A 121,896-nucleotide genomic window follows, 5' to 3' on the forward strand; every position below is an offset into this window, starting at 1 on the left:
TTTTTACAGTGGACACAAGGGACTGCAGATGCTGGTTTACAAATAAATGGGCACAAAATGCTAGAATAACTCAGCGGATCAGGCAACATCTCTGGAAGACATGAATAGACCATGTTTCGGATCCTTTAGATTTTTCTGGTTTAGTTTCGAGATACAGCTTGGAAACAGGCCCTTCGGCCCTCCGAGTCTACACCAACCAGCGATCCCAGCACCATCCTACACACACTGGGAACAATTTACAATTGATCACTCATATACCTACACAACCAGGGAGAATTTACAATTTTACCAAAACCAATTAGCCTACAAGCCTGTACGTCTTTGGAGTGTGGAAGGAAACCGGAGGACCCCAAGAAAACTCGCGCAGGTCACACGGGGATCGTACAAACTCCGCACAGACAGCACCCGTAGTCAGGATCGAACCCGGGTTTCTACTGCTGCGCCACTGTGTCACCACCCATCCTGACCCAAAACATTGCCTATTCATGTATTCCAAAGTTTAATCCTGATGGGCCCTGACTGTGTAACAAGAGGAACAGACCAATCATTGTTTACCATCGCACCAGGACCAGCGGCAGAACTGGAGGTGGTGTTACCATTCAGAAAATTAGTTGAGTTTAGTTTATGAGTTTAGTTTATTGTCGCGTGTACAGATACATGATGAAGGGAATAACATGAATAACATTGAGTGCAAGATAAAGTTCAGTAAAGTCCGATCAAAGATAGTCCGAGGGACTCGAACAAAGTAGATAGTAGTTCTCTATTATTGGTAGGATGGTTCAGTTGCCTCATAACAGCTGGGAAGAAACTGTCACTGAATCTGGAGGTGTGCGTTTTCACATGTCCTTGCCTTTTGCCTGATGGGAGAGCGGAGAAGAGGGAGTGATCGGGGTGTGACTCAGCGTGAGGTGAAAATTGAATTAATGGAAGGGAGGTTGGTTTGCGTGATGGCCTGGGCTACGTATACAATTCTCCGCAGTTTCTTGCGGGCTTGAATGGAGATGTGTCAAAGAGACAGCTGGTTGGCAAGTGGTGCTATGAAGATTTCCATAACTTATATAGTTTATTTGCTAAGCTAAGATAAAGGCAGGCTGATTAGAAGTGGGATTAGCAGTCTTTAATTAAGAGCTAATTCACAAATGAAATTCTTTGTAGTTGGATCGCTTTGTACTGTGTGTAAAATGTTTTTTGTTTAAACATCTATATAACTAAAAGTCTCATCTTGACCACTTCCTGTCTGCGCTGTATATTGGTATTAGAAAAAACGCTGCTCTATATCACTGTGATTTTTGGCCACAGTCCTCCTCTGCTGAGGTAGCCCCGAGGAATTTTTCGATCGATGAAAAATAAAAAAGTTCTGAGTGTTTAAAGAATCTTGAGATAAGCTGATTGGAACTTTTGCCTGTCAATCACCATGATGAAGGTAACGCCCCTTCCAGGGGGGACTATAAAACCCTGGATGCCTGGACGTGAGTCAGTCTTACTGAAAGATTGCGAGGGAGAGGCCACAACTCTGAGTCTGCTGTGAGTCAACTGAACTGTGATTCCACTGAACTGTGAGTCTGCAATGTACTTGCAATAAATGATTTGTTAATGAAAATTAAATGAGTTGTTTGGCCTGCCCTGTGCTTGAAACTGCAATGGAAATGGAAATGAAATGAAAATGCAATGAGCTGTTTGGCCTGCCCTGTGCATGAAACGAAACGAGTCAGGCAGTGTCTCTGGAGAAAGTGGATAGGTGACGTTTTGGGTTGGGATCCTTCTTCAGTCTGAAGTCAATCCATTTTCCCCCGAGATGCTGCCTGACAAGCTAGGTGTGTGTGTGTGTGTGTGTGTGTGTGTGTGTGTGTGTGTGTGTGTGTGTGTGTGTGTGTGTGTGTGTGTGTGTGTGTGTGTGTGTGTGTGTGTGTGTGTGTGTGTGTGTGTGTGTGTGTGTGTGTGTGGTGTGTGTGTGTGTGTGTGTGAAAAAAGTGACGTGTTATTCTTTGGGAAGTCCAATGTGGCCAACATGTGCACAATATATGGTAGGACTGTAAGATTCAATGAGGAAGGTCAATGAGTGGGTCACTGCACTGAGCTCTGGAGAACATGGATAGGCGACATATCGGGTTGAGACCCTTCTTCAGACGAGCATTATGTTGTTCACAGACACAGGCTATGTCCCTGTGCTTGCACTCTGTTCAATGATTAATGTATGCTTTTTCAGTCAGCACAAACATGACGGACTGAATGGCCTCCTTCAGTGTTGTATATTTTCTATGATCCCCTGGAATGCAGCCGAGAGCAGGACCATGTCACTGGGCCTTGTGTACTGTGCACAGCTGTAAAAACACTACAATCTCCAATTTAAAAAAACACCACAATCTTCTTTAAATGCTAAAAAAATGTAACAAAGTCAATGTTCACTGATGTATCTTTCAGTTGGGAGATGGTTGAAATCTTAGTCCTGTTCAATGACCTTCACATGAGAATCCTCTTCAGCGTTTACCTCTGGCCAGAATATACATGTGTTTTAGCAACTTGTAAGAAACCAGACCAATCCATTTACCAACCACATTCACACATTCAGAAAAAGGTGATCCACATTGAGCACCTATAGACTTTTTAATTTAATTTATTTATTAGAATTAAGTACAATGCATTGGTACACAAATTACGTTAACATATTACATTCTCTGTACAACTTCCTTTTTTTTTTAAAGAGAGAAGTAAGAAAAGAGAGAGGAAGAAGAGGTTGTGAAAAGTGAACGATAGACTAGTGAACGTGAGTGAAAAACTGATAAAGAAAAAGTGAATAAAAGGAATAAGTGAAGAAGGAAAGCAGGAGGGAGATTGTCCAGTCGTCACAAGGAGATAGATAGATAGATAGATAGATAGATAGATAGATAGATAGATAGATAGATAGATAGATAGATAGATAGCCTTTATTGTCATTCAGACCGAAGTCTGAACGAAATTGCAGCAGTCATACATATAATACAATAAAAACAACAATAAACACATATTAACAGATGATTAGCACCTATAGACTTTAGTGATACAACGTGGAAACAGGCCCTTTGGCACGCCATGCCCGCGCCGACGAATGATCACCCTGTACGTTAACACTAACCTAAGCACACGGGTGTCAATTTACAATTTTACCAAAGCCAATTAAAATACAAACCTGTACGCCTTTGGAGTGTGGGAAGAAACCGGAGCACCCGGAGAAAACCGGTAGAACGTACGCAGTCTGTACTGACAGCACCCGTAGTCAGGATCGGACCCGGGTCTCTGGCGTTGTAAGGCAGCAACTCTACCGCTGTGCCACTGTGCCTCCCCAAACCCTTTAATATTACTTTCCATGATACCAGTCCAAGATGCCCTCCACCCATTACACTGTTCTACCAATTGTACCTGTGTTTGGCTATATTGTTTTTATGTAATGCATGCAAACCCGATAAGCATTTCACTGTACCTCAGTACACATGTCAATAATAATCCCAAACCCAAACGTTCGGTAGAAAATTGGGAAATCACGAACTCCCAAGACATTGCACTGGTTATGAGATGAAATTCTGTTACACAGTCAAACCTTCACATGAGCAAATGCAACTCCTGCATTTTTGCAGGTCTTTCAAAGTTTTATTTTTGGAAGAAGAAACAAACCATTTGCTTTGTTAGATAAGAACAAAATTGTTTGAATGTAGATTTAAAAAAAAAAGGAAATGCAAACGTTGGTTTGCAAATAAAATGATAGAATGTTTAAGAAGGAACTGCAGATGCTGGAAAATTCAAGGTAGACAAAAGCGCTGGAGAAGCTCAGCGGGTGCAGCAACATCTATGGAGCGAAGGAAATAGGCAGCGTTTAGGGCCAAAACCCTTCTTCAGACTGAGTGTTGGAGTAACTTGAAGATAGACACAAGGAACTGTCAGCATGACTCAGTGATAACATGGCCCAGTGAGTTGCTCCAGCCTTAATTTGCTGGAATAACCTTGATTGGATTTATGTACAGTATTAGTTGAGGACCTCTCTGAATGTTTTGCAGCAATGGTGGTGGAGGTGGAGATTGTGCTGGGGATTGTGCACTCCAAGCTGACTTGTCACATAAAGCTGTGGTGGATTCACTATTGACTTCAGATGACGCAGGGAAAGCTTACCACCTGTGTGATTATTTAAGTGTCGAACACCCTGCTCTGGTTAAAACTTCACCATGTACTCTCATGAGAGCATGTGAACTTTCCAGGAAATTGTTTTTTTAAGTTTCAGAGATACAGCGCGGAAACAGACCGCACATTAACCCTATCCCACACACACACACACACACTGGGGACAATTTACAATTTTACCAAGCCGATTAGCCTGGAAACCGGTATGTGTTTGGAGTGTGGGAGGGAACCAGCGCACCCGGGGGGAAACCCACGCAGGTCATGGGGAGAACGCACATGTTCTGTACAGACAGCACCCGTAGTTCATGAGGTCAGTTCATTGGCTATATTTAAGAGGGAGTTAGATGTGTCCCTTGTGGCTAAAGGGATCAGGGGGTATGGAGAGAAGGTAGGTACGGGATACTGAGTTGGATGATCAGCCATGATCATATTGAATGGCGGTGCAGGCTCGAAGGGCCGAATGGCCTACTCCTGCACCTATTTTCTATGTATCTATGTATCTATGTAGTCAGGTTCAAACCCGGGTCACTGGCGCTGCAAGGCTCGCAATTCTACCGCTGCGCCACCGTGTCACCCAAATTGTCGCGGTTGTTTGGTAGGCGCCAATGAATTATCAGAGATCCTGACGAGACCAACTAGAGTTTGGTGAAAGAAAACGTGTTTATATATCAAGCGAGTCCTCTCTCTGCAAGTGATATTGTAAACTTAGAGCCATGGAATCGCACAGCACGGAAACAGGCCCTTCAGCCCAACTTGATCATGCCGACCAATATGCCCCCATCTAAGCTGGTCCCATTTGTCCATGTTTGGCCCATGTCCCTCAAAGCCTTTCCTATCCATGTTACTGTCTAAATGTCTTCTCAACGCTGCTATAGTGCCTGCCTCAACTGGCAGCTGGTTCCATAGCCCACCTGATCTGAGGTGTATCTCAGATATACCCACCCATCTGAGTTTCCCCCTCTCACCTTAAACCTATGTTCTCTGGTTCTCGATTCCCCAACTCTGGGTAAAAGACTCTGTGCCTCCACCCTATCTATTCCCCTAATGATTTTATACACTTCTTTAAGATCAACCCTCATCCTCCTGCGCTCCAAGGAATAAAGTCCTAACCTGCCCAACCTCTCCCTGTAGTTCAAGCCCTCAAGTCCTGGCAACATCCTTTAACTGGTGGTGAATCTGTGGAACTCATTGCCACAAAAGGCTGTGGAGGCCAAGTCATTTGATATTTTTAAGGCAGAAACATAGAAAATAGGTGCAGGAGTAGGCCATTCGGCCCTTCTAGCCTGCACCGCCATTCAATATGATCATGGCTGATCATCCAACTCAGTATCCTGTTCATGCCTTTTCTCCATACCCCCAGATCATTTTAGCCACGAGGGCCACATCTAACGCCCTCTTAAATATAGCCAATGAACTGGCCTCAACTACCTTCTGTGGCAGAGTTCCAGAGATTCACCACTCTCTGTGTGAAAAATGTTTTTCTCATCTCGGTCCTAAAAGATTCCCCCCCTTATCCTTAAACTGTGACCCCTTGTTCTGGAGTTAGATTCTTGATACGGGTGTCAGGGGTTATGGGGAGAAGACAGGAGAATGGGGTTGAGAGGGAAAGATAGATCAGCCACGATTGACAGAACGACGGGGCAGACGTGATGGGGCCGAATGGCCTAATTCTGCTCCTATCACTTCTGAAGTTATGAACTTAAAACGAGCTAAATGCATTTAGAAAAAAAACGAAAGAAGGTCGTTCTGGATGGATATTAAATGGGGAATCCTGTTTTGCAGGCGGTGAAGTGGGGGTTAAGATTGCTGTTTAAGTGGAGTTGTTCTCCGTCCACTACACGACCTGCCGGGGGGTGGGTGGAAGGGAGCGCACGCCTTGAATGTTGTGATCCGCGGACGCATCTCCCTCGAAGGAGTCAAGCGGTGGCACTGTTTGGCAAAGCACTGACTCCACACACACCACGTGAAGCGAATGGGGGCCCGCTTTAAAACCTGACATTTAACACTGCTCACTGCTCATTGCCGCTTAAACTTCCAGCGGGAGCCAAAGTCTTCTTGCAAGACTCTGTAGAACAGACAGCGGGGCAGCTTCTTTATTGCTCCCTACCCCTCGCGGTTGAAGTACTGTACAATATTTCACACTCTACCAACCCAATACCTGTATCATTTCTTCCCCCTTGTGTTGTATTTGTAATTTAAGTGATAAAGCAACTGTTTTCATTCTGTTTTTTTTTGTCTTCGCAGCTGGCGGCCGCTAAGGAAATCCACTCCAGGAGTGCCACATCGCTGTGACTTTTGATTTTTCCACCCACCCTTGCTACTGACCGCTCTGTCACTTGGACTGTGTGTGTGTGTGTGTGTCTGACTGTATGCGCGTAGCACCGCCGTTTTTGCCACCCCTTTTGCAGATAGATACGGGGCAGGGATGATGAGCAAGCAAGTGGTCCCCGACCACAAGCTGGCATCGGTCGCTCCAATGATAAACTGCAACGACGTGGAGAGGAAGGACGTGGAGCTGGTGCTGGTGAAGAAACGCAACGGGCTCCAGTGTGCGAACAGCACTATCGTTAACAGCCCGGCCGGCGGCGAGCCGGAGCGCAGGGAGACGTGGGGGAAGAAAGTCGACTTCTTGCTGTCTGTGGTCGGATTTGCAGTGGACTTGGCCAATGTGTGGAGATTCCCTTTTCTCTGCTACAAGAACGGGGGCGGTAAGTGAAACTTTCTCTTCATCTCCCCCCCTCCTCCCACCCACCCACCTTAAATCGGTTCAAGCGAAAGATTGATACAGAGAGCGGCGGGCGGGCGGGCGACCTGTTCAGTAGTGTATACGGCCAAAGATAGATGCAAAAAGCTGTAGTAACGAAACTGAGCGGGACGGGCAGCAGCAGCATCTCTGGGGATAAGATTGGGTGACGTTTCGGGTCGAGACCCTTCTCAATTCGGATTCTCCTGACTCTGAAGAAGGGTCTCGACCCCAAAACGTCGCCCAGTCAGCCCTTCTATCCAGAGATGCTGCCTGTCTGCCGGCGCTGAGTTCTTTACTGCAGCGTTTGTGTGTTTCTCATCAGTGATATTCTTTTCCTGACACACAGTCAGTGGGTTTCTCACCAGAGCTGAGATGGATTGGGGTTCGTCCTGGTGTAAATTATCCCTCTCCTCTACAAGGTACAAACCCCAACCTGGGTTCGATCCGAAATCCAACCCTCGGACCTGTCACGTTTTGAAGCGCGGAGCTTCGAGAGCTTCGCGTTTAGCGGGACATCATCGTTCGAGGATTAGCCTTTTTAGGAGCGTGGTTTGGTTCTCTTCACCAGAATGGTGTTGGAACATTTCCCTCTGACAACGGGGACGGATAGAATTGAGGAGGTGTAAGAAAAGATTACACGTAAAGTTTCTGTGTGGGAAGGAACTGCAGGTGCTGGTTTACACCGAAGCTAGACACAAAATGCTGGAGTAACTCGCCGGCCAGGCTCTTTCACAGCGAGTCCCGCTGAGTTACTCCAGCATTTCGTGTCTCTCTCTTACACATAAAGTTCCGATTGTTTCTCCAAAAACACCGCTTCGCCCAGTTTTAAACGCTTTTTTCCCGGGGCGAGCGGAGAATGGGAACATAACCCTCGACGTTTTAATGATGAGATGCTTCTAAACTTTTCACTGGTGAAATCCTACACCTCGTCTAACCGCGGTCAGAGCTGGACGGTGGTGGCTGGAAGCTGAAACACGGAACCAATCCTGTGGTTCTCTGGTCTCCAAGAGTGAAGATGGTTTTATTGTCACATGTCCCGAAACGGAACCGTGAAATTCTTACTTACAGTTGCACAACATAGATGTAAACATTGCACCCTGTAAATGGCATTGTAACCAACAAAAAAATCTCAGTCTATACAGTATAAACAGACACGAATAGTGCAAAGACTTAAAACAACGCCCCTCCCAAGTCTATGCGGTTCGGAGGAAATGTGTAGGAAGGAACTGCAGATGCTGATAAACCGAAGATAAACACAAAAATACTGGAGTAACTCAGCGGGACGGGCAGCATCTCTGGGGAGAAGGAATGGGTGACATTTGAGGTGGAGACCCTTCTTCAGTCTGTGAGTCAGGGGAGAGGGAAATTAGAGGTTGGTTACAAAGAGAATACGAGGTTGGAAAAGGACAGTTCAAATCAGACGACGATCAAAGAAATGCAGTTAGACACAAAAATGCTGGAGTAACTCAGCGGGTCAGGCAGCATCTCTGGAGAGAAGGAATAGGTGACGTTTTGTGGCGGGACCCAAATATAGAATGGGGTAACGTTGAAGAAGGGTCTCGTGGGCTGATGTCTGTAGGGAAGAAGCTGCTCCTGCACATGGAGTTTTCAGGCTGATGTCTATAAATCACGTCCCCCCTTTGACTGCGTGGGTTTCCCCCGGGTGCACCGGTTTCCTCCCACATCCCAAAGACGTGTGTGTGTGTGGGGGTGGGGGTTGTGGGTTAATTTGCCTTCTGTAAATCGCTTGCTACTGTATATGGGAGTGGATGAGAAAGTGGGATAACAGAGACCTGCTATGTGCTCGGTGGGCCGAAGGGCCAGCGTGGGTTTTCTCCGGGTGCTCCGGTTTCCCACCAAAGACGTGCGGGTTGGTGGGTTAATTGGCCCTTGTGGTGTAGAGAGTGGCTGTGAAAGTGGGACAGCGTAGTTTACCATTCAGGTAGACCCGTGCTCTGTAGACCTTAGATAGACACAAAACGCTGGAGTAACTCAGCGGGCCAGGTAGCATCTCTGGAGGGAAGGAATGGGTGACGTTTCGGGTCGAGACACTTCTTCTCTTAAAAAAACCTTCTTCCCGACAGCAGGGCATTCTCATCCCCCGCAATAAACACTCAGTGTCCTCCCCTTCTCTCTCCCCAGGTGCATTCCTCATCCCATACCTGCTGTTTCTACTGATCGCCGGGATGCCCCTGTTTTACATGGAGCTGGCTTTGGGACAGTTTAACCGCGAAGGAGCAGCCACCGTCTGGAAAATCTGCCCTATATTCAAAGGTGATTTCTCTTTGTGTATTTCGCCAGCGACCGAGTATTAATTCGCATGTATTGTGTGGATTTTCAACACGACCCCCAAACACACGGAACTCCGTAACCACACGTCGCTCCGTTGATATTTACAAGGTGTGAATAACATTCGCTAGTAAAATACCCGTGAAATTCAATGCAGGAAGTTTGATAGTGTCTGTTTAAGTCAGTAAATCCAAGCACTTCACAGCCCAAGTGCTGCTGGAGTTTAGAAGGATGAGAGGGCATCTCATTGAAACATATAAGATTGTTAAGGGTTTGGACACGCTTGAGGCAGGAAACATGTTCCCGATGTTGGGGGTGTCCAGAACCAGGGGCCACTGTTTAAGACTAAGCGGTAAGCCATTTAGAACAGAGACGAGGAAACACCTTTTCTCATAGAGAGTGGTATGTCTGTGGAATTCTCTGCCTCAGAGGGCGATGGAGGCGGGTTCTCTGGGTGCTTTCAAGAGAGAGCTAGATAGGGCTCTTAAAAATACCGGAGTCAGGGGATATGGGGAGATGACAGGAACGGGATACTGATTGGGGATGATCAGCCATGATCACATTGAATGGCGGTGCTGGCTCGAAGGGCCGAATGGCCTACTCCTGCACCTATTGTCTATTGCTTTCGAAATTCCACACACATATATTGAGGACTGGTATAGAGTTGAATCTAGACACTAAAAGCTGGGGTAACTCAGCGGGACAGGCAGCATCTCTGGAGAGAAGGGATGGGTGACGTTTCGAGTCCAGACCCTTCTTCAGACTGAAAGTCACGGGAAAGGGAAACGAGAGATTTAGGCGATGATGTGGAGAGATAAAGAACAATGCATGAAAGATATGCGAAAAGTTAAGGGCATGCCCCACTTTCATGACCTAATTCACGACCTCTGCCGAGTTTGCCCTTGACATACTCGCAGCATGGTCGGCACGAGGTCGTAGGAGGTCGTAGGTAGGTCGTAGCAGGCCGTGATGCTAGTCGTAGGTACTCGGGCATCTAGTAGGTCGGCGCATTTTTCTAGCATGATGAAAAATGTCCACGAGTAGAAAAAGGCCGTGAATTAGGTTGTGAAAGTGGGACAGCCCCTTTAGATGTTGAAGTTTGGGAAGGTAATGGAATCCCATCCACACTCCAATTGTCCCATTCCAGAATTCTTCCCAGTCTCCCACTGGTTCTGCTGTCTGGAACAGCCCCCAATACTAAGTAGAAACAAGGAATTGCAGATGTTCGTTTACCAAGGAAATACACAAGATGCTGGAGTAAAGGGCCTGTCCCACTATACGAGTTTAACCAAGAGCTCTCCCGAGTTTAAAAAAAAAGTGTGATAAGTATGTAGAATGTACGGAGCGATTACGTCGGAGCTTGGAACGTCCCTTAGCAGCTTGTAACACTAACGGCAGGTACTTGGGAAATGTGGCAAGCTTGTGAATTTTTTTCAACATGTTCAAAAATGTCCACGAGAGCCCCGGTACCTACAAGCGGCTATTACCATAATTCTCCGAGTTCGAATCAGGGGAAATTCGGGAGAATTCTTGAATTAGCTTGTATAGTGGGACTGGCCCTTAACTCAGCGGGTCAGATTGATGCTAGGTGCCTTGTGATTTAGCAATGAGTGCGGCATGGCGGCACAGTTGGTAGAGCTGCCGCCTCACAGTGCCATCAACCCTGGGTTCGATCCTGACCTCAGGTGCTGTCTGTTTGGAGTTTGCATGTTCTCCCTGTGGCAGTGGTGGTTTTCTCCAGGTGCTCCTATTTCCTCCCACATCCCAAAGACAAAGCAGACGACGACCACGGAAATGTAGATAGACACATAAAGCTGGAGTATCTCTGGAGAAAAGGAATAGATGACGTTTCGGGTTGGGACCCAAATGTAGAATGGGGTAGCTTTATTGTGTTTCATGCGCTAATTTCTGTAGGGAAGAAGCTGCTCCTGAACCTGGACGTTAGAGCTTTCAGTCTGATATCTGTGAAGTCTATTTTCGTCTGCGTGGGTTTCCTCTGGGTGCTCCAGTTTCCTCCCACATCCTAAAGACATGGGGGTTTGTGGGTTAATTACCCCTCTGTAAATTGCCTGCCACAGTTTGAACGGGCGATGGTCGACATAGACCTGGTGGCCTGTGGGGCATGTGGCAGAGTGGGTTTCCTCCGGGCGCTCCGGTTTCTTCCCAGTCGTGCGTGTTTGTGGGTTCATTGGCCTCTGTAAACTGCTCCTATTGTGTCGGGAGTGGGTGTGAGTAGGAGAATGTAGAATTAGTTTACCATTCAGGCAAACATCCTGCTCTATAAACCTTGACATCATATTTCAGATTTTTTTAAATCTGTGTAAATAGTACATTCTTACGTATTAGATTGTGTGCAAATCAGGCAATAATAATGAAGAGACATTGCATTAGTTAATATTAGTTTATTCATTAAAAGTCACAAATTTGTAATTACCGTGCATCCCTGATAGAGATGCGAATCCACAGACATGTTTTCAAGAATTAGGTGCATCCATTGAATAATTTTGAGGATGAAAGTTATGTAGTAAATCACATATTTACTCCATAACCTCCACCCTCAAAACTATTCAATGGATGTACCTGGTCCTTGAAAACATGCCTCACTGGATTCATGTGTAGGAAGGAACTGCAGATGCTGGTTTAAACTGAAGATAGACACAAAAAGCTAGAGTAAAAGCCCCTGTCCCACAGTACGAGTTCATTCCAGGAGCTCTCCCGAGTTTAAAAAAAATCAAACTCGTGGTAAGCATGGAGAATGAACGTAGCGGGTACGTCGGTGCTCGGCGGCGTCTCTTAGCGGCTCGTAACGATAACAGCAGGTACTCGGGAAGACTCGCTAACGGCAGGTAAGCACGGGAAGACTCGTGAAGATTTTTCAACATGTTGAAAAATGTCCATGAGAGCCCCGAGTACCAACGAGTGGCCATTACCATAAATCTCCGAGTTCGAATCAGGGCAAACTCGGGAGAACTCTTTAAATGAACTCGTACCGTGGGGCAGGGCTTTAACTCAGTGAGTCAGACAGCATCTCTGGAGAAAAGGAATAGGTGATGTTTTGGGTCGAGATCCTTCTTCAGACTGAGAGTCAGTGGAAAGTCCATATCCTCACTTGATTCACATCCCTATTGGGGATGTGCACTAATTAAAAATTGTTAACTTAAAAAAAACAAGTTTATTAAATATTGCAACACCGCTTCGGACTAAATGTGAAGTGTGTGATGTACGAATATTTTGTTTTAGAATAATGTTCTTAATTTGTCACCTGTATTTTTCAAGCCGACATATCCAAGGATTGAACATATTTTGGAAATGCAGGTAGGGATAAAATGACAACTTCCACGGCTTTAGGGAGAACTAGCATTAGTTGTCACTCAATCAAATCTCCTCATGATTCGGTGGGTAAATAGACTGCATAGTGCGGCACTGATCCACAGACTCTGATCTGCCAAGAACTCTGTCTCAGTGTTTGTGGGTTAATTGTGGGCAGTATGTGCTTTGGCCCGCTGGGTGTTTGACTTGGGCTCATTTGGAGGCCTGTTGATAAACCCACCCCATCTCTCCATCAGCGGGTAATAGCTACGGTATGAAAGATATGTGGACTTTGGCAAAGTCAGCTCATTCCGCCCCTTGAGAATGTAGAAACAAAGAACTGCAGATGCCGATTAATACACAAAGTGCTGGAGTAACTCAAGAGATCAGGCAGCATCTCCGAAGATCATCTTCAAGAGGATGTTTCGTGTCGAGACCCCCCCTGAGAATATCCTAATGTGGAGTTTAGGGATTAGTGATATAGTGCGGAAACAGACCCTTCTGCCCACCGAGTCCATGCTGATCAACGATCACCTCTGAATCTACACACTAGGGACAATTTACAATTTTACCGAAGCCTATTAACCTACAAACCTGTATGTCTTTGGAATGTGGGAGGAAACCGGAGTACCCAGAGAAAACCCACGCAGTCACAGGGAGAATTTATAAACTCTAGTAAGGCAGCAACTTTACAGCTGTGCCACTGTTCAACAAAATCTAAATTCTAACCCATTTTGAATTTGGAGCAAAACTCAACAGGTTAGACAGTTCGTCCAGCTCTTTGTGTTTTCCTCCCACCACACATGCTGCCTGACCCACTGAGTTCCTCCATCACTTTGTGTTTTGCTCAAGATTCCAGCATCTGCAGTTTCCTGTGTCTTGGGTGTAGAACATCCATTGCTAGTAAAATATTTAGCAATCACATGCAAAATAGAACTTGAAGCCCCTTGAACTCTGTCATTCAATAAGACCATAGTCAACCTCAGTTTACTTTCTCCCTCAATCCCTATATCCCTTGATTGCTTTTGTAATGAAATATATGCCAGTCTCGATCTTGAGTCTATACACACAATGGCTGAGCATTGTCATAGAGTCATACAGCATTGAAATAGGCCCTTCGGCCCAACTTGCCCATGCGGACCAACATGTCTCATGTTGTCCCATCTATACTCGTCCCACCTGCCCACGTTTGGCCCATATCCCTTTAAAGCTTTCCTACCCATGTATACGTCCATGTGTCTGTCAAAGATTTCCAACCAAATGTCCACAAATGTCACATCTACTCTGTCCCAAAATGTTGCCCCCATCATCTCAGAGCAGAATAGCGCAGGAATAAGCCCTATGTCAATGCCGAACATGATACTAACCAAGTTAAACTAATCTTCTCTGTGGAATCAATATGAAAAAAAACTACCTTGTAACCAATACAATGCATACAAGCCTTATATCTCTTCCAAATTGACTCCTTGAAATGCCAGACCTGCAAAAACACTGTGTCCAGTGTCTCTAACATCCTAAAGGTGATGTGGTGTCTAGAACAGTCCCATGATGATGATGTCTCTCTCTGTACTACAACACTCCCCAGGCCCCATTTATTTGGTAAGTCCTGCTCTGGTTTGCCAAAGAAAATGCAACACCTCTTATTTATCTGAATTAATCTCCGTCCGCCACACCTCCGCCCTTGGTCAATGATCAATATCCCAAAGTAGTCATAGTCCTCCCACATTTTAAAGACGTGTGGGTTTGTAGAGGGTATTGGCCTCTGTAAAATTGCCCCGGGTGTGCTGGGAGTGGAGACAAAAGTGGGATATCACATAACTAGTCTACGTGGATGATCGATGGTCGCCGTGGACTTGATGGGCCGAAGGACCTGTTTCCATGTTATATGTTTAAACTAAAAAAAATGGCAGAGTAGACTTGATGGGCCGAATGGTCTAATTCTGCTCCTAGAATTTATGAACTGTAACTTATGAAATCGTCCTATGTTGCTCTGTCCTTCCTGAAATATGGTCACTGGAGCTGTACGCAGTGCTCAGTTATTGCATCTGAATAGATGCCTCTTGTGTTGAGGAACTATTGCAATTCAGGATGTCCCAGCTCGTAAGTAGTTGATTAGTTTAGTTTAGTTTAGTTTAGTTTAGAGATACGGATCGGAAACAGGCCCTTCGGCCCACTGAGTCCGCATCGACCAGGGAGGAAAAGAAAGATCTCAGCGAAAACCCACGTGGTCACAGGGAGAACGTATAAACTCTGTACAGACAGCACCCGTGGTCAGGATCGAACCCGGATCTCTGCGCTGTAGTACAGTAGCTCTAGTGGTGTGCCGCCCATTAGTTAGGCAGTTATTAGATTCTATTAAGCACCATAAAATTATCATCAGCTTTGTCATTTTAAAGAAGGATAGTGGGATAACATGTAACAAGTTTGAACGGGTGAGTAATGGTCAGCATGGACTCAGTGGGCCAAAGGGCCTGTTTCCATGCTGTATGTCCAAACTAAACTAAAATATAGAACAAAAAGATATTGAATATTTGATGAAGCTCAATACAGATCTGTTCATTTAACGATCTTGCCATGAAAAATATTAGCATGATATCGAAATCCCATTAGACTCCAATTCTGGTGGCTTAACTAAAGATTCTGGCAATGCTCATCTTCTTGACTTATTTGGACTTTAAGGCTGTAAATCATAGTAACAGATCAAGTCTGCTTTCTTCTAAATAAACTTTGACATTTTGCTCAACCATGTAATTGCTTATGGATTAAATTCAGTACCTTGTTATGTATGATAAGAGTCTTATATGAGAAATATTGTTTGACAAATTTATTCCAGATGGGCTTCTGAGCATTTGTTTTAGTTGCAGCCAAAGGTAACAATGTAAAATAATTTTAATAAATGATTTGGTCAGCCCATAACTATCTGAGCGGCATCTCGAAAACTAGGCTTGATAATTACTGAAGACATTTCTGATTCGGTTAAAGAAATTTGAGGAAGAAATTGAATGATTGAATCCTTGAAAGATACAGAATGGAAACAGGACCTTCGGCCCACCGAGTCCATTCAACCATTAATCGCCCGTTCACACAAATTATACATAATCCACACATCCACACCTTACACCCCTAGAGACAATTTGCAGAGGCTGATTAATCTGCAAAACCGCATGTCTTTGGGATGTGGGAGGAAACCGGAGCACCCGGAGGAAACCCACCGGGGGAGCGTGCAAACTCCACACAGACAGCACCCGAGGTCAGGATCGCACCCGAGGTCAGGATCAAACCCGGGCCTCTGACACTGTGAGGCAGCAGCTCTATTCGCTGCACCACTGTGCTGTCACACATTATGGCAGCTAAACTCATGTGATGTAGAAATGTCCGCGCAGTCAGGAACAGCATTCCTCAGGGTTGTTTAGTGGTGCCTTGAGTGTGGTACTGGGGTGTTCAATGGTACTTTTTTGTCACACGTGCGAAGTGCAAATGCACAATGAAATAATTTCCTTACCAGCAGTCCAGTAGAGTATTACCAGACTGAAGCGCATTCCCAATTAGCAGATTGTACAAAATAAGTCTACCGATCACACATGCAAGAGGTGCCATGTTTTGGTGCCAATTTTCAGAGTCCAGTTCGTGCTGTAGATATAATGAGGGGTGCCCATTCCATGCAAGCCCCAGGTTACTGCTGGTATCCATCCCATCCACCTTTGTTCCCTGGGAGAGTCCCCCGCGGCTGACCTCCAGTGCAAGGTAGGACCGACCCCGGTTCCCTCCCCTCTCCTACCGAACTCGCTCCTCGCCCGGTGTGAGTTCATCGTATTCGCCGCCTCTATCCTCCCAGTCCATGGGGGGGAACGGGGGGGGGGGGGGGGGGGTGGTTAGCTCGGCGGGCTCCCTCTTGTTTAAACAAGTGTGACCATGGACCATCTGACCTATCGTCATTAGAAGGACGACAAAGCAAACAGAGATAAAATGTAGTCGGAGACATTTAGAGTGGTCAGAGAACTGGGAAGGAGAGGGAGAAATGAGAGAGATGGAGGGAGATGGAGAGAGAGGGAAAGTAACGGTTACTAGCAGTCAGATAAGTCAATGTTTAATGTTTAATGTTTTATGCGTCATTCCTAATTGTCACTGTATGTGATGTTGTCACTTGCGGGCGGAGCGCCAAGTCAAATTCCTTGTATGTGAATACTTGGCCAATAAACATATTCATTCATTCATACCGCTGGGGTGTAAGCTACTCAAACAAAATATAAGGTGCTGTTCCTCCCACACAATGGAGGAGGCCCAGGACAGAAAGGTCAGTGTGGGTATGGGAGGGGCAGTTAAAGTGTTTAGCAACCGGGAGATCACCTTAGATTCAATCCTACTGTGCGTTATGTAAGATGGTGTTGGTTGGTGCGGGATAAGAGGGGAAGAAAATGGTTGAGATTTGAAATGATAGGAGATATTAAAAGCAGAGTGGAGATTAACTGTAGCACTTGCAGCTTGTGTTTATAATTTGGAAGGTTGAGGAAGGGTGCCAAAGGAACGCTTGCTTTATTCGTGGTATTTATATTTCAACACTATAAAGAGAACTATGACAGTGCCCTGTTTTTCAACATCTGCAAAACAGTTCTTTGGCACAAAAGGTTTGATGCGTGGACGTTGATGTTATTGTGGATGTTGACATTTTGGCACTATTTACAAAGTCAATACAGTTCAAAATGGAATTTTGGTGCAGTGCCCTCTGTAATATTACATTGGGTCACAAAGTTAAACTTGTCATTTTGCTCATTTATAGATTAATGACATTAGTCATTAATAAACAAATTACATGTAGAATGGGTCATTGCAAACCATTTTCACTGCTGAGACGAGGATTCAATTGGGTTTAGTTTAGTTTATTGTCACGTGGACGGAGGTACGGTAAAATATTTTTGGTTTAGTTTGGAGATACAGAGCAGAAACAGGGCCTTTGGCCCAACATGTCTGCTCCGACCAGCGATCCATGTACACTAATACACCATCTGACACACAAGGGACAATTTACAGATAGCAATTAACCTACCAACCTGCACATCTTTTAAATGTGGGAGGAAGCCGGAACTCCTGGAGAAAACCCACACAGTCCCAGGAAGAATGTCCGAACGTACAAGGAAACTATGCACCCATAGTCAGGATCAAACCCGGGTCTCTGACTCTGTAAGGCAGCAATTCTACTGCTGCACCACTGTGCCACCCCAGTTTTTGTTGCATGCTAACGAGTCAGCGGAAAGACTGTACATGATTACAATCGAGCCATCCACAGTGTGCAGATACAAAATAAAGGGAATCGCGTTTAATGCAAGATAAAGCCCAGTAGCGTCCAATTAAAGATAGTCCAAGGGTCTCCTGTGAGGTAGATAGTCGCTCAGGACCGCTTTCTTGTTGTTGGTAGGATGATTCAGTTGCCTGGTAACAGCTGGGAAGAAACTGTCTCTGAATCTGAAACTGTGCATTTTCACACTTCTGTACCTCAGACAAGAGGGGCGATGATGGGAGAGGGGAGATGAGGGAGTAGCCAGGGTGCGACTCATCCTTGATTATGCTGCTGGCCTTGCCTAGGCAGCGTGAGGTATAAATGGAGTCAATGGAAGGGAAGTTGGTTTGTGTGATTGTTGGGGTGAGACCATTGTTGATTCAATAAGTACATGTAAGGTTAGTTTCATGGTTTGGTTAAATATTTCTTTGCTAAATCACACGACGTAATCAATCAATATATTCTTATCAGAGAGACTAAAACATAGTCAATATGTTCTGAACATAAAATATTAGAAGTGCATAAGTATTGTTTAGGAACAAACAAGATATTATTTTTTTAAATGGCACAAAGTGCTGGAGTAACTCAGCGGGTCAGGCAGCATCTCTGGAGAACATGGATTGGTGACGTTTCGGGTCAGGACCCTTCTTCAGACTGTCATCTATCCACAATGTAGAAACAAGGACTGCAGATGCTGGTTTATACCAAAGATAGACACAAAGTGCTGGAGAATCTCTGGAGAAAAAGGACAGTTGACGTTTCAGGCCGGGACCTTTCTTCAGACTGAAGAAACGTCACCTATCCTTTTTCTAAAGAGTTGCTGCCTGATCCGCTGAGTTACTTTGAGTCTATCTTTTATCTAGGTTCTCCCGAGTTGCTGCCTGACAAGCTGTGATACTCCAGCACTTTGTATATATTTTTTTATGAACCAGCATCTGCAGTTCCTTCTTTCTACAAGATATTCTCCAATACAGAGTCCAGGACAGGTGGACAATCAACATCTTTCTTTTACATGGGGAAAAAATTGCGATATTATAATTGAAATGATACTCAAGGTGGAAGTATTAATGACATGTTTAAAATAGTGTACGGGGCTCAAGCATTACAATATCTAATGGATGAAAACAAGATTTACTACACCTTGATAGACACAAGAAGCTGGAGTAACTCAGCGGGACAGACAGCATCTCTGGAGAGAAGGAATGGGTGATGCTTTGGGTTGAGACCTTTCTTCATTCCTTCTTTCCAGAGATGTTACCTGTCCCGCTGAGTTACTCCAGTATTTTGTGTCTAACTTCGGTTTAAACCAGCACCTGTGGTTCCTTCCTACGCATTTCATCTTTTATTACTCCTTACACTTGCTTGGAAAATATTTCTTGGAGATGTTGGCATTCTCCGAGCATCAGCTGCCAAGATCTAAACTCATTGCTCTATGTGGTTGATCTTCCAACTGAGCTTTGTGGTTACGTTTCTCATGGAGCGCAGCGGCAGAGATTACATTTCTCCATTCCTCCCTCACTTTTAGTTTAGTTTAGTTTAGAGATACAGCGTGGAAACAGGCCCTTCGTCCCTCTGAGTCCGCTCCGACCAATAATCACCCGAGTACTAGTTCATGAGTGATAGGAGCAGAATTAGGCCATTCGGCCCATCAAACCTACTCTGCCATTTAATCATGGCTGTTCTATATTTCCCTCTCAACCTCATCCTGCCATCTCCCCATATCCCCCGATTCCCTTACTAATCAAGAATCTATCTATCTCGGCCTTTAAAATATCCATTGATTTGACCTCCACAGCCTTCTGTGGCAAATGATTCCACAGTCCTATCCTACAAACTAAGGACAATTTAAGATGCTATCTTACATTAGACTTGAGAGATCCAGAGAATAAACAGGCCCTTCGGTCCACTGAGTCCCTGCTGACCAGTGATCACCCCGTACACTAACACTAGCCTACAGACTAAGAACAGTTTTTTACAACTTACCAAAGCTCCGCACAGCACTCGAGGGCAAGACTTTGGCCCTGTGAGGCAGTGACTCTACAATCTCTGTCACTGCTCTACTTGCCCCTTAGTTACTACCATCATAAGTTTAAACTATTAAGATAAATTTCCTTAGATAAATTGAATTAATTCTTGAAGACCCTAACATAGCCCTGGAACATTTTAGTTTAGTTTAGTTTAGTTTAGAGATACAGCGTGGAAACAGGCCCTTCAGCCCACCGGGTCCGTGCCGACCCGCACATTAACATTATCCTACACACACTAGGGGATAAATTTACATTTACCAAGCCAATTAACCTACAAACCTGTACATCTTTGGAGTTTGGGAGGAAACCGGAGATCTCGGAGAAAACCCACGCAGGTCATGGGGACTCCGCACAGACAGCACCCGTAGTCGAGATCGAACTCGGATCTCCAGCGCTGCAAATGCTGTAAGGCAGCAACTCAACCGCTGTGCCACCATGCTATCCTACATTTAACATTGCATTTTATGGGTCAAGAGAGACAGAAAGCTTTGTCCATTTTGATAGACACAATATTCTGGAGTATCTCAGCTGGACAGTCAGCATCTCTGCAGAGAAGGAGTGGGTGACGTTTCAGGTCAAGACCCTTCTTCAGACTGCGATTCAGGAGAGAGGGAAACTGGAGATATGGAAGGGTAAGGTGTGAAAAGGTTTAGGAATAAGGGGTAAGCCATTTAGAGCAGAGATGAGGAAACACTTTTTTTCACAGAGAGTTGTGAGTCTGTGGAATTCTCCGGTTGTGGAGGCAGGTTCTCTGGATACTTTCAAGAGAGAGCTAGATGGGGCTCTTGAAGATAGTGGAGTCAGGGGATATGTGGAGAAGGCAGGAACAGGGTACTGATTGTCAATGATCAGCCATGATCACATTGAATGGCGGTGCTGGCTTGAAGGGCCTTATGGCCTACTCCTGCACCTATTGTCTATTGCCTGTTGTCTGATGACTATTGAAATTGACAGATCAAAGACAATGCTCAGGGAAACGTATAACTGTACCTTGTGAGCTGAGGGGAAGGTGACAACGAGACATACAATCAATAAAATTAACAGGACAGTGAAACTAGGCAGGGAACTAGGGATGGAGTGAGGGATGGAGCGAGAGGGAAAGCAGAGGTTATGAAGTTAGAGAAATCCTTATTTAATCGCTGGGTTGCAAGCTGCCCAAGTGAAATATGAAAGACACAAAATGCTGGAGTAACTCAGCGGGACAGGCAGCATCTCTGGAGAAAAGGAATGGGTGACGTTTCGGGTCGAGACCCTTGATATGTTTACATATTCTATTGTGCTGCAGCAAGCAAGAATTTCATTGTCCTATCTGGGACACAAGACAACAAAACTCACTTGACTCTTGACTCTTCATACACAAGCAACATATGAGGTGCTGTTCCTCCAATTTTTTTATGAGTAGATAGATAGATAGATAGATAGATAGATAGATAGATAGATAGATAGATAGATAGATAGATAGATAGATAGATAGATAGATAGACATTTTTAAATTTCGTTGTACATGGCTCATGTTACAATGACAATAAAGAAACTATTCTACTAGATAGATAGATAGATAGATAGATAGATAGATAGATAGATAGATAGATAGATAGATAGATAGATAGCCTTTATTATCATTCAGACCGAAGTCTGAACGAAATTGCAGCAGTCATACATATAATACAATAAAAACTTATGATTATGAACTAGATTATGAACTAGATTATGAACTATAGTATTGTTAACTAAAATTAAATGATTTTTTTTGTTTGTTTCAGGTGTGGGCTATGCCGTGATACTGATAGCCCTTTACGTCGGCTTTTACTATAACGTCATCATAGCTTGGTCTCTGTTCTATCTCTTCTCATCGTTTACCTCTGATCTACCATGGGCACACTGCAATAACTATTGGAATAGTAAGAACTGCACGGACCCGAAGCTATTTAACACCTCCTTGCTGGGAAACGGAACCAAATATTCCAAGTATAAAATCACGCCAGCGGCAGAGTATTACGAGTAAGTCAAAACCTTTTCCTTCATTTTCTGTGGAACACTCTGATATTACAGTCACTGTTTACTTTATTGTCACGTGTACCGAGATACAGTGAATCTGATGATGAGCTTTTGACAACACTGGGCCTCTACTCGATGGAGTTTGAGGGGGGGACCTCATTGAAACTTACAGAATAATGAAAGGCATAGATAGGGAGTGGATGTGAAAATGGTGTTTCCACTGGTGGGAGAGTCTTGGACCAGAGGTCGGAGCCTTAGGATTAAAGGGCACTCTCTTGGAAAGGAGGTGAGGAGGAACTTCTTTAGTCAGAGGGTAGTTAATCTGTGGAACTCATTGCCACAGAGGACTGTGGAGGCCAAGTCGGTGGATATTTTTAAGGCAGAGATAGACAAATGCTTGATTAGAACAGGTGTCAATGATTATGGGGAGAAGGCAGGAACATGGGATTAGGAGGCAGAGGTCAGCCATGATTGAATGGTGGAGTGGACTCGATGGGCCGAATGGCCTAATTCTACTCCTAACGTGAACTTGTGAAAAGCCTTTGTTGTGTGCCATCCAGTCAGTGGAAAGACAATACATGACTACATTCGAGCCATTCACATTGCATAGGTACATGATTAGTGAATAAAGCCAGCAATGTCAGATCAAGGATAGTCCAAGGGTCACCAATGAGGTAGATAGTAGTTCAGGACTGTTCTCTGGTTGTGGTCTATAAATCAGTCTGTTGAATAATATGAACATGGTGATTTTTAGCCACTGATACACCACATTTGAACTTCATTAACCCTAAGGGGAAGTCTGGTTAAACTTCCGGGGCTATGGAATGGAGAAAGCTCATGGATTCTGTTGCTGGGAAACAATGAATCATGTTAGCAAATGGTCTTTCTGGCTGTTTAAAAGAACTGTCAAACATTAGGTCCATTAGTTTACCCTAATGAAGTAGTATATAATCTGTGTTTATTTTAAAACGGCTAAAAAGTAGAGTAAAATTGAGACAGCTTTTATCGTAAAAATTAATGATCTTCCTACATTGTATGAGATCATATTGACTGGAACAAGCTAATTAGTTGAAATACAATCTCTAATGCTTTATATTTTAAGTTTTTAATAACTTTTATCCAGTTGGTCATTATTGTGTAAAAGTCAAGCTTGCATGAAGACTCTAAAGTTTATAATATTGTGAACCAATGTTACAGTGAATGTAATGGAAATTGTACCTTTAGAACAGAGATGAGGAGGAATTTCTTCTTTGTAAACCACAGCTGTGAACCCCATTCTAAATGCAAGATAAATGCAACCAGCTCAATTCTAAAGGGTACACAATTTTAATTTCTGCCAAGCACACTTTCTCTCAGAATGAAAGAATGCACCTTCAGGAAGGAGATGAGGATGAATTTCTTTAGTCAGAGGGTGGTGAATCTGTGGAATTCGTGCAGAAGGCCAAGTCAATTGATATTTTTAAGACAGAGATTGACAGATTCTTGATGACTGAGGTTCTCAGGGGTAATGGGGAGAAGGCAGGAGAGTAGCGTTGAGAGGGAAAGATAAATCAGCCATGATTAAATGGGCCGAATGGCCTAATTCTGCTCCTTGAACATGAATAAGCCATATGTTGCTATGATCTGTGCTAGCCTTCGTTAGTTTTATACTTGCCCATATATTTTCTCTGTGAATTTATTTGACAAGTTACTGTCAGCAAGGTGTCCAGCATTTGTGTGAATGGACCATGTCATTGTTCATGGCTGTAGCTAGGTAGGAAAAAATACAGTGCAAATGAAAGTAATCCAGTCAAAGTCAAATTGAGGTGTGGAAAGTAAAATGGGATTTTTTTGTTGAGTTTGTTATTGTCACGTGTACCGAGGTGCAGTGAAAAGCTTTTGTTTGTGTGCTATCCAGTAAAGACAAGGCTATGCATGAATACAATTGAAAAGAATGATCGGAGAATTTCAATTGAATTTCAAATGTTCGGAGAATCAAAAAGTAAAAGTGGAATATTATACGTTGTTGTCAAGTTTAATTAACAAAAAAAATTCTTCAACAATAATTAAAAGTGAAAAGACTGATAATCAACATTTGTGATAGTTAAAATTCAGCAACAAACAAGTTGATTGGTTGTTATTCAGATTTGGCATGCCGGTTAAAGTATTCTTGGATTACAAAGTATAAGCAATGACATTCTACGATGAGTTTAACCTGTGCCTGCGATAACTGTCTCAAACCTCAGTACATTTCAATTGAGAGGATTGTTGGACTTTGGACAGGAATTATGTATTTTGCACTGGAAATTGATTCGTTTAGTTTAGAGATACGGCGTGAAAACAGGCCCTTCGGCCCACCGAGTCCGCACCGATCAGCGATCCCCTGCACACTGACACTATCCTGCACACTAGGGACAATTTACAATTCTTACTGTGGCCAATTAACCTACAAACCGGTACATCTTTGGATTGTGGGAAGAAACCAGAACACCCGGAGAAAACCCACGTGGTCACGTGGAGAACATACAAACTCCGTACAGGCAGCAGCTGTGGTCAGGATCAAACCCGGGTGTCTGGTGCTGTAAGGCAGCAACTCTACCACTGCACCACCGTGCCACCCAAGTGTATAAATTGATACGTATAAGGATCCTAAAACGTGTATAAAGGTCCCAAAACATATGTGCCTGCGGTAATGCCAGAAAAAAATGCCACGATTGAATTTAGAAACAAAAACATAGAATGTAGTCCATGAAGCAGTATTGCACATGTACAGGCCCCTCAGCTCACAATGTCTGCACTGAACATGTTGCATAGCTAAACTAATTTCTTTGTGCATGTGATCTGCATATCCAAGTACCTACCTATCTAAAGCACCTTAAACACCACCATCATATCCACACATTCCAGGCACCCACCTCTCTCTATGTAAAAAAAACTTGCCCCACACATATATTTTAAACTTTCCCACTGACCTTAAAAATACACACTCCAGTCTTTGACATTTCTCGTCTGGGATAAAGGTTCTGACTGTTGACCCTATCTATCTATACCTCTCATAAATTGATAGACCTGACAATTCAATTCTCCCCTCAACCTCTGACATCCTGAAGAATACAACCCAAGTTTGTTCAACTTCGATTAGTGCAGTGTTAGTGTGCATGGAAGGTTGATTCTCAGTGTGGACTTAGTGGGGCCCCGTATCTGTGCTGTATCCTTTCAGTATATATATATATATATATATATATATCCATATATGCATATGGATGTCATAATCACACGCATACTTACTTTATTAGCCAAGTATGTTTTGCAACATACAAGGAATAAAGATATTATGCATCTTTTGCATAATATTAAAAGCAATGTGCTTAAAATGACAATACAAAAATAGACCTCAGGTCTATGTCTGATAATCTATATGGAAAAAATGCACATCATATTTAGCACACTGAACCCGGTGTATCTAGGTCATGGGACACCGAAACAACCATGTTAAATTGTTTTCAGTCCTGCGATTTTATTTAATGCCTTCCTTATTTGGTTTAGTTTAGTTTAGTTTAGTTTAGTTTAGTTTAGTTTAGTTTACTTTAGAGATACAGTAGGGAAGCAGGCACTTCGGCCCACCGGCTCTGCGTCGACCAGCGATCCCTGCACATTACCACTATCCAACACCACTGGGCACAATTTACAATGTTTACCAAGCCAATTAACCTACAAACCTGCAAATCTTTGGAGTGTGGAAGGAAATCAAAGATCTCAGAGAAAACCCACGCAGGTCATAGGGAGGATGTACAAATGCCGTACAGACCAGCACCGCTAGTCAGGATCGAGCCCGGGTCTCTGGCGCGGTAAGACAGCAACTCTACCGCTGCGCTACCATGCTGCCATTTTTTCCTGTTCTATTTGTTTGAGAACCGATTACTTCTGGTTGCAAGCTAGCCAGAAGTAAAACAAATCTGAGACTACAATTGTATCCGCTCCTCTCCATCTGTTAGTCTGCATCAATTAGTTCTGCTTTTTTGTTGTTGTTGTTGTCGTCAATTGACAAAATGTGGGTTGCAGCTCAGTTTCCACTTCATGGGGGATTTCTTTCGGTCCAGATTGACCATACATAGTCATCCCAACAAATTGACGTTGTTCATACCTGAAGTATATCATCATCCATCGCATTCTCTTGCATACCAGTCACCACAAGCAACAATTGCGAATATCCTCTTCTATAATTGGCTAAGTGTGCGCGGGTAGGGGAGACGGGCAAGGAATTCCTATCATTAAAACCCCTCTGGTCAGAGAGCTCACTAGGGACTTGCATGCTACATCATCCAGTATTGTAAACATCATACTACTATCTGCCTGTTGCTTCATCCAAAGTGATTTATTTCTAGTACTAAAACATCTTTCCATAAAAAGCCATCTGGAGAATGAGAGAGCACTGACCCGCATATTTCAGCTGCAGTTTTTATATAGGAGAAAACGTAATATTGGATTGTTTCAATGCTAACTTAATCTAAGCACTTAAACAGTGAAGGCACATTTAGCCGAGTTGCATATGTTTTTTCAGCTACGGCTGTAAAGACTCAATCAATGGTCTGAAAATCATTTTAAAATCCGAAGTTCGAAAGTCGGCCTGGTATTTATCCCTCATTTAGTTAACGTTCAATTAAAAGTAATGTCAAATAATCGGTTCTCAAACAAATAGAACAGGGAAAACAATATGGAATGCCACCAATAAGAATATAACTGATTTACCACAGTCTGACCATGATTCCAAACTCTAAAGGTTGCAGTATTCATTATAAAAGAAGCAGACAAAATGTGTCGGAAGGAACTGCAGATGTTGGTTTACACTGAAGATAGACACAAATTGCTAGAGTAATTCGGCTGGGTCAGGCAGCATCTCTGGAGAAAAGAAAAAGGTGACGTTTCGGGTCGAGACCCTTCTTCAGACAATAAATCAGGTCAACAATCGGTTTGGTTTAGTTTAGTTTAGTTGAGAGATACAGCGCAGAATCAGGCCCTTTGGCCCACCGAGTCCGCGCTGACCAGCGATTCCCGCACATTAACGCTATCCTACACACACCAAGTAACTCAGCGGGACAGGTAGCATCTCTGGAGAGAAGGAATGGGTGAGTGAAGAAGGGTCTCGACCTGAAACGTCACCTATTCCTTCTCTCCAGAGATGCTGCCTGCCCTGCCGAGTTACTCCAGCATTTTGTGTTTATAAAAGAAGCAGACTTCTGTTTCCATCCAGTTAAGTCAGAGTTTTATAACAGTATTACATGCACAGCTGTAATGTCCTCTTATCAGACGATTATTGAAGAGGATTCCATTTCTCTTTTACCTTCAATTAAAATGACTGTACTGGTAGTGAAGAACATTATTACCTTCATTAACTCACTAAAGTATTTGAATTAAGGCAAAATCTTCTGCCTCAATTCTCAGTTCATCTTTATTTTTTTAAATAATATTAAAAAGTAGCAGTTCATTTAAAATTCTTTCACACCCATAGTGATAAAATCATACAGGATTGGCCCTTCGGCCCAACTTGCCCACACCGACCAACGTCCCATCAATACTGGTCCCACTTGCCTGCATTTAACCCATATCCCTCTAAACCTGTCCGATCCTCGTACCTGTCAAAATGTTTCTTAAATGTTGCGATACTACCTGCCTTAACCACCTCCTGCGGCAGCTTGTTCCATACTCCCACCACCCTCTGTGCGGAAAAGTTACCCCTCGGTTTCTTATTAAATGTTTTTGCCCCCTCACCTTAAACCTGCGCTCTCTGGGCTTTCAGAAATTGTTTTATCCGGTTGAAACGGTTATAAAATAGTGAACCAGGGGTCACAGTTTAAGAATAAGGGGTAGGCCATTTTGGACTGAGATGAGGAAAAAGAGAGTTTTTCAGCCAGAGAGTTGTGAATCGGTGGAATTCTCTGCCACAGAAGGCAGTGGAGACCAATTCACTGGATGTTTTCAAGAGAGAGTTGGATATAGCTCTTAGGGCTAATGGAATCAAGGGATATGGGGGAGAAAGCAGGAACGGGGAACTGATTTTGGATGATCTGCCATGATCATATTGAATGGCGGTGCTGGCTCGAAGGGCCGAATGGCCTACTCCTGCACATATTTTCTATGTTTCTATGTTTCTACTGGTTGTATCCTACACACTAGGTACAATTTACAGAAGCCAATTAACATACAAACCTGAGATAATGCAGATGCTTCGTGGCCTGCTGAGTTACTCCAGCACTTTGTGTCCATCTTTGGTATAAACTGGCATCTGCAGTTCTTTGGTTCTAACATACAAACCTGCATGTCTTTGAGATATGGGTGGAAACCAGAGCACCTAGAGAAAACCCACGAGGTCACAGGGACATGGTACTAACTCATTACAGACAGCACCTGCAGTCATTTCAAACCTGGGTCTCTGGCACTGAAAGGCAGCAACTCTATCGGTATAAACCAGCACCTGCAATTCATTTTTAATACATTAACTTAAGTCATTAACAGTGGCAAAGAGATTTGAGCCATGTATTTTTCTTAAACTTTTCTTTTACCAGGGTAGAAAACGTTTAAATAATTCGTAAAGCCACGAAGCATTTTAATTTGTTAATAATGCATCCAGATTGCAAATGTGGAGTATAAGATTCAAAGCTTCATGCCCCAATGGAAGCAGACTTTGTAAAATACAATGTGAAAGTTTCCCTTCCCAGGACCAATAGCTTAAGTCAACTCCTCCAGGATATTGGATCGTGACCCGGCAGCAGGATCATTGTTCATCTGGAAGAACTGCAGGTTTAAGTTCTCCTTGGGTAATTTGTATATGAACCAAAACAGCAGTCACGTCATAAATTACCTCAAATATGATTTTGAACGTCATCGTAGCGGCAGGGAGGGGAAAAGTAATTGAGGCCAAGAAACAAGAGATTTTTTGTCCAAAATATAAACAATAATAACTCATGGAAAATGGATTTCCTTCAGCGATAATCTTTAACTCTTGATTCTCAAGGCTTGGGAATGGCACAGTTTGCTTGGTGTCCCTCATTAAATCAATTATGTGGTCGGCTTCTGACTGTACACAATTCTATTGTGTTTTGCTTCATTTAAGTATTTGGTTTAATTTTATTGTCAAAGAATGCAGGACCCAGCTCCCTTGCCTCCCCTGCATTAAGCGTGTACTCTGTTACAATTGGGAAGACATCATTTGTACCTACCTAGAGATACAGCATGGAAGCAAGCTCTTTGGCCCACCGAAACCGTGCCGACTATCGATCCCCCGTTCGCACGAGTTTTCTGTTCGAGAAGATGTCGGAGCGAGGGCCTCTTCATGCCGGCACAGGGTGGTCCGCGTGGGATGCAGAGTTCAGGGGAAGAAGGGTCTCCACCTGAAACATCACCTATCCATGTTCTTCAGGGATGCCGCCTGTCCTGCTGAGTAACTCCAGCACTTTGTGTTCTAGTTCTACTGCATGTTATCCCACTTTCACTTCCACTTACTACATACTGGGGGCGATATACAGAGTCCAAATAACCTTCAAAGGGTCTGAAGAAGGGTCTTGACCCAAAACGTCACCTACTCCTTTTCTCCAGAGAATCTGCCAGACCCCCCCCTGAGTTACTCCTCATTTTGTGTCTATCGTTGGTGTAAACCAGCATGTGCAGTTCCTTCTCACACAACCCCCAAACCTGCATGACTTTGGGAGGTGGGAGGGAAGCGGAGGGAAACCCACACGGTCACAGGGAGAATGTGCAAACTCCACACAGTCAGCACCCGAGGTCAGGATCGAACCCGGGTCTCCAGCGTTGTGAGACAGCAGCTCTACCAGCCGTGCCACTGTGCCGCTCGGTTACAAATCCCACCAAATGGGGCAGATATCTACGAAACAGAACCCAGATACAAGAAGAATGATGAATGTAAGAGACACATATGTCACCGTAATATTTAACATCACGGAAACCCTTAAAGAAATAATCACCAAGACTGTTTAAAATGCTTGTCAGAGGTGCCTTTTGCTGATCTTAATCTGACGGTTTTAATATATAAATTCAACCAATTTAAATAAAACTCAAGTGTTAGTGTATACAGCAGGCGTGGTGGGGGGGGGGGAGCGATACATTAAGATCTTGATTGTCGAGATACAGCACAGAAACTAGGCCCTTCGGCCCACCGAGTCCGTGCCGACCACCGATCACCCCGTACATTTGCATTGTTCTACACAACAGGGACAATTTACAACTTTACTGAAACATAGAAACATAGAAAATAGGTGCAAGAGTAGGCCATTCGGCCCTTCGAGCCTGCACCGTCATTCAATATGATCATGGCTGATCATCCAACTCGGTATCCTGTACCTGCCTTCTCTCCATACCCCCGATCCCTTTAGCCACAAGGGCCACATCTAACTCCCTCTTAAATATAGCCAATGAACTGGCCTCAACTACCCTCTGTGGCAGAGAGTTCCAGAGATTCACCGCTCTCTGTGTGAAAAAAGTTTTTCTCATCTCTGTCCTAAAAGATTTCCCCCTTATCCTTAAACTTCCCCAACATCGGGAACAATCTTCCTGCATCTAGCCTGTCCACCCCCTTAAGAATTTTGTACGTTTCTATAAGATCCCCCCCCCTTCAATCTTCTAAATCCAATTAAAGTACAAACCTGTACGTCTTTAGAGTGTGGGAGGAAACCGGAGCACCCGGAGTAAACCCACGCGGTCACTGGGAGAACGTACAAACTCCGTACAGACAGCACCCGTAGTCGGGATCTCTGGCGCTGTGAGGCAACAGTTCCACATTAATGTCCATCACGTCATCTTGCGTCCTGCTCACAGTTGCACTTTGGGGTCAAGGAAAGAGCGTTCTCGTCGCGGCCCTAGAAGCACAAGGAGCAACAAACCAGACACCATTGCATGTAGATGCCGAGAAGTGTGTTCAGCTCTGGCTGGACAACTTCTAACCGTGTGTGTGTGGGTGTGGGTGTGCGCAGAGTCGACAAGAAGAAGAAGAGGTTTCCGCTTCTTCTCTGTGTCGAGTTCAAAATATTTTTACAAAATCTATTTTATGTGAGAAAGTAATTTAAAAACGACAGCTCGAGGGGAAGAGGAAGATAAACTACAGCAAAGATAAACTGCACCAGAGGTTTCACATCTAAATTTATTTTTAGTACTTTTCCTGTGGCTGCGAACATCCTTTCTTTCTCTGCCACCATGCCATGTGCTCATATTTGGCCAGGACTGAAGAGAACTATAAATTGTGGTTGTTTAGCAGAGTTCTCATGCATACCATCCTGTCAATTCATAAACCAGCATTCCATCTACACAGATGGCATTTAAAACCCTTTCATAGTATTGTTCCGAACGTATTCCCAAGAAACGTTACAATTGTTATGCGAGTAATTAGTTTAGTTTAGTTTAGTTTAGAGATACAGCGCAGAAACAGGCCCTTCTTCTCCCTGCTCCTGCCCAGCAGAAGGTACAGAAGCTTGAAAGCGCGCACCACCAGACTCAGGAACAGCTTCCATCCCTCTGTTATCTGACTTGGATGATCAGCCATGATCATATTGAATGGCGCTGCAGGCTCAAGGGGCCGAATGGCCTACTCCTGCACCTATTCTCTATGTTTCTATGTTTCCGAGTGGTCCTTCCATAGGCTAGGGTACTGTCCAATTCACCTCAACCCCATTGTGGGCATTGGACCTTGTCAATAAAACTGATGTGCTACAATGCTGAGAACTATATTCTGCACTCTGTATCTTCTCATTTGCTCTATCTAATGTACTTGAGTTAGACTTGATTATATTAAGTATAATATCACCTGCTCTGTTTAGGTAGAATGCAAAAAATCTTTTCACCCTACGTCCATAATAAATCAAAACCTAAACCTATAGATGGTGTTATTTGTACACCTTGTGAGGGCCCCTAATGCACGTTGTACTGAGTCCTAAAATTAAACATCCAGAATACACCCCCCCACCCCCCCTCCCTTGTAACCTGATCTTTGCTGTTCCCACCAGTTCTCGATTAAGATCAAAAACACAAAGCTAATATCCATTATGAATGCGTTTGAATGGGGACTTCAAAAACCTTCAGAAGTCCATTTACTGCATCAATATCTCTTTCCAACTTTGGCCCTTTCATAATATTTTAGTTACTTTAATGCCAGTCATCCATTTCCCTCTTGATCGGATTACAAAGCAGTAAAGGACTGAGGAGGGATTTGTACAAACATGAGCCTTACCTGCGGGAGGGTGTCCAGCACCCCTGCAGCAACACGTGTGCTCACATCTTTATGGTGGCACAATGGCGCAGCAGTGGTAGAGTTGTTGCCTCACAGTGCCTGACTACGTGTGCTGTCTGTGTGGAGTTTGTATGTTCGCCCTGTGATCGTGTAGGTTTTCTCCGGGCGCCCTGTTTCCTCCCACACTCCAAAGACGTCCAGGTTTGTAAGTTAATTGGCTTCTGTAAATTGTAAATTGTCCAGAGTGTGTAGGATAATTCGTGTAGCGTATGGGGTGATCGCTGGTCGGCACGGACATGTTGGGCTAAAGGGCCTGTTTATCGCTAAAGTCTAAAGTCTAAACATGTAGCTGGAAAGAAGTTCCCATTAGATCATAAGACATGGGAGAGGAATTTGGCCATTCAGCCCATTGATTCTGCTCAGCCATTCAATCATGGCTGATCCATCTTTCCCTGTCACCTTACCCATCCTTTCCTTTCTGTTCCCTTATGTGCGCATAATAGATGGGATTACCTCTGTAGGTCTGATGGTCTGAATGATCTCCTCCAATGTTGTAAGGATATATAAAATAAGATTCCTGCTGCGCTTTTACCTCTCGGTTATTTTTCTGTACCAACCCCATATTCTTTGATTTCCCGAATACTTAGAAATCTGTCTTAAGGGCCTGTCCCACTGTACGAGGTAATTCTAGAGTTCTCCCGAATTTCTCCTGATTCGAACTCGGAGAATTACAGTAATAGCCGCTCGTAGGTACACGGGCGTCTCACGAGCTTACCGCGTTTCCCCGATTACCTGCCGTTAGTGTTACGAGCCGCTACGAGACGTCCCGAGCTCTGACGTACCCGCTATGTACATTCTACCTACTTTCCACGAATTTGATTTTTATTTAAACTCGGAAGAGCTCTTGAATTACCTTATACAGTGGGACAGGCCCTTAAGTTTAGCTTAGTTTAGACATACAGTGCAGAAACAGGCCCTTCGGCCCACCGAGTCCGCGCCGACCAGCGATTGCTGCGCACTAACACTATCCTACACACTCTTGGGACAATTTACATTTATACCAGGGCAATTAACCTACAAACCTGTACGTCTTTGGAATGTGGGAGGAAACCGAAGATCTCGGAGGAAGCCCTTGCTGTCACGGGGAGAACGTACAAACTCCGTGCAGACAGCACCCGTAGTCGGGATCGAACCCGAGTCTCTGATGCTGTAAGGCAGCAACTCTACCGCTGCGCCACCGTGCCGCCACTGAGTGCAGGAGTAAAGATATTTTGCAGAGTCCTGGTGAAACGACACTGCAAAGACGTGTAGGTTTGTGGGACAAATGCTTTGGTATAATTGTAAATTGTCCCTTGTGTGTAGTAGGATGGTGATAGGGTACGGGGTGATCGCTGGGCGGCGCGGACTCAGTGGGCCGGCGAGCCTGTTTCTATCCTGTATCTCGAAAGTCCAAATCCTCTCTCCTTTACTGGCCATCGCTTCATCGATTCACTTACGGCTTGAGTAACCTGCATGTACCATCTCCATATTCTTTGATTTCCTGAATACTTAGAAATCGGATGATTTTCACGTTAAACCGAGCATATTGAGGAAGAATGGGTAGCAAGCCTCACCAATGCAAAGTTTATTTTAATGGAAGCAAATAGGTCATTTTATTTCCTTTGATGTAGCCTGAATTATAGTATTTTCCACGCTTTATTGGCAGAAGCCTGACGTGTTGAAAAACTTATATCACGTATCTCATGAGACAAAATTCTTATTTTAACCGTTAAGTTAAATTTTGACGAACTCCAGTTCAGTGAGTTAGAAATGAAGCAGAGAAGTCTCAACTAACTGTTCCAATGGTTTTAAGATCCATTTCTATTTTTAAATGAGGGTGATAATACAAAATGTAATGTAAAAACGCCTCTACATTCCATATTGTACCATGCTTTGTTCAGGATAATGACATTAGAAGGAATGAAAAAAGTACATTAAAACAAATGAAGTTGACTGACCTATTTGAAACCATGTCAGGACTCAACTTATTCAGCTCCTGCACACATTTAGTTTAGTTTAGAGATACAGCTAGGAAACAGGCCCTTCGGCCCATCGTGTCCGCGCCGACCACCCATTCTTTGTTGTCCCACTTTTGCATCCACTCCCTACATTCTAGGGGCAGTTAATTAATCTACAAACCCGCACATCTTTGGGACCTGGGAGGAAACCGGAGCACCCGGAGGAAACCCACGCGTTTACAGGGAGAACGTGCAAACTCCACACTGAGAGCACCTGAGGTTAGGATCGAACCCGGGTCCCTGGTGCAGGTCTACCGCTGCGCCGCTGTGCGGTTCGACATAAAAATAAAATCATTAAAGGGAAACTAGATGAAGCCACATGAGGATGAGAATATAATCATGAAAAACCCGTTGTCTTAGAAGGGAATTCTTGAATCAGCAAAAGATTCAATTTTTATAAATACTGAAATGTAATACTCCACACTTTCCTGATCCAGATCCTGTTTTTAATGTTTCGCATTTGATGTCATGCATATCAAGGTCAAATTTTATATAACTCAATCCAGCATTTTTGTTTGCTTGATGTTAACTCTTATTGAACAGAGTGTTGATGTGCCGTTTTCCCCGGCCAACCCCATTTCCAGCGTTTGCTTTAAACGTATCACAGAAAGGTTTCCAATGCTCTGTGGATGAGATTATGCAAGAACTGCGTTCCTGTGGTGGCTCTGGCCGTTGGTAAAAGTTTACTCTGAGATGTATTTCTGTGGTGCACCATTAATAATATGCTGGCAGCTTGTCAGTGAAGAAAAATGCAGCGATATTCTTTATGCGTAAACAATTTGTGTCGTTGAAGACACATCAAAGTTTCTAAAACAGATAAAACAACCTTTCTCTTGCTTCTTTGCACACTCTCTTATAAGTAATACCGAGTTTAGTTTAGTTTAGGAAGGAACTGCAGATGCAAGTGGTCCCGATCTGAAACATCACCCATCCTTTTTCTCCAGAGATGCTGCCTGACCTGCTGAGTTTCACCTGCTGCAGTTAATGTGTACCTTATGGTATAAATCAGCATTTGCAGTTCTGTGTTTCTATTCCATGTGACCACGTTAGTTTCCTCAGTTCAGTTTAGATTAGTTTATTATTGTCACGTGTACCGAGGAACAGTGAAAAGCAATTTGTCGCATGCTATCCAGTCAGTGAAAAGACTATGCATGATTACAATCGAGCTGTCCACAGTGTACAGATACAGGATAAAGGGTATACTGTTTAGTGCAAGATAAAGTCCAAATTTAAGTTCAAAGTTCTTCACTTTCATCTTTAGCCCTACAAACTATTAGAGACTTCTGCACCTCTCCAATTCTGGCCTCTTGTATGTCCCTGATTTCCATTGCTTTGCCCGACAGATTGGCAGACTTGCCTTCAGTTGCCAAGGCCCGAAGCAGAAGACACTCAGTGTGCGGGTGTAGGGATCTGTTCCTCTTATAATCTTGTACACATCGAGAAGATAACCCCCTCATCCTCCTGCGCTCCAAGGGATAAAGCCCCAGGTTGCTCAACCTCCCTATAGCTCAGGCCCTCCAGCCTTGGCAACATCCTCGTAAATCCCCTCTAACACGGTGACCACAACTGAACACAATACTCTAAATGTGGCCTCACCAGCATCTTATATAACTGTGACATGACCTCCCAACTTCTATAATCAACACTCTGACTCACGAAGGTGATCTTCAGATTCTCCATCGAAGACAGTCCTTCATAGTAGAGGCAACATAGAACTGTACAGCACAATGTCAGTGCCAAGCATGATGCCAAGACCAACTCTTATCTGCCTGCACATAATCCATATCCCTCCATTCCCTGCATATCCATGTGCCAATCCAAAGGCCTGGTTGTTGGATCGGAAACAGGAGTGTTTGTTAATGATTGAACAATGTTAAGTACCAGTTGCAAATGCTCAACAAAGAAGCCAGTTCATGTCTGCAGGCAACGAGAACTAGACAACATTCAGGAAGGGGCTGATAAGTGGCAAATAACGTTCACACAGCAAGTATAACAGGCAATGAAAATCTCCGACCCATGTAGCCTTGACATTCAAAGAGTTTATCATTATTGAGTTCCCAAACATCAAAGCATGGCGATCACAAAATGAGTGAAACAAGGACATGTTATGAATAAATCACACGTCATACCCTACAATCTATCATCATATTGATAGGGATTTGTGAACTTGTTGATATCACAGTGGAAAATATTTAAATATTGTTAGAAAACTTGAAGTATTTGTTCCTTCTCAGATATTTGTTTATAGGTTTTGGTTTTAGTTTTAGAGATACAGCGCACAAACAGGCCCTTCGGCCCCTGGGTCGACATTAACACTGTCCTACACACTGGAGAAAATTTACAAGCTTTACTGAAGCCTTACAGCGCCAGACCCGGGTTTGATCCTGACTAAGGGTGCTGTCTGTACAGAGTTTGTACATTCTCTGTAAGCCCGGCAACTCTGCTGCTGCGCCACCATGCAGCCCTTCTCCAATTTTAAATAATGATGGGGTTTTTTTCTAAAGCAAAGTAAAGTCATCTTACTACAGGACAAAAGTTATGATCAGAAGTCAACGCCAGTGAGTTGTAAAGTTATAATTGTGCGAGTTATTGTGGGCAGCACGGTGACACAGCTGGTACAGCCGCTGCCTCACAGAGCCAGAAACCCAGGTTCAATCCTGACCTCGGCTGCTGTCTTTGTGGAGTTTGCACATTCCCCCCATTTCCTCCGGGTGCTTCAGCTTCCTCCCACAACACAAAGACGTGCGGGTTTGTAGGTTAATTGGCCCTCTGTAAATTGCCCCTAATAACTAGGACAACAGAACTAGTGTGAATGCTTGATCTAAGGGCCTGTTTCCATGCTGCATCTCTAAACTCTAAGAGTGTTAGAATAATAGATCACACTGAGGCAGTACACAAGAGTTGCCACCCTTCCCTAGCCACCTTCTGTCCTTCAAGTTTCAAATTTCTTAAAAATGTAGAGTCTTAACTTGGTCTTAAAGGCCCATCGTCCTGGCTCGGAGTTGCAGGAGTCAGCTTGGCCTGGCGATGTCATCAGTGTTAGGTGGCTTGATCGGTGTGTAGGGAGTGGTTGCCAAAATGGGGTAACGGAGAACTGGTGTGAGTGGCTGAACAACGATCAGCGAGGACTTAGCGGGCTTGGCGGATTTGAGTATAGGAGCAGGGAGGTTCTACTGCAGTTGTACAGAGTCTTGGTGAGACCACACCTGGAGTATTGCGTACAGTTTTGGTCTCCAAATCTGAGGAAGGACATTATTGCCATTGAGGGAGTGCAGAGAAGGTTCACCAGACTGATTCCTGGGATGTCAGGACTGTCTTATGAAGAAAGACTGGATAGACTTGGTTTATAATCTCTAGAATTTAGGAGATTGAGAGGGGATCTTATAGAAACTTACAAAATTCTTAAGGGGTTGGACAGGCTAGATGCAGGAAGATTGTTCCCGATGTTAGGGAAGTCCAGGACAAGGGGTCACAGCTTAAGGATAAGGGGGAAATCCTTTAAAACTGAGATGAGAAGAACTTTTTTCACACAGAGAGTGGTGAATCTCTGGAACTCTCTGCCACAGAGGGTAGTCGAGGCCAGTTCATCGGCTATATTTAAGAGGGATGTAGATGTGGCCCTTGTGGCTAAGGGGCTCAGAGGGTATGGAGAGAAGGCAGGTACAGGATACTGAGTTGGATGATCAGCCATTATCATATTGAATGGCGGTGCAGGCTCGAAGGGCCGAATGGCCTACTCCTGCACCTAATTTCTATGTTTCTATGTTTCCCGTTCTGTATCTCTAAACTAAACTAAAACAAGTAATATCATTCCAGGGTCATCTGCCTATTCAGTTGTCCAATTATCTCAGGCATTGCTAATTACACCTGTTCTATTTGAATAGAGGGAGTCCTGTTATTAGTGTAATGTGCTTGACAAGATAACTGAAGGGATGGTGAAACTAAACATGGGTGGACTGTAGCATGAAGAGAGGAAAAGAATCAGGGGGGGGGGGAGGTGGTTGCAAGTGTCACCAAGGGAACCAAGTGTTAAATTATTTGAATTCAACACTTTTTGTAACAAAGCTAAAAGCTTGCGTTGTCAATGTGGGATGAATTCCAGCATAGTGATTTTTAGTCTCCAGCTGTCTGCCTTCCTTATTGTAATGCACCAGAAATATAATCATTGTGTATTTACATTTTTTTTCCAAGGGCATCCTGGATTACCGTGTTGTTTTATGATTGAGAAGGTGAAATGTTCTGTTTGCATGCAGCTGACAGAAAGTTACCTGCTGGGAGCAATCATCACCAGACAAATCATACAGCTAGGATTCTCAATTCTCTGCATCAATGCAATCAGTTGCAATCAATGGAGTTACCTATTTCTCTCTGATTTAATGGTGTGCCCAGTATCTTGCTCTATTCTGAAGTTGTCAAGGCATGGCACTATTTGTCAAAGAACCGTGGGGCATGGTGGCGCAGCGGTAGAGTTACCGCCCTACAGCGCCACAGACCCGGGTCCGATCCCGACTACGGGTGCTGTCTGTACGGAGTTTATACGTTCTCCCCGTGACCATGTAGTTTTTCTCCGAGATCTTCGGTTTCTTCCCACACTCCAAAGACGTGCAGGTTTGTAGGTTAATTGTCTTGATATAAATGTAAATTGTGCTTGGGGTATATAGGATAGTGTTAACGCTGGTCGGTGCAGACTCGGTGGGCCGAAGGGCCTGTTTCTGCGCTGTATCTCAAAACTAAACTAAACTAAACCGATTACTGCTCTGAATTATTGCCTGAAGAAGGATCTCGACCCGAAACGTCACCTTTCCCTTTTCTCCAGAGATGCTGCCTGACCCGCTAGGTTACTCCAGCATTTTGTGTCCATATTTGGATGAAACCAGCATCTGCAGTTCATTCCTACACATTTTGATCTCGGAAGGCACATAAAGCAGTTAATGGAAGATTAGTTGAACAATCACGTGCTTCCAGTAGCAGACTTGCTTGAAGGGAATGAGAGAAGAAGAATCTGATTGATAATATTTTAGCCTTATCTTCCGCTCACACTCCCCTTGCATGTGGCTTCCCGAGCTAGGGACTACGATTGTTGAATTAACTTCCATCCTTTTTAACTTCACGGATGTTAGAACATAGAGAAGTACAGCATAGGAGCAGGCCATTCAGCCCACAGTGTCCATGCTGTACTTGATGTCAGACTTTAGACTGGTCTGAAGAAGGGTCTCGACCCGAAATGTCACCTATACCTTTTCTCCAGAGATGCTGCCTGACCCACTGAGTTACTCCAGCATTTTGTATCTATCTTTGGAATCTAGATTTCAGTGAGGAGATAGGCTCTTTGGCCAAAGAGCGATCACTCTGTATACTAGCACTATCCAACACACTAGGGACAATTCATTATATTTTTTAAACCTAATCCAATTAACCTGAAACCCTGTACTTCTTTTGTATGCTGGAGCAAACAGGAGAAAACTCACGAGGTCACGGGGTGAAGGTAGAAACTCCGTACAGACAGCACCCGTAATCAGAATTGAACCCACGTCTCTGGTGCTGTAAGGCAGCAACTCTACCACTGCGCCACTGTGCTGCTCCTAAGGTTAAACTAATCTCCTCTGCCTGCATGTGATCCATATCCCTCCATCCCATGTGTGACAATGTCCCTCTCCAGTAGCCTCTTAAACATCACCCCAGCATCTATCTCCATCACTTCCCCGGCAACGTGTTCTAGGCACCCACCACTCTCGAAGTAAAGTTTGCTCCTCTCACCTTAGGGCTATGCCCTCTAGTCTTTGATATTCCCAGCCTGGGAAAAAGGTTCTGACTGTCTACCCTATCCATGCACTCAACCCTAAGTATGCCTGTCATGATTTTATATAGTTCTATAAGGTCTCTCCTCAACCTCTGATGCTCCAGAGAAAACAATCCAGGTTTGTTCGACTTCTTCTTAAAGTTAATACCTTGGGCAGAGATGTTTTTGGGGGAGTATGCATTTAGACTTGAGACATACAACACACAAACATACCCTTCGTTCCACCAAGTCCATGCCGACCAGCAATCAACCCCATACATTGCACTATCCAAAGCACTTGGGACAATTTTACTGAAGCCAATTAACCTACAAACCTGAGGTACACAAAAATGCTGGAGAAACTCAGCGGGTGCAGCAGCATTTGTGGAGCGAAGGAAATAGGCAACGTTTTGGCCCGAAACATTGCCTATTTCCTTTGCTCCACAGATGCTGCTGCACCCGCTGAGTTTCTCCAGCATTTTTGTGTACCTTCGATTTTCCAGCATCTGCAGTTCCTTCTTAAACAACCTACAAACCTGTGTGTTTTTGAAGTGTGGGAGGAAACCTGAGCACCCGGAGAGATCCCACATGGTCACTGGTAGAACTCACAAACACTGTACAGACAGCACCCGTGGTTAGGATCAAACCCGGGTCTCTGGCGCTGTAAGGCAGGAAACCTGCCGCTGTGCCACCCAATACATATCTGTTGAACTTCTGCAATATAAGAGCTTAATTGCTCTGTTTTGGGACAGATGACGATAAAATACTCTACTGTATCACCACTGTGAATTGAATTGAGTTGATGTCACAGGTGACAAGTCACAGTGAAATTGAATGTATTAATTTAATACACTGTGCCCCCTTCACTATCGTTAGGTGACTCTGTACTTTGAAAAGGCATTGATTTTTACAATCCATTTCAGAAATTATTTTTACATTAATTGAGAGACTATTGTACTGGATAAAATGAGCGTAAAGAAATAAGGTAGACACAAAATGTTGGAGTAACTCAGCGGGTCAGACAGTATCTCTGGAGAAAAAGAATGGGTGACGTTTCGGGTTGAGACCCTTCTTCAGGGGAAAGGGAAACGAGAGATATAGACGGTGACATAGAACAAATTAATGAGAGATATGCAAAGAAGTAATAATGATAAAGGAAACAGGCCATTGTTAGCTGTGGGTTAGGTGAAAACGAGTTACAGACAGAGATTCAACTAAACGACTTTGAACCTGGCACAACAACTTGGGTGGGCATGTATACATTTCAGAGAATATACTGTAATCATATATGTTTCATATCCCATACTCTCAGGCATGGTTTTAGCAAGTCAGACTATCTTGGATAGAGTGGATGTGGAGAGTATGTTTCCACTAGTGGGAGAATCTAGAACCAGAGGTCACAGCCTCAGAATTAATCGACGTTCTTTTAGGAAGGAGATGAGGAGAAATTTATTAAGTCAGAGGGTGGTGAATCTGTGGATTTTTTTAGCCACAGGAGGCTGTGGAGGCCAAGGCAGTGGATATTTTTAAGGCAGAGATAGATAGATTCTTGATTAGTACAGGTGGCAGGGGTTATGGGGAGAAGGCAGGAGAATGGGGTTAAGAGATAGATCAGCCATGATTGAATGGTGGAGTAGACTTGATGCGCCGAATGGCCTAATTCTGCTCCAGTTGCTTATGATCTTATGAATCAGGCTATAATACAGTTAGTGTACGGGGATTAATCTCAATGTGTGACATGATGCAATGTCATTTCTCTCTCACAGTTAGTTTAACACAGGGACATTTCTGGCTTCTTTCAAAATTCCACGCATTCCTTTGGTACGACTCAAATGCGCAAAATTACCCACATGTGTACTTTAGTGATTATGTTGGATGTTCTTCAGCAGGCAGGGAATGAAAAGTTTGATTTGTATAAAAGAGCAGCATCTTTGTAATTTTTTTTTTTAAATCTGCTAGCTCAAAGCTTTTAAATGTTCAGACGGGTGTGAATGTTAGGCAGCGGCATTTCTATACTGGAGGCAAAATAAAGTGGAGTTATGAAGATGATACACATTTTATTTTTCAGAACAGTTTAGATGCAGGGCAGCACTGTGTTGCAGCAGCAGAGTTGCTGCCTTGCAGTGCCAGAGACCCGGGTTCGATCCTGCCTGTGTGGAGTTTGTACGTTCTCTCTGTGACCACGTGGTTTTCTCCGGGTGCTTCGGTTTCCCCTCATGTTCCAAAGCAAGAAGGTTTGTAGGTTAAAGGTACACAAAAATGCTGGAGAAACTCAGCGGGTGCAGCAGCATCTATGGAGCGAAGGAAATAGGCAACGCTTCGGGCCGAAACCCTTCTTCAGACTGAAGAAGGGTTTCGGCCCGAAACGTCGCCTATTTCCTTCGCTCCATAGATGCTGCTGCACCCGCTGAGTTTCTCCAGCATTTTTGTGTACCTTCGATCTTCCAGCATCTGCAGTTCCTTCTTGAACAGGTTTGTAGGTTAATTGGCTTCTGCAAATTGTTCCTAGTGTGTAGGATAGAACTAGTGTAGGGGTAATCGCTGGTCAGCGCAGACTCGGTCGACCGGAGGGCATGTTTCCGCATTGTGTCACTAAACTAAACTAAACTAAACTAAAATAAACTAAAATAAACTAAACTAAAGGAAGCAAGATTATTAGTGTCATCTAACCAGCCAACAAAAGAGCTTGACTAGAAGATGCATCAGATTTTTTTCGAACTTCATAACCAGACCAGACTCCCCACTATTGATTCCATCGACACCACGCTACCTCGGAAAGCAGCCAACATGACTATTTTCACCACAGTCATTCCCTCTTCTTCCCTCTTCCATTGGGCAGAAGATACAGAAGCTTGAAAGCACGCACCACCAGATTCAGTAACAACTACTTCCCCATCGTTATCAAACTCGTGAACAGTCCTCCATTAACCTAAGGGTGCAGTCCCGATCTTCCAACCTCCCTCATTGAGGACCCTGCAGTTTTTTTTTAAGTCTGCACTTTCTCTGTAACTGTAGCACTAGAATGCTGTAACACTATATTCTGCACTCTGGTATATTTCTCTTTGCACCACCTGTTGTATAGGAAAGGTTGAGAGGGATATGGGCAGGTGGGACTAGTGTAGATGGGGCATCTTGGTTGGCATGGGCAAGTTGGGCTGAAGGGCCTGTTTCCATGCTATATGACTATGACCCTTGAATGCCCCTTTAGGAAAGGCCACACCACTAGGAAGGACTAGTATTTATACGAAGACCTGGTGGTTGCACAGTATTTCAGTTTTCAGTGTAAGAGTCACTTCAGTGAATAAAATGTTCAGGTTATGGCATTTTAAGGATTGCTGTGAGTTGGGTGATACAGTTGAAAGGACAAAGTGTATGGCCTGAACTCCCACTGCCTTCAGTATGATAGCAATTAAAATGATTCTTCAAATTTAGAGTGGACAAAAAATGCTGGAGAAACTCAGCGGGTGAAGCAGCATCTATGGAGGGAAGAAATAGGCGACGTTTCGGGTCAAGATCCTATTTCAGAAATTCAAATTTAGGGTGGTCACCTCTTGTTATTCATCTAACCCACTTCATTTCAAGGGAGTTTATGGTACATGATACTTCTTCTTCTTGCGTATGGCGAGCACAGCCTAAAGTTGTCGGGCAACTTGTTCTATTTGATCAAATTTAGGGAAACATATAAACATAGAAACCCACTTCATTGCAGGGAGTAGGTACATTCGGCCCTATCGAGCCTGCACCGCCATTCAATATGATCATGATTATGACGCCATCCAACTCAGTTATCCCGTACCTGCCTTCTCTACATCCCCTCTGATCCCCTTACCCACAAGGGCCACATCTAACTCCCTCTTAAATATAGCCAATGAACTGGCCTCAACTACTCTCTGTGGCAGAGAGTTCCAGAGATTCACCACTCTCTCTGTGAAAAAAGTTCTTCTCATCTCGGTTTTAAAGGGTTTCCCCCTTATCCTTAAGCTGTGACCCCTTGTCCTGGACTTCCCCAACATCGGGAGCAATCTTCCTGCATCTAGCCTGTCCAACCCCTTAAGAATTTTGTAAGTTTCTATAAGATCCCCTCTCAATCTCCTAAATTCTAGAGAGTATAAACCAAGTCTATCCAGTCTTTCTTAATAAGACAGTCCTGAACATCTTTTTCAGGAATCAGTCTGGTGAACCTTCTCTGCACTCCCTCTATGGCAATAATGTCTTAGGGCTTCCTCAGATTTGGAGACCAAAACTGTACGCAATACTCCAGGTGTGGTCTCACCTTGAAGACCCTGTACAACTGCACTAGAACCTCCCTGCTCCTATCTTTCAAATCCTTTTGCAATGAAAGCTAACATACCATTCGCTTTCTTTACTGCCTGCTGCACCTGCACCTGCATGCCTACCTTCAATGACTGGTGTACCATGACGCCCAGGTCTCGTTGCATCTCCCCCTTTCCCAATCGGCCACCATTTGATTGTTGCACGCCAGGTTGATTGCATTCATCAAAACAGGGTGAACCACGTGAAGGTTGCAATCTCCCACCCCTTACGATACTTCACCCGTAGTGATGTGATCTGTATAAGTTGCCTCATTGACTCACATTTACCAAAAAGGGCAGAGAGAAAATCCAAATATAAAACCAAGTGTGCCAAACTCCTCCTGTGGCACAGTGGCGCAGCGGTAGAGTTGCTGCCTTTACAACACTTTCAACGCCAGAGACCCGGGTTCGATCCCGACTACTGGTGCCATCTGCACACAGATTGTACATTCTCCCCGTGACCTGCATGGGGTTTTCTCCGAGATCTTATAGAAACATGTAAAATTATTAAGGGATTGGACACTCTAGAGGCAGGAAACATGTTCCCGATGTTGGGGGAGTTCAGAACCAGGGTACAAGGGGCCACAGTTTCAGAATAAGGGGTAGGCCATTTAAAACTGGGATGAGGAAAATCTTTTTCACACAGAGTGTTGTGGATTTGTGGAATTCACTACCTCAGAAGGCAGTGGAGGCAGATTCACTGGATGCATTCAAAAGAGAGTTAGACAGAGCTCTTAGGGCTAGCGGAATCAAGGTGTATGGGGAGAAGGCAGGAATGGGGTACTGATTGTGGATGATCAGCCGTGATCACCTTGAATGGCGGTGCTGGATCAAAGGGCTGAATGGCCTACTCCTGCACCCATTGTCTATGTATCTTTGTATCTCCGGTTTGCTTGTATACTCCATACAGATTGTAGGTTAATTGGCTTGAATCAATTGTCCCTAATGCGTGTAGGATGGTGTTAATATTCGGGTATTGCTGTTCGGTGTGGACTCGATGGGCCAAAGGGCCTGTTTTCATGCTGTATCTCCAAACTAAACTAATCTAAACTAAATTAAACAATAATAAAATCCCAGAGTGCTTTCCTGACACGCTGCCAGTGTCGGGACATGTTGTTCTAGGGAATATTCAGATGTTTTTTTTGTTTTATCCAACTGGTTCTAATAGAAAACAAATGGTGAGTTAGTGCTGAAAGTCACCCAAGTGTTGTTCCACATTCCTGGGGCACCAGGTACACTCAGCATGGGATAATCTGCCATTCATCAACTCAGTTTCAGTAAATTATAATGTCGGCTTCAGTTGCTCATTAATAAATTGTCTTTGAGTTGAATTTTTAATTAGACTGTTCTCCAACAGCTTCGGGCTTTCAAATTTTACTCTTTCACCAAATCCTTAGATTTAGTTTAGTTTAGTTTTGTGATACAGTGTGGAAACAGGCCCTTTGGCCCACTGAGTCTGCATCGACCAATGAACACCAATGTTCACTAGTTCTATCCGACACACCAGGGGCAATTTCCATTAGCCAATTAACCTACAATAACCTGCACGACTTTGGAGTGTGAGAGGAAACTGGAGCGCCTGGAGAAAACCCACGCAGTCAAAGGAAAACGTACAAACTCCGCACAGACAGCACCCATAGTCAGATAGTCATGGAGCATAAAGTCCCAGGAGATGGCTGTTATGATGGTGTAGTCATCTTATTCACCTGGGGGATATCGTGCATTTAACATGGGTGAAACATGTATGATGACAGGGGTCTATTTGGTCATGTGGCCAAATCAACATGAATCAGACATCTACGCTCTCCCTTTCCATGTTCCAAGGCGTGATCGACAAAACTTGGAAGCCCTCACGAAACTGGTTGGTGACTTTGGAAAAAGGATTATCCCCTGTGATAGTTTAGCTTAGTTTAGTTTAGAGATACAGCATGGAAACAGGCCCTTCGGCCCACCGAGTCCATACCAACCAGCAATCCCCGCACATAAACACTATCCTACACACACTAGGGACAATTTACAATCATACCAAGCCAGTTAGCCTACAAACCTGTACGTCTTTGGAGTGTGGGAGGAAACCGAAGATCTCGGAGAAAGCCCACGCAGTCACGGGGAGAAATTACAAACTCTGCAAAGACAGCATCCGTAGTCAGGATCGAACCCGGGTCGCTGGCGCTGTAAGGCAGCAACTCTACCGCTGCGGCACCGTGCCATGACTTTGGAAAAAGGCCCCCTTAAAGATCCCTTGTGATAACTGTCCCAATTTTACAGAAGCTATTAAGCATCATCATAGAGAAGGCAACATCTGCTCCTGAATGCATAGATTGGCAAATGCCATATGTGAATTAATTGGGTATCCAAACCTTTGAACATAGATATTAATAAGATGCCCCAACACCTGTGCCTATTTTCGAGGTAATGATTTAATGTGGGTCAAGTAGCTATTTCTGTTACAGTTAATTAAAATTGCTATTCTCATAGTTTGCAACAGAACAAAAATGATCAGCTTTGCTGTGAAAAGTTACGAGTTTAAGATCATTACTGGAATTATGAACCAAAAGGAAATGTTTTGTAATATTTTGTGTGGTATTTTTACAAAGGCATTAAAGTAAGTGAGCTAAAGTTTTTTTTTAAGTAGCAAACGGTCTAGAGAGCTTGGGCTATATGTATATATGTATGTAGTTTGTTTGTTTATACTATTCTTATAACAAATGTAAAGCACTTTGGCCAACGAGAGTTGTTTTTTTAAATGTGCTCTATAAATAAATGTGACTTGATTTGACTTGACTAATGGCAGAACATATTTGAGTGTACATTTTGCAACTGTTATTTTAGGGCCATAAAATGGAAATTGGCTCCAATGAGATTAAAGTTGCACGTTGTTAAATAGCGGCATGGAGGCGCAGCGGTAGAGTTGCTGCCTTACAAGTTTCAGAGATCCGGGTTCTATCCTGTCTGTACGGTGCTGACAGTACGGAGTTTGTATCTTTTCCCTGTGACCTGTGTGGGTTTTCTCCGGGTGCTCCAGGCTTTCTCCCATGTTCCAACGACGTTGGATCCAACCCCTTAAAAACGTACAAAATTATTAAGGAGTTGGACAGGCTAGATGCAGGAAGATTGTTCCCGATGTTGGGGAAGTCCAGAACAAGGGGGTCACAGTTTAAGGATAAGGGGGAAATCTTTTAGGACTGAGATGAGAAAAACTTTTTTCACACGGAGAGTGGTGAATCTGTGGAATTCTCTGCCACAGAAGGTAGTTGAGGCCAGTTCATTGGCTATATTTAAGAGGGAGTTAGATGTGGCCCTTGTGGCTAAAGGGATCAGGGGGTATGGAGAGAAGGCAGGTACAGGATACTGAGTTGGATTGCGGTGCAGGCTCGAAGGTCCGAATGGCCTACTACCAGTTCCCCTCATTGTTTCATGAACTGCTTTGTGGTGAAGCCTTAATATTGAGCTAGGTTAGATGGTTTCCTAGCAACTTGTGTAAGGTGGGGAAGGGGGGCTGTATGCCACAAATTATTTTGTCTACGTGTACTTTCAGGGAACACCCTGCGTCGGGCAGCACAGTGGCGCAACTGGTAGAGCCGCTGCCTCGCAGCGCCAGAGACCCGGGTTCGATCCTCCCCTCGGGTGCTGTCTGTGTGGAGTTTGCACGTTCTCCCTGTGACTAAGTGGGTTTCCTCCAGGTGCTCCGGTTTCCTCAAACATCTCAAAGACGTGCGGGTTTGTAGGTGAAGTGGCCTCTGTAAATTGCCCGCTAATGTGTAGGGAGCGGATGGGAAAGTGGGACAACATAGAATGAATGTGAATGGGTGATCGATGGTCAGCGTGGACACTGTGGGCCGAATGGCCTGTTTCCAAGCTGTATGTGAAAAACATCCCAAAATAATTTATCTTAAATATATGATAATATAATAGCAACCGTACCTGGTTCTAGGCAGTAGTTGCAAACCTGCTGGGGGAGAAATATTGGATCATCTTTGCAAAACTATAGCAAAAATCAGAAAATTGTTGCGTAGGAGTTGAAATTAATTCTGAAAAGAAAAGATTTGGAACAGATTATGAAACATAATTGTGGTTCCATTCGTAGCATTTAGAATTGTGTTGCAGGGCAGTCATTCAGCGGTAGAGTTGCTGCCTAACAGTGTCAGAGATACGGGTTCGATCCTGACTATGGGTGCTGTCTGTACGGCGTTTGTACCTTCTCCCTGTAATCGCGTGGGTTTTCTCCAGGTGCTCCGGTTTCCACCCGCATTCCAAAGATGTACAGGCTTGTGGGTTAATTGGCTTCGGTAACGATTGTAAATTGTCCATAGTGTGTGTGTGGGATAGTCCTAGTGTGCGCGTATCACTGGTCGGCACGGGCTCGTTGGGCCAAAGGGCCTGTTTCCGCGCTGTTTTGCTAAACTAAACTAAACTAAATTAAACTGAAGATACATAAGATTTGATTTGTAAGGTTTCATCAGAGTAATTCTTTGCACTTCTAACCTAGATGGAGAAGCTGTTCCAACCTCACAGATGTTGTGATGTTTAGCTTAGATTAGTTTTTAGTTTAGAGATACAATGCGGCAACAGCCCTTCTGCCCGGGATGGGCCTGGTCCCGATCTATACCGAGCTGTTTAGCCTACAAACCTGTACGTCTTTGGAGTGTGGGAGAAAATCGGAGCTTCCCAGAGGAAACCCACGCAGGACACGGAGAGAACATACAGACTTCGTACGGACCTGGGTCTCCGATGTTGCAACTCTACCTCTGCGCCACCAATCCGCCAATGTTGTATTAAAACATTGGCATCACAGTCCCAGCCTGTCCCAGTTAATGCCATCAACGTGCGACTTGTCCACACAAACCACAATTAAGAAGGATTTTAAGAAGGAACTGCAGGATGCTGGAAAATCAAAGGTACACAAAAATGCTGGAGAAACTCAGCGGGTGCAGCAGCATCTATGGAGCGAAGGAAATAGGCAACGTTTCGGGCCGAAACGTTGCCTATTTCCTTCGCTCAATAGATGCTGCTGCACCCGCTGAGTTTCTCCAGCATTTTTGTGTACCTACAATTAAGAAGGATTCTGACTAGAGTGGGTAGTGATTAAATAATTGTAATTATATTGTGGGTGTCAAAGATTAATTGTACAATTTAAGTGTCAAATCACCAAGGGCACGGGTTAAGACCAATCACTAAATCGTTGGAACGGCTTTTCTTAGAAGCTGGTGCGTTGCCAACAGCAATTGCAGGGATCAAAATAGAAAGTCAGTAAAACTCAGAATACTGTGGTGGACAGATGTTCAAGAAACGTACCACTGTTCTCCAACGTTCCTTGAATTGTGCTAGAGGATTGTGAGTGTTCCCGTGGCAAAATTAATCCATTCGGTGGCCTCGTGAAAATCTTTGCTGCATCAAGGTCCTCAATTAGTTTTGTTAAATTAAATTTTTTTAAAGATTTGGTAAAAAAAACATATGGAGTTCATAAGAATTGAATGGCGGAGTAGACCTGATGGGCCGAATGGCCTAATTCTACTCATATTCCTTATGACCTTATATGTGGGCATTTGAGATTACTCTAACTTAGTATCATGTTCTGGAAAGACATTATGGGCCGAAGGGCCTGTTCCTGTGCTGTTCTGTTCTGTGTTCAATGTTCTATGTTCTAATCTAACCCAATGTGAAAGGTTATGGCCTGGAGATTCTTAGTGCTTGTGATGCAAATCTAAGGCAAATGAATCTATAAAAGGGACACAAAAGTGCTGGAGTAACTCAATGGTTCAGGCAGCATCTCTGGAGAACATGGATAGGTTGAGAAGGAGTTTCTTCCCAGAGGCAATTCGGACTGTAAACGCCTTTCTCACCAGGGACTAACTCTACAGAACGTTTTTCCTTCTATTATTTATTATGTAAAAGAATATGTGTGTTATGATTGTGTTTATAATTTGTTTGGTTGTTTTGTTGTTTGTCTTTTGCACAAAAGTCCGCGAGCATTGCCACTTTCATTTCGCTGCACATCTCGTATGTGTATGTGACAAATAAACTTGACTTGACTTGACTTGACTTGATGTTTCGGGTTCGGGACCCTTCTTCAGAGTCTGAGTGTGAAACAGTCTGAAGAAGGGTCCCAACCCAAAACGCCGCCTGGCCGTTTCCCATGTCATCATCGGCGGTCACTCGGAGCGAGCATGACTGTCCTCTCCATAGGGTCGTCTACTTGTGGGTCAGCAGATAATACAATATATATAAACATGGCAAATGTAAAACAGCAGAATGGTGCAAAGATGTGAAGGTGTCAAAGGTTGCAGTGACAAGGCGGGAGAATGGGGTTGAGAGGGATAAATAGATAAGTCACGAGTGAATGCCAGAGTAGACGCAATGGATCAAATGGCCCAATTCTGCTCCTTTGTCTTCTGGTTAATCGAAATATTGTTACAGTAACCAATTCATCTCATAACCAGCACCAATTTGGGATGTCTATGTTTTTTCTAAATACCTCAACTCCTACAAATGAGGGACAATTTATTCTCTTTATTTTACTTAGTGACAATGAAGTTATATTACAAAGGCAATTTTGCACCTATGTAGTTTCTTGTAATTGATGGTGTCTTATTTTTCTAGGCGGGGAGTTCTGAATCTCCACGAAAGCGCAGGAATCCATAACTTGGGCCTACCAAGATGGCAGCTTATCCTCTGCTTGCTTGTCGTCATCATCATTCTGTACTTCAGCCTCTGGAAAGGGGTAAAGACTTCAGGAAAGGTATTGTCTTTGACTTCTCAATATGTTATTTGAGATAACTCACCATTTTGTTTCATGATACAAGTGAATCAGCGGGCCAGGCAACGTCTCTGGAGAAAAGGAACAGGTGACGTATCGAGTCGGGCCGAAACGTCACCTATTCCTTCTCTCCAGGGATGCTGTCTGACCCGCTGAGTTACTCCAACATTTTGTGTCCATCTTTGGTATAAACCAGCATTTGCAGTTCCTTCCTACACACAATAAATAAGTGTAAATACTGAAATTTATCAAGGGTTGGGTCGGGACTGAATTTGTGGAATTCATTTGCACAGAAGGCTGTGGAGGCCGTCAATGGATATTTTGAAGCGTTTTAAAAAGCTCTTCATTATTTAAGTTTTTGAAGCTTTGTTTTCTAACATAAAGCACGGAAACAGGCCCTTCAGCCCTACTTGTCCATGCTGCCCAAGATGCCCCATCTACACACGTTTGGCCCACATTACTCTAATACTTTCCTATCCATGTACCTGTCCAAATGTCTTTTAAATGTTGTTACAGCACCTGCCACTATCCTCTGTGTGAAAAAGTAGCTCTTCAGGTTCCTATTAAATCTTTCCCCTCTCATCTTAAACCTGTGTTCTCTGGTCTTTGATTCCCCTTGTCTGGGCAAAAGACTCTGTGCATTACTAAGTTAAAGTAATCTCTGTATATAAAATTATAAAAGGACTGGACAAGCTAGATGCAGGAAAAATGTTCCCAATGTTGGGCGAATCCAGAACCAGGGGCCACACTTAGAATAAAGGGGAGGTCATTTAAGACTGAGGTGAGAAAAAACGTTTTCACCCAGAGAGTTGTGAATTTATGGAATTCCCTGCCACAAAGGGCAGTGAAGGCCAAATCACTGGATGGATTTAAGAGAGTGTTAGATAGAGCTCTAGGGGCTAGTGGAGTCAAGGGATATGGGGGGAAGGCAGGCACGGGTTGTTGATAGGGGACGATCAGCCATGATCGCAATGAATGGTGGTGCTGGCTCAAAGGGCCGAATGGCCTCCTCCTGCACCTATTTTCTATGTTTCTATGTTTCATTCACCTTATCCATTCCCCTCATGATATTCACACATCTATAAGATCACCTTTGATTCTGCCACGCGCTCTAAGAAATAAAGTCCTAGCCTTCCCAACCTTTCCCTATAGCTCAGGCCTTCAAGTCCCGGCAACATCCTTGTAACATTCATCTTTTTTAATCTTATAGTTACTGTGGTTAACAACTGGTTTTCAGTGAGAAGCTCTGTTATAACTTGTTCATACTGGCGATATGCTTCAATTCAATCTTCATTATCCAAAACTGCGTTGATATCCCTAGCGTCCACTTTGTAAGACAATACAGATTTCATGGATTGTTTGCAAAAGCAGAAAAATAACATTGTGGAATTTGAAAATGGCTGCTATTAAATCATTCCAGGTTGGAAAGCGAACTTGAATTTTTCTACTTCTGAGATCTTTCATTGTCAACATATTTGTATCATTTCCCAGAAAGGGAATGATGAGGAACAAGTCAATTTCCTCATGTGCAGTAGACATTTTGGCAGAAAATTCTATAGGGTAACACAATTTATTTCTGTGCTGTGTGTTTGGAAAAAAATACTTGAACGGATGGTACATGGATAGGAAAGGTTTAGCAGTGATATGGGCCAAATGTGGGCAGGTTGGATTTGTGTATATGGGGCATCTTGGTTAGCATGGGCAAGTTGGGCTGAAGGGTATGTTTCCATGCTGTATGACTGACTCTATGACGGTATGAAATTTTAAGGGGAACGCTATTGCAAGGTCGTATACATAGTGGTATACACATGGGTCCAGAAGATTAAGATAGTGGCAGTGTGCTCAAACTCATCAGCCCTCCATCCAACTAGATTAGGGTTAAGAAATGATACCCAACAGTAAGGAACTGGTGTAGGAAGGAACTTCAGATGATAGTTTACACCAAAGATAGACTCAAAATGCTGGAGTAACTCAGCGGGACAGACAGCAACACTGGAGCAAAGGAATAAGTGACGTTTCGGGTCGGAACCCTTTTTCAGACTGAAAGATAGAGAAGGCCACAACAAAACAGGGGCGGCAGCCAGATGACCTCAGGAAGGGTGGAGTCCATAATGGTCTGTTGTTGGCTGGGGAAGACATGCTAACGAGAGGGATACAAGGATGCGAACAGCGGAAGTGGCAGAGGGGGGCAGAGAATTTGGGGTGGGGGGGGGGGGGGGGGGGGGGGGGGGGAGATATGCAGGAATCATTTGAAATGAGAGAAATCAGCACTCATACCACTGGGTTGTAAGCTGCTCAAGCGAAATATGAGGTGTATTTTTTGCTGGTGAATAGTACATCTTGTTTCGCTTGGGCAGCTTAAAACCCAGCGGTATGAAATGCTGCGTTTCTTTACCTCCCCCTCTGTCGTCCCCCCCCCCCCCCTCCCCCCCCCCCCCCCCCCCCCCCCCCCCCCCACTTTATACATGAGAGTATTGGGTATCCAGCATCAGGTTCACGATTATCTGAAGCAGATCTTCCAACGTCAACAAAGCTGACCCCAATGTAATCTTTAGGAAGGAACGGCAGATGCTGGTTTAAACTGAAGATAGACACAAAAAGCTGGAGGGAGTAACTCAGCAGGACAGGCAGCATCTCTGGAGAGAAGGAATGGGTGACGTTTCGGGTCGAGACCCTTCTTCAGGGGATAAGGGGAATGAGAGAGATATAGATAGTGATGTGGAGAGATAAAGAACAATGCATTGAAAGATATGCAAAAACGTTAGATGATGAAGTTTGCGAAGGTAATGGAATCCCATCCACACTCCAATTGCTCCCATTCTATAATTCTCCACAATCTCCCACTGATTCTGCCGTCTGGAACAGTGTCCGATACTAAGGAGAAACAAGGATATGCAAAGATATAACAATGATAAAGGAAACAGGCTGTTTGTAGGGTGAAAACGCGAAGCTGGTGCGACTTGGGTGGGGGAGGGAGAGAGAGAAAAAGAGGGAATGCCGGGGCTACCTGAAATGAGAGAAAGCAACATTCATACCACACGGCTGCAAACTGCCCTAGTGAAATATGAGAAACATCATCTGTAATGGTCTGCCTTTAAATGGCACTCTGTTTGTGGGATCTGAGCTAGACCAAAACATAGAAATACTTTGACAGCTGGATAAACTACGCCGATTGGCATGAATTAATATTCAGTAAAACACTCACAAACATTAGGAAACAATTAAGGTCGTTTGTTAACCCAATGGATTTCTAAAAATGTTAATTACCAGAAACTTGCCATTTCTGTTGAAATGAATGAAGTTCTTGAATCTGCACCTTGCCAAGCCTAGTGCAATGTGGTGGACAGATTTCCCAGTGTAGTTGCTGGCAAATCAGCTGAAACCGATGCTCTGGTTTAGTTTAGTTTAGTTTAGTTTTAACGATACAGCACTGAAAGCAGTGCCCTTTGGCCCCACTGAGCCGTCCGATCCCCGCATATTAGCACTACCCTACACTACACATATGAGGGACAATTTTACATTTATAACCAATCCAATTAACCCACAAACCTGTAGGTCTGTGGAGCGTGGGAGGAAACCGAAGATCACGGAGAAAACCCACGCTGGTCACGGGGAGAAGGAACAAACTCCGTACAGACAAGCACCCATAGTCAGGATCGAACCCGGGTCTCTGGCGCTGTAAGGCAGCAACTCTACCACCACTCCACCGTGCATGGTTCATGATGAGCCCAGTGGTTCAAATGCAGTAGTGGGCTCAAAGCAAGTTCTTCGGCAGTGTACCAAAGCAATGTACGGCGGCAGGCGCGGGCACACCGCGACGCCCTGTGTCTCCCTTTCAAGGGAGATGCTAAAAATGCATTTCGTTGTCTCTGTACTGTACACTGACAATGACAATAAATTGAATCATTTCATTTCATTTTCATTTCATTTCATTTCATTTCATTTCATTTCATTTCTCAGAAATTTTGGGGCATGCATAATGACATTCTGTTGCACAGGTAACCAAGGATTCCCAGCAATTCTATTCCAGGAAAGGGCAGAAATTCCAGAAATGTCTCTCAGGAGAATAGTAAGATTAAACGAGTACTTACCAGTACGAAGTTTGATCTGTATTTTATGAGGAGTTACGATGAGGGATTACGTGAAGAACCCACCCAGCGCGCAGGCGCGGCATACTTCCAAGCAGCGGTGTGGAATCACAGATAGACACTAGTTGAAGTAAAGATAGTGAAGACCAACGAGACATTAGTCCGAATTTGATCTATATAATGAGGGTGGGAGCGGAGGGCACGTAATCCCTCATCGTAACTCCTCATAAAATACAGATCAAACTTCGTACTGGTAAGTACTCGTTTAATCTTACTATTTTACTTCGGAGTCACGTGAGTGACTACGTGAAGACTTCAAAGGTCTGTGATTTCAAACCGTGTAACAGTTATATCACTCACTGCCGAAAGGTCATCGAGGGAGGAAGTGGTAGCTAGAGACCAACAAGTTTGTTTAGTTATAAAAGAAATATTTATTAACTATAACAAAAACAAAATAGCTCCCATGGGCTTTAAATCATAACTTTGCGGTTTGTAAAACAGTATCCGCAAAGACGTCCTGTTCCATCAGCGGTTTGTTGTAAAATCGTTGGAATGTCGATTCCCTTGACCATCCCGCTGCCCTGAGGATGTGGTCGAGGGGAACCTGCATCCTATCCGCCGCTGAGGTGGACGCTGCCCTGGTTGAATGGGATTTAAAAACATTAGTGTTAATCCCTGCCATGCTGAGGACCTGTTTCAACCATCTGGATAATGTTTGGCTGGTTACCCGTCCAAAAGGCTTCCTGTGGCTAACCCATAAGGCTTTCTCTCTCCCTCTTAGCGTTTGGGTAGTGTCTAGATAATGTTGAAGGTGGGTCACCACACACAGCCTAGGATCTGGAGGGTAAGCCCGGAAGATCATCGGGGAGTTTGATGTACCTGGTCTACTTTGTTTTACCAACCCCGGCATAGTGAAAGTAATGGTATCTGGGGTGGTCACCATGTAGTTTAGATTAAGCTGATGGAGCGACTGGACCCTTTGAGCTGAGACAAGCGCCATGAGCATGAGGGTTTTGTAAGTGGCCTGATCCAGGCTCAGGGATCCCACCGGAGGCCAACCTCGAAGGTGTGTGAGAACTACACTCACATCCCACATGTGAGTGTATCTAGGCGTAGGGGGTTTGGTATTAAAGATCCCCTTAAGGAGTCTGATGACTAGAGGGTGGGATCCCACACTATGCTGTTCTATCGGCATTAGATATGCGGACAGTGCGCTCCGAGCCGTGTTGATGGCACTGTAGCTCATCTTGAGATCATGGTGCAGGTGGGCCAGGAACTCCAGCACATCCGAGATCGAAGTCGTCGTGTAGGATGTCCCTGCGTCCAGACAGTACTGTTCCCATTTCCTGATGAAGGTCAGGTACTGTTTCTTGGTGGAAACTCGCAGGGATGCCGACATGGTGGTGATTGTTCTGTCTGATAACCCCAATCCCCGGTAAGGCCTGTTCAAAATCTGGAAACCAGGAGTTTCAATTTTTGGTGGCATGGATGGCTAATGCCAGTTACCGGGTGAGTCAATAATTGGGGGTGGTGTTGAAGGACCATTGGTGTCTCTACCACCATGTCGTGGAACATTGGGAACCATGGTTGGGTAGGCCAGTCGGGCACGACCAGAATGCCAGAGGCTGAGTCTGCCTGAATTTTCTGGAGTACCCGACTGATGAGGCAGAAGGGAGGGAAAGCATAGAAAAAGAAATTTCCCCAGTCCAGCGTGAAGGCATCTACCGCTGCTGCCTCTGGGTCTGGTTCCCAAGCCACATACATGGGTAGTTGGTGATTTAACCTAGACGCAAACAAATCTATATCTGGCGTACCATATTGCTTGATAATTTTAGCAAATGATTTTGGGTCCAACATCCATTCGATGTTGTCGTTGAATTTTCGTGACCTGGTGTCCGCCACTAAATTTAGCTTGCCTGGTAAATAGGCAGCTGATAGCCAAATATGTCTCTCGACACACCATTGCCAGATTATAGCAGTTAATTTGTCGCATGATACTGATTTAATGCCACCCATGTGCTGGATATAAGATACTGCCGTAGTGTTGTCGATCATAATTCTAACATGCACGTGTCGCATACCAGATGCATATGCTTTTAGCCCATAAAAGGCGGCGAGCATTTCCAAAAAGTTAATGCCCAGTGAGTGTAGTGGCGATGCCTCTGAATTAGTCCATCTGCCACCTGTGCTGTCTTTGGAGTTAGTAGCTCCCCAGCCTAAAGCACTGGCATCCGTTGCAATGGTTATGTTAGGATTGGTTACGGTGATAGGACTGTGACTGTGCCAAATATTGTCAACCCACCACTGAAGTTCTAATTTGGCTTCAGCGGGTAAATCCATTTTGCGATCATAATGCCCCCTATGAAGGCGTAATGCATGAGTCCTTGCTCTTTGGAGATTTTGATAATGCAAGGGCCCATGTTGGGCAGCCGGAAATGCTGCTACTATAGAGCCAATAACTCTGGCTACATGCCGTATTCTAGGTTGCGGTGTGGCAATTAAATGGCTACAAGCTTCAATGAGTGAAACTGTTTTGTTTCTGGGCAGAGTGACAGTCATGTGAATCGTGTCAATAGTGAAGCCTAAGTAATCCATGTTAGTAGTAGGCTCCAATATTGATTTATCTGGGTGGAGGATAAAACCCAAAGTTTCAAGGAGTTGTTTAGTGGCTAACACTCCTGCGACAGCTTGATCCCGTGTTCTTCCTAATATGAGAACATCGTCCAGATAGGCCACTACTAAATGTTTTAATTCTCTCAATTTCTTCATGGCCACTTTAAGAATTTTCGTAAATAGTCTGGGAGCTGTCGTTAAACCATTGGGCAAAGCTCGGTACTGCCATAGCTGGCCCCTCCAGATAAATTTCAGATATTTAAAGTAATCTTTATGAATGGGTACCAAATAGTAAGCATCTTTGATATCTATGCTTGCCATGTAGTATCCCTTGGAGATCAGTTGTCTGGCAGTGACAAATGTCTCCATTTTGAAATGTTGATACTCAACAGACTGATTAAGTGATGTCAGGTCAATAATAATGCGACATCCACCATCTTTTTTAGTTTTGAGAAAAATATTTGATACAAATTCTTGCGGCTCGTGTGTGGTCATTTCTATGATGCCTTTAGCCACGAGCCGATCAAGTTCAGCTTGTCCTTCTACCTTCTCAACTGCCGAGGGAAGGAACACCCTTTGGGGCATGTGCTGAACTGGCGGTTCTACGCCTGGTTTGAATTCAATCTTGTATCCACTAATACTGTTGAGTATAAACTGATTGTTAGTAAGGGAGCACCAAACATGCTTGAAGAACCTCAAACGTCCCCCTGTTAATACTACACCCTTTGTCTGTGTATGTTGACAGGAACCAGACCCACCTACCTCCATGTTCACTTGTGGGGTCGTTTCCGGTGGGTCTGGCCCAAGGTTGTCCGTGTTGGTGCTGCGGTGGGGCGGCGCATCTTCCCACGGCTCCGCCCTGGGCCCCGCTCTAAAAAAGAGCACTGGGGGTAGTGGGAGGCGGTCACCAGGCTTTCACCAGCTCGGTATCTGCTGGTGGCTGCCGAGGCGTGCGGCCAACTGGTTTTGCCGCCTCTTCCAACTCCTTGAGCCTTTTGGGCAGATCCGCACCAAATAGCAGCGCCTGTCGTTCGGGCGCTGGAGCTTTACAGAGGCCCGCATATGTTGGGTTGAGGGCAGGCCTGATGTTGTCCCGCCGTAGGTTGTTTAGCTCGTACGTGGTGCCGCACATCAGTGCGAGGGCATCTTGCTGGGGTATGGTCAGGTCTTCCTCCCCAACTGACCGAGCAAAGGCGGTGACGGCTGCTGAGTGTAGCTTCAGGACTCGCTGCATTTTTACCTCCTGAGCCCTTATGTGCTGCCCCAGCTGGTTCCAGATCTGCCCATTTACCGTCTTGACCTTCAGCGCCTCGCAATTTTCGGGCGCGATGTAGTTGTCAAGGGCCTGCTGGACAGCCTTGTCCTGCAGCGGGTTGTTGGACAGCCTGTTTATAGTTGCCGCCATTCTGGGTGGCAACACCATCCCAGTCGTTGGTGGTGCCGCATATCGGCCCACTACACCCAGTAGCTCTTCTTCCGGCACGCCCGGCATGCTGACGATATCCTCCGCCTGCCCTTGGGATAGGCCAGCCCAGTCCTGGCCTCCCTTACTGCCCTCGAATATAGAGGGTACAGAAGGGTGTGGAGAGGAGGAGGCCAAAGCCCGTCCTCCTGGGAGATGCCGCATCTCCTCATTAATCATACGTTCGAGGAGCTGCCTCATGCAGCTCATCCGAACGTCTCCCCTTTTCGGTGGGGGAGAGTGTTCCCGTTCCTCCGAATCATCGGAGGACACCGGCCGGTCGGTTTTCTGTGTCGCCTTCCTCCCTGTGCGGGGCGTCGAGATTTGCAGCACTGGGGGCGGCTCGGTGTCGGGTGAGCGGGAGCGTTGAAAAAGCTCCTCCGCTGCGAGAGGCTGCCGTCCCGCTATGGACCCGTCCTCGGGTGGAGTTGGGCAGGCAGTCCTCCTGGCTGGTCGCTTGCGAGAGGCCATTATTCTCTCTAGCGCGACTCTGAAACAAAAAAGGCACTTACCTGAGGTCTCGTCTTTATGCTGCAGCTGGAGAGCCTGGCTCCAGCTGCTGCCGCTGTTGCACTGCTGACGTAATGCCGCGCCTGCGCGCTGGGTGGGTTCTTCACGTAGTCACTCACGTGACTCCGAAGTAAAATCTGGCCTACAGTTTTGTATTACTTTGCTTGGCAAGGAGGCAACCTCTCATCTCATTTTATAGACAATAGACAATAGACAATAGATGCAGGAGTAGGCCATTCGGCCCTTCGAGCCAGCACCGCCATTCAATGTGATCATGGCTGATCATCCACAATCAGTACCCCGTTCCTGCCTTCTCCCCATGTCCCTTGACTCCTGAATGTTAACTTACCGGACGGTGAAAGGCTTGGATAAAGTGGGTGGGGAAAGGATGTTTCCACTTGTGAGAGAGTCTAGGACCAGAGGTTATAGCCTCAGAATTAAAGGACGTTTCCTTTCGGAAGGAGAGGAGGAATTTCTTTCATCAGAGTGTAGTGAACCTGTGGAATTTATTGCCAGTGAAGGCTGTGGAGGCCAAGTCAGTAGATATTTTTTAAGGCATAGATAGATAGACAGATAGATAGACAGATAGATAGATAGATAGATAGATAGATAGATAGATAGATAGATAGATAGATAGATAGATAGATAGATAGATAGATAGATTCTTGATTAGTATGGGTGTTGGGGGTTATATGGAGAAGGCAGGAGAATGGGGTTAGGAGGGAGAGATAGATCAGCCACGATTGAATGGCGGAATTGACTTGATGGGCCGAATGGCCTAAATTCTGCTCCTATCACGTGAACTTATGAACATTAATCTAATTTTCTCAGGAGCGCTATTGAACAAACACTGATGCATCTTAGTTTGTCGACTATTAGATAAAATAAATAATAATTTTAATTTCCGTTTTTCAGTGTTTACATTGTGGTTTTTTAATATCAGAACGTTGAGTGACAATTGAGGTTTGTTGTCGTTTGCATGCTAAATTGTTATTATAGTTACACTTTCATGGAACAGAGAACAGTACAGCACAGGAACGGGCCCTTCGGCCCACGATGTTCATGCTGAACATGCTGAACATGATGCTAATTTAAACTAATCTCATCTGCCTGTACATGATCCATGTCCCTCCATTCCCTGCACTTATATGTGCCGATCTAAAAGCCTCTTAAACACCACTATCATATCTGCCTCCACCACTGCCCCAGGCAATGCGTTCCAGGTCCCCACTACTCTCTGTGTGAAAAATACCTGCCCCACACATCTCCATTAAACATTCCCTCTCTCACCTTAGAAACATAGAAACATAGAAAATACGTGCAGGAGGAGGCCATTCGGCCCTTCGAGCCAGCACCGTCATTCATTGTGATAATGGCTGATCGTCCCATATCAATAACCCGTGCCTGCCTTCACCCCATATCCCTTGACTCCACTAGCCTCTAGAGCTCTATCTAACTCTCTCTTAAATCCATCCAGTGGTTTGGCCTCCACTGCCCTCCGTGGCAGGGAATTCCATAAATTCACAACTCTCTGGGTGAAAAAGTTTTTTCTCACTTCAGCCTTAAATGACCTCCCCTTTATTCTTATAGCTGTGCCCCCTAGTGTTGGGACATTTCCACACTGGGAGCAGGTTTCTGACTCTCTGCCCTATCTGTGCCTCTCATTGCTTTATATACTTCTATCGAGTCTCCCCGCAACTTCCAATGTTCCAGCGTAAAAACTGTGTAATCCAGGCAGCATCCTGGTAAACCTCCTTTGCACTCTCTCCAAATCCTCCTCATCTTTCTTGCAATGGGGCGCGCGGAACTGCCCGCTTCGCTGCAAATGCGACCTGACTAAAGTCCTGTCGAGCTTCTAGTGAGAAGCAAGGAGAGGGAAGAATTACATTCCATGTTTTTCTTCATTCCTTACGATGCTGTGTACGACAGTGATCGCAACTTCTACTGAAGTGTGTGGATGGCCGTTGACTCGCTAGGGGCTCATCCGCCCTTTGACAGGTTTTGTTTTTGGTCCTGCTGGGGGTCCACAGCCCCCTCCTCACCTGGCAAACCAGGTGGGGGAGACGGTTTTATCGCCTGCTATCCGACCATGGAGCAGGGAGCACGGGATTACATGGTACCCGTGGCAGGGGGGGGGGATGTCCCCTCCCCCTGACCTGACCTATAAAGCTGCATCATGAATATAATTCTAGAGACATCAGAACAATCAGATAGAAGTGTGAAATGTATTGACTTTGTTTGACCCTGCTTCGGGGGACTGTCGTGAGGAGGAGGGGGGAGGGGGTAGATTAAAGGAGAACACGGCTTGGGGCGACTGCCGTGATGGGGGGGAGGACAAAGGAGGACCCCACGTGAGATATTTTGAAATGTTGTCGCTGCCCTTTACGTGGTGACTCTTTGCATACCTTGGGCATGCAAAATAAAGCATTTCACTGTGACGTGACATTAAAGTATTCATTCATTCATATCTAGTGCGGCAAGAACAGTGATTGGGTTGTAATGGAATAATGTGGCCCTTGCTCTTCCCTACAGGTGGTGTGGATCACCGCGACCATGCCCTACATGGTGTTGTTCGTCCTATTGATCCGGGGAATCACACTACCAGGGGCAATGAATGGCATCAAGGCCTACCTCAGCATCGACTTCGAACGCCTGAAGGAAGCTCAGGTAAGATGTTCAAGAAGGAACTGCAGATGCTGGAAAATTGAAGGTAGACAAAAGTGCTGGAGAAACTCAGCGGGTGCGGCAGCATCTATGGAGCGGAGGAAATAGCCAACGTTTCGGGCCGAAACCCTTCTTCAGACTGATGTAGGGTAGGGGGGTGGGGGGGAGAAGAAAGGAAGAGGAGGAACCAGAGGGCTGAGGGAGAGCTGAGAAGGGGAGGAGACAGCAAGGGCTACCGGAAATTGGAGAAGTCAGTGTTCAAGCCGCTGGGGTGCAGACTGCCCAAGTGGAATATGAGGTGCTGCTCCTCCAATTTCCAGTGGTGCTCACCCTGGCCATGGAGGAGGCCCAGGATAGAAAGGTCGGATTCAGAATGGGCGGGGGGGAGTTGAAGGGCTGAGCCACGGGGAGATCAGGTTGGTTAATGCGGACCGAGCGGAGGTGTTCGGCGAAACGATCGCCAAGCCTACGCTTGGTCTCACCGATGTAGATCAGTGACATCTAGAGCAGCGGATACAATAGATGCGGTTGAAGGAGGTGCAGGTGAACATGTGTCACACCTGGAACGACTGCTTGGGTCAAACGTTCCACTCCCCGTGATGACACAAGGAACTAATCAATGGGTATTGATAAGGCAGAGATGGATAGATTCTTGATTAGTACGGGTGTCAAGGGTTATGGGGAGAAGGCAGGAGAATGGAGGGAGGAGGGAGAGATAGATTATCCCTGATTGAATGGTGGAGTAGGCTTGATGGGCCGAATGGCCTAATTCTGCTGCATAGGAATAACTTGGGAACTTTTGAGCCGCACTTGTCAGACTCTTCAGCAAAGGCCAACGTGCTGGAGGGTCTCAAAAGATCAGTCAGCATCCGTGGAGGAATGAACAGATGACGTTTTGGATCGGACTAGGGGGAAAGTGGAAAAGAGAGTTGGGGATAGGACAAAGCCTGGCAAGTGATGGGTGGATACTGATGAGGGCGGGTTTGAGTGGGAGATGGGTAGAGTAAGTGACAAAACCTAGAGGTGAAGGGGAGACAGAAGGGTGTAAGGAACGTGGAAAGAGGAGAAGTCGATAGAACACGAATAAAAATGGTTTAGAGGGAAATAGGCCAGATTCTGGCAGGTGGGACTAGTGTAGATGGTGCATCTTGGCCAGCATGGGCTAGTTGGGCTGAAGGGCCTGTTTCCATGCTGTACGACTCCATCAGTCAGTGCACAACGGAAAAAGGCCCCCCGACCCGTACATTTCCTCCACAGATATTGCCTGACACTGAGCTCATTCAACTCCTTGTGGTTGTGTATCACCTCTCACGAGGCAAGATCTATTACTGGCTTATCGGTGATTAAATTATCTTAAGTAGGACCCTACGTAAACATTTGTTTGTGATGTTTCAATGCCCTGAAACGCTCTATACTAGATATTATTTGGAGCTGAGTTGATAGCAACATGGCAGAGTAGCAGTTAGTTCTGGTGTCCATTAGCTCTGGACTCTCTGGTTCAATTCTAACTCCTGATGACGTCTTTGAGGAGTTTGCATGTTCACCCAATGGCAATGTGATCTGGTCTCCTGACATATTCCAATGGGCTGTTTGGCAGGTTGGTGTGATTGAAGATAATTAGGATGGAGGGCAGAGATTAGGCATGGAAGAGAGAATAGATTACATGGAGACAAGTGAGGGAATGGGATAGACACAAAATACTGGAGGAACTCAGCGGGTCAGGCAGCATCTCTGGAGAGAAGGAATGGGTGACGTTTTGGGTTGAGACTCTTCTTCGGATCAGAATGGGATTACTGGGATCGTTCCGAGTGCTGGCAAGTACCTTGTGGACCATGTAGGAGCCATTTATGTTTAGGCTAGATACTGTTGACATATTATATTATTTTATCTAGATATATCTTGCAGTATTATTTTGGACACTTGGGGGTGGTCATTAGATACATAGGGTGGTGTATAATTGGGGTTAGGGGTCAGCCAGTGGCAGGCACAGGGAAGGAGAGCATACAGTTCTCACCAGACCATGGACAGAGCAGCTAACTACAACTTGCATGCAGAATAAGGAGAACCTGGTTCGTTCATCTCTTTGTTTGTACAACTACTTCAATAGACAACCAATCAAACTGGAAATGACGACTGGAAGATCCGTTCTGTTAGGTCTGTGTAAGATCACGCCCACCTACCTGTGTGGTAACGGCAACTGGAAAAGTTGGAGATTTGCCATTACAGACCCAAGTAGCCCACTTCTATGTTTAATGAACTACCAGAAGTTTAACAGAAAATCTCAGATTTATGAAAGAAATGAGAGCATGCTGTGCTGGAACAAAACTCGGATCGCGTGCATTTAAACACTAATTGAAAAGACTTTGCCAGAGTTTTTTGGCTCACCATATCCTTGCCATCCGGGCATCTGTACACAACAGCACACCCATTCACTGAAGAAGGGCTAAAAAAAGGTTGATTCTAATTTAAATCTATATTTCAATTTGTAAATGGGACAATGATTTTATTTTGTGGATGGATACATTACTAGAAGTTAGCAGTTTTATTTTAGTTTAGTTTATCATGAAAACAGTGAAAAGCTTTTTGTTGCGAGCAATCCAGACAGCAAAAAGACTGTATGATTATAATCAAGTTATCCACTGTGACCCTAATTGCAACATTTAGTGCAAGATAAGTGCAGTAAAGTCCGAATTAAAGATAGCTGGAAGTTCTCCAGCAAGGTAGATGGACTGTCAGAACCATTCTCTAGTTGGTGAGAGGATGGTTCAGTTGCCTGATTACAGCTGGGAAGAAACTGTTCATGAATTTTTTCACTTCTGTACGGGAGAGGGGAGAAGAGGGGGTGTCCGGGGGGTGTGACTGGTCCTTGATTTTGCGGGTGGCCTTGCCGAGGCATCGTGAAGTGTAGATGGAGTCAATGGAAGGGAGGTTGGTTTGCGTGACGGCCTGGGCTATGTCCACAACGCTCTGCAATCTCTTGTGCTCTTGAAGGGAGCTGTTCCCAAACCATGCTATGATGCATCTGTAGAAGTTAGTGACTGTTGTTCGTGACATGCCGTACTTCCTAAGCATTCCAAGGAAGTAGAGGCGTTGGTATGCTTTCTCGGCCATTGCTTCGATAGGGCTGGTCCAGTGCAAATTGCTGGTGATACTTATTCCAAAGAACTAAGCGACACTGTGGCGCAGCGGTAGAGTAGCTGCCTTACAGCGCTTGCAGCGCTGGAGACCCGGGATCGATCCCGACTATGTGTGCTGTCTGTACGGAGTTTGTACCTTCTCCCCGTGACCTGCGCGGGTTTTTTCCCCAAGATAGAAACAGAAACAGAAAATAGGTGCAGGAGGAGGCCATTCGGCCCTTCGAGCCAGCGCCACCAATCTTTGTGATCATGGCTGATCGTCCCCTATCAATAACCAGTGCCTGCCTTCTCCCCATATCCCTTGATTCCACTAGCCCCTAGAGCTCTATCTAACTCTCTCTTAAATACATCCAGTGATTTGGCCTCCACTGCCCTCTGTGGCAGGGAATTCCACAAATTCACAACTCTCTGGGTGAAAAAGGTTTTTTTCTCACCTCAGTCTTAAATGGCCTCCCCTTTATTCTAAGACTGTGGCCCCTGGTTCTGGACTCGCCCAACATTGGGAGCATTTTCCCTGCATCTAGCTTGTCCAGTCCTTTTATAATTTTATATGTTTCTATAAGATTCCCCCTCATCCTTCTAAACTCCAGTGAATACAAGCCTAGTCTTTTCAATCTCTCCTCATATGACAGTCCCGCCATCCCAGGGATCAATCTCGTGAACCTACGCTGCACTGCCTCAATGACAACGATGTCCTTCCTCAAATTAGGAGACCAAAACTGTACACAAGGTCTTCGGTTTCCTGCCAAACTCCAAAGATGTACAGGTATGTCGGCTAATTGGCTTGGTAAATGTAAAAATTATCCTTAGTGTGTGTAGGATAGTGTTAACGTGCGGGGATCGTTGGGCGGCGCAGGCTCGATGGGCCGAAGGGCCTGTTTCCGTGCTGGATCTTTAAACTAAATGAAACTAAGCTAAACTTGAAGCTTTGCACCATCTCTATTTTGGCGCCACCAATGTATACAGGGGTATGTGTACCATTTACTCCCTCGATCACAATTTGTCATACTGACAATGAGGGAATGGTTGTTCTCTTGGCTCCAGGTTATGAGGTCCTCAAACTCCTTCCTGCACCCTGTCACGTCATTATTTGATGGCAATGATCACAGAATGTTATTGTTGGTGTGGAAGTTGGTTAAAATCTATCATTTGCTTTTTCCTGGGCTGTCTTAATAATAACGTTACCATTGATATTGTCACTGGAATTTCACTGCAATCAACAATATTCCCTTTTGTCTTCTTCGAGCGCTTCCAGATGACTCAGAGTGGCTCCAGTAGCAACATGTGTTTAGCTTTAGAAAAGGAAAAAGAGAAAAATATATATCTGACGTTTGAACATTTGGCAGTCTTTGCCCGAGTACATCCTTCAATGCACATCAGATGGAAAGATTTGAAACAAACCTAGTGAGCTTCCTATTTGACACTGTCAAAGTCTGAATCACTCAAACATTGTGAAACTAGTTGTTCTCAAGAGAGAGTTAGATTTAACTCTTAGGGCTAATGGAATCAAGGGATAAGGGGAGAAAGCAGGAACGGGGTACTGTTTTTGGATGATTAGCCATGACCATATTGAATGATTCGAAGGGCCGAATGGCACCTATTTTTTATGCCTCTATGTTTCTAAACTTCCAGATCAGTATGGAAAGGTGTTTCGCTGAACCCCTTCGCTCAGTCCACCTGGACCTATCTGAAGCAACAATGATCAAGGAAAGAATAAATCTGTCTTGTTTATGTTAGTGAACCAAATGATGTTTATTAAATGTTAATAAACCCTTGAGCAAAGCAATTGCAAGTAGTTTTGCCAAATTGTAAAATGGACATCAAAGGCACAAAATGACTACGTTATAGATTTATTAGAATGACGTACGGAATGAAAAATATTGAAATGATGGAAGTTTTAATGGAGGATTATGAAGCTGGAAAATGAAAGGAGCCCAGTTATTTTTCAGTGCAAATCGGTGATGAGAATCTTTACTTGTTGTGGATGATGAGCGAGCTGATGGAAGATTAGTGCCACATGGGGTCATTGGACCACGGGTTGCTTTGCCATACACTGTGGTCGAGACTGAATTCATTGCGCCCATTTGGGGAAATTTGGATAATAATTTTAAGCTGTCAAAATCTGAAGGCTGTGGGGATAGCACGGAGCAGTGTAATTACTTTAGGATCGTTTTGGTAAAGAATTGTTTAGTTTAGTTTAGAGATACAGCGTACAAACAGGCCCTTCGGCCCACCAAGTCTATGCTGACCACTGATCCCCCTGTACACCAGCAGTATCCTACTGCTTCTTCTTCTTAGGCCCGCTTTGGTCATGGCCGACCATGGGTGTCTCCAGGGTGCTATTCCTTATATGGAGGACGCCCGTGCGTGACTTTGTTTAACATGGGGAGACTGGTGCACAGCCAACCACCCCACGGTCCTCGACAGATCTGGGTCAGGATCCAGTGGCATGGAGTCCAAGACGACCGGATCCTACACACTAGGAAAAGTTACAATTTTTTTTTTCCTGAAGCCAATTAACCTACAGCCCTTTGGAGTGAGGGAGGAAACCGGAGCACCCGGAGAAAATCCATGCGGTCATAGGGAGAATGTTCAAACTGCACAGACAGCGCCCATAGTCAGGAACGAACCCTGGTCTCTGGAACTGTAAGGCAGCAACTCTACCACTGCCCCACCCTGTCACCCAAACTGTAAGCTGTAAAACCTGACGGCTGTAAGGACCTTTTAGGTTCTGTTTAAAAATTACTATTGAGTCAACTTCCACCAACCTTTTAGGTAATATATTCTGGAAGTCCATGTTAAATTAAACTACCCCTATCTGCCCATACATGATCAACGTGTCTCCATTTGCTGAAGGTTCATGTGTTTGTCTAAATATCTCTTAAATGCCACTATCGTATTTGCCACCACTACCACCTCTGGCAGCAAGCTTCAAGCACCTACCACTCTCTTTGAAACTCCCCTCTTCTCACCTCAAAGGTATACTATCTGGTCTTTGACATTTCTATCCTGTGGAAAAGATTCTGATTGTCTACCCTATCTTTACCTCTCATCATTATGTACATTTCTGTCGCTTATCCCCTCAGCCTCTGTCACTCCAAGAACTCTATCACTAAGGTAGACAAAAGCGCTGGAGAAACTCAGCGGGTGCGGCTGCATCTATGGAGCGAAGGAAATAGGCTACATTTCGGGCGGAAATCCTTCTTCGGCCCAAAACGTTACCTATTTCCTTCGCTCCACAGATGCTGCCGCACCCGCTGAGTTTCTCCAGCACTTTTGTGTACCTTCGATTTCCCAACATCTGCAGTTCCTTCTTGAACACTCTCAGTAAGAACAATTATCGACTCTGTTTTCAACCCTTTTTCTCTTTAACCAAAACTATTCATGATGTTAAATGTCACTGTGGGATTTCTTCTACACCCATTTTCTTCTGAGGAGAACAAATCTTACTCACTATCCATCTAAAATAATCTCTTCATCACCTTCTTTGAGCCCTTCACATTTTCGAACGATTTCAAGGGCCCAAACCTGAATTTGATTCTGCAGCTGAATCCAAACCAGAGTTTCCAAAGTTCTTGTATAGTTTCCTTGCTTTAAAACTTGATGTCTTTAATAAGAGGTCAAGCATCCTGAGGTTAATGATCGCACATGGTAAAGTTTAGAATTGCTCCATTTGGTTTGAATCGTCTCTCCTTAATCTTCCTGTCAATGTACATCCCTCTGCGCCACTAAGCATTAAAATCTGGTCTGTGCTGAGTCTACCTATTTCACCGTCCTTTGAAGTCTGCTCTGACCCTCTTTATTATTTGCAACATTTTCAAGTTTTTCAATTCATCACCGAAGTTTGGAACGATGCCCTGTGTACCGAAATCCAAGTCATTAATAAACATCATGAAGTACAGTGAATTACTACAAATCCCACGGGCTGTAATTTTACTAATGAATCTATCAAGAGGCAATTTGTCACTCAACTTTTCAAAGTCCATATTCATATTTCATAACTGCACTTGTCAGGTGCATCATAGAAATTAAACTTAATTTGCTTTTAACTATTTATGTGGAAGCTCACGTACTGGTCCACGCTGAATATAGCGTTCATGCTGTTAGAAATGGTGAAAAAAAGTTACAATTTCAGAACGTAAAAAAATGATGCTGCCCTTGTCAATATTCAATGCCACAAATATTGATTGTTAGTTTAGTTTAGTTTAGTCTTGGTCTTATAGAAACTTACAAAATTCTTAAGGGGTTGGACAGGCTAGATGCAGGAAGATTGTTCCCGATGTTGGGGAAGTCCAGAACAAGGGGTCACAGTTTAAGGATAAGGGGGAAATCTTTTAGGACCGAGATGAGAAAAAAATTTTTCACACAGAGAGTGGTGAATCTGTGGAATTCTCTGCCACAGAAGGTAGTTGAGGCCAGTTTGTTGGCTATATTTAAGAGGGAGTTAGATGTGGCCCTTGTGGCTAAAGGGATCAGGGGGTATGGAGAGAAGGCAGATACAGGATACTGAGTTGGATGATCAGCCATGATCATATTGAATGGCGGTGCAGGCTCGAAGGGCCGAATGGCCTACTCCTGTGCCTATTTTCTATGTTTCTATGAAACAGGCTCTTCGGCCCACCGAGTGTTCACCTACCCGTGAACCTTACACATTAACACTATTCTACACGAGATTCAATTTTTACTGAAGCCAATTAACCTACAACCTGTACGTCTTTGGAGTGTGGGTGGAAAACGAAGTCCTGGAGAAAACCCACGCAGGTCACGGGGAGAACGTACAAACTCCGTACAGACAAGCACCTGTAGCCAGGATCGAACCCGGGTCTCTGGTGCTGTAAGCGCTGTAAGGAAGCAACTCTACCGCGCAGTGGCGTGGTTAATATCGCACGCTTGAAGGCACAATGAATTGCAGGTGCCGGTCTACAAAAAAAAAAGCACAAAGTGCTGGAGTAACTCGGCAGGTCAGGCAGCATTTCTGGAGCACATGAATAGATGACATTTGGCATTGCGACCCTTCTTTAGTGTGTCTGGAAATGCAAGGGCCAAATATAATAGAACAGATTAGGGAGACTTTATAAACAATACCATTATCTTAGCGATATAGTGCCGTTAAGATAGAATTTTTGAACATGTTAAGTCACCCATTAATCTTTTGTTTGAAATTAAAATTTTATTTATCCATAAATTTGGAAGGACAGACTCAGTGTTATTTTGACAGCATGATTTGTCCCCATTTGGTTTGATGAGCAAATTGCCAAAGTGGCAGACGTAACTGAAATGTTTCTACCGTCAAATTTGAGAGAGTGTTCTTACATTTTGTTCTCAATCTTATTTATACTTGCAAAAATAAATCTGGCTGCTCTGACATTTGACCTTTCATGAAATCCTCATGATCACAGGCAATTAAATATATAAATTACCTTTTGGCCCTTCTGAATATTCGGTCTGCTTGTCTTTGCCTTTGTTCCAACTGTTCTTAAGCCAGATTCTGTGCTGAGCTTTAGAGAGAGTAATATCTATTTATCTGTGGCACAGTGGTGCAGTGGCGCAGCGGTAGAGTTGCCGCCTAACAGCGCCAGAGACCCGGGTTAGATCCTGACTAGTGGTGCTGTGTGTACGGTGTTTGAACCTTCTCCCTGTGACTGCGTGGGTTTCCTGCAGGTGCTCCGGTTTCCACCCACATTCCAAAGACGTACAGGGTTGTAGGTAGTTCGTTGTCTCTGTACTGTACACTGACAATGACAATTCAAATTGAATCTGAATCTGAATCTGAGGTGAATTGGCTTGGTATAAATGTAAAATTGGCCCTAATGTGTGTGCGGTAGTGTTAATGTGCGGGATCACTGCTCAGCGCGGACTCGGTGGGCCTGTTTCCGCGCTGTGTCCATAAAACTAAATTGAGAGTAGGGAAGATTCAAACAAGAGGACATGATTTGAGAATTAAGGGACAAAAGTTTAGGGGCAACATGAGGGGGAACTGTGTGGAATGAGCTTCCAGTGGAAGTGGTGGAGGCAGGTTCGTTTTTATCATTTAAAAATAAATTGGATAGGTATATGGATGGGAAGGGAATGGAGGGTTATGGTCTGAGTGCAGGTAGATGAGACTAGGTGAGAGTAAGTGTTCGGCACGGGCTAGAATGGCCGAGATGGCCTGTTTCCGTGCTGTAATTGTTATATGGTTATATAAATGACTAAAAGCATAAAGGTGGGATGCTCTTGAAGTGAAAGACGCTGTGGAAAGTTCTGTCTGGTTTTAGTCAGGATACAAGAATAAACAGAAAATAAATGATTTTACTTCATGATAAGGAGAATTATAAATGGTAAATCAAAGGAATAGCCAAGTGATCATTTCTTATTTCGTGTTTTCTTGGTAAGTTTTCAAATATTTTTGTACGGTGTTTGTACGTTCCTCCCATGACCGCGTGGGTTTCCTCTGGGTGCTCCGGTTTCCACCCACAGTAAAAAGACGCACAAGTTTGTAGGTTAATCTGCTTCGTTAGTGTGTAGGATAGAAATGGCGTACACGAGTGTGATCATTGGTTGGAGTGGACTCGGTGGGCCAGAAGGGCCTGTTTGCGTGCTGTATCTCTTAAACAATAAGAAATAAGGGTTGTGTTGGCAGCAAAAGTAGCAGTCAACGTGCAAACAACCCGCTGCTCCGTCCCTGCACATTAAAAAAAATGAAACAACGTGTTCTGGATACTGTTTTAACGGAAGCCAAATACTTCCATTCAAAGAAATAAGGGAATATTTAAATTCAAGGTTCGCGATGAATTGAAGATTTGGTGTCTATATTCGAAGATAGACACCAAATGCTGGAGTAACTCAGCGGGACAGGCAGCATCTCTGGAGAGAAGGATCGGGTTGCGTTTCGGGCCGAGACCCTTCTTCAGACTGAATGGGTTTTCCTCGTCTGCTCCGATTTCCCCCCACAATCCGAAGATGTCCAGGCCTAATTTGGCTCCTATAACCTGTGAACTTGTGAACCTACAAGCCTGATTATGGATACAAAAAGCTGGAGTAACTCAGCCAGTCAGAGACAGCATCTCTGGAAAAAAAACTCCTCTGGACCCCCCTCCAGAGCCAGCACATCCTTCCTCAGATATGGGACCCAAATTTGCTCACAGTACTCCAAATGCGGCCTGACCAGCACCTTATAGAACCTCAGCATTACATCTGTTTTTGTTTTCCAGTCCTTTTGATATAAATGCTAGCATTGAATTTGCCATCCTTACTACCGATTCGACTTGTAAATTAACTTTCAGGGAGTTCTGCACCAGCACTCCCAAGTTCCTTGGCACATCCAATTTCTGAATTCTTTCTCCATTTAAAAAAATGTTAATTTTCTAAAAGGTTAATTGGCAAAGATTGTAAATAGTCCCTAGAGAGTGTAGGATAGTGTTAGTGTGCGGGACACTGGCTGGCAAGAACTTGGTGGGCCGAAGGGCTTGTTTCCGCACTGTATCTCTAAACTAACCTAAACTAAAACACAAAATTAGTTTGTTATCCAGCATCAAATAAAGAAAATCAACATAAAAGGTGTAATTCGATGTGACATTCACATCCCCAAGTTAGTGGATATTTTGAAGACAGATATTTTGAGATAGATAGATTCTTGATTTGTACGGGTGTCAGAGGTTATGGGGAGAAGGCAGGAGAATGGGATTAGGAGGGAGAGATTTTTTTTAGTCAAAGTGTGGTGAATCTGTGGGAATACTTTGCCACAGAAGGCTGTGGATGCCAAGTCAATGGATATGTTTAAGGCAGAGATAAATAGATACTTGATTAGTGCGGTTGTCAGGGGAAACGGCAGGAGAACGGTAAAGATAGATCAGCCATGATTGAATGGCAGAGGAGACTTGAAGGGCCGAATGGCCTAATTCTGCTTCTATCACTTATGAAGAGAGACTGCAGCATGGAGGGTTTAATAGTTTAGCATCTTTTGACTGAGGAATTGCAAGTATTATTCCTAGGGTAAGTGATTAGTGGAGATGGCACTCGTCCTAACCAGTGCACAAACATCCAGTTCAAACACTGGTCACTCTTTATGTCATTCATGCTCCCTCTCTTAATTTGTAGAGCAGGACATCCGACTCTTTGGCAAGAGAGGTGGGTAGGATGATAAGTTCAGAAAATACATTTTCCAGACAAGAGGATCTGCTTTTCTAATCGGAAATTTGCAGCAAGATAAAATTAGAAGCTTCTTTTTCGAAATCTAAACTAAACAATTGGAAAAAGAAGAAGGATGAGGAAAGCCTTTAAAGCACAAAACCTTGCAAATATATTGCCAGTACATTAATAATCTCACTTGTAAGGTAGCATGGTGGCGCAGTGGTAGAGTTGCTGCCTGGGTTCGATCCTGACTATGTGTGCTGCCTATACGGAGTTTGTACGACGCCCCGTTTTCTCCGAGGCCTCCGGTTTGCTCCCACATTCCAACGACGTACAGGTTTGTAGGTTAATGGGTTTGGTATAAAATGTAAAATTGCCCCTAGTGTGTGTAGGGTAGTGTTAAGGGCCGGTTCCCACGTGGCGATTTTTTTCGGCGACTGCTGGTGTCATATCAGTGTCGCCAAAAGATTTTGTACATTGCAAAATCCAGCGGTGACAAAAAAATGTTGCAACGCCCCGTGTCATTCGTCGGCACGCCGTGTCACCGCCCCATCAGGCCGCATCACGCCGCAAATTTTTCGGTGACCTGATACGTAAGCCAATGGCGCCGACAGTCGCTGAAAAAATCGCCAAGTGGGACAGGCCCTTTAGCGTGCGGGGACTCGGTGATTGGCGGGGATTCGGTGGGCCGAAGGGCCTGTTTCCGCGCTGTATCTCTAAAATAAACTAAACTAAACTAATGCGGTGAATATTTAGCAACATCGGCCCAACTAAGTGCTTTTCAATGCTCATATTTTCGGACCGACAAGGTACAAATGAACATCTGCTGTTGTTATGTTCTTTCAAATCATACAAGGGACATTCTTTGGAAACTCAGACATTTTGGAAAGGTAGATTTTAAACATCTGGAGCTACTCTGATTATCAAGGATGAAACACAAAAGAGGAGATATACGGCACTTGAGATGTACCTGTAGTTCCACTCTACAAACTATTGAATGCAACTGGAGTACTCAGTTACTAATACTTGTTGAACGATGTAAGCAGTTTTATGGTGTATCTTGCTGATGCGTTTGAAGTTACTGCAGGAGAAATTATAGCCCCTTAGTTAGCCTGTAAATTTATAAACGGCATAGAAATATATTGCTGGCCAATAACCACCCATCTACACAGATACTGGACACAAGTAACTGCAGATACTTTAGTTTAGTTTAGTTTAGTTTAGTTTAGTTTAGTTTAGAGATACAGCATGGACATTTAAGAGAGGGTAGCCACAGTGGTGCAGCAATACAGTTGCTGCCTTACGGCGCTTTCAGAGCCAGAGACCCGGGTTTGATCCCGACTAGGGGTGCTGTCTGTACGGAGTTTGCATGTTCTCCCTGTGACCGTATGGGTTTTCTCCGAGATCTTTCTTAACAAAGACATTCTTGCCATAGAGGTAGTACAGAGAAGGTTCACCAGACTGATTCCTGGGATGTCAGGACTTTCATATGAAGACAGACTGGATAGACTTGGTTTGTACTCGCTAGAATTTAGAAGATTGAGGGGGGATCTTATAGAAACTTACAAAATTCTTAAGGGGTTGGACAGGCTAGATGCAGGAAGATTGTTCCAGATGTTGGGGAAGTCCAGGACAAGGGGTCACATTTTATGGATAAAGGGGAAATCCTTTAGGACCGAGATGAGAAAAACATTTTTCACACAGAGAGTGGTGGATCTGTGGAACTCTCTGCCACAGAAGGTAGTTGAGGCCAGTTCATTGGTTATATTTAAGAGGGAGTTAGATGTGGCCCTTGTGGCTAAAGGGATCAGGGGGTATGGAGAGAAGGCAGGTACAGGATACTGAGTTGGATGATCAGCCATGATCATATTGAATGGCGGTGCAGGCTCGAAGGGCCGAATGGCCTACTTCTGCACCTATTTTCTATGTTTCCATGTTTCTATCTTCGGTTTCCTCCCAAACTCTAAAGACGTACAAGTTTGTAGGTTAATTGGCTTGGTATAAATGTAATTTGCCCCGAGTGTGTGTAGGATAGTGTTAGTGTGCGGGGATCGCTGGTTGGTGCGGACCCGGTGGGCCGAAGGGCCTGTTTCCACGCTGTATCTCTCAACTAAACTAAACTATAATCAGTAAACTCGATTCTCTGTGGCTTTCTCCACTCGGCCAGAGTATTGTGGCATAAATTCCAGTAAGATCCTCAACACTTCCGGAAACTTCCCTTGAGACGCCACCTTGTGTGCTGCCAGGAGGTTAATTGTACCAAGCTGAACAAGTTGGTGTTTAATTGTACTGCCTTTAGCTGGCAATACAAGAAGGGGAAGATGGCCAACTATGGCCAAGTTGTGTTATGGATTATCAGAGTTGGCTGAGATATTGCAACATCAGATCTGAGGAAAGGTCCCAATCCGAAACGTCGCCTATGCATGTCTTCCAGTTGCCTGATCTGTTGAGTTACTCCAGCACTTTGTGTTCCATGCAAGGTTCCAGCATCTGCAGCTCATTCAGTCTCCATTTTACTTGCTCCACTGCCAAATATTGGGTCGAGACCCTTCTTCAGACTGAGATCCAGGGTAAAGGAAAACAAGCGATATAGAAGGTGATATAGAGGGATATAGAATAAATACATGAAAGATATCTCTCTATGTCGCCATCTATATCTCTCCTTTCCCTTTCCCCTTCCCCTGACTCTTAATATGAAGACCCAAAATGTCACCCATTCGTTTTCTCCAGAGATGCTACCTGAACCGCTGACTTACTCCAGCATTCTGTGTCTATCTTCGGTTTAAAGCAGCATCTGCAGTTCCTTCTGGCCTAGGTTGAAGAGGTTCTCCTCCTCTCTCTGGCAGGGTTCTGTGAGACTCTCTCTCTCTCTCACTGCCCCCCCTCTGTGATCGCTGCTGTTCTCCTGCTCTTCAACCGTGTTCTGACCCAGACTCGCTACCTCAGCCACGTGCGTTGCCCATGCCGCCATCTTGTGCCACTTGGCTACAGCTCCATTTACAGGCCTCCTACGTCAGGCCCAACCAGCATCTAAGCTACTATTGTAAGGTCATGAGGAATAGGAGTAGAATTAGGCCATTTGGCCCATCAAGTCTACTCCGCCATTCAATCATGGCTGATCTATCTCTCCCTCCTAACCCCATTCTTCTGCCTTCTCCCAATAACCTCTGGCGCCCATATTAATCATGAATCTATCTATCTCTGCCTTAAAAATATCCATTGACTTGGCGTCCACAGCCTTCTGTGGCAAGGAATTCCACAGATTCACCACCCTCTGGCTAAAGAAATGTCTTCTCATCGCCTTCCTAAAAGAACGTCCTTTAATTCTGAGGCTGTGACCTCTAGTCCTAGATTCTCACACCAGTGGAATCATCTTCTCCATATCCACTATATCCAATTCACTATGCTGTATGTTTCAATGAGGTTCCCCCTCATTCTAAACTCCAGCGAGTACAGGCCCAGTGTCGACAAATGCTCATTAGTGGTTAACTCACTCATTCCTGGGATCATTCTTGTAAACCTCCTCTGGACCCTCTCCGGAGCCAGCACATCCTTTCTCAGACATGGAGGTTTCTTCTTCTTCTTGCGTATGGCGTGCACAGCCTAACGTTGTAGGACAACTTGTTCTATTTGATCTTACTTGATTGTGCAGGCCAGGTTGATTGCATTCGTTGAAACAGGGCGGACCACGTGAAGGTTGCAATCTCCCACCCCAGATATGGTTGCTCACAATATCTGAGTCTTAAGAAGGGTGCAGACCCAAAATGCCACCCTACCACGCCCACCAGAGATGCTGCCTGACCCGCTGAGTTAATCCAGCATTTTAGTGTTGTATCCCAGCATCTGCAGTTCCTTGTGCCTCCGTATGGCCACATTTATTGCTTTAGGTGCAACCTACAGAGGGAAATACTGGAGCATTCACCCCATCACTTGCAAAGCCAGCGCTGGGAGGAGTTGGTTGGTGGTAGATATTCAGGGCAGATACAATCTATTTCAGTACTTGTTTTATTTTAAACTTAAAATCTGCCGCAGTTTGATGGAAAAGATTAAAGAGAGACAGACGTTCCACCTCATGAGTTCATGTCAGAGGAAAAGAAGTAGGCCATTTGGCCCATCGAGTCTACTCCACCATTCAATCATGGCTGATCTATCTTTCCCTCTCATCCCCCTTCACTTGCCTTATTCTTATAACCCTTGACACCCAGAACACCTTTACGCCCCTGTCCCACTTAGGAAACCTGAACGGAAACCTCTGGATACTTTGCGCCCCACCCAAGGTTTCCGTGCGGTTCCCGGAGGTTTTTGTCAGTCTCCCTACCTGCTTCCACTACCTGCAACCTCCGGCAACCACCTGCAACCTCCGGGAACCGCACGGAAACCTTGGGTGGCGCGCAAAGTCTCCAGTGGTTTCCATTCAGGTTTCCTAAGTGGGACATGGGCATAACTAATCAAGTATCTGTCAATCTCCGCCCTCAACATACCCATTGACTTGGCCTCCAAAGCCATTGCCTGTGGCAGTGAATTCCACAGATTCACCACCCTCTGGCTAAAGAAATTCCTCGTGTTGTTTTTTTCGCTCACTTTGGCGTGATGAACTCCGGCATTGTCCCAACTGTTTACAGTTTACTGTGGCTGCATCCTGCAGTACAATTGTCACCCTGACATGGGCAGAAGGCACCAACCTCTCTGCGATAAGCAGTGTTCCCGATACTCCTGACCCTGGTACGATAGATACCCAGAGTTTACTCTGTCGGAGGGGACATCGAGTGTGGCTTTGATTATTTTTGTTTGATAGTCTGCTTCTTGGCAGCATAACGAGAACATAAATCATCTGGGCAATGTCATGACTGAAGGGTTCTGGCTGCATCAGTGATACTTCGATGATAGGGAAGAGGGAATAAAACAACATTTTGTTATGTAGCAGCTCTTAGACATCTGGTCTTTGTAACGTGTGCTGTTGATGTTCTCTCGCTGAAAACTTAATCCACTGCTTAGGTGTACCCAGCATTACAGAGTGCGCAGGTTTTAAACAAAAAAAACGGGCAGTCTGATGAATTAAACAACAAGAGAGAAGGCATTTTCTGGCCTTTCATGCAAGATGCTATTAATTTAAACACTTTAGTTTCGTTTAGTTTAGTTTAACGTAGAGATACAGCGCAGAAACAGGCCCTTCGGCCCACCAAATCTACGCCGACCAGCGATCCCCACACACTAACATTATCCTACACACCCTGGGCACGATTTACAATTTTACCACAGCCAATTAGCCTACAAACCTGTACGGCTTTGGAAACCGGAGCACCCGGAGAAAACCCACGCAGTCATGGGGAGAACGTACAAACTCCGTGCAGACAGCACCGGTAGTCATGATTGAACCCAGGTCCCTGGCGCTGTGAGGCAGCAACTCTACCGCTGCGCCACCGTGCCGCCAACTTGCATTGCAACTTCAGTTTGAAGGCTTGTAGGTGTGGAAATATACAAACCTTTCATTCGAAACATTGCATCTTTAATGTAATCCACCCACTTGTTTAATCAGTTTATAAGGGAGGTTGGCCTTCACCGTCCTATTTATATTCATGCCAGAATTCAACCATGTACGACCAAAGTTAAGTTTATTTACTTCAAAATTGCAGAGGAGGGAGATGATAGTAAAGATACTGTGTACTTCTGCAAAAACTCAGTCAGTTGTAGTATTTCCTCTCCATGCAGTATTAATGTTTAATTTTTTATGTGTCATTTCTAACTGTCACTGTATGTCATGTTGTCACTTGCGGGCGGAGCACCAAGGCAAATTCCTTGTATGTGAATACTTGGCCAATAAAATGTATTCATCCATTCATACATAATCAATGTATTGATTTACAAGGAATACCTTTGTCGATTATAGATAGAACTGAAGATGCTTGTTTACAAAAGAACTCATAAAGTTTAGTTTCTTTTTAGAGATGCAGTGCGGAAACAGACCCTTCAGCACACCGAGTCCGCGCCGACCAGCGATCCCCGCACACTAACACTATCTTACACACACTCGGAACAGTTTACAATCCTTACCGGCCTCAATTTGTTCTGTTTTTTCTTTGTTTCCAGTTTTTACCCCACTCCCCCCACCACAATCAGTCGGAAGAAGAGTCCTGACTTGAAACGTCACCTATCTATGTTCTCCAGAGATGCTGCCTTACCCGCTGAGTTACTCCAGCTTTTTGTATCAACTACATATGTGCTCTAGCTTCCATAGTAGGTCAGAGACTGCCTTGATTGAGTTACCTTTGACTTCCAAAGTTTCTTCCTGCCATCTGCAAGGTCAAGTGGGACGACAGATGGCGCAATGGGCTAAGTGTTCGGCTGGCAACCGGAAGGTAGCCGGTTCGAATCCCGCTTGGAGTGCATACTGTCGTTGTGTCCTTGGGGCAAGACACTTCACCCACCTTTGGCTGTGTGTAATGTAATGTAATAATGTGAAGCACTTTGGGGTCAATGCAAGTTGACTAAAAATGTGCTATATAAATAAGATTATTATTATTATTATTATTATAAGTCAACTGGGAGATTGGATATCTTACACTTGATGTTGTCAAGTGGGAAAGGGTGCAGAGAAGATTTACAAGGATGTTGCCAGGACTCAAGAGCCTGAACTGTAGGGTTGAGTACACTAGGACTCTTTTCCTTGGAGTGCAGGAGGATGAGGAGCCATCTTATAGAGATGTACAAAATCATGAGAGGAATAGATCACAGAATCTATTGCTCAGCGTAAGGGAATTCAGAACCTGCGGACACAGGTTTAAGATGAGAAGGGAAAGATTGAATAGGAGTCTGATGGGTTACATTTTGACGTAAAGGGTGGTGGGCTGTACGGAACGAGCTGCCGGAGGAGGTAGTTGCGGCAGATACTATCACAACATTTAAGAAACATTTAGACATCGATGGGATAGGTTTAGTGGGATATGGGCCAAACAGACTAGTGAAGATGGGACAGGTTGGTCGGTGTGAGCAACTTGGGCCGTAGGACCTGTTTCCACACTGTATGACTCTACGACTCGATGACTTGCCAACTTGAATGTAGTTCCGAATCGCACTCAAAGAAACGCAACAGTTTTTGGGGTGGTGACTAGCAGTGCACTCATCGCGAACCGATACACCAGGTTAAATCTCCCCTGTCCCCATCTTTAGCTATTATTGCAATCCTACAAAATGCACAACTTTGACAGTTTCTCACAAACCCCTAACTCCAGCCGTGCTGAATGCTAAAGGCAAGAGTGCGTAGAATCCATCCCCAAAATCACACCCTCATCCAGACTTCAAAATATAACAGCATCATGAGTGGCACGGTGGCACAGCGGTAGAGTTGCTGCCTCACAACACCAGGGACCCCGGTTCGATCCTGACTGCGGGAGCTATCTGTATGGAGTTGCTACATTCTCCTTGTGACCGCCTGTGTTTTTTCCGGTTTCCTCCTACACTCCAAAGATGTGCAGGTTTGTAGGTTAATTAGCTCCTGTAAGTTGCCCCCAGTGTGTAGGATGCAATAGTGGGCTAGCATTCAACCAGTACGAACGATGGTCGCCGTGAGCACAGTGGGCCGAAGGGCCTGTTTCCATGCTGTTATCCTAAACTAAACCCTGAACTAAACAAAAACGTCCTTATTAATGGGCCCTAATCCTAGAATGTGTGGTGATAACTTTATTATAAGGATAAAAAATGGTACATGGATAAGCCTGGTTTGGAGAGATGTGGTCCAAACGTAGGCAGGTGGGACTAGTGTAGCAGGGACATGTTGGGCTGAAGGGCCTGTTTCTACACTGTGTGACTCTATGACTATGAATCCAGAGGGTCTCAAGGGTGGCTCCTCACCACGACACTTGAGCAATTGATGATGACTCTGATTGCAACGATGCATCATGCATATGAACTAACTAAAGGGTATTTTTTATCAAGTGCTGTCTCTGCCTAATGAATAATTGTATTCCCTCTGTGTCCGTAGGTCTGGATCGATGCAGCAACTCAGATCTTCTACTCCCTTGGAGCTGGCTTTGGTGTTATCATTGCATTTGCCAGTTATAACAAATTTGATAACAACTGCTATCGGTAAGGGTCCCAATTGAGTTTTTTGTTTTAAAGTAACTGTTCACGACAAAAAACCTCTTGTGCCCTGGATCGTTTCCATTCTCTGCATGATCTGCGTGTGGAACAGTGGCGCAGCGGTAGAGTTGCTGCCTTACAACACAAGAGACCCCGGTTCGATCCTGACTACGGATGCTAAGAGGAAACTAAATCAATTTTGCATTAGAAGCCCAAGGGTAATTTGTGTCTATCTTTGTAAACCAGCATGAGGGCGGCACGGTGGCACAGCAGTAGTGTTGCTGCCTTATATCGCCAGAGACCCGGGTTCAATCCTGACTAAGGGTGCTGTCTGTACGGAGTTTATACATTCTCCTCGAGATCTGCATGAGTTTTCTCCTAGATCTTGTTTCCTCCCACACATTCCAAAGACGTACAGGTTTGTAAGGTAATTGTCTCGGTATTAGTGTAAATTGTCCCTAGTGTGTGTAGGATAGTGTTAATGTGCGGGGATCGCTGGTCGGCACAGACTCGGTCAGCCGAGGTTCCCGTTTCCACGCTGAATCTCTAAACTAAACTAATTTTTTTTTTTTTTGGCTCTTTTATTATTTTTGACTTGCATAATCTTGAACTTTAGATGCACAAATAACAAGGTCCAAGGTTGAAAGCTGAATGAATACAGTACTGAAGAAAAAAATCTCACATGTCAAAGTTTGTTTTCCTCCTCGTCTCAGTGCTTTAACTGTTAAATCGTTGGCACCGTTCATTTTGTAGAATTATGAGAGTCAGTTCATTGAACTACAAATGTAAATAAACACATGAATCTTTACAAGAATAAGTAGTGTGTTAGAAAGGGCTCATTATGGTGTATGGGCCTGTGCTTATAGCTGAATGCAATACAATTTTAACAATGGTTTGTGGTTATATGTCAACCTTCATGTTTTAAAATGACCAAAGGCATATTGCTGTAATGTCTTTAAATGACCAAAGGTTCAGTGAAAATAGTTCAGTGCTTAGAGATCCAGCGAGCAAACAGGCCCTATGGCCCACTGATTCACGCCGACCAGCAATCTCCCGTTCACACGAGTTTGATGTTATCACACTTTCGCAACCTACGCACTAGGGGCAATTTGCAGAAGCCAATTAACCTACATCTTTGGTAAGTTGAAGGAAACCAGAGCACCCAGAGGAAACCCACACAGGTCACATGAAGTAGTAACACTGAAACTACAAATGCTGGTTTATACCAAAGATAGACACAAAGCGCTGGAGTAACACAGCGGGTCAGGCAGCTTCTCCGGAGAAAAAGGATGGGTGATGTTTCTGGTCAGGACCCTGCCCCACTGGGAGAACATGCAACCTCTGCACAGGCAGCACCCAAGGTCAGGATGAAACCCGGGGTCTCTGGCGCTGGGAAGCAGCAGCTCTACCGCTGCACCACCGTGCCACATGAAGTTGTTTTTGGGTTGTGTCTAGGGAGGGAAGAGAACTAGGGAGGTTTAAGGGGAGAATGATGGTAGAGGTGAAGCTAGAGTCAATAGTAGAATGATTACACATAGATAACGCCAGACTTGAAGGATAGTTTTGGATCGATCTCCACATTGCAGCTCTGCTGATAGTTGCTGGGCAAATGGCAGCAAAGGGCAGGAGCCTGGTCCAGGAAAAACGATGGCTTCAGTTTTCTTGATATTAAATCTGAGGACATTTCTGCTTATCTAAAACTGATTGTTGGATAATTTGGTTGTAGCAAAGGGATTGTCAGAGTGTTTGTATAGTGATAATTACCATTGTCAAAGTGCTTGCCATTCATTGTTTCACCAAGCATAGGTCAATTTTAATTCCTCTTTCAGCACATGTACTGTTTGTATAAATGCACATGCAGCTCTCCATGAAACAGATATCCCTTCTTAAAAACATAGTTCAGTTTAGAGATACAGCGCGGAAACAGGCCCTTCGGTCCGCAGAGTCCACATGGACCAGCGATCCCCGCATATTAACACTACCCTACACACACTAAGGACAATTTTACATTTATACCAAGCTAATCAACGTACGAACCTGCACATCTCTGGAGCATGGGAGGAAAATGAGGATCTCGGAGAAAACCGACGCAGGTCATGGGGAGAACGTTCAAACTAGGTACAGACAAGCCCTGTGGTCAGGTTCGAACCCAGGTCTCTGGTGCTGTAAGGCAGTAGCTCTACTGATATGCCACCGTGCCACCCTTAGTTTGAGACCAATCCTGAAAAGATGCTCGCAATTGTTACCATGACTCTTCCGCCATTGTTATACATTTACCAAAACAATGTCACAGCACAAGCATCAAAATTATTTTACACAGATTTGTAGCTTGATTTTATGTTTCAAAATCATTGAAAGATACAGCATGGAAACAGGCCCTACGATCAACCAAGTCCATCAATCACTGGATCTATGTTATCCCACTTTCTCATCCACTCCCTGCACATTAGGAATGATTTACAGCAACAACATAACCCGCACGTTTTTGGGATGTGGGAGGAAACTGGAGCACCCGGACAAAAGCCACGTTGTCACAGAGAGAACGTACAGGCTCCACACAAAATCCAAATCACAACCAGGTCTCTGGTGCTGTGAGGCAGTAGCTCTCTATGCTTTCATTTTAACATGTTAATTTGTCATTTACCCAAACGGTGGAAGTCAAATTAACAGTGACCTGTACAAGTGCTGTGATTATCCTTGTAAGTACCTTGAGATTCAGATTCAATTTTAATTGTCATTATCAGTGTACAGTACAGAGACAACAAAATGCATTTAGCATCTCCCTTGAAGAGCGACATAGCAAACGATTTGAATTAAAAAAAAATAATAAGTGTCCGGGGGGGGGGGGGGTGGTGATTGGCAGTCACCGAGGTACGTTGTTTAGTAGAGTGACAGCCGCCGGAAAGAAGCTGTTCCTCTGTGCTGCCTCAAGCCTGAGGCTTGAGGCAGCACAGTGTCGCAGCGGTAGAGTAGCTGCCTCACAGCACCAGAGACCCGGGTTCGATCCTGACTATGGGTGCCGTCTGTATGGAGTTTGTACGTTCTCCTTGTGACCCCGTGTGGGTTTTCTCTGGGCATCCTGGTTTCCTCCCACATTCCAAAGCTGTACAGGTTTGTTTGTAGGTTCATTGGCATTGGTTGAATTGGAAATTGTCCCAAATGTGCCAAGCAGTTGGGCCGAAGGGTCTATTTCTGCGCTGTATCTCTAAAGTCTAATGACTTAGTCTGAAGAAGGGTCTCGAAGATAGACACAAAATGCTGGAGTAACTCAGCAGGACAGGCAGCATCTCTGGGGAGAACGTCACCCATTCCTTCTCTCCGGAGATGCTGCCTGAACCGCTGAGTTACTCCAGCATTTTGTGTCCTCCTTTGATTTAAACCAGCATCTGCAGTTCTTTCCTACACATCTTAGTCTAAATAGTGCCCTAGGTAAACATGAGGGCTCGTGTCCTATCCTGTTTTATATATATATTCCCTTATTTATGTTATATATTCCCTTGTTAATCCAGCACAAAAATTGTTCCCCCACATTTTATTAACTGTAATTAATCCAATTTATATAATATCCTTTTGCAAGAGCAGAGAGTTTTTTGATATTACTGTAGTCTAGGATTGATGGATAATATGATCATATTTTTCTTCTGTGCTCTCAATTCATAAACCTAATTCTTAACTGAAGATGCAAGCTATTCCTTCCTAGTCCTGGAAAAAAATTGTAGTTCTCTTCATCTTGTGTCCAGGTCATATCTAATTTTGTGTAAGTCCATTTGATTTCAGAGGTACAGAAGTTGGTTTCTGGAATCTTGTTTGTATTACAAGCTTCACCATGAATGTGTCTGTCCCTTTGCCCATCGTTTCTTGAATAAGATAGAATTATATAGATTTAATAGAGAAACAGTTCAGTCAGTGCAACTAAATTAGATATCACATTCATCTTCTCTCTGCAGGTGTCAGGGGTTATGGGGAGAAGGCAGGAGAATGGGGTTAGGAAGGAGAGATAGATCAGCCGTGATTGAATGGCGGAGTAGACCTGATGGCCCAAATGGCATAATTCTGCTTCTATCACTTATGAAATGAACTTACTTCATCCTACCTTCTAGGTACACCCTTTCATTCCTTCCTAAATAATGGCTTGTGTAAAATGAGAACAAAAATATATCCCGCTTCCACTCCACTAAACTCCTTCACAAGTTTAAAGAACTTTTCTCAGGTCATGTTTCATCCTTTATAAAGAATCCAGACCTTTTCTACCTTTCCTGAGAGTTGTTCTCTCTCTGTTCCTGTTGTATCCTTCAATGTGTTTTACACTTTGAAAAGAATAGATAGGGAGAGGTTGGGCAGGCTGGGACTTTATTCCTTGGAGCGCAAGAGGATGAGGGTTGATCTGATGGAGGTGTATAGGATTATGAGGGGGATAGATAGGGTGGAGGCACAGAGTCTTTTACCCAGAGTTGGGGAATCAGAGGATATAGGTTTAAGGTGAGTGGGGAAACAATTATATACAGTACAGAAAGGGTGGTGGGTATATGGAATGAACTACGAGAGGAGGTAGTTGAGGTTGGTACAATCACAATATTTTACATATGTTTGGACAGGTACATAGGTAGGGTATGTTAGAAGGATATGGCCATGATCATATTGAATGGCGGTGCTGGCTCGAAGGGCTGAATGGCCTACTCGTTCACCTATTTTCTATGTTTCTATGGGCCAAATGCAGGCAGGGGGGACCAGTGTAGATGGGACGTGTTGCTTGGCGAGGGCAAGTTGGGCCGTAGGGCTTGTTTCCACACTGTATGACTATGATTCAAAGACTTCTTCTCGCAAACAAAATGTGTAGGAATGAACTGCAGGTGCTGGTTTAAATCGAAGATAGACACAAAATGCTGGAGTAACTCAGCAAGCAGGCAGCATCTCTGGGGCGAAGGGATGGGTGATGTTTCGGGTCGAGACCCTTCTTTAGACTTCTTCTAGCACCAATATTATAATCCTCTGCATTGTGGAGAGCAAAACAATTAGTAATGGTCTAAGAGTAATAAGTAATGGTCTAAGAGTATGTAATTAATAAGTAATGGTCTAAGAGTATGTAATTAATAAGCGTATAATTTATGACAAGGCAACTGATCAACATTTTTCTCCGCTGGTCTGTGGGAGCAAAGACAAATGACCGCTAGTACCAGGTGAACATGACCTCAATTGTTTTGAAAAATGGCTTAATTGCCGGATATGAGAATGGACGTTATTTAGGTGAACTTCCAGTAGTAATTGCCGAAGAAAAACTTTTAGTGAAGGTTGAAGCCCAAGGTATTGTGGAACCATGGTTTCATAAAAGTTTAATGAACTGTTCCCACTTTTGGATCGTATTCCACTAGAAATGAAACCCTGTACTCAGTCCCCACTTTTATTGCTTTGTTTACCATTTAATGATTTATGAATCCTATTCCGAGATGTCTTTGTGCTTGCACTCAAATTAACGTTTTATTTTCCAAGGAGTAGGCAGCCTCCTTCATTCCCACATCCGTTCCATTCTTAGTTCAGGTTGGTTTATTGTCACGTGTACCGAGGTACAGTGAAAAGCTTTTGTTGCGTGCTAACCAGTCAGCGGAAAGACGATACGCAATTACAATCTCGCCATTGGCAGTGTACAGATACACGAGAAAGGGAATAACGTGATTAACATTTAGTGCAAGATAAAGTCCAATGAAGTCCAATTAAAGATAGTCCGAGGAACTACAAAGTGTCTCCACTCGTGACTGTTTTGGAATTAATTTGTCTTGGGTTTTCTATATAATCTGGTTCAGATTTTGCAAAAAGATGGCAGTGAATATATACACTACAATTAATACAAATTCTCACTTTGCTGACTGTATAACGTTAACTAGATTTTTAATCACCAGTTTGTTTTGTGTTTGATTGCATATACCTCGAACAGCTACAGTTTAGTATGGAAGTAAAACTACATGAATCATTAAGTTTCTCATGGCCTTTGGAATTGGTGGTTTGTGTGTTACAAGATTTATACATTGTTTAATTAAATCAATTGGTCATGGTGTGAGTTTGGTGTAAAATTTAACTTATCATAATGTCAAGTCCTTATTGCTTTTCTTGCCAAAAAGCCAAGTATGATTATTAAACAAACTTCATTGGAATGATGCCTTTTAGTTTAGGAAATCTAAATTAATTACACCAGTAAAAGCAATTTGGAGACGTCCAGTGTTGTTAAAAAAACTTGTAGGTTCAAGTCAACAAAGCAGTAAACTATCCTATTATCTCAATGATTTATTTTACTGAACAATTCATGTTTTTTTTTCATTGTAATTCCAATCGTTGAAAGGATTAGAAAATAGAGATATAAAGGGTGATTATTTTTTCTCTTATTTTTCATTATTTCTTGCAAAAAGAGTGTCAATAGTCATAGAGCATGAAACAAGCCCTCTGCCCCACTCAATCATGCCAACCAAGATGCTCCACCTACGATAGTCCCATTTGAGCTTATTTGGCCCATATCCCTCAAAACCTTTCTAACCATGTACCTGCCCACATGACCTTTAAGTGCTGTTATCCCGAACCAGTTTCACCCCAGTCACTCCCTCTTCTCCTCTCTCCCATTGGGCAGGAGGTAGAGAAATATGGAACTGCATACCTCCAGATTCAGGGACCGTTTCTTCCCAGCTGTTATCAGGCAACTGAAATGACCTCTCATCAGCCAGAGTGTGGTCCAGACTCCTATCTACCTCATTTGATACCTTTGAACTATCTTTAATCGGAGTTTATCGGACTTCAATGTTAACATTTTGCACTAAACGTTGTACCCTTAATGCTTCATCTGTACATTGTGGACAACTTGATTGTAATCATGTATAGTCTTTTCTTTGACTGGATAGCAAACCAACAAATGCTTTTCATTGCACCTTGGTACATGTGACAATAATCATCTAAACTCTAATCTAAACTAAACTAAACTAAAACTAAACTAACAACCTGACTCAATTACCTCCACTGGCAGCTCATTTCGTAGTTCATTCCAATTCAATTCAATTCAATTCAATTTTAATGTCATTGCACAGATAGAAGTATGGGTACAACGAAATGCAGTTTAGCATCACTCCGTAGTAATAGTGCAATATAGTAATAAAACTCAGGAAGTAAAGGCGCTGCTGTGCCTTTTTGATCAGCTTGGAGGTGTTGAGGGACCAGGACAGATCCTCCGATATGTGTACCCCGAGGAATTTGTAGTTGGAGACGCGCTCCACCTCAGTCCCGTTTATATGGATGGTTTTTGTAGGTTAATTGTAGGTACAAACCACGGGTTTGTAGGATAATTGGCTTCTGTAGATTGACCCTAGTGTGTAAGATGTGAAACTAAGGAGTATATGTTTCCACTTCGAAACCAAACAGTCTTGTAGTCGTACTTCTAGTGCACTCTTTCCACATTTTTGAAACATGTTTTGTAAGCAATGAAGCCACAAGTTGAGAGAAAGTTGCTACTGCTTAATTATTACATTTGTTTAAGTTTGGTTGTTAAACGTTTAACTTTGGATGGCTGTAAGTGGTGAGATTATCATTAACTTCATCACTCAGTGTGTGGAACATTTCCGGTCAACACGCTGCTGCGTTTGAACTGCACAATGGCGCAACGGTAGAGTTGCTGCCTTACAACGCCGGAGATCCCGGTTTGATTCTGACTATGGGTGCTGTTTGTTCAGCGTTTTCCCTGTGAAACACGTGGGTTTTCTCCAGGTGCTCCGGTTTCCTCCCACATCCCAATGATGTGCGGGTTTGTAGGTTAATTGGCTTCTGTACATTGACCCTAGTGTGTAAGATGTGAAACTAAGGAGTATATGTTTAAGGTGAGAGGGAAAAGATTTCATAAGAAATCTGAAAGGCAGGTTTTTCATACAGAGGATGTTATGTTTACGGAACGAGCTGATCGAGGAAGTGGTTGAGGCAGGTACAATAACAACAATCATAGTCATAGATAGCATTTGATAAGGGATGGCATGGTACGCTGCTCTGGTAAGTTAGATTACATTGGATCTGAGGAGAACTAGCGACTGGGTAGAGAATTGGCTTTATGGAAGGCAGCAGAGGATGATGGTGGAAGGTTTTTTGGACTGGAGGCATGTGACTGGTGGTAGGCCTCAAGGATTGGTGCTGGGCCCATTGTTGTTTGTGGGTTATACCAACAATTTGAGCAAAGATGTACCAGGCATGATTAGTAAGTTTGCTGTTAATTTGGTTTGCCCAGTCTATAAACCCCCTGTGATATGTCAGAAGGAGCTAAATATATTAGTTTATACTGAAGATAGACACAAAATGCTGGAGTAACTCAGGGGGACAGGCAGCATCTCTGGAGAGAAGGAATGGGTGACATTTCATTCGAGACCCTTCTTCAGACCTGAGTCAACCTGAAACGCCACCCATTCTTTCTCTCCAGAGATGCTGCCTGTCCCGTCCCGCTGAATCGCCTATGATATTGCTTCACCGTTATTATGTGCACCTCTTGTTTGCTGATTTATATTGTGCTCTGGCAATTTATCCAGCGTCTCCATAGCATTTCAAAATGTCAGTGTACAGGTCATCAGGTCCTGGAGATTTATAGTCAGCCTGGGCCTTGAGCAGTTCGAATGAAATTATATCTGCATAGTGGTTAGAAACTACTTCGAGCAAAACTAATGGTTTATAATTTTAAACGTATGTAACCATTTCCAGGTGCGTTGAACAGGCACTATGGAAATGCTTTTCATTTTTTTTCTCCAGCATTTTCTCCAAACTATCTGCTGCTATATTCAGTGGAGTCATCGTGAAGGTAGCACATAAATTGCACAGACAACCCACATACCTTCTCCTTCACATTGTGCAACAAATTGTCCAACTCTAACTTTGGGAAGAATTTGTCTGAGAAATCAAGATGCAGTTTTAAGCTCGTCACCATTTAGACTTTACTTTACTTCACCGATACCGCGTGGAAACAAGCTCGTTGTCCCACCGAGTCCGCGCCGACCACAATCACCCGTACACGAGCACTATCCTACACACTAGCGACAATTTACAATTTACAGAAGCCAATTAACGTAAACATCTGTGTCTTTGGAGTGTGGGAGGAGGGGGTGGGGGGAAGGGGGGTGTAGGGGAGGTTTGGGGGGGGGAGTGTGAGGAAGGGTGGGTGAGGGGGAAAGGGGGGGTGGGGGGGGGGGGGGTGAGGGGGGAAAGGGGGGTGTGGGGAGGGGGGGGGGGGGGGGGGGGGTAAAGGGGTAGTGTGGGGAAAGAGGGGTGTGGGGGATGAGGGAAGTGGGGTGTGGGGAGGGGGGGGAGGTGATTACAGTAGATGCAGCTCACACTCTGCTCACCCCCGCATCTTCAGCTTTCGGCCTCACACAGCTGCTCCCGGTCCCACTCCGGCTTCACTCAGAAGCTTCCAGTTCAACTCAGCAGCTTCCGGCTGGTCCTGCTGGTCGCCGCAGAAGCAGTCCGCAGGCTGCGAGCGGTCTGCACACTCCCCCCGCGGGCTGCTCAACATACTCCGCCCCTTCAGCTTTTTATTCTCCTCGTCGCGTTATTGACAGCGGGTTCTGGGAGGGGCATTTTTTTTAACGTTTTTTAAACCTTCATAACTTTTGTACTATTTCACCAATCGGAACAAAACTTATTTGACTTGCACCAGAGGAGAATGGTGAGTAAGGTGGCGAAAAATCATAGCGCTATGGGGGAAAGTTTTTGCGCAAATTTAATTACAACGCAGACCGGACGTGGTCAAGATGAGAGTTTTAGTAATAGTATGGATGAGTTGGTCTCCTGTGATGTTGCATGAGGAGATGAATGGAAATTATTTCACAGGAGAATTATAAATCATTGAAATAATGGGAACCAATAGAGGAAGAGTGGGAAGAAACATTTACGAAGAGGGTTAATGTAGGTATGAGGAGTAATATGTGGAGTAATGAGGATTATGATGAAGGCCTAATGCTCACACCTACAGGAAGATTGCAATGGTTGTACTTTATTCAATGAAATGCCTGAAATGTTTCTAATGTGCAAGATTAGTATGGGCTATTGTATGGCCAATTATTTATCTTATTACAAGAAAGGAACGGATTTTAGACCAAATGGTTTGGCTAAATTAAATTGTTTCTATACACCATATCTTCACAAGCCCACACATGGTCAGCCTTTACCACATAGCTTTGCTTTCTCTCTCACTCTCCAGTTTTAGTTTAGTTTAGAAATACAGCATGAGCACAGGCCCTTCAGCCCACCGAGTCCGTGCCGTCCACTGATCGCCCGTTCACACTAGTTCTATGTTATCCCACTTCCGCATCCATTCCCTACCCTCTAGGCTCCATTTTACAGAAGGCCACTTAAATTACAAACAAGTCAAGTCAAGTCAAGTTTATTTGTCACATACACATACGACATGTGCAGTGAAATGAAAGTGGCAATGCTCGTGGACTTTTGTGCAAAAGACAAACAACAAAACAACCAAACAAATTATAAACACAATCACAACACACATATTCTTTTACATAATAAATAATGGAAGGAAAAACGTTCTGTATAGTTAGTCCCTGGTGAGATAGGCGTTTACAGTCCGAATTGCCTCTGGGAAGAAACTCCTTCTCAACCTCTCCGTTCTCACCGCATGGCAACGGAGGCGTTTGCCTGACCGTAGCAGCTGGAACAGTCCGTTGCAGGTCTTTGGGATGTGGGAGGAAACTGGAGCACCTGGAGGAAACTCCGCACTTGCAAACTCCACACAGACAGCTCCCGAGATTCGGGATGGAACCCGGGTCTCTGGTGACAAGACATCAGTTCTACCAGCTGAGGCACTGTGCTAACATGGTGTTATAACATCGTGTTATGTCATACTGGATCCTGGAGGTGAGGTTGGATTTGGTATTAACACTCTGGGTATGCCTCCCGCTTGAATGAATGTTGTACAGAGAAGCATAGCCAATACTCCTCTGTAGAATATATTAATGATGACATGGGCAGAGCAAACTGAGTTAATGGGCGGATTGTCCGTGTGGGAGAAGACACAAACAAGTATGGTATAGAAGGTGTGAAATGCAGATATCAATGCTTAGGATATTTCCATTGCAGACGTTCTCAAGGTGTTGAGTTTATTGTCATATGCTCAAGTGTGGCGATGTTACACGTACACTGAAAACCTTGCTTGCAACAACATTACAGACACACAGATTCAAGCAACATGCAGAAATATAATTGATACTTAAATCACACATGATTTTTAGACAGTGGAAGGAAAAAGACTGCAAGGAGGAAATTACATGAGTGCTAAAACACATAATTAATTTAAAACAATGAGCAAAACACAAAGTGCTGGAGTAACTCAGAATATGTGGAGGAAATGGAAAGGCGACGTTTCGGGTCGGGACCCATCTTCAGATCTTTCTTCAGTCCCGACCTAAGACATCGCCTATCCATTTCCTCCAGAGATGCTGCCTGACCTGCTGAGTTACTCCGGCACTTTGTGTTTTGCTCAAGATTTCGGCATCTGCAGTTTCGGCCTCTGCTGTCTCTCTCTACCTTAAAATTCGATTCTACTTAAAGCAAAAGGCAAAACAATATGTGCAATTAACATAGTGTCATTAATGCTAAATTGCACTTCATAGAGAAGAAAGGAGTCTTTCTTAATATTCATGTTTGCTTTAATCTTTTGATACATTTTCCAAGCTTCAAGCAACGCTTGGGCAGTCACTGATGTTAAAGAGTTTATACATCGCAGTGCTGCCACCCACTGGCACTGTAATGGAACTACACGTTGATTGGCAGGACTTTAACACAGAACTCGAGGAGCCTGATGCAAAGTGACAGTATTGTCATTTAACACAAAACCCAATACCAATAACATTCACAGGTGCAATCTCCTTAATCCACATTCCTAATAAAAGATATGCCCATATAAACTTGCATCTATCCATCCATTGAAGAGTTGCTGCATTACCAGAGGCAAATGACTTATGATTTTACAGGTAAATATTCTAAATGTAGAACAGAAAACACCGATAAAAGAAATCTCAGTCCTAACATTTCGTTTTTTACATCTTTTGATATGGTAGCAATTAATGTCTGCTTTCCAGTTGTGGATTATATCCTGTTAATATCAGTGTATCGAATGTTGGAACAAGGTAAGTATTTGGTCATTCAAGGTAAATAGGAGACAAACTCCTAAAATTAATGCTTAATAATTAAATATCTGAAAATTTCTTACCTCATCTCCATGTAATTTCCATCTAAATTGTGCTTTCTTTTGTGTGTCACAGAGACGCAATTTTCACCAGCTCCATCAACTGCGTGACAAGTTTCTTCTCAGGATTTGCTATCTTTTCTGTGCTGGGCTACATGGCATTCAAGCACGGGGTTGATATTTCCGAGGTAGCCACAGATGGTAAGTCAGTCGCACAGTTTTAAACGCACGGTTTCAATTGTATAGAACCATAGTAATACAGCGTGGAAACAGGTCCTTCAACTTCCATCTACACTAGTCTCACCTACCTGTGTTTGGCCCATTTCCCTGCAAATCCGTCCTATCCATGTACCTGTCTAACTATTTCTTAAATGTTGCGATGGTTCCTGCCTCAACTAACCCCTCTGGCAGCTCATTCCACACACCTTCCACCCTTTGTGTGAAAAAAGTCACCCATGGTTGTACAGGGTCTTGGTGAGACCACACCTAGAGTATTGCATACAGTTTTGGTCTCCTAATCTGAGGAAAGACATTCTTGCCATAGAGGGAATACAGAGAAGGTTCACCAGACTGATTCCTGGGATGTCAGGACTTTCATATGAAGAAAGACTGGATAGACTCGGTTTGTACTCACTAGAATTTAGAAGATTGAGGGGGGATCTTATAGAAACGTACAAAATTCTTAAGGGGTTGGACAGGCTAGATGCAGGAAGATTGTTCCCGATGTTGGGGAAGTCCAGAACAAGGGGTCACAGTTTAAGGATAAGAGGGAAGTCTTTTAGGACCGAGATGAGAAAAACATTTTTCACACAGAGAGTGGTGAATGTGGAATTCTCTGCCACAGAAGGTAGTTGAAGCCAGTTCATTGGCTATATTTAAGAGGGAGTTAGATGTGACCCTTGTGGCTAAAGGGATCAGGGGGTATGGAGAGAAGGCAGGTACAGGATACTGAGTTGGATGATCAGCCATGATCATATTGAATGGCGGTGCAGCCTCGAAGGGCCGAATGGCCTACTCCTGCACCTATTTTCTATGTTTCTATGTTTTTATGTTTCCATCTACACTAGTCCCACTTACGTGTGTTTGGCCCATTTCCCTGTAAACCTGTCCTACCCATGTACTTGTCTAACTATTTCTTAAACGTTGCGATAGTCCCTGCCTCAACTAACTCCTCTGGCAGTTCGTTCCATACACCCGCCACCCATTGTGTGAAAAAGTCGTCCATATGATTCCTATTATTTTTTTTCCCCTTCACCTTCAACCCGTGTCCTCTGGGACATCCTCTGTATGTGCGATGGTCAGAGCACAAATCAGAGGCAATGGCCCCAAGTTGCTCCCAGTGTCAGCATACGAGCTTTATCTTTAAGTGATGATGGTGTTCATAATGTATGGTCTGACCAGGGGTGCCTGTCCGTACGGAGTTTGTACGTCCTCCCCGTGGGGGTAGCTCTGGGAAGCTCCGGTTTCCTCCCACACTCCAAAGACGCACAGGTGTGTAGGTTAATTGTAAATTGTCCCTAATGTGTGGGATAGTTCTAGTGGGCGGGTTGCGTTGCTGGGCGACGCAGATTCGATGGGCAGAAGGGCCTGTTCCCCCGCTGTATCTCCTAAGTCTAACACCTCTTCTGAAGAAAAAGGGTGGTGCAGTGGTGCAGCAGGTAGATCTGTTGCCTCACAGCGGCAGAGTTCTGGGTTCCATCCTGGCCTCCGGTGCCGGTGATGTCTCCTGACCGCGTGGGTTTTTGCGAGCTCGGGATACGACCTGTGAGTCACTTGTGCTGTGGGTTTCCTTTCCAGATTCAACCCTAAAGTCTTATGCCCCTGAGCTCGGGGACCTATGGACAGTGATTGTGAGGCTTCCGTGCAGTTCCCGGAGGTTGCAGGTGGTTGCCGGCGGTTGCAGGTAGTGGAAGCAGGTAAGGAGACTGACAAAAACCTCCGGGAACCGCAAGGAAACCTTGGGTGGGGAGCAAAGTCTCCAGTGGTTTCCGTTCAGGTTTCCTAAGTGGGACAGGGGCATTAGCTCGCAAAACCACAATCAATCTTTACAGAGGAGAAAGGCCAGGTTAGAGGATTAGATTTCCTGTTATTGAAATAAAGTGTCATCTGGTATTTGATTAGAGGTTGATAACTGTAAATTGATCATCAATTCCTTGTAAAAAAAAAAAATGATTTTCCCAGTAAATGTGATTCACCAATGTCCAGATTCGACGATAAATCTTTGAGAATTAGTTTACTGAGTAAGTGAGAGCAATCAGTTAATTAAAAGTGACAGATTAGACTGTGAGGGCATTAAATGAACCACCCTCTGTTTCACATCAGATTTTAATGCTTTTTCACTGTTTAATCCTTGCATCCTGCGATCCTAAGATCAATTAGATTAGTTAGTGGTGACAGCTTACATTTTTCAGATGAAAATCCAGTGCAAATACTTGAATGAAATAAATCGCAGCTCGGCCTCCACACCTCCTGATCTTCACTCATACGCCACACCTACTATTGTTCATCCATTCTTCCGAAGAACCTTTCTCTGGATTAGGAATTGGCCAATTGTGCTTTAGGGCAGAGGTTTTCTGGATCTTGATTAGTATGGGTGTCGAGGGCTATGGGGAGACGGCAGGAGAATGGGGTTGGAGGGAAGATCACAAGATCATAAGCGATAGGAGTCGAATTAGGCCATTCGGCCCCATCAAGTCTAACCCCCTTCTCCTGCCTTCGCCCCATACCCCCCGCCACCAATCAGCCACGATTGAATGGCAGAGTGGACTCGAGGGGCCGAATGGCCTAATTCTGCTCCTATAACTTATGAGGCTATGAGTAGTAAATCATGGGCTCTTGCTACTTTAAAGTTGATTTGCGGTGGGCAATAATTCCAGCAGCAGATTCACTCTGTGCCTTTCTGTCCACAGGTCCAGGCTTGGTGTTTGTCATCTATCCCGAGGCAATCTCCACGCTCCCAGGTTCCACATTTTGGGCGATTATGTTCTTCATAATGCTGCTGACATTGGGGATAGACAGTGCAGTAAGTGACGTGTTACTTTGCCCATCGCTCACTTGAAGTTCACGGTTCAGTGAGAGGTTCATCCCACCTTCTTGGGCCGTTAGGGGTGAACATGAAGCGTTGCTCTTTCCACCAAGACTTCAATCCGCGGATGAATAAAATGGAAACCAACACGTCTGCTTTCAATTGGAAAGCCGTGTACTACGGATTGTAATTAGCAGCTTAAAGTAACGTCTTGATATAGTTGCCCTTCTTGCCGACATTCCTTGGCAATCAATTAGCAAAAGTGCCGAGTGAGAGGATCCTGTTCCACGAGTATAAATGCACAAGCTTGCAATTAGTTCGACCTTTTCAGAGAAATAGTCGTTCAGCATGGAAACAGGCCCTTCGGCCCAACTTCCCACATGACCAACATGCCCCATCTACATTAGTTGGGCCTGCGTTTGGCCCATATCCCTCCAAACAAGTTCTGTCCATGTACCTGTCTAATTGCTTCTTAAACATTGCAATAGTCGCTGCCTCAACTACCTCCTCCGGCAGCTCGTTCCACACACCCATCACCCTTTGTGTGCAAAAGTTACCCCTCAGATTCCTCTTCAATATATCCCCTCTTCACCTTAAACCTGTGGTTATCGATTCCCCTACTCTGGGCAAGAGACTTGGGTGGGAGATTGCAACCTTCACGTGGTCCGCCCTGTTTCGACGAATGCAATCAACCTGGCGTGCACAACCAAATAAGATCAAATAGAACAAGTTGTCCTGCAACTTTAGGCTGTGCACGCCATGCGCAAGAAGAAGGCGAAGGCAACAGACTCTGTGCATCTACCCATTCTATTCCTCTCCTGATTTAATACACCTCGATAAGATCACGCCTCAGCTTTTCTAGCAGCTGCTTATGGTTCCCTGCCAAAGGTTCAATGCAAGACAAGGCTCATTGTAGTTGAGAACCCAAATGCATCCTAGTATTAGTCATCTGAACATTGAACTCTCCAATATTTGGTAACCTCCTTCTATACCCCCCAACAACTCCCCCGTTCCCCTCCACATTCCCCTTTGTCAGACAGCATCGCTGGAGAACAGGAAGGTGACGTTTCGCTTCGAGACCCTAAAGAAGTTCTCCAGAGATGTTGTCTGACCCGCTGAGTTACTCTGGTGTCAATCTTCGATTTAAACCAACATCTGCAGTCCCTTCTTACACAAACCTAATGCCAATGCCTCATAATAATCTAAAATGCCTTCACATTGCTAAACTATGGGACAACAAAAACGTTTATATATTTTCCCATTCAGTCGTTTTTAAATGTACGTTAGATATCCAGAGCATCCTGTATTTAATATAAAGCTTTGTCATCGGTGAAAGAAACGCTAATGGGCCTGTCCCACTTACGCAACTTTTTCCGTGACTTGCCGGCACCCGTCATAGGTCGCTGCAGGTCGCCGAAAATTTTCAACGGGTTTGTTAAAAATCCAGCGGCGACCGGAACAAGGCACGACTCTTTGGGCGACCACTCACGACCATACAGGCTTCACCCCACGACATGTTGCCAGGGTGTGTAGCCTGTATGGTCGTGAGTCGTCTCCTCAGTCGCCCAAAGAGTCGTAGCATGTTGAAAATGTTCGGCCACCTGCAATGACCGGCAGTCTGGTGTCGGCAGTCGCTGGAAAAGTCACGTAAGTGGGACAGGCCCGTAAGTCATTGTGGGTTTGATGTAATCCTTTGTGGTCTCGTTGTCTCTACAGATGGGTGGCATGGAGGCGGTGGTCACTGGAATCACAGATGACTTCAAGATTTTGAAGAAGCATCGGAAGCTTTTCACGCTGGTCACTGCAGGCGGAACCTTCCTGGTCGCGCTGCTTTGCATCACCAACGTAAGTGTGAAGCGGCCGGGCGCGATTAAACATGGACTGACATTAAACATGCAGGTAAAAATGTGCGCGAAGGAACTGCGGATGCTGGTTTATACCGAAGATAGGCACAAAGTGCTGGAGTAGCTCAGTGGGTCGGGCTGCTTTTCTGAGGCAGCGTGAAGTGTAGATTAAGTAAATGGTGGAAAGTCTGGTCTGCGCGGTGCATAGGGTCAACTCTTCAACACACGACAATTTCTCTCGGACTTGAGCAAACCTGTTGCCAAACCAAGGGGGGTTAAAGTAGAAAGATAGAACTGCAGATGGAGGTTTAAAGCGAAGATAGACACAAAATGCTGGAGAAACTCAGCGGGACAGGCAGCATCTCTGGAGAGAATGAATCGGTGACATTTCGGGTCGAGACCCTTCTTCAGGGATTAGTGTCAATGGGTGAACAATGGGTGGCATGAACCTGGCGCAGTGAGGCACCAGCTCTGCCAGCTGTGTCACTGCCGAGCCCTTCTGCTCTCATTCATTCTGGATTGATGGACTGTCAGTTCTGTAATTCTGACTGTAAGAAGATCTGACTAATATTATTTTAGCTCATTTGTACATAATACATTTAAAGTGAAATGACAAAGATATTAGACCAGGTAGTGCAATGTTCCACGCATATACTGTACATGCATGAACTAAAATAATTAGATACAATGATAATATATTAGAAACTAAAATATAAACATTTTCAGTTCAAAATATGAATGTCACTTAAGCCCCATTACCTGCCCCTTTAGTACGATACTAATGGCAGAAGGAGAAACAAAGAACTCCAGATGCTGGTTTATACCAATGATAGACGCAAAGTGCTGGAGTAACTCAGTGGGTCAGGTGGCACACTGGAGAATGTGGATAGGCTGAGGAAAGACACAAAGTGTTGGAGTAACTCAGCAGGTCAGATAGCTTCTCTGTACAAAAACGGACAGGTGATGTTTCGGGCCAGGATCCATCTTTAAATTTAGATTTAGCTCTTAGGATTAACAGAATTAAGGGATATGGGGAGAAAGCGGGAACGGCCTACTGATTTTGGATGATCAGCCACGATCATATTGGTGGGTGGGCCAAATGGCCTACTCCCGTACCTATTTTCTATGTTTCTATGTTTCAAACTGATTTTGAGGGACCCCGTACTTTCAAAAATAAACACAAATTGCTGGAGTAACTCAACGGGACAGGCAGAATCTCTGGAGAGAAGGAATGGGTGACGTTTCGGGTCGAGGTCTCAACCAGAGATACTGCCTGTGACGCTAAGTTACTCCAACATTTTGTGTCTATCTTCGGTGTAAAACCAGCATCTGCAGTTCCCCCTCTACCCCCATACTTTCTGTCTGAAGAAGGGTCCCAACCTGAAACGTCACCCATCCTTTTCCTCCATAGATGCTGCTTGACCTGCTGAGTTACTCCAGCGCTTTGTGTCTGTCTCTCAATGGGGGAAGGATGTTGGCTTATTAATGACTTGAGACGTTTCCAGTCCAAAAATATTTTTTGACATAATGCTGGATATTGTCAAATCTTGCAAATTTATGATGTTTTTGGGAAACAGTTAAGGCCAATTAAACTAATAGGAAAATATTAATGACCTGTTTCTGCCTTCTGTAGGGGGGGATTTACGTGTTCACGTTACTCGATCAATTTGCAGCAGGAACAGCTATCCTTTTTGGGGTATTAATAGAAGCTATTGGTGTGTCGTGGTTTTATGGTAAGGTCCTCTTGTCCATTTTAAATTATTTGAATACAATGTTTAAAGGACTATGGTAAATTGTTATGTAATAAATCAATTAATTAATCATTCGTCCCGCTGAGTCCGCGCCGACCAACGACTCCCGCGCACTAACGCTATCCTACACACTAGGGACAATTTACAGAAGCCAACTAACCTACCTAGCACGTTGTTGGAGTGTGGGAGGAAACTGGAGCACCCGGAGAAAACCCACGCGGGTCACAAGTAGAACGTACAAACTCCGCAAAGACAGCACTGGTAGTCATGATTGAACCCGGGCCTCTGGCGCTGTAAGGCAGCAACTCTGCCACTGCACCACGGTGCCGCCCACATTTATTACATTAATTAAAAATTTAATTAATTTATTATTACAATAACAGTTTAACTTTGATAAGATATTGAGGTGTATACAGCACTGATTTAACAGGGAGAATATGAACAATTTTCTTTCCTTTGTATTGTACTGTACTTTTGGTGCTGATAGGGTTTAGACCAAATTGAATTAAATATAATTTTTACTCATCTGACCCGGGTTCGATCCTGACTACGGGTGCTGTCTATGTGGAGTTTGTACGATCTCCCTATGATCTGCATGGGCTTTCTCCTGGAACTCCAGTTTCCTCCCACACTCCAAAGTCGTACAGGTTTATCGGTTAATTGGCTTGGTATATATGTATAATTGTTCCAGGTGTGTGTAGGATAGTGTTAGTGTGCGGGGATCACTGGCTGGCGTGGACTCAGTGGGCCTATGTCCATGCTGTATCTAAACTAAACTACACTAAACTAAACTAAACTAATCTAAACTGAGCTATGTACTCTAGGGCATGACATTTGCACCACAGAGAAAAGACTCTGACTATCTACCCTATCTATGCCTCTCATCATCTTAATTACTTCGATTAGGTCACCCCAGTCTCCAATGTCCCTGAGAATACAACCCAAGTTTGTCCAACCTCCCTTATACTGTAGCTAATACTCTCTACTCAATGTCCTGGTGTCCTGGTGAGCACCCTCTCCAGTCTAAACCAGAGTCTAGATGTGCCTGTGTGACCCTTACTATCATAGCGTGTAGACATCTCCAATTGTAAGCCTCAGAAGGGGATCAGGGTCATTTGAGGCCGTGGGTCAATGATGGGTGAACTCTTTCATGAAAGATGATACTCTATTAAACCTCTTTGCTTTAATTAATCGCTGCTGATAATGTGATCTGGCAATTTGTCCTCCATTCCATGACTAACAAAAAAAGACTGGGTATTTTGGCTAACATAATGGGATCATTGTTAAGGCACTCAAGGACTGTGCGACATTTAAGGAAATTGAAATATTTGGTCTTCAGCCTCTTCGAGAAAGTCATGCAACTAAACTGCGGTGGCCTTTCATGCCCCTACAATGCAATTACGTGCAACTATTACCTTTGAAGATCTGAACAACTGTCTGGAGAATAATCTTTGTGACTTAATCAAGGACTCGACCAGAAATTTCAACTTCCCAGTTATTTCTGCAATATTCCAAGCAAAGATAATATTTTTTGTGGAAATTAATACATTTTATACCAGTAAATAACCGATCATTCATTCATTCATTCATTCATTTTGTTTTTCCATTGCCGAAGAAATGACACTTTATTTGGCACAGCGGTAGAGTTGCTGCCTTATGGCGCCAGAGACCCGGGGTTCAATCCTGACTACAGGTGCTGTCTGTACGGAGTTTGGGCGTTCTCCCTGTGATTGTGTGAGTTTTCTTCCGGGAGCTCCGCTTTCCTCCCACATTCCAAAGACGTGCAAGTTATTGTAGGTTAATTGGATTCTGTAAATTGTCCCTCGTGGAGAGGATAGAACCGGTGTGCGGGTGATTGCTGGCTGGAGCGCATTCATCCTGTTTCCTCGCTCGCTGTATCTCTAAACTAAGTTAAACTAAACGTCATGCTCCATCAAGATTAAATATATTTTTGCATTCATCAAGCTATTCATAATGCTTCTATAAATTGTTTTAGAGTGTAATTTTATTCGTAATAATTTTAAAACAACTTGCTGGAAGAATATAAAGTATTCCCTTTCACCATTGTGTGCTACAGAGAGATGGCAGAGAGCTGCTGCCAGAGACCCAGGTGCGATCCTGAGCTCGGCTGGTGTATGTGTGGCATTTATACATTCTCCCTGTGGACGGATGGGCCTCCTCTGGGTTTTCCAGTTTCCTCCCACATCACAAAGATGTGTGGGTTTGTACTTTGATTGGCCTCTGTAAAATGGTCGGAGTGGTCTCCGTGGGCTGAAGGGCCTGTTTCCATGCTGTATCTCTAAACTTTCTCAAGAAAAAAACCACAAACAAACACAACTTATTAGGTCATTTTTCAACTCATTGGCATCTTAGTGGCTCAAAGAATATTTGGCCAACACACAAGAAAGGGCAGCACAGTGGTGTGCATCTAGTGCATCTAGTTCCCAACCTTTTTTGTCCCGTTTACCATTGGCAACTTTAATGGCACATAACAATGTTATTCACTTATTTATGAACAACTAATGATGAACAGATGCAAGAACCAAACACAGTCGGTCAAACATGTACAAATCCTGAATCAACAAATTTACCCCCTGGGTGGACGAAATTAACCCCCTTTGGGTAAATTTACCTCAGGTTGGGAACCCTTGATCTAGTAGAGCCATTGCCTGAGTGCACCAGGGACCTGGGTTCAACCCTGACCTCGGTTGCTGTCTGTGTGGAGTTCGCACATGGGGCGCACCGACAAGCGATCCCCGCACATTAACATTATCCTACCCACACCAGAGACAATTTAGACTTACACCAAGCCAATTAACCTACGAACCTGTACGCCTTTGGAGTGTGGGAGGAAACCGAAGGTCTCGGAGAAAACCCGCAGGTTTTCGGACAATACTCTCGGTGAATACTCACAGAACAAGCTAAAGAATCAGATTAAGTTTTATATTCTCAGTCTGATAAAGGATGATCTAGTCCCTGGCCCTATAAATACCAATTTATCATTCTGGATCCATTATCACCCCAGCCAATACAAATAGCATAAATGTTCATCTTTCATTAAGTATTACCATTCCCAGTGTAAATAACATTCCTTTCAAAATGCTCTTAATTTGAGTCAATATATTATGGTAACTTGAGACTTTTGAGTTAAACCATTAGTAATTTATTTTTAAATTGTAATTTAAATTTAAAACTGCATGGAAAAATAACAGATGTCTGACATTCATGAGATAAAGGATTTATAATTTGGCTTCTCATCAACCACTATAGTGCATTGTGAAGTTCACAAAGTTTCTAGTGCACTTGTTAAAACGTTTGTTTCAACCAGAAATACAGCATATGTTGTTTAGTTTAGAGACACAGCCCTTTGGCCCACCACGTCCACACCGACCAGCGATCCCCGCACAGCAATACGACACTAGGGATGGTTTTTACATTTAAAGCAAGCCAATTAAACTACAAACCTATACGTCTTTGGAGCGTGGGAGGAAACCAAAGTTCTCTGAGGAAATCCACGCAGTCACGGGGAGAACGTGCAAACTCTATAGAGACAGCACCTGTAGCCAGGGTCATAGAAACATAGAAACAGAAAATAGGTGCAGGAGTAGGCCATTCGGCCCTTCGAGCCAGCGCCGCATTCAATGTGATCATGGCTGATCATCCAACTCAGTATCCCGTACCTGCCTTCTCTCCATAAATGATCCCTTTAGCCACAAGGGCCACATCAAACTCCCTCTTAAATATAGCCAATGAACTGGCCTCAGCTACCTTCTGTGGCAGAGAGTTCCACAGATTCACCACTCTCTGTGTGAAAAAAGTTTTTCTCATCTCGGTCCTAAAGGATTTCCCCCTTATCCTTAAGCTGTGACCCCTTGTCCTGGACTTCCCCAACATCGGGAACAATCTTCCTGCATCTAGCCTGTCCAACCCCTGGGGTCGAACCCGGGTTTGTGGCGCTGTAAGGCAGCAACTCTACCGCTGCGCCACCGTGCCGCCAAATGGTCTTGTGTATCAAAAAATAAAAGTGTGCCTGACCCATGCTTGAAACAGTTATTAGGTACTTTGCTTTGCAAGTAACAACCTAAGTGCTTGCTTCACAACCCCAGTTCTGGACTGGTTTGCTGAAGGGAGTTAGTACCAATGATCCCGTATATCGGGTACAGTTAGACCTGCAACCTGCTAGTGCTTACCTGAATAGAACATAGAGCAGTGAGGCACAGGAACAGGCCCTTCGGCCCACAAAGTCTGTACCGAACATTCTGCCAAGATAAAATACTCAATAGGCTCAAATGACACGGATCATAAAGGAAGTGTATTTGACTAAGCAGATTCAAGAAACTGCAGACACTGGTTCACACAAAAGAACACAAAGTGCTGGAGTAACTCGAAGGGTCAGGCAGCACTTCTGGAAGACATGGATAGGTGACGTTTCGGATCAGGACCCATCTTCGGACTGAAACATCACCTATCCATGTTCTCCAGAGTTGCTGCCTGACTCTCTGTGTTACTCCAGCACTGTGTTCCATTTCAACAGGACCTTGGATGTGCGTCAACTATATTAAATGTTAAATAGATTTGACACAAAGCGACTGTTTTATAGGCCGTGTCCTGACCGCAATCAACTAATATTCCTCTTAATTCTTGCAGAAATTAAATGCTTGACTCCAATGGCAAGACATGAACATAATTCAAATTAATAGGACAGAATGTTTTGTAGTCGTCATTGCCTCTATCATCATATTCTGCCATCTGGAATATTAACTCCTGCAGTTGTATTTTTTCCAAGTCTTTATATCTGAGTTATCCTTCTTCACTTCTCTGTCTATTTGGAAAAATAACATTTTAGCCTTGGATTTGGAATGTAGAGGTTATTTAAAATCTTCTAATCATCTCGTTTTTTTAAGTATTTGTTTTAAGTAGTTGCAGAGAACATTTCCAAAAGACTGCTATCAAGTTCCTTGTAACTCTGATACATTTGGTTAAAATGATAAAGAATTTTCTTTTATTGCAGTTCTATAACATAGAAACATAGAAACATGGAAAATAGGTGCAGGAGTAGGCCATTCGGCCCTTCGAGCCTGCACCGCCATTCAATATGATCATGGCTGATCATCCAACTCAGTATACTGTACCTGCCTTCTCTCCATAACCCCTGATCCCTTTAGCCACAAGGGCCACATCTAACTCCCTCTTAAATATAGCCAATGAACTGGCCTCAACTACCTTCTGTGGCAGAGAATTCCATAGATTCACCACTCTCTGTGTGAAAAATGTTTTTCTCATCTCAGTCCTAAAAGATTTCCTCCTTACCCTTAAACTGTGACCTCTTGTCCTGGACTTCCCCAACATCGGGAACAATCTTCCTGCATCTAGCCTGTCCAACCCCTTAAGAATTTTATAAGTTTCTATAAGATTTGTTTTGTTTTTTTTTAATTCTATTTTATTTTTTTAATATGTTTTAATATTTATTATTTATTTATTTTTATAATACTGACTGTAAAGGGAAATTCATTTTGTTGTCTCTAATTGAGACAATGACAATACATTTAAATTTGAATACAATACAAGATCCCCCCTCAATCCTCTAAATAACCTGTCTTCTTTTTAATTGGCCTCTGTAAATTGCCCCTAGTGTGTAGGGAGTGGATGAGGAATGGATAACACAAGCATGATTGGGTGAATGATGGGCCTGTGGACTGTTTCCACACTGTATCTCCAATATGTCATCTCAAATCTCTCTTTTTTTTTTCAAATACTTATTTTATTAGAAGCAATTGTACAAGGAGAAAGTAATCGACATAACAATTATACAATTTTCGTTCAGCTTCAATTTTAACATTTTATAAACTAATAACTAAATCCAATCTCTAAACAAAAATATCCGTTAGTTTATTTAATTCAGATCATTAACCTGAGAGGGGACTTTGATGAGAATTTTAGACTGATTTTTTTTTTTAATGGACAATCTTGCATTTAAGAAAACTTAGCTTTCTGCTTAGACTGTGTATCCTTTATAAAGCCGGTGCAGAGAATTCTGTTCAGAAATTACAATGTTTGTCTGCTGGTGGGCAATTAGATTGCTGTTTCTTTTGTGAGGGTATAAAATTGCATTGTTTCACCGCCAATTACTTTGGACAGGGTGTTGAAATGTCCCGCCCACGATACTGTAGATGCTCTAATGTGTTCTGGAATTGCTTCTGCTTCAGGAGTTGACAGATTCAGCGAAGACATCAAACAAATGACAGGCTTCAAGCCAGGACTCTACTGGAGGCTCTGCTGGAAGTTTGTTAGTCCAGCCTTTTTATTGGTAAGCAAATAATAGCAACATGACTCCTGTGTGTTAAAATAATGTGAGCCATCTTTAAAAGAGTCCCAGCACAAGTTGGTTGAGGAGTCATTGAGTCTTACAGCACGGAGACAGGCACTTTGATCCAGCCAACCTAGATGCCCCATCTACATTAAAGACACAATGCGCTGGAATAACTCAGTGGGCCAGTCAGCATCTCTGGAGATAAAGGATGGATGACGTTCTGGGTCATGACCCTTTTTCAGTCTGAAGAGGGATCGTGAACCGAAACATCATCCATCCTTTTTGTCCAGAGATGCTGCCTGGCCCGTTAAATTACTCCAGCACTTTGTGTCTACCTCTGGTAAGTAAACCAATACTTGTAGCTCCTTGTTTCTACACATCTCCCCTTCTGAACTAGTCCCACCTGCCCGTGTTTGACCTTTCCTACCCATGTACCTGTCCTAATGTCTTTTAAATGGTGTTATAGTTTCTGCCTCAACCACCTCCCCTGGCAGCTCATTCTTATACCCACCACTCTCCGTGTGAAAAAGATGCCCCTTGGTTATGGGAAAAATAAGTCTTCAGATAATGTGGCCTGATAGCCAGCCAAGCAGGTTGTGATAATCCAGATGTCCACCTGAAGTGGATAAAATAACTTGGGACATTATCTAAAGATGTAATTCTAAGTGTTGGTACAGCTTCTTCCATGCGGCGTGCCAGCCTAAAGTTGTAGGACAACTTGTTCTATTTGATCTTCTGTTTGTGCATGTCGAGTTGATTGCATTAGTCGAAACAGGGCGGACCATGTGAAGGTTGCAATCTTCCACCCCAGTGTTGGTACATGTCAAAAACCTTATTTTTCAAATATATCCCTGAATGTTCAATATTTTTTTTAATATTTTTTAAAATTATACCCCTAAATGTTCAATAAACATAATGAATAATGTACAAATTAGCAGAGAATGAACAGGGGAGTGCTATCCTAATGGTTTCTTGGAAGGAGTGTAGTAAATCATTAAAATATATTGAACCATAAATTGCTGTATAAAGTAGTTTGGGCAAAAATGTCTATATAGAGTCAAGAGCTCATGGATTCATCCAGTCCTTCAGCTGATCATGTTCATGCTGACCAGAAAGTCCATTTGTGTTTTACTAATTAAAAGAAGTTTATTTATTTTGCATCCAGATTCAGTCAATTAATTATCTTGTCGATTTATTATCAGGGGAAAGCTACAGATATCTTCAGATTAGACCTTCATTAAAAATCATGTAATATAATCTCTAAATTGATGAACAGTTACTCATGTGTCATGGCATAGCGGTAGAGTTGCTGCCTTACCGCAACAGAGAGCTGAGATTGATCCTGACCACGGGCGATGTCTGTACGAAATTTGAACATTCTCACTGTGACCCACGTGGGTTTTCTCCGGGTGATCCGGTTTCCTCCCACACCCCCAAAGACGTACAGGTTTGTAGGTTAATTGGCTTCAGTAAAAGTGTAAATTGTCACCGGCGTGTAGGATAGTGCTTGCGTACGGGATGATCGCTGGTCGGCGCAGACTCGATGGGCCGAAGGGCCTGTTTCCGCGCAGTCTCTCTAAAGTCTAAGGTCTAAAGCGCAGAATAAAGTGAATATTTAATATGATATTTGAAACAGCTTTAGTTTATCAGAAAGTAGGAGTATTCGTATGAGTGAATGTATAAAGAGCGAGATATCCAATTTCTTCTAATTAAATCAGTGAAACACTTTTGGGCAAATATTTACACTGTACAAGATAAGGGAAGTGTGTGCTATGTTCTTGGTTCTCTAAAGGGCTTACAGCGGGGTTATACAATCAGTGGCGTTTATGTTCAGAGCAGAACTTTGCTTTTGGCAGTTCTCGGGGCATGCAGCTGGTGGTTGTCAGAAGCAAACTGTAAAGCTAGCTAACATGTGTCTTATTGCATTTAACTGCATTGCCATTTCTCTGGCTACGCCTTACCTTCTTGCAAGGGAATATGTGCAGCCTTTGACATTCAGTTCTGTAACTCTTCTACTAAGTAACAGATTTTATTTGACAGGACCCAGAAATAATATCGTGGTCACGGTGGAAAATTAGCAAACAATATGAGCTGCAAAAACAGATGTTGAGAATCTGGTCGGGACAATGAACTGCAGATGCTGGTTTATACCAAAGCTAGGGACAGAGTGCTGGAGTAACTCAACGGGTCAGGCAGCAGCTCTGGAGAAAATGGATAGGTGACGTTTCAGGTCGGGACCCTTATACAGAGTAGACAGCAGGGAAATGGAGTGGGGGGGGGGGGGGGGGGGGGGGGGGGGGGACTTGAGATCCTAATTTATCCTGGTCTTTTCACACCATCAGATCTTTCACCCCACCCCTCCCCCCCCAAAAAAACTTTCAGTCTGAAGACGGGTCCCCATCTTTTTTAGTTTTTAGTTTTCAGGTTTTAGTGGAGTTTAGAGATACAGCATGGAAACAGCCCCTTCAGCCCAGCAATCAGCCGTGAACGTCTCGATGAGGTAGAGATCACCCAGCCTAGGCGCCACTTTTCCAGGCGGACTTCCAGCGGGGATTTCAAGTGCTCTTGTTGCCCAGATTAAAGGAGATGCTGGACCACCGATTGGCTGGAGAATCGGTGGTGGAACTGGATCAGCCTTCACCGCTGCCTCTGTTCACCTGCTGCTCTGGCCACCATTTGTATCTTTGTTACGCCCATTACTTGATTATTTATCAGCATGTCCGGTCATCTTCCCTCCTTCAGCACATTAGCATCAGCAAAAAGCCTGCCCCCGACTCAATAGTCGCAATAGATCCCATTCACATATTGTATCAATCTGGTGCAGCAGCATCTATGGAGTGAAGGAAATAGGCAACGTTTCGGGACGAAACGTTGCCTATTTCCTTCGCTCCATAGATGCTGCTGCACCCGCTGAGTTTCTCCAGCATTTTTGTGTACCCACGATTTTCCAGCATCTGCAGTTCCTTCTTAAACACATGCTGTATCAACCTGGTGCCTTCTTAATTTTCACCTTTGTTTTGCCAACATCAGAAAATCCTTCATCAGGGTGAATCCTCAGGGAACTTCCAGCCCAGACGATATTTCTCTTAACACTTGCACAGTCCAGTTGCTGGAGTTCAGGTGCACACCTTCGACCTCTCACCACAATGGCTTTGTTAAAAGGACATCCATAATACCAGCGTTATATGAAGGTGTATAAGATCATGGGCAGATTAAATAGGGTGAATGCACAGCATCTTTTATCCAGAGTAGGGGAATCAAGAACCGGAGGACATAGGTTTAAGGTGAGAGGTGGGGGGGGGGGAGATCTAATAGGAACCTGAGGGGCAACTTCTTTGAACAAAAGGTGGTGGGCATACAGAACGAGCTGCCGGAGGAGGGAGTTGAGGCAGGTACTATCACAATGTTTGAAAGACATTTGAACAGGTTCATGGATGGGATAGTTTTATGATTTGGACCAAACACAACCAGGTTATACTAGTGTAGATGGGGCATGTTCGGTGGGCCGGTGGGCCTGTTTCCACGACGTATAGAAAGATAGAAAATAGGTGCAGGAGGAGGCCATTCGGCCCTTCGGGCCAGCACCGAAGTATCTTTAAAATTAAAAACTAAAATCACTCCAAAGCTGTTTTTTTTGCTCTTTTGTTCTCTTCCTTCAGTGGACCATTTAACGTTGTGAATAATACCATGCCGTTTCTCTCTTCCAGTTTGTAATAATCGTCAGTATTGTGAAGTTCAAACCTCTAACCTATGATGAATATGTATTCCCAAATTGGGCAAACCTCGTTGGCTGGGGAATCGCAGTGTCTTCTATGTCCCTGGTGCCAATCTATGCCATCTACAAACTCCTCACCGTACGTGGGACTTTAAAAGAGGTCAGTAGCCAAATATTTTCATCGTTCTAACAAAGTCACAGAGATGAAAAACATTTTTTTAAAAGAAGGGTGCATTTCATAAGAAAACCATAGACTGAATTATGTGACCTGGGTGCAAAAGTATCTAGTCGTTCAGAATCTAAATCAGACGAACTCAAGTTCAAAAGAAGACACAAGGAACTGCAGATGCTGCAATCTTGAGCAAAAGAACCAAGTGCTGGAGGAACCCAGCGGGTCAGACAACATCTGTGAGTGGAAATGCCTTCCCTCACAGTGGGCACCATTGTGGGGGGATGTTTTTATGTTTTATGTTAAATTCTCCTTAATGTTGTGTTCTATTCTTATTAATGTGCTGCAATGGCAACTTGAATTTCACTACACCAATTGGTGTATGTGACAATAAATGAACCTTAGAAATGGACAGGCGTCGTTTCGGGTTGAACAAGGGATCCAACCTGAAACGTTGTCTGTCCATTACCCCTCCACAGATGCTGCCTGACCTGCTGAGTTCCTCCAGCAATATTATTTTAAACTCTAATTCAAATGGCTGACTTTGAGTTCTTCTGCCCAATATACTTCAGACTTCAGAGATACAGGCCCTTCGGCCCACCGAGTCCACGCCGACCAGTGATCACCTGCTCACACTAGTTCTATGTAATCCCACTTTCTCATCCACTCCCTACACACTAAGAGCATTTTTACAGAGGCATATTAACCTACAAACCCACATTTCTTTGAGATGCGGGAGGAAACCAGAGCACCCAGAGGAAACCCACACAGTCACAGAGAAAATGTACAAACTCCACATCGACAGCACCCAAGGTCAGGATCGAACCTGGGTCTTGGCCGCTGTGAGATATTGACTCTACCAGCTGTGTCACAGTGCCGCCCTAAGGCCCATGTTCTAAGGGCAAGGAACGTACATCTTAGTTCCCAAAAAGAGCTTGTGGATCAGGCAGCATCTGTGGAGGGGATGGACAGACGCGCTTTGGTACGGGGCCTTTCTTCAGACTCTGAAGAAGGGCCTCAACCCGAAACATCGTCAGTCAAGTCCAAGCTCACCACAGATGATGCCTGACCCACCTAAACACCCCTTGGCAGCTAATGTTTTCACAATACAAATATATCATAAAACCAAATGCACATTTTAACAATAATAAAGTAACAAAACAGAATAAAAGAGGATCCCCACTTTCTGGCAAGTGCCATCAGTCAATAGGTAGTTCCTTTAGACCCTCAAAGTATGATAAAAAGGGTTCCCATGTCAAATAAAACTTTTTCACAGGCCCCCTCAATGTGAATTTAATCTTTTCTAGCCTTAAAAAAAAAATCACGTCTTCCAGCCAAGTAGCAGCAGATGGAGGAGTGGTAGATTTCCAGACCAGCAAGATTCTCCTACGGGCCAAAAGTGATGTAAATGTGATGATATCAGACTGGGTTGCGTTTAAACCCAAGGTTTTATCTGCTATACCAAATACAGCTACAAGCGGGCATTTAGAAAGAATGACTATGAAGACAAGGCAATATCAGTAGAAAATGTGAAAAGGGTAGATTTTAGATGGTGACTTTACCAATGATTCTAATCATTCTGGTCTGTCGTTCATTTAGAGAATAGCTTACTGCATTACTCCTGAGAATGAACATTATCTTGTGGAGCAAGGAAAAGTGCAACAGTTTAAGGTAAGTAAAACTACTCCTGCTGAACTCATTAACCATTACATCATTTTGACAATGTCAAGAACCTAGTGAATGGTATGACTGGTAGTTACTAATTTAATCGTGATTTAGAGTCGTAGAGTCAAACAGCATAGAACAGGCCCTTCGGCCTAACTTGCCCACACTGGCCAACATGTCCCAGTTACACTAGTCCCGCCTGCCTTTGGCCCATATCGCTCCAAACCTGTCCTATCCATGTACCTGTCTAACTGTTTCTTAAACGTTGCGATTATCCCTGCCACAACTACCTCCTCCGACAGCTCAGTCCATACACCCTCCACCCTTTGTGTGAAAAAGTTACCGCTCAGATTCCTATTAAATATTTTCCCTTCCACTTGCTGGTTCTCGATTCACCTACTGTGGGCAAGAGACTATGTGCGTCTTCCCGATCTATTCCTCTCATGATTTTATACACCTCTATAAGATCATCCCCTCATCCTCCAGTGCTCCAAGGAATAGAGTCCAAGCCTGCTCAACCTTCCCCTATATAACTCAAACCCTCGAGCCCTGGCAACATCCTTGTAACATGTATGTTATGTATTTGTTCATTTCACAGCTGGAACATTGGCTTGCGATATGAAGGCTTCCAAAGCAGCTCCAACACACTATGAGATGCAATGAAAAGAATAAATTCCTGGTTTTTGAAAGATTTTTCAATTCAATTAGCCTTTCAAAGATATCGGATTCATTACGCGTCAAGTTTGGTGCCATGCCCTGCCTGATTTAATGTGGATGGCTGGGCAGAGGAGAGTTATTTATTTTGTGACGTTTTTCATGCATGGAGTGTGACAGACTGCAGTTGTCTATATAACGTTAATTATACAACACGGAATATTATTTCTTCCTTCATTAATGCCGCATGAATGCATTAAAGAAAAAAATCCATGGGCATTTGAGAGCATCCAGCAGCATTTTTTAAAAACTGTGTTCTTGCCAGCAAAAATGTAGGCAGGCAATTTGTAGACCACTGTTTTCCTTTAAAAAGTATATTCCATCATTGCAAACTGACATGAATATTGGTTCCTCCATGACATAACCACGAGGATCTCTGTTCAAAGCAGCTTAACTGAATGTCATCAGTCATGTTTCTAACAATAAACTAATTTACAGTTTGTTCTGTATTTGTACACATGTTAAATGTAAACCTCCCGGAAGATCGTCTGCTTGTGATAGATTCTAGCCTTAAATTACCGAAACTACTGCCAATGTCTCTCAACGCTTTCACTCTGACCAAATATCTTGAGTTTAATCTCCCTCGTTCATGACCCTTCACAGGAGAGAGTTTGTTTGGCAAATTTCATTGTGAGAACGCTAACTCATGTGTTCGACATTGCTGTGATCACAGGATTTAAGTAAATGCTGACTGTGCGGATGCCTCCACAATGATGGTTTTCTAAGGTTTGTTTTGTTTAGTTATAGAGATTCAGCATGGAAACAGGCCCTGCGGCCTTCCCGAGACCATGCCAACCACCAAAATACTCGTTCCACATGACCCCACTTTCTCATCCACTCCCCACACACTAGGGACCATTTACAGAGGGCCGGTTAACCCACAAAGCCGCACGTCTTTGGAGATATGAGGGGAAACCGGGGCACCCGGAGGAACCACAGGGAGAACGTGCCAACTCCACACAGACAGCACCAGAGGTCAGGATCGAACCTGGGCCTCTGGCACTGTGAGGCAGCAGCTCTACCAGCTGCTCCATTGTGCTGCCCTGTATGTGGTCCGCATATGTTATGTATTCATCAATAAGTTTTCTAAAGAAGAAATTTCACCTTCTTATTTCTAAGCAAAGATGGAAATCTTGTAAATCCACCTGTGCAGCCATTTTAAAGACTTCCGCTTTCAAACCTCTCATTTATCCCAATTTAACATGCTGTTTTCTATACACAAACATGTACTGCGATTGTCACATGGTTAGCTGCTAGTCTTTGTCTTTAGTGAATTCTGCCTATTACATTCCACAATTGCAAAAGCATATCGACAAAATTAGGAGAAGTGATTTTTTCGCCATTAATTCGTCAGGTTTAGTAAAAAAAAAAACCAAGACCATGTGCTGTTGGTACAGGAGCATTAAACATGAAATGATTTAATACATGATTCCTCTGACCAACACTGCAAAGAAATACACACTTCTCTCTGTATAATCTCGCTACATTGATCACACTGTATTGAGTTAAAGGCATGAAAATCATTCAGTTAAAGGTGCTCAGTCAGTGATGTACTGTTTCTCAGTCACAATTTGTGCCTAAACTAAAAAACAACACTAGTGATAATCATTTGTCTTTCCCCAAACAATCCATGAATAACCAAATCTTTTGCCGTTTATATTCCAGGCAGAACGCTCTCGAAGGGCCGAATGGCCTCATTCAGCTCCTAGAAACATAGACATAGAAAACAGGTGTGGGAGTAGGCCATTCGGCCCTTCTAGCCAGCACCGCCACCATTCATTATGATTATGACTGATCATCCAAAACCAGTACCCCATTCCTACTTTTTCCCCCATATCCCTTGATTCCATTAGCCCTAAGAGCTCTATCTAACTCTCTCTTGAAAACAGCAAGTGAATTGGCCTCAACTGCCTTCTGTGGCAGAGAATTCCACAGATTCACAATTCCTGTGTCTCATGATCTAATTTACTTATTTATATTCCAATTTCAAGCTGAAGAGTTTATGTAATTAGACAGCTTGCCAAATGTGTCAGGTCTTGACCCTGGTTTGTGGTAGGGTTTTTTTTTGTTTGTTATTTTTTTAAATTTCAAACTCAAAACTCACTAAAGTGCAATGCAAAGTGATTTCCCACCTGCCGTGGTTCTGACTTGTTTTAATTGTAAAACATCCAGTGAAAAACTGTGGCAGTGGAAGGTGGACATCAAGTGAGACAACAGCCAGTTAGATCAGGAACAATATTCTAGCCCTGTAGAGAGAATTTATGTTACTGATCTTCATCTCCACCTTGATTGCCTACCTTTGGGTTTGTCGTCTAGTTCATGCAGCTTTGTAGGTAAGGAGGGGACGGTCTACAATGATCAGGAAGGCAGATGTCCGGAAACATCAGACCCATCTGCTTGCTGAACCCCGGCTACACGTGACAACAAACTAAACTGAGCCGAGCATTAAACAGACAAGAGGAAAGACTTACTGAAGAGAGTGCAGTTAATCCCGATGGTGATAGAGAGAAAAAGCAGCTTACATGTAAAAAGTGCTGGAGAAACTCAGCGGGCCAGGCAGCATCTCTGGAGAAAATGGATGGGTAACGTTTTGGGCTGGAACACTTTTTGAAACTGAAAGTTAACGAAGGGGGGAGAGGGGGAATTGGAGGTAGGAAAAGCCCAGATAAATCAGTGCCAGCAATAGATGACCAATGAAGGGTGGAGCCCATCATAGCCCATTGGCACAACCCTTTGATATCACCTCTTCCCCAGCCTACAATGGGCCATTATGGCCTCCACACTTCCTATTGATGCCCCTGATTTGTTCTGGCCTTTTCCTACCTCCAGTTCCCCCACCCCACCCCACCCCTTTTACTTTCAATCTGAAGTAGGGTTCTCACCCAAAATGTAACCCATCCTTTATCTCCAAAGACCTGACCCACTGAGTTGCTCCAGCACTTTTGTGTCTACCTTCGGTTTAAACCAGCATCTGCAGTTCCTTCCTACAGCTTAAATGTACATATTATCCTTCATATCACTTTCAACTTGGCCCAAAGCACTTCTGAAATATTGTCATAGTTAGAACACATGAAAGGCAGCAGTATTTACACATGGCAGCTCCTAGTTCTAACAATATAAAAATGCCTCAACCATTCTGTTGTTGATTGAAAAATAAATATTGGCCCAGAAATTAGTAGCTACTTCTACAAGTGGTCTTTGAAAAAGTGTCTTATTTGTCCATAGTTGGAGGTCAGGTGAGACCTAGCCTTAACGTCTTTGCTGAAAGACAAAGTTGATCGCCCACAGTACTGCACGGAAATGCCATTCAATGTTTCTGTATTTCTGGAGAGTGTCTGGAACCTGATTGAGGTGAGAGTGCTGCCAAATCAGTCAGACTTTACACTATTGTGAAATGAATATTTGATAAGTGAATTCCTGCCTCCTGCAGACTTGTCATTTGTCCATGTTATATATATGGACAAATGACAAGTCTGATATATATATTTGTTAAGCAGTTCAGGTGAAGTTTTCTCCTGAAATTTGATTGAAACCCTAATGTAAATCTTGTACCAGAATTTCCATGTAAGCAACCTAGAGTAAAGGGTCAGTGTTTGCATTCGTGAGAGATTACTATGTGGAAATTGCCTGCTGTGTAACTCTGACAAACATAGAAACATAGAAAATAGGTGCAGAATTAAGTCATTCGGCCCTTCGTCCCAGCACTGAGCCTTGCGGCACCCCACGAGTCACTGCTAAATACTTCAGTATAAATGAACTTGCAAAGGGATTGGAGTGTCCTGTTAAGGGTTTAATTTAGTTTAGTTTAGGTTAGAGGTACAACTTGGAGACAGGCCCTTCAGCACACCGAGTCCTCGCTGACCAGCGATCATCCGTAAACCAGTTCTATCCTACACACACTAGGGACGATTTACAGAAGCCAATTAACGTCCAAACCAGCACGTCTTTGGAATGTGGGAGGAAACCGGAGCACTGAAAAAAAACCCCACGTGGTCACATGGAGAACATACAAAACCCGTACAGACAGCACTCATAGTCAGGATGAAACCCGGTCCGTGGCGCTTTAAGGCAGCAACTCTACCACTGCGCCACTGTGCTGTTATTTTGACATTAAATGTAATCAAGTCTGACAGTGTTCTTTGTTACAATGCTCATATATCCTGACTTTCAGAATGATGAGTTAGTTGTGACATTGTGTGCATTATAGAGAATCATAGAATCATAGAGTGATACAGAGTAGAAACAGGCCCTTCGGTCCAACTTGCCCACATCATCCAACATGTCCCAGCTACACTAGTCCCACCTGCCTGCGCTTGGTCCATACCCCTCCAAACCTGTCCTATCCATGTACCTGTCTAACTGTTTCTTAAACGATGGGATAGTCCCAGCCTCAACTACCTCCTCTGGCAGCTCGTTCCTTACAGCCACCACACTTTGTGTGAAAAAGTTACCCCTCAGATTCCAATTAAATCTTTTCCCCTTCACCTTAAAACTATGTCCTCTGGTCCTCGACTCACCTACTCTAGGCAAGAGACTCCGTGAATCTACCCAATCTGTTCCTCTCATTAGAAAACAGTGTTTTGAATTAATCTTGGAAAGGACAACAGGGGCAGAACTGAAGGTGGACACTTGGTTACGACCAAGTTCATCTACATACTCAGTTATCTTAAATAGGTTCTTAGCTTTCTTCCTGCCCACCTAAGATACTTTGACAGGTATTGTTGTCCAAGAATGTCTAATCCATATTTGCGGAGTGATGACTTTAAAAGCACTTTGATTATTGGTGACTTTACACATTTAAACAATGAAAATGTTCATTGTGTATTTAAAGTCTTTAGGCCTTCAGATATTCTTAATTTTGTTTCATAATAGAGCTTTTCCTTATGAAAACCATCGCAAATAAATTCCTATCCACAAAATACTTTCCAAAGCAAACTGATGACCAAAAAGCTAGTTTTATGTTTTCTCAATTAATGTATATTTAAAAAAAATAAAATCTTAGTTTTTTTTTAGGTTAAGTGATTGTTATCATTGAATTAATTTCCTTAAAACATCATGTATATAATTGTTTCTAAATTGTAATCAGCTGTAAGATGTCTTGAAATATTAAAATATGTTAATCTGCCTGTATTAAAGATTCACAATATTCAACTAAAGCTCTTTTCTAAAAAAGATGATTGTCGGCCTGTCTTAGAACTGCAGATGCTGGTTTACACAAAAGGATACAAAGTGCTGGAGTAACTCAGTGAGTCTGCTAGTGTTACATGTTTTCATATGTTAAATAATCAAATGCATTTATCAAAAAAGTGTTTATAAAATGTGCTTGTAAAATCAATATTTTAATGTACTGTTAATGTTAAATTTGTTTTTGTGCTTTGTGTAAATATGACCGTTTAGAGCTGTATATTATACAGAATTATAGAATATTAAGATATTGTGTAAATTACAAATTACTGTTTAAAGTGGTTGGTTTTCTCTATAATGTCGTAAGAAAATGCAAACTGTAATAAAGTATATACTCTTATATTGATATCAGTCTTTCATTCTTAGATGAAGAAGCATTTTATCAACTTTAACCTCTGCTAAAAATGTCACTGGTTTAAAATATTTGTAACACATGGGTGAGGATTTGAAGTACATCTTTCAAGAGTCAAGAGTCTGGAGTGTTTTATTGTCATGTGTCCCAGATAGAACAATGAAATTCTTACTTGCAGCAGCACAACAGAATATGTAAACATAGTACACTTTAAGCAATATAATAAATGAGAAAAAAAGTTCAGTGTGTGAATGTATATATATATATATATATACTGAACTTTTTATCTCATTTATTGTGTGTGTGTGTGTGTGTGTGTATATATATATATATATATACATACAGACACACATACATACGTACACACGCACGCACACACGTTGAAAAACAAACTATAATAGTGCAATAATAACAATAGTCTATGTGGTTCAGAGCTTAATGGAGATTGTGGTGTTTAATAGTCTGATGTTTGTTGGGAAGAAGCTGTTCTTGAACCTGGACATTACAGTTTTCAGGCTCCTGTGTCTTCTTCCCGATGGGAAGGGTGAAATGAGAGCGTGGCTTAAGGTGCTGTGGATCTCTGATGCTGCCGGCTATGTCTTCCAATAAGCATTATTAACCGCACAAAGAGCACATTCTTTATTTCCCTCGGTGATAATTAGAGTATTATTCCATGGGTTGTGCTGGCTTATTCAAAACATTGCGCCAATCTCACACGAGACAATAGAATAAGGTTTTGGTTTGACTGGTTCTCGCTAGGTGAAAAGTTCCCAAAATGGGGGAGTAAAAGTCACAGCAATCAGCCAAGCCAACAGTTGTCAAAACAAAGATGTGAATCCGCCAGTGCAATAACACGAGTATGAAAGTACATTAGAGTTTAGAGATACATCATGAAAACAGGCCCTTCGACCCACCGAGACCACACACCGATCATTCCTTCACGCTAGTTTGATGGTATCCCACTTTCTCATCCACTCCCTACACTTAATGGGCCATTTTACAGAGAGGACAATTAACCTACAAACAGACATGTCTTTAGGATGTGGGAAGAAATTAGAGCACCTGGAGGAAACCCACGTGGTCACAGGGAGAACATGGAAACTCCACACAGACAGTTTCCCGGGTAAGGATTGAACCCAGGACTCTGGCGCTTTAAGGCAGCTGCTCTACCAGGTAGAATACCTAGAATCATACAGCACTGAAACATGCCATTCTGCCCAACACATGCATGCTAGCCAAGATGTAAATCAAATCCCATTTGCCCACATTTTGTCCATGTCCCTCTAAACCTTTCCTATCCATGTACTTGTACCAATGTATTTTAAATGTTGTTATTGTACCTGTCTCAACTACCTCCTCTGATCCTCTACTCTCTGTTAAAAAAGCTTGCCGCTCAGGTTCATATTAAATCTTTCCCCTCTCACCTTAAACCTATGCCTTCTGGTTCGTGTTTTTCCAACCCTGGGTAATAGACTGTGTGCACTCACCCTATCGATTCAACTTTAGAAACTTTAGAGATATAGCGTGGAAATGGGCCCTTCGGCCCACCAAGTCTGTGCCGACCAGCGATCACCCCGTACATTAGCACTATCCTGCACAGTAGGGACAATGTACAAGTTTACCGAAGTCAATAAACCTACAAACCTGCATGTCTTTGGAGTGCGGGAGGAAACCGGAGCACCCAGAGAAAACCCACGTGGTCATAGGTAGAACGCACAAACTCCGTACGGACCGCACCCGTAGTCAGGATCGAACCCGGATCTCTGGCGCTGTAAGTCAGCAACTCTTTTGTAATTGTCCCTGGTCTGTTTCCACCTTCCCACCTGTGCCGCCAAAAACAAACAAATGCATTATTAGAGCCAATTCCATGTATATAACACGAGTGCCACGGTGGCACAGCGGTAGAGTTGCTGCTTACAGCACCTACAGCACCAGAGATCCGGGTTCGATCCCGACTACGGGTGCCGTCTGTCTGGAGTGTTTGGACGCTTTCCCCGTGACCGCGTTGGGTTTTCGCCAAGATCATCGGTTTGTAGGTTATATGGCCTGGTGTAAATGTAAACAATTGTCCCTAGTGTGTGTAGGATAATGTTAGCGTGTAGGGATCGCTGTTCGGTGAGGACTCAATGGGCTGAAGGGCCTGCCTCTAAACTAAACTAAATACGCAAATTGCGGTGGAAACACTCAGGGGGTCAGGCAGCATCTTTGAAAAGAAAGTGATCAACAATCCTTAACTCTTTCTCCCCCCCCCATGCATGCTGCCTGGCCTGAATATTTCCAACATTTTTTTTCCTTCATTCCCTCTCTGTAATTACCTGCTCCAGTTCACTGGATAATTTAAAACTCAACTGAGTCAGCGTTCCTGATTCACAATTAAAGTATAAATTTAGCAACGGCATTATTTGCAAATATTATATTCTGCTCCACGCGATGAGGACTCCACCCCTTCACAGCATTCAGCTTGCCTGGCTGCCTCCAGCAAAAGCTGTGGTAGATTCCCAGTTACTAACACTGCCTCTACTCAACCTGGCTCCAACAATTATCTTTTACCCTCTCTCCTTAGTCATTGTACAGCTTTGGACCAGTGTTTTGGTCTGTTTGCATGGAATACCTTTGTCCTTTCCTTTAACAAATGACCGAGACCATGTCAAATACATGTGTACATCCTGCAATTCTCAGTCGCGTTATGTCTCTTTAGTCTCTACAGCTGTAACCTGGCCCCCACAGTATTGTACCTAGTAATTAGAATGTTGCTTTGTATTACTGCTTCAGCCCACTCTCATGTTTAAAGTGCAGCAACGGGGCAGTATTTTATTTATTTACCACAGGACTGTTGCCGTGGAATTAAATCTTGCGATGTGAGTTCAGTTGAGACTGAACAGTGTTTGTGGTCTTGCTGTCCAAGGGGATGAATGTAACATATAATATAACATGTCCTTAGGGCTGTACCAAGTGTTATGACAGAAAGAACATATATTGCCCAAGTGAGGTAATTTAGATTGGTTAACATTTGATTGATACTGTAATTGCCACTTCTCTGCCCCTTTAGTTTGTTACAAACAGGTTGGGAGATAAAGAAACATGTGGTGTGACACAGTGGCGCAGCGGTAGAGTTGCTGCCTCACTGCGCTAGAGGCCCCAGTTCGATCCTGACCACGGGTGCTGTCTGAGCGCAGGTTGCACATTGACCCTGTGACCATGTAGGTTTTTTCTGGGTGGCTTGCTTTCCTCCCACACTCCAAAGACATGCAGGTTTGTGAAGTTAATTGGCTTCTGTAAATTGTCCCTAGTGTGTACGGGGTAATCATTGGTTGACATGGACTTGGTGGGCAGAAGGTGCCCGTCTCATAGAAAAAGGATTTGAGTATAGGAGCAGGGAGGTTCTATT

At 43.9% G+C, this 121,896-nt stretch overlaps 1 protein-coding gene across 1 annotated transcript; it reads left to right on the forward strand.

Moving 5' to 3' along the window:
• Positions 1-6,055: 6,055 nt before the first annotated feature.
• On the forward strand, positions 6,056-118,496 carry slc6a2 (solute carrier family 6 member 2). The gene is made up of 15 exons (XM_055648448.1): positions 6,056-6,270; positions 6,394-6,857; positions 9,038-9,169; positions 21,559-21,796; positions 50,756-50,894; positions 62,118-62,252; positions 81,477-81,580; positions 93,856-93,980; positions 96,689-96,801; positions 98,521-98,649; positions 100,282-100,381; positions 106,606-106,706; positions 110,417-110,584; positions 112,193-112,264; positions 112,857-118,496. The coding sequence occupies exons 2-15, from the start codon at positions 6,575-6,577 to the stop codon at positions 112,878-112,880; spliced, it is 1,863 nt and encodes a 620-aa protein (XP_055504423.1). The 5' UTR covers positions 6,056-6,270; positions 6,394-6,574; the 3' UTR covers positions 112,881-118,496.
• Positions 118,497-121,896: the final 3,400 nt, after the last annotated feature.

The sequence above is a fragment of the Leucoraja erinacea genome, chromosome 17 (genome assembly GCF_028641065.1).
Source record: "Leucoraja erinacea ecotype New England chromosome 17, Leri_hhj_1, whole genome shotgun sequence".
Taxonomy (NCBI): Eukaryota; Metazoa; Chordata; class Chondrichthyes; order Rajiformes; family Rajidae; genus Leucoraja; species Leucoraja erinaceus.

What these genes read in the sequence shown, in the direction of transcription:
- slc6a2 (XM_055648448.1), top strand. Translation starts at nt 6,575, where the DNA reads ATGATGAGCAAGCAAGTGGTCCCCGACCACAAGCTGGCATCGGTCGCT. An exon ending in CTGCTACAAGAACGGGGGCG is followed by an intron (nt 6,858 to 9,037) that starts GTAAGTGAAACT and finishes CTCTCTCCCCAG; the next exon opens with GTGCATTCCTCATCCCATAC. An exon ending in CATTGGGGATAGACAGTGCA is followed by an intron (nt 96,802 to 98,520) that starts GTAAGTGACGTG and finishes TTGTCTCTACAG; the next exon opens with ATGGGTGGCATGGAGGCGGT.